This window comes from Aplidium turbinatum, chromosome 1, assembly GCF_918807975.1.
Source record: "Aplidium turbinatum chromosome 1, kaAplTurb1.1, whole genome shotgun sequence".
Lineage (NCBI taxonomy): Eukaryota > Metazoa > Chordata > Ascidiacea > Aplousobranchia > Polyclinidae > Aplidium > Aplidium turbinatum.
This window is the reverse complement of record NC_137472.1, coordinates 7,182,846-7,327,024: the sequence shown is the minus strand read 5'-3', so window position 1 is coordinate 7,327,024 and position 144,179 is coordinate 7,182,846. Positions and strand designations below refer to the sequence as shown.

The following is a 144,179-nucleotide window of genomic DNA, read 5'->3' as shown; positions in this document are numbered from 1 at the left end:
CGATCGGAATGGTGGTCAACCAAACCCACAACTACAAGGTTTATGCCGTGACGTGTTTGGTGGTGGTCGTTGCGGGCCAGTGTCCAGGTTTGCATGCGATAGAGCTGTAGACTGCCAAGACGAAAGCGATGAAATGTTTTGTCCTCTTTTGAAGCATTGTGACGAAAACGATCCTTCATCACCAGTTTATCATGATCATTGTGCGGGAGACAGGTGAATAGAATAGTAATTGAATTGTTATGTAAACAAATTGAGGTTTCATAATTATAAACGAACAATACCATTTATTGCGTCACATGCACTGTATCGTAACCATCATGTTCCTAAGTGAGATCAAAGATGCCAATTCGGCGGTTTTCCCAGTGAATTAGGCTAGTTTTGTTTCGGAGTAGCGGGAAAGATTCAGCAGTCGCGGTTGTGGTTTTTGTACTAGTTTTGATTTGGTTGCGGGTTTTGGGCTAGTGTTTTATATTGCGTATGTTTTCATGGATTTTCATTGAGAGTAGTGAGCTTACGTTTCACAGCGTCATGGGAAAAGCTAGTTTCATGCAAAGCTACAGGGTGGTCACTAGAAAAGCAGAAAATTTGAAGATCAAATTAAATGATGAATAAAATGTGTGCTCACTCATTTCTATTTAACGTTTTGCTACAAATTTGTCCAAATTTGTTGCTTCGAAATTTAACTTCAAGATTTTTCCTGTCTACAAAACATTTAAAGTTGAATGGTATTTTCAATTGAAATTTAAAACTCTTTTCCGCTTAACTTTATTTGTAGCGACACGGGGTTTTATGAGGACGCCCCACTCTAGCACTGAAATATCTTACAGAAGGAAATATGCTAGAAATGTGAAATTTTGTTCTTTGCGAATTTTTTAAACCTACACTGGCCATTTTTCTACCTTCTTGCCCTTCACAATAAGCATTTCGTCTCAGGTGGCTACACATTTTCGATCAATACTAGTGACAGTATAATACTGTATATGTTAATGTTAGTGCAATTAATTTGAAATGTAAAAACGCCCACAAATGCCTCATTTCAATAAATTTGTAGGGTAAAAATTTAATTTCTATACGCACAATACACATGGCTATTATCTTGTAAAATATTTTGGCTCTGTGATTTTCATAGCTCCCGTTATTAGCGATTAATTAGCACGGGGCTAAGATAGCTCGTGACGTACTTTTTGCGTACGAAAACAGCTCGTACTAAGATAGGGTTAAAAGATAAGAGGCTCCGCCGGCAAAAAAAGTGCCAGTTGAGCTGTGGATTGGAAGAATCAATAATTAATGCCTCGTTGATCGTTGTGTGGAATTCGGATCAACAATTTTAAACAATCAGGAAAAACTTCAACGAAGGTTGACTTCAATGAAAGACTTTAATTAGGGTTTATTGTTTGAGCACAGTTGACAGTTCCGAATATGATCTTTCGTAGCATATTTTTCCTAAAATTACTTAAATTCAGATGCTCTTCTATTTTCGTAATCAAATGTCGTTTGGACATACCAATGTATGTAGAACTTGCATCATGCGAGCAAGTGAACTTATATAGGACGTTTGAACTTAACCCTAGTATACTTTAACTCTATCTTAATACGAGCTGTTTACGTACGCGGAAAGTGCGTCGCCGGCTATGTTAGCCCCGTGTTAATTAATCGTTAATACCGGGAGCTGTGAAAATCAAAGAGCCAAAATATTTTACAAGATAATAGCCATGTGCATTGTGAGTATAGAAATTCATTTTTTACCCAACCACTTTATTGAAATAAATTGTTTGAGATGAAAAAACCGTCAGAAAGTCGGTTTTGATTCTAATTTCCCGAAAATAGCTTTAAAATTAAAATTTTTGAATTTTCACATAGAGTAATGCTAAACTAAACAAAAAATTACTTTTGCTCATAAATATAAGGCATTTTTGGGCGTTTTACATTTCAAAGTTATTGCACTAACATTTATATTGCACTAACATTAACATATTTATAGCAGTGATGAATTAACCATTATCAGCACATGCGTCGACATTTTGTCAACATAGACTTTTTTGTGCAAGATTGCTCTCGCCCCTGATGCACTAGCTCAGCAACATCCAGTAACGAAGGAGAACTTCTGAGTAGCTTACTGCTGTAGCAATTTCAAAACGTTAAATTGTTTCCACGATGAGTTATTTGCGTTTTAACTTAATCGGCACATCTGTTGACAAAATTTCAACAATCAGAAACAACAGGAGTTTGGAATTTAAAGCCACTATGCAGCAGCTAGGTATTATCACAATGTGATAACGTGCGACTTGCAGGAAAGTTGCACGTGCATTTAGTGAATCGCTGTCTGACTAGGTCCTAGTCACCTAGTGACCTAGTCATCCTAGTCACCTAGGTCCTAGTCAATAGGAGGAGTTAGACTGCCAGTTGCTATAACTTAGAAGAAAAATACAGCAGTTGTGTCGGAAATAAATTATAAATAAATATAGCAGTTGTGTCGGAAACGTTTGCCTTACCTCTAATTAGCTCTTACAAGATACTTGGCATGAAATACTAACTATTTGAAATTCAAAGGTTGTTTCGGTTAATTACAGTAAGGTGCAAATTTACTGATGGACAGACAGAGAAGATTTTCATTTCAAGAGGCCCTAAGAACTGCAAATAACTTCTGATGATGTTGATAGAAACTCTAGTGCTGAGTCTACAAGCAGTAGTGAATGTGAGTTCAACCAGATGTTGATGAACTACCTTTGGAAGAGTTTGATATAGATGTCTTTGAGGAAGAAAGTGAAGATAACGAGACTGGTAGTGATGCAGATTAAGAATCTAATGATGGTTCCTCAGAAGATGAAGATAACAGCTAAAGAAGATAAAGTAACAGATCATAGAAGATAAAGTACCAATAACAGCTGGCAATGCAACCTTATACGCCAATCCTTTTCCAGGCGGGCTCAGAAGAAGAAATATATTGAAGCAACAGCCTCGGATTGATGCTGCTCCTGAACTTGAAGTGGATACCTTCAAATTATTTTATCGGCCTGAAATTATACTTTGTACTAGATAGTACGTGAGATGAACAGAAAAGCAAGGGACGTGAGACACGAATGTAAGAATTTGCCTAATTCTGTACACAAAAACTTCACAATTGAAGAAGTTGAGACAGGTCTTGCAATTATGATACGTGCTAGCTTGGACAGAGATAACTTCATCGATTTACGTCAATTGTGGGATCCTCTTAATAGTAGGCTATTTTATAGAGTGGCTATGGCACTAACTCGATTCAAATTTCTGCTACGATGCAGCTGCTATTCGAGAGGTATGGAAACCATTCAACAGTAGCCTGCGCAACGTCTACATTCCTAAGGAAGCATTGACTGTGGATGAACAACTGGTCGGATATCGAGGCGAAATTCTTGGAAGAACATAGGCTACACGCCATCGAAACCAAGGAAATATGATCAAAAGTTCTTTTGGCTGTGTGAAGCCACATCAGGTTTTGCTCTAAGTGGCATTATTTATTCCGAAAGTGAACACGACTCGGCTCCCCACAGAAATCTTGCAGATAATGTAGTGATAAACCTGCGTTACGTTTACTTTGGTAGTGGTCGGATATATACGTTGACAGATATTTTACATCTCATGGATTGGTTTGCAATCTTTTGCTTTAAAATCTTACATTGCTAGGAACAGTAATGGTTAATCGCCATGAAGTTCCATCGCATCTCAAATCAGCAAGGGGAAGAGAGGCGGAAAGTACTGAAATGTTGTATTACCATTTGAACAAGTTTCTGCTTTTGTCATATGCATCAAAACGAAACAGGAATGTCCTCATGATATCTTTTTCACACTCTTCTGTTCCCATCACTGACTCTCACAGGAAACCTTCAGTTATCATGGATTATGACAAGCATAAAGGTGGAGTTGAAACTCTTGATGAAAACTGTGAAGAATTCAATTGCTTGAAGAAAACAAATCGTTGGCCAATGGTTATAAATTTCAATTTGATAAATGTTGCCAGTAACAACGCATGTCTCATAATGAGAGACAACTGGAAAAGTAAGAAAAAAGCAAATTTTCTCAAACAACTTTCTCAAACAACTAACCGTATGTCAAAAAAAGAAAATTGGCGGGAGAAACTAAACTACTTGCCGAAAAGTGGGGTTCATCGATGCTGCTACTTCAAGCGCTTTCAATCGCACAGATCAAAGTATCAAACGGAGAAGATGCTACAGATGTGCAAAGCATACTCGATCTGCATGTGTCACTTGTAGCCGATGAGTTTGCCCAAGCCACAGAAAACTTCAGAAGAACCAATATTGCTTGGAATGCTGAACAATTTGTTGTAGTGCTCCACGTTTCTTCGTTTTTGTGTTTGAAATATACGTGGCAAAACTTCGCTTGTTGAGATTTCTTTGCATATTATCCGAGAGCTAGTAAGTTAAAACTATGTCCTGGGTAGGAAGCAGACCTCCCAATTAGCATTAACGGTTGTTCTGGGTTTTATTAACATCAAATCATCTAAAATTACAACTTCACTTTGAGACCAGAGCATTTGTATCGAAAAATACAAGGAAATGCCATGTTGACAATTTGTCAACATCTGGGCCGATTAAGTTACCTAAAATCCCTGTGCTAATAAAGGTTAACTTGTCACGTCTTGTGCTTCGCGTATTGTGCTTTGTGTTAATTTTATAGTCGCCTTGAATATCATGCCAAGTATCAGCCGACCAAGCGATGCTTGATGTCTCTAGAAAACCTCTGAATCGCCAACCGTGCTTTTGTGTTAGTAGATTATTAGGTTACTTTTACAGACATAAAGCTTGCGTTTAGCCTACTTGAATTGATATCTCCCTTTGGTGGTCTATCGGATTGTACAAAAACAATTGCATTTTAGCAATCCTTTATTTTTTCCAAGAAACAAGTTTAAATAATGGCTTGCTGTCAGTTTTTAGACAAGAAACTTCGTTTGCAAAGGCCTGACTCATAAAAAGGTACCAGAATCTGTATTTTGTTGCTTCAGAAACGCTATTTTTAACTTTTACTTTTGTAAAAAATCAACTTTATGTCACCGTGCAGGCTGAGAATTTAAGCAGGCTGAGAATTAATCGGCGTTCTTCATCATCTATTTAAACGTTAGAATTGCATGGCCAATGTTAATTCAATGTCTAAATGACCTTTGTCTGTTTGTGATCATACATAAGCGACGCATACAATAATCCGATGCTCTGTTTGGTGCCAGTGAGAAAGATATTCTCTAACGTAGAATTTGCGGCAAAATTCTACACTTTGTTTGTGCAATTGTCTCGTGTGTGTTTCTGTCCATTTTGCGATAGTCTAATATGTTTGTACATTTCCTATCTGAACAATTATTTTTTCTCTTTCAAATACTTGATCCGTTGTGCCGGGTTTCCAGTTTGTCATTTCATGTGAGCAAGATAAGTAGTTTGTTTTACTGTTTAGATCACACCATATTTTTGTTATACTGTATGTTTCTCAAATACTTCTTACCTATACAATGCAATATTTTTTTAGGCTTGATAAGGGCTATATGTGTAGCCGAAAACGCTCGCTTTATTTTAATCTTTGTTTATTATAATATTACATGTTATGTTGTTGCTCAATCAATTGGTATGGACCGGTCTACGCTTAATTTTGATCTGACGATATTTTGACGGTGATGATATTTTCTGTGGGTTCTGTTGTTTTTAGTTAAAGTTGCGCTGCATTTATCCGCTTGGAATTACAATAAACCATTATATGCAGGATTATAGACTTTGTACTCAGATCATCCCTACCACCACTGTGCTTGTGATGTTGCTGTTGTATTAACAGCTGTGTATGAGCGGATCGGACAACACTCTGTGTCAGCTACAAGCCCAAACAAATACATTTTTAAAAAATTTAATATAATATTTTAATGGCATTGTATTTCATGTTGAATGTGGTTTCATATAAAAAACTTTGCTTCATCCAAAAAACATTCGTCTTGAAGTTGAAAGTCTTGTTGAAACCTCAGGGGAACTCCTGCAAAGTTTCCCCAGTTTCATTCACAATATGTTGCGGTAATTCGTCACAAAGAGTCTTTTCTATTATTTACTCAATAGTGGAATAGCAGTTTTCCAAGAACCACAAAAATAGTAATCGTTATTTTATGGTAAAAGCGCTGTCTGCTTTGCACTTATTTGGTGTTTTTGACCTCAGTGTGTTTCTGCAGATAAGTGTGTTCTGCTTTCCATAGAACGAGATCTTAACAAAACCTTGGATATGCTGAATGAACTGCTTTGCAACACCTGAAGAACAAACTGCTGTGACGTTGTTTGTAACTCACAAACGATAAACAGTATTTGGCTGCATTCGGAAGTTGTTTTTAAACAAACTCTTCATGATAAACATTAAAATTTTTTTCCTTGGAAAATTAGTTTTGCACTCTTAAAATTTTCTTTCTGACTACGTCACTGCTTTCAACTCTGTACCATCCTATTATAACTTAAGATAAAAATAAATTCAAAAAATAGTTTCAACTCGCTGTCTTATACTTACAGATGCAATTTAGTGAAGAATTGCGACAATTTGATCGATGAGTTGAATTGTTCATCTCTGACACATTTTTATTGTGACGAAGACAAAACATTTCTTCCAACTTATAAAGTGTTTGATGGAGCTTTTGATTGTGACGATTACACGGACGAATGTCTTGTCACAAGCTCAAGTATTTCATCACAAACCGAACTTATTGGAAACACATCTTTTCGAGTTGCTTTGTGGATCATAATGATATCAGCGGTGGTGGGAAACTTGAGTGTAATCATCAAAACATCTGTAGACATTGGTGAAGCCAATCGAAACGCAAACGCTTCTTCAAGTACATCTGGTCTCTGTTTCAACATCATGCTCCTAAACTTAGCAGTGTCAGATTTCCTGATGGGTTTCTATCTTTTATTTATTGCTTCAAAATCAGTTGAGTTCTCTGGAATTTATTGTGAGCAGAAACGAAATTGGTTACTCAGCAATCATTGTGTGTTCGCTGGTGTCCTTGCTGCAGTTTCAAGTCAGATGTCGGTTTCAATGTTGATTGTGATGTCATCGTATCGATTGTATGTAGTTTGGAAACCTTTCAAAGCGAAGTTAATGAGTTGGAGGCGTCTCAGTTCCATAATCGCATGCTTATGGGTCTTGTCAATACTTCTTGCAGTCATTCCAACGTTCCCATCAATCTCCAACATCCTGGCAACTGAAATTGTCATAGATCAACCTTACATACCACAGTCCGTCAGTGCAAAACAACTAAAGAATTTGATTGAAACTGCAAACGAGCTTCCTGGTGAAAGACAAACTATTCAAGAAGTCAGTTTTCTGTCCATTGCAAGCTTTTGCAATATATTCAACAAGTCTTTAGTTGTTCCTTATTATTGTGAGGAGTCCTCCCAAACCACATTCGGATCATTTGGATATTACAGCACCGATGGAGTTTGCTTGCCAAGGTAAGTGGAAGAAGAAGATTTTTGACAAGATATTTGACAATTTTTGACAATTTTACAGCAGAAGATTTTTGAAACAAAAACAACCGACCTTGAATCAGGGCCGTAACTACAACCAGTGCTTCAGGTGCAAGGCATCGGGCCCAAGGGCAAGGGGCACCACATCGCTATATTTTATTGTAATATATTTGTGTTAAAACTAAAGTAAACTTGTTATTTTGTTATGAATCTACACGCAGGCTAATAGTCTGTTTCGTGCAAAATTTTTGTTTATTACTTTAGGTTTTTGTCGCACAGTGACTTACTTAGGGCCCCAATTTAGCCACTTTCTGCTTTTGTTTTGAGTGCCTCATTTTGTTCTAATGGAACTTATATGTTGATACCAAATCAAACAGCATGTTCATTATTTGTATTTATTATTTTGTGACGTAATAGTTACAATCACAAATTTTCAATTCTTGGAACACACTCGCTTTCATTTCGAATCTGACAGCAGCCAGGCTCCAACAGTTATAAAGTTAGTGTTTTCAATTTGGGGCAAAGGAATGAAATCAGTGGTGACGACATATCAATTTTTGGAACCAAGTTTTCTATCAACTGCTTCTTATTTTTCGTCGTTGGTTCCAGCTCGTGACCCGAGCATTGGTTTCATCTTCAAATCGAATTTGTCTATGGATGGTGATGTCGTATGTGGCTTTGGAGGCCAAGTCTATGATGTAAAACACGTGGGAAAAAGTCACATTATATTGAGAGTGGGGGACGTAGTAGTTGTAGGTTTTCTTTTCTAGTGTTTCGTTTTTCTTGGAATTTTTGTATCTTGTTTTCTTCAAAAAGTTCTGAATTTTTGTATCTTATTTTTGGTCTTCCGGAGAATCTTTCTCAGTCTCCAATTTACCATAAAGCATTATTCGAAGAAGCCTTGTTGGGTCCATCCGCACGACATGTGCGGTCCAGCAAATGGTAGGTGTGATCGGGGGGCGTTTGGTTGAGTATCTTTGTTTAGTCAATGTTAACTTCCATTCCAAAATGCTCATAAGAGTTGTTGTAGATGGTGGCTATCGTTTGGAGATCATCAGGAGTAAAAGCAGGTGTGGCATTGTCATCGGCATACTGTAACTCACGAATTGTATGTGCAGCGGTTTTCGACTTTGCACGGAAGCGAGCAAGATTGAAGAGCCCTCCGTCCATGCGACAGCGCACGTTGATACCAGAGGAGGTTTGCGGGACCTCGTTTAGCATTGCAGCAGCATACAGTGAAAAACATAAAGGTGCAAGAACGCTTGAGACTGCTTGAGACCATCTATAATAGGGAATGGATTGGACAGGATTTTTTGGAAACAGACTCTGCCAAGCATATCATCATGGAAAGTACGGATCAGGGTAATAAGGTCGTCAGGGCATCCAAATCGAGCAGGAGAAGATCACATAACAGGTCAAGAAACTTTATCAAATGCCATCTTCAGGACTCAAAAGATAAATGAAAGAGGTTGTTGTTGTTATTGACACTTTTCTACTTTTCTATCTTGTTTGAGCCCCCTGTAACATCAGAAAGTGAGCATTACTCACTTTCGTGCAATGCTAGTTATATATATGTTAATGTTAGTGCAATATAAATGTTAGTGCAATTACTTTGAAATGTAAAAACGCCTAAAAATGGCTTATATTTATGAGATATGAGATATATATATTTATGAGTACTTGAGACGTCTATTTTGATATGCTTTTCATGATATTATGTCAAAAGTCGTCCGCCCCGATAGCTCGGTTGGTTAGCGCCTGACTTTTGGAACGAAGAAGCTTTAAGATCAAGCGGCGCTGGTTCGACTCTCGGGGTGAGCGTTTGAGCAACGCAAGTTAAAGACGGCTCTTCATTCAGCGGCATCTAATGAATGGAATTTTTTTTTTTTTTTAAAAATGGAAAAATGGAATAAAAAAAAAAATGGAATAATCCCCAGCAACAAGACTTCAACAATTGGAAATTTCACTCTGTCAATCTTGGTGACCGGGCCTGCGTCAGTGATTCAAAGCCTCCACAAGTATGCGAAACTACTAGGATTAAGCTCTGCAAGAAGCTTTCCCAGTCCGAGGATGAAGATTAACATTAACATGTCAAAGTTATTCCTGCAACCTACTATTGCCCCTACAAAATTCTTGGTATGGCATTATTTCGATTTTGAAGATCTGCAATCACAGTTTATGTTTGACAATGCAACCTTGGAGAAACTGTATTCCAATTGTTGACAGATTTGAACACGAAAAAGTATAAAATTATTTAAATATCATAGGAAAAAACCAATGATCCCTTTACAGACAAAAGCAGCTCAATTGAATACTATGAGCAGGAGATTAATAGATAGATGCTTGCACCGGGCCCCGACTGGCGAAGTTATTGCACTGCCTTGAATGTTTGTCTTGAACGTTTGTTTTGTTAGATGCAAAAGGTTATGGTTTCAATAGGTTTTTTTTTTTAGTGTTGAAACTGTTGATATATTCACGAAAGTCACGGATTGATGTCAAGTTGTGTAACAAATATTGCAAAAGAAAGACTCACCCTAACGGAAATTTTTGTCCAACAATGCTTTTAGTTTACTACATTGAGAAACAGGTGGCGCACGCATAAACACTCATACCAACATAGCATCTTTTCACAAATTGGGACTAGGTGGGCAAATTTTAAAAAAAGGGCAGTTTTAGCGCGAGAGTTATGTTAAAAAGGGCACTTTTCGCGCGTAAATGATGGAAAAAAGGGCATTTTTTCCCGAGCGTAAACTATGCAAGCTTAGTAGATTTCTCAGGCAAATTGTGGGTAAAAAGGCATATTATACCTAGACTAAACATTTGAGACCCATAATTGATTCCTATATTCATCCCTGCCCACAATATTTTATAAATAATAACACAAGCCAACACACTTTTTGTGTCAGCATAGTAAATGTCATTCTAGGATATATTTTGGGTGCTGAATTGATGTGATATTTTGGGTGCTGATGTGATACAAAAATCACATCAGATTTTTTGTATCACATCAGGATTTCATGATATCTGTATGCTTTTTTGGTAAAAATTGATAAAATGGACTCCTGATCTGTATTGGTAGACTATGGCGTTTCATGGAATTTGAACCCATTTTCGTCAACAAGGTCTGCGATAAAGTCTAAAGTCTACACAAGACATACAAATATAATATTAATGAAAACATTGAGGTATTTCAAGACCAGTTTTATTTTTTTTATTTTTTTATTTTATTGACTTCTGGTAACTTGAACCCAATTCTTCAAAGTTTATCTGCTAACACTAAACGTTCAACGTTCTTTTTTTTACAAGAGTAGGCTACATTGTTATTTTTTTCGTGTTAAGAAGTAGGTTTGGTGGCTTTGCAAATCTCCAATGCATATTTTAAACCTTTTGATTTTGCCATCTTTTCCTTTTGTTGGTGCTACAGTTGTGTGTTTGTAATGTCATTCGCTATTATGTTTGCGCCAGCAAAGAAAAATAAAATTGAAGAAATTGAATAGAATAGACACTTAAAAATAGGTTCAGTTCTACAGAAAAAAGGAAATTCACATGCAGTTTTGGGAAACGTTACTCTGGGACAAACTTTCGCTTGCATGATTTTCGTGAATGTTGTGAGTTGATTTAGGATTTCCATTGATCTATCGTCTTAGGTTTTCCACACAAGCTTTACATGCAGTATGTGGAGCCCATGATTTGTCCTGATTACCCAGGCGAATTTTGAAATATGCAAGATATGCTTGTTTCACAAAATTTGTTATGGTTTGCCTTTGGTTAGGAACAGTATAACTGCCACATATGTAACAAAAAACATCAGGGTCATTTTCACATTTTCTCCTTGAAGATGCCATCCTGCTACTTATTCATACCACAAACAGAATTAACACCTTGATAATATGAAAAAATCTAAATACATGAAAATTCAAAAAAGAATGAGTTATAGACAAGTTTTACATAAGCTTAAATCTCCACGTTCAGCAAAAAAGATAAAACCGATGTTATATATCAAAAGTAGAGTGGTACTGACAACGTGAATGTAACCCTGCCTGTAAGGGGTGGTTTATGGACCAGTTCTCAGAAGATACATAAATTGGATGGTCTACCATAGACAGATGGTCCATTAGCCAGACGGTCTATGTGACTTTTTTGACCAGTGGACTATCTAGCCAGGGGGTCTTCTGACTAGTGTAGGCTACCTTCTGAAGATAGGTAGGTCACCCCAATGGTCATGGTGTCATCATACATCTTCAAATGTTACAAAATAAAATCATTTCCATGATTATGACAAATTTTCAAACACTATTGGCTCATAAGGTCTTTACAAAACGGTAACAGTAAGAGAAAATTCGGCCAAAAAGCCAAAATTATGAGAAAAAATATCATGCAAAAATCTCAAAAACTTGATGTGATGGGTAAAATCTGTGATTTTTGAAATCAGCAGCCTCAATATACCCCAAATCACATCTTACATTGCAGACACAAAATTTTTTATCTTTTTTGTTGGCCTGTGTAATCTAATAAAATTTAATCTAGCGACATTTAGTTGCAGAGGTCTCTTGTACTAAAGTAAAAAGAAACAACTATGATAATAGCCATAAAAGAAACAATATGATAATACAGTAATAATAATACAGTATATGAAACACAACTGCTAAGATAGTACAATGAGTTGAATCTTTGCAGAATTAGATGATTCTAAAGAGCTGATGGTATTTTATTTTAATGAAAATCAGGAAACAAACTTCGGTAATTCAGACATTTACAATCTCACACAAAATATGAGGTACTCACAACACAAATTGATAATTAATCTGCTTGAATGGAACATTATAAGTAAAGTCAAAGGTAGGCTTGATAAGTTCTAAATGTATGCTGGAGGTTTCCATTTAGCTGTTCATTCTTTAACTTGGATCTAACTTAAACAAAAATTAAGTCTTAAAAATTGCCCACCTAGTTTCAAACTAGGTGGGCAAAGAAAGGGCTAGGGGGGCAAGCAAAGGGATTAGGTGGGCAATTGCCCACCTAGTTTATATGTGAAAATATGCTATGCATACCAATAGACATCAATGAAATCGGTGAAAACAAAGATAAATGAACTAACACTTGCAGTAAGTGTACTGGTGTCATGGCAAAAAATACCTTCAACTTAAAATTAAACAAAATAAAAATTTTAAAATAAAATTTAGCTTCATCTGGAATTAAGCACACTTTGTTGAAGTTGCTTCATTATCATGATTCTAGAAACTTTGACAACGAGACACACTACTTCATTGTAAAGTGACGTTAATCCATATGCATTATATTTTTTTGAGCAGTTGACGTCTTTGAACATAGAATCGACGCAAAAACGATCATTAATAAGTCACATTTTTTTGTTATTGCACTGATGATATGTAATTATGATTATGGTAAGTTCGAAGACATAAAGTCCAAACTTGTTTTTACTATTTACTTGGCAATTTTGAATGCGGATGATTGGAAAAAAGCAGAAACTCAATATAAAAAAAATAAATGAGTTTATGAGGACGCCTCTTGCAAATGAACTGCAATTAATGTGCACCTAACTTTTGACGTAAAACCTAACTGTTGTGAAGTTTAAAAAGGTTGTATTCTATACGCCTAAATACTTTTTTTTCGCGTGCTCTTTGCTGGAAGCAAATGAAACGGACAACGATCACAAAACTCAGGAGTCGATGGAAAAACTAAAAACATGTGACCTGGTGCCATGACGACCATATACATCACTGTTCAATTCTTCGACCTACAGGATATGTAGACCTACTAGATCCAAACACTGATACAGTGCACTGGTTGCAACAGTTGAGATATGTTACCCGGTTTACTGCCTTATAAGTAAGAACAAGATAACGACCGAAATTCAATGATTCACAAGTTTTTACCGTTTTGTGATTTAGTTGCGAGAACAATACCAATCGGGTATAGTGGGATCAGGAATTTCTACATGTACGGGATGCGAAACTACCTTCTCAGAGTAGGGTGCATATCATTAATGCTTGCTTGTTAACTCATTTCAGTAGATTTGCAAACACAAGATTTCTAAAAGATTACAAATTTAATTCGACAACTCATCATTCCAGCAATGTTGAAATTTTAAGATGTTACACTACAACCTGAAAAAAAAGGGAATTTATCAAACAAGCTGCTGTTGTGCAACATCATCAGCTTATCTAAGGGTAGCATCACTGGATGAGTCAAACAATGAGTGTACAGTTTACTACATTTGGTATTTCTTTTTGAGTTGTTATCTCTGCAGGGATAATTGGTTTAAATTTATCAGCACCAATATTTTGATCAGTTATTTTTTTGTTATCCTTGCTTACACTTGATTGTTGAGTTGACAATTGATCATTCTAGAATTTCAGACAAATCAAACAGTTTCTGCAAATTTTAGTCAAAGCTTGACTAGAAATAAGTCTGATTTTTGAGCTAGTTAATTAAGATTAGCCTTTTTGCCTGAAAATATGGAGAAAATTTGGCAACACTTTTGCACAACACACCTAGCTCTGAGAACTAAGGTTTGCTTCCAGATACGTTCTTGATTTCTCTGAGTGGGATGGTCGGCGTTTTCAAGATAAACTACAACTGATCCCTTGCCATGTTTTCCACTGTAGCACTAGAACTTTAGAACCGATTCATATTGTTACATTTTCGCAATTGTTACAAATTTGCTTGCCTCAATACAAATACAATCTCATCTCGTAACTTCGCCTTCATCTTCACCTCCAGCTTCAGATAATTTCAATCGACAACTCGATACGTGTGAGCGAAGAGCCCGTTTCGATTTCAAGGGTCACGTGTTAAAGTTTTGAGAAAATTTTGTGCTTTTCCTCCAATATCTTTCTTTGGAAACAAAGTGTTGGAATTTACACCTAATTTATACTAACTATACTTATTGCTTATACTTTCGATATGTTTTTGTAAGCCTGCATCTTCATCTTTATATTTATCAGATATTACGGCGCTTCAAACGAACCGGCATTCGTCTACTCGTTTGGGATCTTAATGGTGAATTTTGCAGCTTTCTTCTACATGTTCATTGTTTATGTGATACTTTACTATGCTGCAAGTTACCAAAAGAAACAAGGTAATATGGTTGCACTGGTAAATAATAATGAAGATATTGCTTATTTTTTGTTGCCCGGAAGTTGCTGTTGTTATTCGTTTGGTTGTTATTTGCTTTTTTCTTATATTCCATTGAATCATATTTAAGATAAACAAACAAAACAAAGTTACTTTAGCATGTTTAGCATGTTTTATGATAAAGAGAATTAACATAATTAAAAATCAGCTCAAACGTTTTCGACACTGTCCTCATTAGGAATTATTTAAATCTGCAATGAACATAAAATTAAAATTATAAGATAAATCTGATTATTCACTATAACTGTAACGACACTCAGGACTGAAAAGCACAAACTGAAAAAGCGATACAAAAATGATTACAAGTAAATTATACGGCCGGAAACAGATCACATGAGGTGTAAAGTACAGGCATGTGACAAAAAATTGGAACACACACAAAAGGAACGATGAGCCACAGGCGTATAACTGCCGGTTGAGAGACGAATTATTACGTTTGATTCTTAAGGTTTCCATGATCTTAGTCTGAAATTCAAAGCTGTCTCAAGAAATGATTTTAAATTAGTCGATCGATACATTGTCCGTGCTCGTTACACAAGAGGCGAAGCGCCCTTTAATTGCACTTTTGGTTGTTAGGTTGGGGTTTAAGTGCTCACGGCCTTTGTCAAACGTAATAATCCGTCTTTTAACCAGCAGTCATTCGCCTGTGGCTCATCGTTCTTTTTTGTGTCTTTTGATTGTTTGTCACATGCTTGTACTTTACAGCTCATGCTATCTGTTTCCGCCTTACGATTTACTCGAAATCATTCTTGAATCACTTGTTCAGTTTGTGCTTTTCAGTCTGGAGTGTCATTACAGTTATAGTCCATAGTAAGATTTATTTCATAATTTTTATTTTATATATATTGCAGATTTCAGTAATTCCTGATGAGATACTGACGATGATTCCTGACGTGTCGAAAACGTTTGAGTTGATTTTTTAATTTTTGTTGTATCTTTTTATCATAAAACATCCCCACCAGACTCTATTCGTTCATCCCTGACACCGACACACGCCCTATTGGTCTAACACTACCAAGACAGGCATGGGTGCGCCTCAACCGTCTCCGTACGGGCGTCGGGCTTTTCCGCTCATCCATGCACTAATGGGGAATGGCCTCTTCCTCCTCCAATGAATGTGGCGCCGAGGAGCAGACCGCAGACCACATCATCAATAGCTGTTCCATCATCAAGCCACCTAACGGAGTGGAAGGTCTGCATGTCATGGATGATGAAACCAAAGACTGGTTTGATTGATTGATTGATTGATTTTATTTCGTTGGTAGATATAATACAATAAATACAGCAATAAAAAAGGAATTTCCAGCAACGGGAATCTGCGAAGAGACCATGGGTCTTCGAGTCAAGCAGATACCCACTGGCTGCTCTCTAGTAGCCTTCCAGTGTAATCCGGGAACATCGTGAGTCTGGGGTGGTAAAAGGATAGACCCTCGGCCCCAGAGGCTCACATGACGACGACGATCATAAAACATGTTAAACTCGCAAAAGTTACTTTGTTTTGTTTGTCTAAGGTTTAAAAAAGCAAAATCTCTACCAAAGCTTTTTCATAGTTAAGATGTAAGCCAATATTAACCAGATATCGACTTGTTCGGTCTGCTTCTCTTAAGAAGGTGTACAATTGATACCGACTTTAAAGTTGTTGGTATGATCCAACTTGGAATCGAATCCTGGTCACAAGTATTTTTTTGAACATAATTTATTTATTCAACATTATAAAGCTTCCTACCAAACACTGCCTTGTATGTTGCTGTTTTGCTTGGCTTTGCTTACTTGTTGTTTAATTTACATTCATAAACAAAGTAATATACTCAACCTCCACTTATTATTATTATTATAGTTGCAGGTAGACAAGGCAATGTCAACACCGTCAGTCAAGCACAAGCCAAAAGAAGCAAAGACTTATCGGGAACAATCGTGCGCATTATGATCACAGACTTCTTGTGTTGGATTCCTATTTGCATTATGTCCTTCCTGTCGTTTGGTGGATTTGAAATACCAGGCATGGCGTACCCGATAACTGCCATCTTTCTCATCCCAATCAACAGCGCAGTGAATCCGTGGCTATACTCGTCATTTCTTGCAAGAAAGATAAAGGAGATTTCGTCATTGCTACGCGTCCAAATGCAGCAAAGACAAAGTTCATGAGCAACAAATCACATGAACATGTTGATCATCGATCATTAAAACTAAAGATTTTGTTCACGATTATTGACAAATGATGCTTGATAATTAACATTTTATCACGTAATATTGATGCTTTGTAGCCTACGCATGGCGTGTGTTATATTAGTTTTCTTTACATTGTTTTTATACATCGGGGATCGGCAACCTTTTCAATTTAAAGTGTCAGTTTACAAATGACGTCAAACCAATACTGACTTTCGATGCAAAGTATCTTGTTCTGCGTAGGCTATAGGTTCGTGGCAATTGATTTGAACAGAAATCAGGAAACAGCTTCACTTGGTTTGTTATTTATCGTCAAAACCTTCCTTGAAGTAAAGTAAATGAGTGACGCATTGTTTTTACTATGCCTTCATTTTGTTGATGTAAGCTCACTCAACAATTCTGCCACACTAAAGTCAAAGTTTTCTAATTCAGCAAAACATAGCTAATGTCAAACACAATTGTGTTTCAATGATAATGGCCATCCTTCGTCTCCGAGGATGATCGTTTTCGCAATAAAAATATCTTGCAAAGACCCATGCGTGGGTTGATTAGCGTGGACTTGATGGCGCACACTCAACAAGCACACATAAACTTGACAAGGCCATCAGCTTTGTCCCATAACAAGGCAAGCCTAGGCGACTGGAGCTGGTGGCATGCTGCAGCCTTCAACCGTCTTCACAGTCGTTGAGCTTGATTGAGTTTATCCGCCTGTTTCTCCGTTGGAGACTTTGGAATACCTTTTTTCTGGCCTCTACCTTTCGACCAATCTGGCATGAGTGACCCTTCTGGGAGCGGTTAGCTCCGCCAGTACAGCTCTGGAGGTTACTGGGGCACGGAAACTCCACCACATTAAGGTAGTAGTCTGATGAGAGAGGTTTCAATGATATTCCTGATGCAATTCAAGTTCAGTTCAATTTTATTTTTTCATTTATGTTACACAAGAGTAGAACAGGACACTGCCACGTGCTTTTGACTTGCATTGAATCAAGGTCTTGTTAAACCCCACCTAATGACTTCATTGAAAAGCACAGAACTATCTGTAATCAAACAAGATTGCAATACTGTGTTTAAATGCTTAGCCCTAAAGATTAGACAGGACATAAAAACATTGAAACAGAATATTAGATATAATGACATTCACAATTTAAATCTTTGATGACACAACCATGTGAATTAAAACAATCAAAGCATAATTATTGTTTCTTTTAAAAAAGCGATAAATTCCTCATGTAAAAATTTCCAACCTTGTACTGTAAGATAGAGAGACACCTTGCTTTTTAATGATTCATCTTACATTTTTCAATTCTGTTATGTGCCTACACAACTTACTAGGAGGATGTTTGCATAATTGTTTACTTGAGTATTGATGTTCATTCGTATCAAGTCCATCGAAGTGTGCCTTGGTCATAGACACTACAGTTAAAGCTGGCACCTGGTTTCGAACTTAAAACCTTTCGATTGTCAATCCAACAACATTCAACAAACGTTGAGTTGATCGTCATAAATATTTGTGTTTCAAGTATTGACGCTTTGTAAACAACTTTTCAATGATTGATCGTTGTTTGGCCATAAAGCTGCATTAGCTAAAAACTGTCTCACAAAATTGAAAAATGTTATTTCAAATTTGTGTATAACTGTAAAAAAATGTAACAATAGTAGATATATAAAATATGAAAAACAAAACAAAAAAATATAGTATATGAATTTTTGCCGCTGTTACAATCCATGATTTGTTTCTGTTTTATATATTTTGTTAAGAATATTTGTGAATTCACTTTGAGATTACTTATGATTGTGATTGTGATGATTAATATTGTGATGATCTATATTGTTTGTCTTCCAATAGCCTGGCAGTGCAATCTTGTGAACCAATGAGAACCCGGGGTGGTAAAAGGATAAACCCTCGGTCCCGGGGTCTCCAACAACAAAAATTGATAAATTGTTTACTTCTTATTCTCGTATATGGGCATGTGCCTTGTGAATGTGATGACTTATGATACCCTCCTGATAGCTCAAGTGGTTAAATGTCTAACTCAAAATCTAGTAGCGCTGGTTCGAATCTCGGGGTGTGTGCTGAAGCAACGAATTTCAAAGACTGCTCTCCATTCAGCAGCACCCAATGGATGGAGCAATTTTCCTGCAACAACACTTCAACAACAATCGGAAACTTTACTTTGTCAATCTTGGTGACCAAGCCTGCGTCGGTAGTTCAAAGGCTCTACAAGTATGCGAAACCACCAGGAATAAATTCTCAAAGAAACTTTCACACTCTGAAGATAAAGTTTCCAACAAACAATGTAAATTGCAGAGGATGCGAGAGAAGATAATAATTTCTCAACTTTATTATATTTTTTTCTTTTCTTCATCTCCAACCAACATTGAGCTGGCTTTATCTGCAACTAATATTTGCTTGACATGGCACACAGCTGCTTCATGACGGATTATATTTAAATACTTCCCCTCTATACATTTATTGATGCTTCTAAAGTTTACACTAATTGACTTTGGTATAATTTGGTAATTAAATCTAATTAAGCTGCCGTTCAATGATTGGTCATTAATTTAGTTCACCAATGGTATGAACAATATAAAATCATTCGACGTTAAATATGAAATGTGTGAATCTGGCGCCTTATTTTCATTGTTTGCTTATTGTTGCTCAGGAGTGTACAAAACTGGAAAACTTTATTTAGATGAAAAATTTTCTTTTAGTTTTGTATCGAACCGAGAAAAATTTCGTTTCGTTCACATAACATTTGTTCAGACTCTAATAATTGTGGATACCAAGGGCAGCACCCCGATGCATGAGCTGTATGTTGTACGCATGTGGCCATGAGTTGTATGTGGTACGCCTGTGGCCCATGAGCTGTATGTTGTACGCCTGTGCTCCCTGAGCTGTATGTTGTACGCCTGTGCTCCATGAGCTGTATGTTGTACGCCTGTGCTCCATGAGCTGTATGTTGTACGCCTGTGCTCGATAAGATGTATGTTGTACGCATGTAGTCCATGAGCTGTATGTTCTACGCCTATGGCCCATAGTTTGTATGTTGTACGCCTGTGGCCCATGAGTTGTATGTTGTACGCATTTGGTCGATGAGCTGTATGTTGTACACATGTGTTCCATGAGTTGTATGTTGTACACCTGTGGCCCATGACTTGTATGCTTTACAAATATGGTCCATGACCTGTATGATGTACACATGTGGTCCACGAGCTCCGTGTTGTACGCCTGTGGTTCATGAGATATGTTTTAACAAAGCAAAATTTATAAGGTAAATGGACAATCCAAACTAAATGTCCAAAACAGTATGCAGAGTTTGGTTGCTGCGTGGTTGAGCAGAAAAGCCCAATGCTCTTGTAAAGGCGGTTGAGTCGCATCCACGCCTTTCTTTGTAGTGTTAGGCCGACGAACTTGTTTTCAAAACATTTACCTTTATTTATTTGAAATGTTGAAGACTCGTCGTGGTAATGAATCCAATGCTGAGAGAGTGTTCAAACCATGTTCGTTTGTCAAAGGTTTGCTGAAATATTTCGATTCTGTTGTTCCACCTCGGACAATATATTTTCGTTACTTTGTACTTTTTTTTAATTTTACAAAATGGAACTTTTTGTTTCATAAATCTTCAATGCAGTTGTGAAACAGGGTGTACTTGTTTCTGCTCTAACTTTGAATCCTTTAAAAAGTTAAAATTAAAAAAAAAGGTTTAATGGTGCTAATTCTAAAACTTGTCATAATAACTTGCCACCAGTGAGGATTGAACTCACGACCCCTGGTTTACGAGACCAGTGCTCTACCACTGAGCTATAGCGGCTGTGGCAAACACTTTCTTCTACAAATTCTTCTTCTCAAATTCTTCTACAAATGAAAAGACAACAGACTAAAAGAATCACATTTTATTTGGAAACAGGAGGAATGAAAGCAACTTCCTAGAAGATGGTTGTGACCGTTCAATTTATGAGCCAAATAAATTTAAATCAAACACTATGAAGCTCCCAGTGCGTTACTGCATTGGTGGGGGGGAGGGTTTAGTAAGTCGAAATAGCGGCCCGGTGTGCAGTAAGTTGATTGGGGTCTCGGTTGTACTTTTGAATTCCGAGGCTCAGGAGGATTTTAGATCCTCGGAACATTTAGAAAGAGATCTGGAAACTTGACAAAAACACAGTTTGTTCTTTGGCAATTGCGTGTTGGCATCAAGTCTCTAAACAACAACACCACCTGTTTGGGAGAACTCCCCCTTTCTTCAATTCATTAACAAGTATCTTTGCGTTTATCTTCTTTTTTTATGATGTGTCTCGTTTGTGGAGGTTTCTTATTTTAAAGGCCAGATAATCTCACTGGTATCGGGCCGAAATTCACCTTTCAACGGCCCTGCATTACTGTAACTATAACTATACTGTAACTATACGTAACATGTTTGTAACGTTGCATGTTGACAATAAGTCTGGGCTTCAATATTCAACAGATCTACAAACAACAAAGTCACTCAGTACACTGCTCAATGTTTTTTATTATCTTGTTCTATGTAACCACAAATTTGAGGGTAGAGAAGAAAGTCGCATGGAAGAATCAAACGTGATTAAAACAATCAGTTGTTTGTTTTTTTTTACGATTATTAACAAATCCAGTCCACCAGATGACATTTAACTGTTTGTAGCACTCAAAGTGGCTTGGCACGCACCGGCTCTTCGACGTCATAGATGATGACGTAAAACAACCCAGCCAAGAAGGAAAGTCCCGTTCCAATAACCAAACCAACTCGAAGGAAGAAGATGTCGTCATACAAAATCAGTTCATTGACTGTCTCGGCGTCGCTGCCGATCGGTAACGATAACAACGTCGCCGATATTATGACGATGAGAATGGACGCGATCACAAACACCATGCTTGCATTTCCTTCAACTCTGAATATCATAAATAAACAAACTAATTCAACGGACCAAAGAATTCCTAAAATCCATATTCCAACTCCAAGACCAGCCACCAATGCCATTTATGTTGCTAAGTTCCACAAAAACTGGTTGTTCTTTAATCTACCTTGTTTTGAATTGATCTGCTGTAAAATACATGAAAATATTTACAGCAATCTTATATAGTATAGTGGAATATTATCTATATGGTTGTAAGGACTCAATAGTCAAGTGGTTCCTGTCTTCGGCTCTAGTGACGGTAGGTCTGAGTTCGATTCCAGGTCGAGTCATGAAAACTTCAATAGCGATTGCCCGCAGTAGTCAAATTATAGATTGAAATATCTAATAAATAATAATTTGAAGCAGTCTATCTGTCTGATGTACACTTTATCAAAGATAATTTTGTTGCTACTACGGCTGCTGACTTCATAATACTGCAGAGAACTGTCCTATGACAAGTTGCAGCCTTCACCAGTCTTCAACACGTGTTCCATCATTCTTTTGCAAATCACTTGATTGCTGGTATTTATAATAAACAACTAGAATAGATTCAGCGCCGTTTGTGTTGATATCTAATTTCTGACGTCTCTGATCTCATCACGATCAGGTTGAATTAATTTGAATCTCCAGTTTATTGTGAGCATATCACCGTTATGCAAAAACTTGGATACAAAACGTTGCAACAACGTTTAAATTCTCCAAGTTTAAAATTTGAATTCTTTCAAAAGCCAATCCAATCTTACTTGGGTTTATCCATTCAGTGATAAGAATGAATGAGCATGAAGGCATTCATCCAATTCAATCATAGGAGATTCATTTTGTTTAGTGCATGATGACCGGAGCTGCAAAATTGGAGCATTTAATTAATATAAAACCAAGCAGAGAATTTTCTTTACTTTTGCATTGATTGAGCGTCCGAATACGTTCAATCAATCCTATAAGGATGGATTTAGATGGCAATTGTATCACTCATTGATGTTTATAAACTGGTTATAACCAAACGACCTAGCTTCGTTGCTCGATTGCAAATCATGATAAAGGAATTGGATTTTTTGAACTGTTAGTGGTTATAATAATAATGATGCTTGTTTTTATATAGCGCTGTACTGTCTGTACCCATCGGAGAATACGCGCTTTACAAATCAGACAGTGTCAATGCAGCCGTAAAGAGGCGCAACTGAGTACATTATTACCCTAAACCATTCCATTGTTAAGTGCCAAGCAGGAATTAAATTCAGTACCACTTTTAAAAAGTCACGCGACTCAAGTTCAAGCGGCGCTGGTTCTGCTCCCGGGGTAAGCGCTTGAGCAACAAATTTCAGGACTGCTATTCATTCAGTGGCACGTAGTGAAAGGAATAATTCTCTAGCAATAACACTTTAACAACTACGGAAACGTTGCTGTCAATCTCGGTAACCAGACCTGCGTCAGCGGTTTAAAGCCTCTACAAGTATGCAAAACTACCAGGAATAACCTACCAAAGGCTTTGTCAGTCCGAGGACAAAGATTTAAAAATCCAAACCAAATCAACCAATTGAAAAAATTAAATTCAACGCCTTCAGCCCTCCATGTTAATAACTGCAGTTTCAAAGTCAGAGCCGTGGATTCGGAAGAATTGTATGGTTGTCCGAGTCCGTGAAAGCGCGATTCCGCTGCGGATTTGGATGAAGTCTGGTCCAATAATACGTTTGTTTAGAATTTTAAGCACTTGTTTTTGTTTTGAGATTTTTGCTTTTTTCGAACTCATTAAACAAAATTGCTTTAGTTTCAAAACGAGACGAAAATCTCCGTTTGGAAACTTGTTTAGAAATAAAACAAAAACATACAATTTTGTTTCGAAATGAAGGAAAAGATTTGAAAATGTTTAAATGTTTTTATTTAGAATTATTCTATATTATTTATTATTTAGATTTTAGAACATCCAAACTTAAGGAAAAACCCTGAAATCACTTTTAGCTTCTACACTTGACCTTGAATATCTTCGCGTCTTGATAAGAATATGAAGCTGCAACTGCTTCTGAATGCTTGTTTCTTCTTCATGGTGATGTTTCCAAATTTAAACCTTCAACAGTTTAAATTTGAACACACATAAAAATACCACATGGTATGTAAGCCCTCAGCACGTTTATCTGACGTTAAAGTGATATTACTTTTAAGAGAATGTTAAATTATCCGGTGTTCAATCAATCCCACACAGACTGACCTTCTGGTCTATTTGTTAGGTAGAAGGTATAGGACACCGACACCATAATCGTCGATGATGTGGTCTGGAGTCCGATTCTGAGCGCCACACGCCGCGATTAGGCTAATTGGTAAGCTGCATGATTGAATGAGCAGCTCGACGCCGTGCTGCTTACTTAAGTGATATTTCTATAAATTTAGTTGATTAAATTCATTGCTGCTGTAAACTTCCAAGCTTTTTCTCTCTCAAACTTTAAACTTACAATAAAATTATGCCACCAGTGAGAATTGAACTCACGACCCCTGGTTTACGAGACCAGTGCTCTACCCCTGAGCTATAGCGGCGGGATGTTAATGCAATTTATCGAAAACGAATTAACTTTGTTTTTAATAAACTTTAACATTATCTTGCTATCAAAGTGTCTGCTGCAGTTTTTGGAAGAGGAAGAGCTTTTGAGATCAACGATGCCCAAATCTAGCAAACAGTTTCATTTCGTCGCTTATGAAATCAGATTCTCGCGTATTGTCATTGTTTCATGAACGCTGTAACAAACAAGGTATATCGTATAACCTTATTCTGAATTAATGACGAAAAATAAACTGAATGAATTAACGTACACGTCTCGTGTGTATACTTGTTTCTGCTTGCATATACCTCTGTCTTATAGTGCATGTTGCATGCAGGTGGCTTTGTTGTATTGTTTTTTTCGCTTCATATACATCGCAAGGTTTGAAATAAAAGAGTTTTAATGAAGGGAATAGTGACCGATAGCATTGCATCGCCACTTTATTAGACGGTGCGAGGTAAATGCCTTTGTCCTATTTTACATTCACTTCGTAATTGTCCTAATTCAACAATTACACAAATTATTTCTTTAAAGTCAACATTACATGTTGTTACAAAACGGCATAATAATATGTCTTAATTCAAAATATCAAGGCTATTGAAAATATGCAATTTGATAGCAGACGGCAAAGTAGCACTATATTTAAAGTTCTAAGATAGTTTACCCATTGTTTTCCGCATTTAATTTTGCAATAACTGTGTTATGACAAAGGCAAGGATTGGAATTGAAGAATTTAATTCCAAGTCTTTTATCATAAATTGCCTCTGTCTTGTGCATCTCTTTGAACGCAAGCGATGCAGATCTCGCATGACTGTTGTTGATTGCATTGCTCTGTTGTGATTAAAGGCAATTAGTTTTTACAGATTGCGTATTAAATTGGCTTAGTTTTTGAAAGAGCGGCCTTTCCAGAATTCTTGATTTTTTAATTTCCGAAAGCTTTTATTTTGTAGCTGTTTGAAAATAAATCTTAGCAAACCGTTTGCATCAAGCGCTTTGATGGATCTCAACGTAAAAACAATGTGACATTAAGAAGTTCGTAAATTTCTTTTCGACAAAAAAAGCTATAAAATATAAAATTTTGAAAATGTTTTTGCAATTTCGTGTCTTTGGTGAGAGTCAAACCAGCGACCTTCTGAACCAGCGTCCTCAACGGAAAGCTGGGAGATTACAACTGGCTTGAACTTGAAGCCAATTTGCTCCAGTTGTGTACAAGGATGACTTGATGGCCAAGCAAATAAATAATTAAAGAAACTACAATAACCTTATGAATTTATAATGCTGACGTGACGTCACGTATCACCCAGGTGAAATGATCGAAGCAGTTTAAGATGCAAAAGTTTGTATTGTTTTTACCAAGAAAGCTTACTCAATTTTTAACATATTATAAAAGTGACATCATCATTGTGATAACGTCATGCTCTTGTCGTAAATCATTGCCAATGACGTCTCAGTCAACATTGGACAATGGATTAGTGACGCAATATGTTGCCACTGTGTTTAACTTTTCACATATTTGAAATTTTGACCAGCCTTGCATCTTTTTAAATATCCCGACCTTATGTTGTTCATTATCTAAACATGGAAAAAACATTCATTTGATGCCCTTTGGTAACCAGGCTAGTTTCGTTCTCGCTTCCTCTGGTTTCCCAACCATTATAACGCACGAGCACTCACAAGACAACAAACGATTTGATGGATTATTGGAACGCTTGCTTTATTGGCATGCGATGCACGATTTCAGCTTGTCACGTATGTGTGCATTTTAAGCCTGGTATTTCAAACCACGTTTCGCTGTTAGTTTCGTTCCTCTTACTATTCACTGGTTAGGCAGATGACAGGCACATTTTGTCTCACGCTGATTTTTCAAAGCAGCAACCTCTTTAAAAGCCCAGGTTTGGCAGAATAGAAGTTGGAAGTAATTGTGTAAATCGTCGAGATGATTATGATCAAACAATGAAGACAAGCCCACAGCAAATGACACAGAATTAACAACAGAGTCGATGAAAATTCTAATGTAGCTCTAGCTAACAATTTTTTGTTTTTGCGTTGTTTCAGCGTCTAGTGATACTGAACCTGAGGCAGTGTGACAATGCAAATGGCATCACTTGATCGTCAGTTTATCCGACTAAATGGACCCGGTTGTGTTTTCTTGCATAAAATAGAGAAAGAGAACCACTTCATCCATTTCGTGTGCAGTCGGGTAGAATAAGCAAGAAGAAAGGCGGCCATCATATAAATACAATAATGTAGAGTTCGTTTGTAAAACGGTATAAGAGTAATATTCAGGACAGGCACTCAACCGAGAACATTTATTGATTGCAAAGTCATGCGTTATTTGCTTACGTAACTACTTGGTGAAATGTTACTTTCCACTCTAATGAGGCATAGGGTGGTTTTTCATTACGTTTCCGGTGTCATTTTAACATTTCAAAAGAACTCTGTCTACTTCAAAAAAATTTCTGAAATATCAAGTTGCAGAAGGCTGCTTGCTGGATTTAGGTCAAAGCCAGAAATACAGAACATACACACTGGAAGAATATATAGTCTATTATGCAAATTCAATTAGAAGTGTTATATTAAATGCATTATATTACGTCATAGACACTATCGTATCTATGTATTGCGTGTGTTGGTCCATTTTATGATGCTGAGGTTTAGTTTCATGTAAAGTTTTTCGTTGTAGAGACCGAGACTCTACCGCAATATCTTCTAATGACGGTAAAGGAGACGTGGGTTCGAATACCAAGCCTTATAAACCTATACAAAGCTGCTTGTGCAGAACTGTGCTGATGAGTGTGCACGGTCGATCTTGCTAAACATTGAACTTAAGTTAAAGTTGCCAGGTCTTAACTAAGGGGCTGTTGTGTAATTCTTAAGATTTTTGCAATAGACTAATGACTTGATAGTTTCGTTCATAAAAATTTCATTTTTCAATAAACAAAACATGAAGTTCTCACCTTTACAAAGGCGTCTAATAAGCTGCGGAGTGCTCACCTTCTTCGTAAGTAACAACTTTCTACAGTTTGGTTTCACAAACTAGATCCACGAACCTTTTTGTCCGTGTTAGTTGATTCAGCCAACCCTTGCATTCCACGCTTAATCGGACCAATCTAGATTCGTCCAAGATTGGTCGGATTAAGCGAGGTTGAATGTTCTTTGCTGGTTTTGGTTGTTGTCATTGTAGGTTATTTCACAAGGCTACCAAGTTAAGAATCACGTAGGCATCAGCGATCGGTTATAGCCAGTGTTGTCATTAAAAAATACATTGAGGACGCAAATAGAGTGAACGAACATATACTTGAAAATCGTATCCCCACCGCTTTAGTAATCCTGGTGCAGAGTAATCTTGGGTGACGTGCCGTAAAATCGTCAGGGATACACTTACTGGTACATCAGGCGACATCTAAATCAACGTAATCAACAAAACGATTAAACCACGCGATAATTGAGAAGAGGTATGCATGATCCTCTAGGCTTGGTCTGCAACAGGAAAATCACATATTTCGTGCAAGCAAACAATATCCCCGGGTGAATGGCTTTGAGGTATTTGAATGTAGTAACATATTTTTAGGTTTTAAACTGGGAGTGTATTTTCTTTTCTAGGTCGCCATCTTTCTTTTTATTCTCATTTGGATTAATACGGGTACTCCCCCAGTTTGCCCTGAGAGACCTAACCCGAACTTGATCAAAGCAGCCAACCAAGGAAAGTTGATATTCTATGTTGACCCAGTGCATGGGGATGATAAGTGGAGAGGAAACCTTCTAAGGCCTAATGGGACTCGCAATGGGCCATTCAGGACGATATTTGGGGCTATTAGAGGCTTAAGACGAGTAAGGGATAGAACCTTCAAGAAAGCAACCATATACTTGCTAAGCGGCACGCATTATATCGACAAGATCATCCGGATGGATAAAAAGGTGGGTAATCCAATTTGTTTTGACTGACTGGTTGAAAAAATGTTCATTCTATTATTGAGAGAGTGACTTTCATAAGTCTAGCCTCAGACGTTTTGTATATTTGCATCATTTTTAAGCGTTTTTTATTACTTATTTTGCGCCCATTGTGACAATATAAAGTAGGCTACACTTAGACGCAACACAAAGCAGTGAGTGAACCAACAGTTGTTGACTCAACTTCGCCATTAAGTGTCCTATTAAGACGTGACCACGCACCAACACTCAGAGCTGTTTAGTGGCCACTTTTGGGTATTAATTCTTTGCATCAATAAACATATGCTTGGTGAACAGTTAGCACAATAGCCTTCTGAAAATACCAAGGTGAAATGACTAGATATGATATCAAAAGCCATTGTATCTCTAAACTACACTGTATTTAAAAATGAACGCCCCAAAAATGGTCGCTTCGCTTTTATTTCACCTGTCAAGAGGGAGTGATGTGATCCATATTGGAAACTCCTTTACAGGCAACAAATAGTTATTTTTATTATTGAATTGTTAGTTTCCTATATCGTGCTGTATGACCTACTGAGCGTGTCAGATCCATCTTATAAATTATTCGAAATTTCCGAGGACTTGGAATTCTAAAAATAACTCACTGAGCGTGCTGATATATTCACTGAACTTCCGTTTGTACAAGTTGCTGTGTTTAAAAGTAACAGGTTTTATAGCCTCCGGTTTGAGAACCATTGATTGATTTGACTGGAGGTTGATACCTGTGCTTCAATATCCAATATTTGATTTTTATCCCAATAAAAATCCATACGCCCTTACTTGTCATTCATCGATTGTAAAAAGATTATTTTTGGTACAACTTGAAACCAAGAAATGGTTTGATGGATTGGTTTGCTACTCACTTTACTCACTTATAAAATCATATTAAGCTGAACATAGGCTACCACGGGAAAACACATTGCAAGAACAATGTTTTTAAGTTGTCTTTCATTAAGATCTTTTAATATTAAACACAAAATAATCGCACAAAATGAATAGCTTTTGATCGCTTCATCACTAACTCAACCATAAAATATTGCGAACAAAAAATAAATCTTATTGTGCTGTGTATTTTTCTTTGAGGAAACGTTGATGCCAATTTCAATTGAACAAAGGGGGTAATTAAAGTGTTATGCAACAATAAGCAATCTGGTCAGTCATAATAGAATTCAATGAAAACAACAAAGTGTTTGTCAACACAAATGTCACTGAACATATGTTAATAACCGGATCTCTTTAACGATTCTCCAGCTAAGAAAGTATTTACATTGTGACAACGTCGTTACTTGTTTTGATGATGAAAAAAGAAGAGCTTTGATAGCTTAGTATTTGGCTGAAGTTTTTTCTTCACGTTTTTGTGACATCAGAAGTGACGATTTGGTCATAATTAAAATCAGCAGAACAGCATCACAAATATCATGTGATACTCGATATGATACAGCAGTTGCAACCCTGGGAAATCTATTCATATCAAAATTTATGTTTGGTCATGTATAAAGGATACGAACTAGATTACTAGAGTCTAAATAATATTATTTATGACAAAACAGAGCAAATCAATGACGTAATAGTTTTTCATTTGTCGTCGCTGTTTGTAGGAATCCACTGTTGGATGTGTGTTGGAATAACCAATAACATACATCTTTGCAGCTTTTCATTGATTTTCTTTGAAACATAAAGAAGTTCCGCTAGTTGTTAAAACTAAATACCGTCGGTCTGTTTAATTGTAAGATACTCGAAATAAATTTATGTGAAGTAAATTTAGAATAGGCCTAAAATGTGCCTTTTAAGCTCATGCAATGTAGGGTACTTTTGATGCGATTACAAATGGTACATTGATTAACCGATTGATGATAAAAATCTGTATCCTATCCTCGGACTGACAAAGCCTGTGATGTGTTATCCTGGCAGATTCGTATACTTGTGGGGGCCTTAAGCCACTGCTTGAAAGGACGGTCACCAAGACCTGTCCGGTGTCCCACCATCTCCAGAAAATATGCTTAGGCAGACGACCTGGCACTCCTGCACTCAGCGGGAAATTAGCAGTCTCTGAAGAGGAACCTCAGGAAGACATGAAAACACTATCAGCAAAACACTATCAGCTATGTCCAGCAATGAAAGTTACAGCTCAACAAGGCAAAAACAGTGTCGGCAGCCTTCCACCTTAATAACTAGGAGGCACAGCGTGAGATAAACACCAACATTGATGGGGAACGCCTGCCCTACTGTGCCGAACCTACTTATCTCGGCATAACCCTGGATAGGTCACTCACGTACCGCCGACACCTGGAGTCACTGCGCAAAAAGTATTCACTACTCGTCGCACTTTTGAGGCGATTGGTGGGTTCCGGCTGGTGAGCTGGTGCCAAAACTCTCCGTACAGCTTCACTAGCCCTTGTTCATACCACTGCTGAGTACTGCGCGCCAGTCTGGTGCCGTAGTTCTCACAGCCATCATATTGATACGGCCATCAACGATGCGCTGCGCACTATGACTGGATGTCTGCACCCCACCCCGACGAACTGCCTGCGCTTCCGGGCAGGCATCCAACCTGCTGAGCTACATTGTAAAGGAGCTACAATTTCTCTCGCTCGCCGCGCCTTGGACCGCGACCATCCCCTCCATGCAACATTTAAGCGACCACCACCTATAAAGCAGCGGCTGAAATCAAGACGCCCCTTTGTGCCTGCCGCACAGCAATTACTTAAGAACGCAGAAAAACTTGGGTTAAGTGCGGAACACTGGACGAGCCACATGTGGATCACGGCGTGGCAAAACCACACCTCCACGCTTCGTAACTTCATACCCGACGCCGATCCCCGTCCACTAGGGGTGTCCTTCGCAATGCTTGCGTGGGTCAGGCTTAACCGCCTGCGAACTGGCGTCGGCCGCTTTCGTTCGGACATGCACAATTGCACAAGTGGGGCCTGGCTCCTCCATCAGAATGCGAGTGTGGCGCGACAGAACAAACCGCAGACCATGTCATTCATCACTGCCTAACCCACCGGCATCCACACGGTGCGCATGGACTGAAGGCCCTGAACGACGAAACTGGTGTGACTGATGACTTCCTGGCCTTCAATCTAGCCTGAAAAGACCTGCTCATACGCCGACGACTAAGATTGACAAAGGGAAGTTTCTGCTTATCGTTGAAATTTTGTAATTTTTTTATCCATCAGGTAGCGAGATAGAGAACAGTCTTTGAAATGCGTCGCTCAAGCGCACACCCTGAGAGCCGAACCAGCGCCGCTTGATCTTGTAGTTTCTTTGTTCGTATAGTAAGGCGCTTAATTACCTGTTAACAAGGCGGAAATCGCTTAATAGCATAAGCCTGTAGTCAAATAGCTCATCAACAGATGCAATGGGGTCAACAATAATAATGATATCAATTTAATTATCAATGAACCATAAGACTTCAACGTCACAGGATTCCGAATTGTCGATTGTGGGCTATCCAGATGGCGAGCGTCCCATAGTGACCGGTGCAAAAAAGATTTCTGGAAAAGATTTTACTTTGTTCGATAAAAATATCTGGGTGGCGCCCTTTAGCGGGAGATGTTCAAAGCACGTTTTCCTTGGAGAAAAAAGAATGGTCAGAGCAAGGTAAAGGTTAATAAAGTTTATTGGTAGCCATTTGGCGACGTTTTTATTTGGATAAATAAGAACGATTAACGTTTAATCAGAACTCTTAGAAAATTAAAACAATTAAAGATTTTAACATCTACACTCACGACATGCCAAGCAGGGTCTCCACAAAATACGCATTGGCGGACGACCTGGCAATTCTCCACGCCACAAAGTCGTGGGAAAATCAAGAAGACACCCTGAGCCAGGACATAAAAACTCTCTCAGCTTATCTCCAGAACTGGCGACTGAAAGTCAGCGAAACCAAAACTGTGGCAGCAGTTTTCCATCTTCTTAACCAAAAAGCTGATCTTGAGCTGAATGTCCTGAACAGTGTAAAACCACTGTCCTTCTGCCCCGATCCAAAATATCTCGGAGTGACATTAGACAGAACGCCACCTGTCGTTTTTTCAAAATTAGCGGATTTTGATATCAACAATATTTTGTACGGAGATCCCTGATTTCGTATAAAACTTGTTTTAGAAAACCAAATTTAGAAACGTGGACAGGAGAAGACTTTTCAGGAGCAGGAAGATACATGACAATTAAAGATGTTCTTGTGTCCACTCCTCAGTGCAACAGAGAAGGCGAGGGAGGATTCAAGCAGGTGAGCACTGAAAGCGATCGATTGTGCGTTCACACTGGGAAGCTTTGTTAAACAAATTTGATAACAAACATTTCATCATGTGCCTGAACTTTTGAATAAAACCGTAGAAAAACGTAAAAACGATGATGTTTGTTTTGCAGACCAATTGTTCGGCTGAAAATGCAAACGGGTTTGTATTCACGAAAGGCGACATCAACCCTGATTGGATTCAAAATCGAAATGGCAACCCTGCAGAGCTCATCATCTTCGGAGCATGGACGGCAGAGAGAGGAGTCATCAGTAAAATAAACGATGATAAAGTCTTCTTTGAGAAGAGTTTAAGATTTCCGATTGGTCTTCATCCCATATCCTCTGGGTGGCGCTATATAGCTGAAAACATTCGTTCAGGTAAAGAAGTGCTTCAACTAATTAACTGAAACTGTAATTGATTCCGTTTACAGTTTATATTCCGTGAGAGATATTATTATGTACTTGAAGTTTGTATTTAACCACAGTACGAAGACGTTTATAACTTAATAACCTACCAAATGTAAAATAATCTCATCGTTGTTAGATTTATAAATATTAACTTTTTACAGCAAACCCATCGTTTTTCTGGTGTTGGATTGGTTTCTGCGCTGTTGCTATAACATCAGTGTCAATTTTTGCCATTCCGATTGTAAAATATAAATCGAAGCAATTCAAGTCGATTCAATTTTTTTTTGCAAAAAAACAGCAGCAAAGATAAAGTTACAAATAATGTACGGGAACAGAACCAACGAAAGGAAAAGATGGAAAAACCACAAAAGTCAATTTTGTTTAGATTAACAGTAAGCAACAAAAGAAATAGCAGTAGCCTACTGTACGTTCAATATTAATATTTAGGTCAGTTTGTTTCTCGGCAGCCGATTTGTAGCAAGAATTGACAGCGATAGACATCGTGTTTCGCCTATGAGGCTGGGATAAGAGTTAAACTTCCACAAAGATAAGAGTTAAACTGACTGGTAAAGCGGTGTTCGAATACCTTTGTGGCAGAATTAGTGGTGCGATACTGACGAGCCCAGCCTCATGGGAGAAACACGGTGTCTATTGCTGTCAATTCTTGCTACAAATCGGCTGCCGAGAAACATATTGTTGATTGGATGGTCTGAATGGCTAGCGTAGAAGCTACACCGTTATGGTTAGCGAATCGCAACTGCTCGCTGTACTAGTGAGTGCTCAGCCTTGTGCTGATAGCCGGGAAGAACGCTCCTTTCTTCACAATTTAGGTCAGTTTGTTCTATTTCTGATTATCACAACAAAAAACAGTAAATGTCAAACATAGCAGAGGTCTAGAAAAAGGTAGAAGCGACAAAATGCGTTTGTGTTTGATACCGAACGTGTTTGATACCGAAACAGGAGAATCAGTTTAAAATTTAGCAAGATTGCTACACTTGATATTTTTGATGTTCCTGGCTCAAAATTGCTTGTTGACTGTTGGCCAAAATAAGAAACAACCTCATTTAGATTCCAAATCCAACGTATTTCCTCCATGCTGTTGCAACATCAACGTAGTTGTTCTTGCACGAATGAAGAATTAAACTTTCTTGTTTTTAGAACTAGATTCAGTCGGTGAATTCTTCTGCGATCGGACGCTCAAGTTGCTTTACATCATCCCGCCAGAGGACTCCCTTTACTACGACGACGTTTACGTATCGCAGACCACAACGTTCTTCCTCTGTGAGCTGCTGGCAAAATAAGTTTTAACATTAATGTTTAAATTATGTGGAATTATAGTAAAGTTTCACATCACTAGACAAGTGGAAATAACTGTCTGACAATTATTTTTATTGTTTTTATAATTTAGTTTCAAAGCGATGCTGCACTTGGGTTTAGTAGCCAAATATGTTCAGGCTCTTGTATTTTAATTAACTAACAAACTATTGTCTGCTGTAGTATACCTACATTGTGTCCGAACAATCATGTTTTGTTCAGTCGAAGGAGCCAAAGAAGTCAGTTTCATGGATGTGGATTTCCGCCACAGCCACGACTCAGGCTTCGAGGGCTACAATCTAAAGCTTCCTCTTCTCGATTTCGAGCAGTGCACCGACATACAAGTTCATCACTGTCGGTTTGATCACGTGGGCCACACCGCGCTCTTCCTTATAGACGTTGTAAACGCGACGGTAAGAACAGAAATTTGTTTTTTGTATTGTTGCTTATACAGCATCTGGTTACTTACAACATCCTTGACCATTGAAAGATGAAGTTCATTTCAGTACCCATGAGAGGCCAATGCCTCCCCCCCCCCTAAACAAAGCCTTTCTAAAGAACAGAACAGTATTATAAAGAAAGCACTCTTAGCAATTTCTGGGTCTGTAAAATCACTCCGGGTCCAGATCTAAAGTACCCCCCTGATCTCCTTGTCAACGCCACTGACAACAATTAATATAACGACATCCACGTTTCGTCATAGATCACTGCTTGTATTTTGCAGTCTCGACTATGAAACATACTTGCATTCATTGTGTGCCGGGCTTATTTCTGCACCTGAACTCAAAACTTAAAAGATAAACCTCTCTAGTAAGCTTGAGGCGTTTAAATAAGAAAAATAATTGTCAGGTCATGCAATTGTTATACAATAATATGCATGCCAAACTCTTTTCTTGATAATCTTCTTCTCCAATAAACTGAGCTAATACAAGGGAATCCGGTTGCAAGTCCTCGGGATTTAGGGACAGTGTCTCTTCTCCTGGTTTTAAGTACAAATTTTTCTGTATTCCCAAACAATGGAGTTGTGCTTTACAAGGCACTGCCTAGCATCTTGTCAATTTTATTTGAAGCAAAACCAGCTGTTTCTGTTGCGCAATGTCGCGGCACCTAGTGAAAGGAATAATTCCCCGGCAACAACACTTCGACAATCGAAATACTTCACTCTGTCAATCTCGGTAACCGGCCCTGCGTCAAAAGCCTCCACAAGAATGCGAAACTACCAGGAATAACCAATCAAGGCTTTGTCAGTTTAAAGGTAAAGATTCAAAACCAACCAAACCAATGCATTCGGTCGTATCCAGGCTTACCCCGGTAGTTGAAGGTTTGGATTAAGTGAACGGTAAAGTAAAGAAGCCAATCTTTGTGTCCACCTTTATGTTTACCTGTGTCATCCCAAAACACAGCCACATGTTCCTGAGTGGTGTCGAACCAGCGCCTTATCGTACGTCAAACCATGGCTCTCACCACTCTGCTATGCAGTTGATATTTAAGAATAACGCTAAGTATCAACAAGTCTAATAGTTAACTATGTATAGATATATATGACTATTGAGGCAACTTGGTAACGTTTGGTTACTTTGGAATTAAAGTTTATGTCATAAAAGTATAATTCCCTTATTTCAGATTGTTGAAAATGTGTTTGAAGACATTGGATACATTGGCATTACGACACTATACAACAACGGAAATCCAAACTATAATATGTCGAACAGAAACATTTTGATTGAAAAGAACACTCTCTCGAGATGTGGAGTGACTAATATGTTTCAGGTACAACGAAGCATATATAGCCTACTGTATAATTGTTCATTTCATATACAATGTTGTTGTTTATGTTTCTGTAGCTTCATGTCATTCATGATGTAATTTACGCGCTAATCATTGAAAGTCTCGTTCAAAAAAGTTTTCATTTAACTGATAGTTACGAGACTAAGAATTGACTCAAGAAGAACATGCAAGTGCCAGTGAATAAATGTCGCTATTTGTTGTTTCATAAATGTAGCCACTTCATGGCTTTCAAAGGTAGCTAACTGTACACTGACGAATAGATCAAAACTGACATTTCAAACAACAACAAAACGCGTTTTCAGTATTAACTTCTGTCAATGGAGTTGCTAAACATACTTTTTATCTCTCGTTGCGGTGGTTTTATGAATTTTGTGATGCACTTCAGTTGAATAAATTGTGGCTAGTTTGTAGCCACTAGTTTGTATCATAATTGGACATATTAGACTTTTCAAATCTCATAATATTCAGCCATCTTGCATGCTGATCCAAGGTGTTGCCAATATCACGATCAGACAGAACGAAGTCAGCCGGTCGTCATACGCTGGAATCCGGGTAAGATCTTGTTTCATGTTTTACACAATTTTACCCGAAGGATGTAAAACTGTTATTGTGTTCAGGTGCAAACAAATCACAAATTTGCCATTGCAGCCTACAAGCAATGACATAGGCTAAGCATTTTTAAACGATTCCGCTGCTTCTAAAACGTTTGAGCAAAATATAATTAGAAATTGGACACCCACTTAGGGCTCCGTCATGTCCATAAAAGATGTCATAAAATTGTAAAAAATGACCCCATTCTCCCATGTCCGCAAAATTTCCGCAGTGTGTCAATGAAAAGTCCGCAATGTGCACTTTCCTCCCCTGACTGCGGACGTATTTTATGGACAGTCCCTTATTACATTTGATTTGCCAAGGGAATTCTCTGAGCCCTTCTGTCAGTCACATCTTTGTCCATTTGTCAAATGTTATGACTGATTTAGAACAGCTGGTTAATTCTGTTTCTGTCCTCTGCATTCAGATTGGCTGGCAGCCTACCTTCAATACAACCTACCTTCCTGAAGGAAAAAGTGTCTTCCTAGCTGAGAAGAATCACATCCATAACTATGGCAATGGAATCCTGAATGATTTTGCTGGAATCTATCTGTCGTCGAACACAAAATGTGGAATGACGGAAACGGTAAGTCGTGGCAGTGACCCATGTTGGATTTACTTTCTATTCTTACATACGGAAAAAAAAGAAGTAGCCTAGGCTAAAAACAATAATAGGCTAATGCTTTATTAAATATAATACAATTTTACTAACAATGCGATATCTTTTGTTCTAACGTTGATGTCACTTCTAATGGAATGGGATTTAAAAACATAAAACACCAATAGCGTAGACCTGTTGTTGGAAAAGGGTTTTCATAACAGCAAAGTGAGTTATAGGCTACTTCATACCAATCATTCGCAAACGTAGTTCGGCATTCAATCAAAGCAATTTACTTTAAAACGGCACCACCCGCTATCTAACTCTGAGTCTTAGGGCCCAGAACTGTTCATAAAAAGGTTTGTTTACTTCGGAGAGACTGGGATTTTCTTGGATCTAAAATAATAGATTTTGTTTTCTTCCAATAGAGCCTCGACGAGTGCCACCTTTACGCGACTGTGCGCGAAAACGCCATCTACAACTCCAGTGCGTATCTGTATGGGGCGATGGGAGTTTATGGAGACACTGGGGTGTCATCCCTTACGAGTAAGTGTTTCAATTGCAGATAAACTACACACAAGATAATAATAAATGAGAGTAGCGAAAGATAACCTATGTGAAAGCCATAGGCCTATGCCAGAAGTTGCATGGCCTGTTGATGATAGTAACTATCAGTAGTACAGAGCGCATGGCATATGACCTAGGCTATAATACCCAATAGCTCAATGGTTGAAAAACTGAAATAAAATATCCCGCTGAGGTGAAGTAGAAAAAGTTAGAAATAACATGCAATATAACCTACTGTACTGCATAGGCCGCAATGTCGGCAGCAGTGGCCGAGTGGTTAGCGCGTTGGGCTCGCAGTCGAGAGCCTGCATGTTCGACTCCAGCCACCCGCACTTGCTGTTGTTTCTCTGGGCAAGAAACTTTACGATAGTTGCCTCTACCCAGTGATCGATTTCGAGTACTGGGTAGTACCAAATTTAAGTCATAAGTAGAGTAGACAACCGGAAACAGACATTGCCGTCGGCTGCAGCGTGGGTCAGGTGTATGTCGGAAGGCGTACACCGATGCATAGCGCTCAAGTCCGCTTTCCCGCAATGCAGGATAAAGATAAACAAACAAACAAACAATAAGTACCGTATAGCTTACTGTAGAAACTACTCCCACTGTCAAATGTCTGTGAATTAGCCTAATCCACCCACTGTAAGTGCTGCCGAAGAGGAAGTTGTCCTTAAGTGTACGCACAGCCTGGGTGCCGAACCGGCGTTGTTTAATTTTGTATGTTGATCTTGTTTTACTTCCCACACCAATCATTTCATTAAATATTGTTTCGCCATAGTGGTGAGAATGCTCGTCCTGCACTCAGAAGTCGTCGCGCTCATAGAGAGTACGCGTTTGTGCTTTGACAAATCACGTGACATGATTGAAGGCGGGAACGAAGATTAACTTCCTTAAATTCTCCATCTCTTCATCTAAACCTTTAAAAAGATTTTTAAACAAGTATCACCTCAGAAATCAACAGAGTTTGTTTATGTTTTAGTCTCCAACAACTGGTTGTATAATTTGTCAGCCACTGCCATCAACTTTCATTGCGGACGGAACAACAAAGCCACAAATAATATGATCTACCACAGGAATGGAGATCGGATATTCGGAGCTTGTAAATCAATAGGACCGCGTTCGATTCCCAGACAGGTTGTTTATCTTGTGTTTTCAAAAGTAGCCCAGAGCTAAGTTTAGTCTATTTCGTTTTTGCCTGCTACTGCAGGCCTATGTTGTTACGATGGTCGCAAATAGAACAAGATGGGTATTTAGGCTAATGGTAGCCTTTTGCACGGAAGATTACCTTCATTTTCAAGGGCTTACTTTTTTATATTTTGAAATGTACAGTATAATAGCCTATTATTAGACCTGCGTAACTTTAACTGGTTCTGGGACTTCTCACCCCACCAGCGTTTCACCTCATGATCGCACACAGTTGGGGTAGGCCTAATGTTGAAGAAAATGGTAATAGCTTAATTGTGATGTATTGAAGCTTTTTGCTGCAAGAAGTTTAAAGAAAAACGTTTCTTTTTTGTCCTTGATTTTTTAGAAGAAAAAAAGGAATTAAAAATTAGTTTTAATCACTTAATTGCTTCATTGATACAAAACTTAGGTGGATTTTGCTGATGAATTGTTATGGAATTTAATTTTTCTATTAGTACCGGTAGCCTTTTAAGTTATGTTTTCGCATTGCTTGTAACCTAGGCTCACTTGCAGGCCTATTATAAGTTTAGTTTTGAACGGCAAAAGCTTGAAACAAACAACTTTTCATTAACAAAGCACCCTTAAACTGGATGCTTGTATCTTTTCATTTTAGTGAATCAAATGATATCATTTTTTAAATATTTCGACATGCTTTTAAGATTTACCAATTAATGAATTGACCCGCAAAACAAAATAGCCTACAGTATGCTTTCATTAAAGATGGTAATTTTTAACACCGAAATATTTTCGACAGGCCTTCAGCCTGACCAGAAATGTCATCTACGTAGCAAATCCAAGAGCCAGGATGTACGGGCACAGCGACGCGTGGACCAATGATGTGCCGAACGTGGACAATAATATTTATTTTTTTAATCCTTTTTCTAAAAGACATTTTAAAAACTTTTTTCCGAAATATCGATCGTGGGAAACTTGGAGAAACGAAACCGGAAATGATAAATACTCTTTAATAAAAGACCCTCAGTTTGCTGAGATCGCAGAGAATGATTTCAGGCTGATGGAAACTTCCCCCGCAACGCGACTTGGGGTGGAATCGGTTGACCTCCGAAGCGTTGTCAGGGAAAGCGGGGCTTGCTCAAAACAAAACAATTAAGTCCAAACATAAAATCTCAACTTTTCTCATATATTATTTATGACGTTGCAATCCTTATAATGAGGCTAAACCAAGCCATGGGCTAAACCAATCCGGAGTTGGTGGCAAGGTCACCATGGAATGGTTCTACAGTATCGCCGCAGTAGTTCTGCCCATGTACAAGAATCGCGTGTTTGAAACTCAGCAAAGCACTGTTTTGGTGACGTGAAAGTTTATATAAATCCTTTGAAAGTGTTCTAACAGTTAAGTTATGTTGCTCAAGTGTCCTTAATTTTGCGTTTTCTTTCGAACGGTCACGCTTTGTTTGCATTATCTAGCTTAACGTAATTTATTGCAAATCTTCATATATTACATTCTGCTATCGAGTGAAGTTGCGTTCTTTGTGCTAAGCTTGGAAGGTCGCGGAGATCTCCTCTTCCGTGAGTGGCCCAGTCAGGGTTCAGACCACGTGACATGATGTCAGACCAAGGAAAACATCTCAAGGAGTGACATGTTGCAACACTGAAGTGAATGCAAACACTGCCTCAGACCTTCTGTGATTGTGAATACTCTTTCAGATGTTTAAGTTGATCAGTAGTTGGTCAACAAGTTCATAATCTGAATACTGAAAAGTTTGGGTGTTCATCAGGACAATTATCGTTTCTAGCACTAGTTGCTAGAAACGATATATTTCATTTGAATTTAGGCCTACAGTAGAACTCGGTTAATCCGGATCTTCGCCTAATCCGGATGAAACTGGAAGTACAAATGATTTGTAATCTTTTTCTTGAGAAACGGCTTCGGATTATCCGGATTATTTAATCCGGATCTTCGCCTATTCCGGACAAAAGTTGCGCTTTCTCCGGATTTTCCCGACAGTTTTGCCATTTTATGCTAAAACGTAACGTGGCTTATTGCGAGTAACTTCTTATCTATCGTTCCGTTAATGTGACGCAATAAATTATTGCGGATTTCTTCTTTTCATGAACAGTAATCCCTCCTAACGCAAAATTCGTGCGCAAATGCTCAAACTCGTACTGTAACTTGAAAAGATGTCGGTGGAATTTTCGGCGGTATGTCGGTGATGTTTTTCCAATAGAAGACTTTGTTTGATTTTTTGTAAGTTTTCCAAAGAAACTCGTCTTCCGTAACTGTTTTCAAAAGTTTTGAGTGACTACAGATTATTCCGACACGCATGTCTTAAGATATAACTTTTGCCAGTGTGTTCTTGCGTTAGACGCAGAGTCTACAAATACATTCGTTTTACATGCATACTGCATTTCAAAAGAATTCTATCGCTAACGTGGTGATCGCGCGTCTCGGAATTGGCAGATGACCACACTAATGCGTTCAATTTCGGTGATTTTTACCGATACCCTTCTATCTAGGTAACGTCAGGCTTGATAGAACCGTCATCGGTTAATCCGGATCTTCGCCTAATCCGGATGGAATCGCCGGTCAAATCGAATCCGGATTAACCGAGTTCTACTGTATTTCATTTGAATTCTCACAAGCGGTGGAGCGTGGCCGAATAGCGGCAAGTTTTCCAAGCAAACGAGATCGGATCGCCAATACAGTCGCTGTTGTACATTTCAGCGCAAGATTGAAAGTGGATAGTTTTTGGGGGAAGCTAAAGATTCAATTATGTTCAAAATGAACGGTAAAAGAATGGACCCCCTCACGAACTAAAACAAATTCTCATTTAAAATACATTCACAAATGCAAAAGACAAGACACACGAAAGATAAATGAAAATTTAATCTTGCCAGCATCTCTCATAAACACGAGACAAATTGCAACAACACGTATCCACATAAGTTCGTTACCACATTGCCAGTAATAAACATAACGCGGCCTTTAGCAGTCTAATTATAAAATTTAAAACCACTCGCCTACATAAGTTAATATCGTAATTCCCCCCCCCCTCTTCATTAAGGAGCGTCATGATGGGATGCAGATTGACAAGAGTCGGCAGCCGTGGCCGAGTGGTTAGCGCGTTGGGCTCGCAGTCGAGAGCCTGCATGTTCGACTCCAGCCACCCGCACTTGCTGTTGTTTCTCTGGGCAAGAAACTTTACGATAATTGCCTCTACCTAGTGATCGATTTCGAGTAATGGGTAGTACCAAATTTAAGTCATAAGTAGAGTAGACAACCGGAAACAGACATTGCCGTCGGCTGCAGCGTGGGTCAGGTGTACGTCGGAAGGCGTACACCGATGCATAGCGCTCAAGTCCGCTTTCCCGCAATGCAGGATAAAAGATAAACAAACAAACAAACAAAGATTGAACTCAACCTCAACTCAAAACAAAATCTTCTAAAAATCTTGAAGACATCCTCCTGTGTGACCTCACACAATAGCGTTTGTGACCTCACACAATAGGGTTTGCAATACCATGAACACATCAAGGTAGGGCATAATACTGTGGTCCACAAACTATGCAGTTTATAGTGATTGTAAGATGAAATATAAAGCCATCAAGGCTTCTGGCAGACAACACGATTCGGAGGCGCATGGTTGAATATAACTGCAACAATTTCATGAAGAAATAACTTTATTTCCCAATCAGATTCTATAATAGTACGCTACACAATAAGCTTTACATCACAATAACAAACAGGTCATAAACATGGAGGAACACATAAGCAGTGATGTACGCGTATACAAAAAATATTGACGCCGTCAGCGTAAACGCAAACGTTCGAAAAACCATACGCCGTATGCGTCAACGTAACTTGTAAAAAAAAGTTGGCGGCGTCAGCGCATACACTAGCGTAAACTAATTTTGTTTGCCAAGTGGCAAACATTCACACGGTATAAACCACTCGAAACAAACAAGTTTTATTTTGAGTTTCCACGAAAAAACACAAGCATCTAAAAGCGTTCATTTGACATTTTGCTGCGTTTTGATTTCAATATGTCTTTGCTCATTGAAATTCTTTCAACAGCAAAATTAAAATGCAAACAACAGTTAAGACATTAAAAAGTATTCGTTGACGCTATACGCTAAAAAAACCGCGAAAACTTTACGGCATAGCCTAAAGTGACAACTATCCAAAAAAATGTGGCCGTAAGCGTCAGCGTAAACAAAAAGTCTACGCCGCAAGTCTACGGCGTAGAATTTGCAGCGTATACGTACATCTCTGCACATAAGTACGCTCAGTGTCAACAATTCAATCTGATTAACTTGAAATAAAGAAACTGCAACTTGCATAGAAAGACATTGTACACCACATACAAAATCAAGGAGCCTACCACACAGTACAAACGCAATATGAATCTCTGGCCACTGGTGGAGGAGAAATGTTAAAATTCTTGTGTAGCTTCTCCCTCGCCCGATCACGACAATCTTGGACGTTGAACCGTTGGCGGAAAGTGTTCGCTCTTCCCAAGACAATACAAACATCGGTCGGGCTTCTTGCGTATAAGCCTCACTGGTGACGATCCCACACTAATTGATGACGAAACAAAGCTTCACAAAATTTGCCCAGCAACCAACTCTAACGATTCCCACGATTTAAACAAACATAAAAAGTTATGACGGGAAAGCTTCGCCACGCCATCAACACAACGCTGATCTCGCCGGAGCCCAGCACGATGCTTGTCCGATCAACCAAGTCCGAGTAGCAGCAATAGTGAGGCTTCTAGTCACTTTGCAGGCTCACCTGCATCGGCACTCAAATATGCGGCGAAATATTCAGAGATGAGCTAGAACAGTAAACTGTGGATTCGTTGCGCAGTCAATTGGCGATGGATGAAAACACGACATCAAAGCAGCAATATGGCAGGACCGACTTCACTTGGCAACGAGATAGAAATCAGCTCGGTATTCATGAATGTTCCAACAACTTGTGAAGCTTTGGACCACCGCTGCTGATGCGGTGATTGCTCGGGATAGAAAATCTCATTTGGAGCGTCATTAATTACGTTTTAAACACTGCAATCACAGTCATCCTCATTTATACCGGTGAAAACTGAAAAGGGTTGAATATATAGAACACAATGAAGCTTCAAATAACGCCACACCACACACCGATGACGTCAACAAAGCAATTGATTCGTAGCGATGATTAACAAGTGCAGTGGTCGCATAAGAACAATGAGCTACAAAGCACGCAGTTGATCGAAGCATGGAATAATACCCGCACAAGGGGGCAAACCATGTGTGCATTCCTAACCGGATGCTACGTTGGACGAGACAGAGGTTCACACAAAGCGAACCCTGGAATGCTTACAACTACCCCGTGACATGGCCCCCACTGAATAACCAATATTCATAGAATGCCTACAATTTTAATTACTTCGATCAGCCTTTATTTGTTTTGCATCATAATTGCCTATTGAATACATCATAATCCATATTGAATACCCGTCCATCGCATTGATGTTTCATTGCCAAGTGGTTTCGGGAAACACTGGCAAAAGCACGCGGACATATTGATGGGATTGAAACTACATAAGCTACAGATTTATAAAAGGTAGGGGGGTGACACCATCACTCTGTGCCGAGTGCTTGATTGAAACGTCGGCATACAATGTAGCAACGCGCGTGAATCTCTGAGACATTAAGCTAAATGAAGTGATTGATATCTTGAAGCATAATTCGACTAAAAAGTGAAGAAGCAAATTGGGACGCGAACTCCGAAGCAGTGACTTGAAGTAGTTTGATGACGAAGTTAGACATTGTTCACTTGCGACTTGGAGTTGGTTTCTCTCTCGAATTGCGCCTGTGGGGAAAATAAAACACTTTATATTGCGTCAGTGGAACAATGAGCGCGCGAGCAGCCAAAAGAAAGCCCGAGTTCATTACCAGCTGCTGATGGACACTGAGGCTGAAGCAGGTCGTCATGAATCCCCCAACCCAGAACCAGTTTGGTTTTAACTTGCTCAAAACTTTCGGATGTGATAAAGTTTGTGTCAATATCCGTTCGCTAGGTGGCGCAATTGTCATTGAACCAAAGTAACCATGAAAAGAAATGCAAGCAGCATCGATCACAGGGTGATGACAAAACATACATCATCAAAAGCAGGCTCCAGTTGGGGACGAGGGCTGACACTTAGCGTATAGCAGCCTTGGCCCTAGTATACTCTTCAGCAGAGTACTGTGCACCTGTTTGGTGTCGTCTTTCATCCAATCTGCTGAGCTTCGTCGCTAAGAAGCCACTCTGTCCCTCGGTCGGCGGGCACTGAAGCCTTATCACCTTATCCACTCCAAGGTCTCTGCTCCCATAAACGAGCACTCCCGTCGACTGATATCAAGACACCCATTCGTGCCAGCCGCTCAACTTCTGCATAACGGAGCTGACAAACAAATTGTCTTCAGCCCGCCGGAGTGGAAGGTCTGCGCGTCATGGATGATGAAACCAAAGACCGGCTGCTCTCTAGTAGCCTTCCAGTGTAGTCCGGGAACTGCATTAATCTGAGGTGGTAAAAGGATAGATCCTCGGCCCCAGATGCTCATACGACGACGGCGACGATCAAAAGCAGCAAGTGTAAAAAATGAAAACAATGGATCAAACATAATAAACCAGACTTTAACATTATATGCTGATGGCAGATACACAATGATCAGGATTATTTCATCATCATTCTCCAGATTTCAAACTCAACACAGAAGCGATTCATCACCTGACCTTCTGGGCGTGGTTCTCCTTCATAATCCCTCTCCGCACTATCGCGTAGAACATGGAGCCTACCAGCACCATGAGGTTGCTGAGCCACCAGAGCGCGGTCTTGGGGGTGTGGAAGTAGACCACAGCGATCACTGTCTGAGCGCAAGCCTTTGCTGTACCACTGATGTTGTGAGTGAGCGGAGTCGTGACCTAGTGGGAAAATGAAATAATATTAAATCAATGGAACTTGGAAATTTTTCAAATCAATACTTCCTAACCGTATCAAAGTAATCCGACAGTAAGTCAGTCTTCGAAATTAGCATATTCTCAACCGAGGAAAAGCTACCAATTGCGGATTGGCGCAGACAATTGCCGAAGCTTATCATATCAACACGTTTAAATAGCCGTGATTAAAACTGCACGTTGAAATTTAGTGATTTCTTGGTGATTCTAAGAATCTAAACTGTATACACTTGTTGAGCAGCATGCAAAGCTTACGAGACAAGGTAACCGCTTTTTGTAAAAGGCTATGCACTGCTGAGCAAGCAAACAAAGCCGTTTTGAACGATCAATTTTTGATGTGATATGTTAACACAATATTAATACAATGATGTGTTAATATGGTGCTAATATAATGGTATTTTTAGTTTGATAAATTTTATTCCACAATAGGCTATCTTTCTTTTGCATTCTTGCATTTTATCCAGTGTTTACCTTTGAGTGCCTTCCCAGACGGCAAAATCAGTCATTTTTACATTGATTCAACATCTGCAGACGTTAAATCAATGTAAAAATGGCGGATTTTACTGTCTGGGTGAGCCATGTGATAAATTAAAGCCTTCGGTTGCGTCATAATGAATTGCGTGTAATTACCACCCCTTGACGGAGGAGCAAGATTACGCGCGCCGGTATTTAAAAGAGAATAGCTGAGAAAAAAGTGGGAAGCGAGGTAAAGTTGTTTACCATAGAAATGCTTGTCACAAAGCAATAACGAAATTCTGGAAAACCTTTTCGAATGCGCTGATTAATGATTTTAATTGGGAAAGAAGGCCAGAAGTAGACATTTTTTTATTCAGGTTAAAGTAAAACCACTCTACGTTGGACTAAAGTTCAAAGTAACTATCAAGTTGCCTTGCAAAGCGGAAGATCAAAGTTCGCAAAAACCGGTCGTAAAGTTGATTTTGCCCAAAAATTAGGTCGTTGAAATCAATGCTTAATTACTCGTAACTTCACGTGATATAGGCCCAATTTTTTTTGTAGTCAGAGTGTAAAGATGGAGGTTTGATATTATTGAATTCAATCGCCGGTTAATACTTACCGCCGGTTAATTCTCTAAATTGATGGACCGTGCATTATCGTAAAAACTGTCCGTCCGCGCATTTGCCACTTTGACTATATATGATAATATATGACTTTGTTTTAGAGCATCAAATTTATGTTATCTCCGTAATTAATAACTCGTATGTAAGTTTTTACATGTATTTTTGAACAATAACACACTCGAACAACTAACAAAACACTTCTGTTTATCTCATTAACCTGTATTGTTAATCATGAAAAATGTTGTTTTGATGTAAAACACATATTTTAAACGAACCCAGACAACAAAAATGACGGATTTTACCGTCTGGGAAGGCACTCAAAAGTAAACACTGGATAAAATGCAAGAATGCAAAAGAAACAATAGCCTATTGTGGAATAAAATACAAAATTCTCTAAATAAACAGAAGGCGTCGTTGGATTTACAGAAGGATTTTGTTAGATTACAGAAGGATTATCGTTGGATTTTCAAAAAATTGCCGAATAGGGAACTAACTGATAAAGACTGTAGCCAAGTAGGGAACTAGCCCAATCGGACTAGCCGAATCGGGCTGTAGCCGAATAGGGTAATAGCCGAATCGGACTAGCCGAATCGCACTAGCCCAATCGGACTAGCCGAAACGGGCCATTCCGGTAAAAACAGCGGTAATAATGTACGACCAATGTCATTAAATATAAGTTTTCGATTTAATTCCTACAGATCTTCTTCTTCTCTCGTTTGACTTGTAGCAGCTTAGATTGGCAATGCCTCCTCGTGCAGCCAAGATACGGTAGTTGGGTCCAGTTGTCGAATACCAGTGATTCCACTTGGGGGTCGTAAGATGGAACATTCGTGGAGTATGTGTTGCATTGTTTGTTCTACCGCTCCGCAGACACATATCGGCGAATTATGCAACCCCCACCTAAACAGATTAGCTCCAGTACAGCCAACGTCACATCTGATCCTGTTCAATGTGACCCATGCCTTTCTTGAGAGGTCTGCTCCAGGAGGGATGGAGAGTGCTGGCATAACTGAAAACTGGGGAGGGATATGTGGCAGCTCGTTCCATTCTTGGGCCCATGTTTCCATGCAGCTGAAGTTCTTATCCACAAGTTGTATAGCGTATCGATGGAATGGGCGCCTTGATGATAGGCGTTGAGGTCTGACTGGTCCATTTGTTTGGGAGTGACTGTGGAGAAGGTGTTGAGGATCGAGTCTCGCATGTAGAGCCAGTTTGTAAGAGGCTTCTTCCCTACGGACATGAGCAGGAGCAATGCCAGCCAAAGTTGGCAGATAAGCAGTAGGTGTGGGGCGGAGACAGCCAGTGATGATGCGCAAGGTGTCGTTAATGCATACATCCATCTTTTTTGTGTGTCTGCTGCGGTTCCACACAGCTGAGGCATATTCGGCTGAGCTGTAGACCAAGGCTAGTGCACTTGTACGCAAGGTTGATGCTCGGGCTCCCCATCCTGTTCCTGCTAGGCTTCTCAAGAGGTTATTTCGCGAGGTAACCTTGGCACGGAGTGACTCGATGTGGGGTCTGTAGGTCAACTGCCGGTCAAGTTTTACTCCAAGGTAAGTTGGGTTTGCAGTGTATGGTAAAGGATTTCCTTTTAGCGAGACAGACAGTTGACGCTGAGATTCCCGATTATTTAGATGGAAAGCAGAGATTGTTGTTTTCGACGCATTCAGTTTGAGCCTCCACTTGTCCAGATAGTCAGCCACCAGTTTCAGGTCAATTTCAAGTTTTCTTTCCACCTCATGCCAGTTCCTGTGAGCATATAGAAGAGCTAGATCATCCGCATAGCCATACTGTTGCGATGTAGTGCATGGGAGGTCACTTATATATTTGTTATACTTGTTATCCTACAGATAACAAGTATATTCACTAATCTTGCTGGCGTGATAAGAATAGTGGCAGTCCTAATCCCACATTGCGTGGAATTCAATGTCGGGTTTGTTGGAATTCAATGGTTTTAATCGCTCAAAGCAGCACTTCCTATCTGCTTTGCTAGATATCGGTCTCTCATGGCACGAGTTGTTAGTCCGCACGAGCCTATGGACACTCTTTTGTGTTTGCGTTGTTCACACAGACTTTAAAAACTTACAAGCAATACTGGCGCGACCTTGCTCAATTGTCTTACTTTCACTCTCATTCACGTATTCAAGGCGGCTCCATTTAACATCAAAACGTGAATAATTTTCATCAAGCGACGAAGCCTGTGTTGACTGCTGATCTGTACACTTCATTTTTTGCAACATGAAAGTAGTGGTCCACCAACCTGTATCTGCCACGTCGACACAAAACCCGTCATGAATCCAAAGATGCCGACAACCAAAAGAGTCGCCCAGAACGACAATGACGTCAGGAAAGAATAGTTCCACAAAGTGGTGACGTCACTCGACAGAAGAACAACAGGAAGAATTAGAACGCACGAGTTCAAATTGTTGTAGTATCCTGAGTGTGCAAGTTTGATTGGATAGCTTGCGCGGTCAATGCATAGCATATTATAGATGCACCAACCAATAGTTGTTACGGGGTTACCACACAGTTTTGTTTGCAATTTATTGCATACTACACTACTGCAGCTTATCAATACACACGTTCACCAACAATTACTCCTGGAAACTTGTGCTTTATGATTGTGAACTTCAAGTCGCTAGTTACGAATGTTGTCCTCAGCTTTTCAGTGCAACAAGAACTTTTTAAAAATACCAATTTTGCCTTTAGGCAAAATGTAGTAGGTATACAAAACTTAACTAACGCAAAATGCATGACTGGCAAGCTACTTATTGATTATCTAACATACAACTAAAGTGTTAGTAAGGAATCTCCAACAAAAACGTCATCATACCAAGCTTCCACAGATTCCCATCAACTGCCGGGAGGACTCTTGCTGTGAATATCGCGTTTAGGCTGACAAAAAAGCTGGCAAGCGCCCCGTAGATTATTCCAGAGTATGACAGAGACACCAAGTCATTCTCAGCATTGACACCAAGGAAGTAACCTTTGAAGCAAGGAAATTATGGAAGGCGCTCAACAATTAGGATGTAAACATGGCTCAAAAAAGGATTTCGTTTAGAATTTGTTTTTGGAAGCCAAACATCTTGTGAACGATGATGTTTTAATATGAAAACAAACTCTCTTGAAATATTGTTAGCGAGGTGCAAACTGTTATTCGCGGCTCGCGTTGGGTTAAAATACGCACCAGGTTTCATAAACCAGCGTTGATATGCTCGAGATTTTGACGCATACTGACAATCTGACATGATACGTTATGTTGAAAGATTGCACTGTAATAGTGTGTTGCTCTAAGTATACATTTTTTGATAAGTGCTAGATAAATAAAACACACATTGCACAGAAGCCTTGGAATTCATCTCTTATGTAAAAATAATGCTTACCCATCATGATGACTCCACAGCATACTAAGGCAAGAGGGGGAGTAGTTTTTTTTAAAACAAAGTATGAGAGAATAATATTAAATAATGTGGTCAAGGAACGACCGACATTGTAGAAAGGAACTCCTAGGTCACGCAAGGAAAGATTGTTGAAGGTTATCATCATCACAAAGCAAATGGACAATGGTAGCACCTCTCGCGATATCTTAGTATCAAACCTGGACAAATAAAAATTTATTGAAACTGTGATTATCAAGTTATATTTCCACATTTGCGTCCCTTCCACGTGGCAACACTGTATTTATTACGACATTTTGCATGTTGGGTTTTAATTGACATTTAAATGAGCACGTACAGAGGCAATGACATCCCAGATTATGAGGCAATAACATGACACCGAAGTTACATCATGTTTAATTTCATGCATAACTCCGACCCTATTATCAATGGAAGAGGATTATTACACTTTCTACAACACAGCTTTGACAAGCCTACGATTTTAAAAATAATAAACTATATATTATATATATATATACAAATAAAATGTTAAATTTCTCTCAATAAATCAGACAGGTTGATTTGAACAAAAGCAAAATATTAATTTGCAACACCTTGCGATGTTAGATTTAAAACTTGTGCTTTTATTGCCACCTGATAGTCCACCAGCATGCATGCATAAATTAGCTTAACATTGTTATTAATCACATTAACTCAACGATCACTAACAAATTAAAGGCTATTATATTATACTGTATATATAGTGTACAGTACATACATAACACAGTATCGGTATAACCCCAGAACAATGCATAGTGATTTATACGCACAAATAAAACACTTTTCAATTAGTACCAGAAAATGCTTAACCGCAATAAAATCTCTGAATAAAAATTGATTCCAAGAGCAGTTGCTCCAACTGTTCCTAATGTCAATGAAATAAGCCATAAAAGCTTAATAGGGAAAACTATAAATCTGTCTCATTGTTATAAAAAAATCTAGAAAGTGGAAACTAAAAATATGTGCTTAGGACTTGGCACATAGCCTGTCACACCAGACCATAAAATAATGCAATTAATTCTAACTTTTGTTAAAAAAAAAAAAAAATCAGCAAGCGAGAACATTCAGCACAAGGCTGAAAACTTACAAGAACAGTCTATGGCTGTGATTCATGCTACAATCGGCTCTGGAGAAACATAAAATTGATTGGATGGTCTTAATGGCTAGCGTAAAGTCTACACTGATATGGTTAGCGAATCGCAATTGCTATTCTGGTGAGTACCCAGCTTTGTACTGATAGCGAGGAAGAACGTTCTATCATCACAATACATTTGGTAGATAATATAGAACTATTTCAGCTGATATAAATTTTTCATGCCAGTTTTGCGTCAAACTTGCACCACATACAATTTTTATCTTAAGAAAAAAACTACTTTAATTATATATTGCGGTAGAGAAAAAATTTAAAAAACGATTGTGATGACTAAGTTTTCAATAAACTTGCACAGTAAAAGTAGATAACATTGCCGTTAGGGTTAAGCCAAGCAACAGCTTTGTACGACATAAGCAAATAAAGCAAACTCACAAATATTCTCAACGTTAATAGCTTTCTTCTACCTGTTATATATATAAATATGACAATTAGATAATTTAGATGAAATGCATAAAATAACAACAACAAAAGTAAATTCTAACACCCAGCACTCACTAACTATCTGAGGCCGAAACGGTGTGCCACTGTATGCACTTAAAAGATGAAACAAACATAAACCTTCCGGTCAAAATGGAAGGAATGACAGCTTTGTGAGGCATGATGTCATGAGAATTCATGTGCAGAAGCCCGAACTTTCAGACTCAATGAGTATGAATGTGCTAGTAAGATCCGAATATATATACATTGAGTACGCATGCACTTACAAGTTACAGCAGGGGTCGGCAACCCACGGGCCGAGTCTGGCTGGCCAAGGAGAATCATCCGGCTGCAGCCCAGCCCTTTTACAAATTATGATATATATTATATGTATTATATATAGTATTATATGATCCGGCCAGTGGTATATTATAATCGAATGGAAGATTGAAAGAACAAGTATTTTTTTATTAATACTTTGGAAGGCCCACAGTTTGATTAACAACGTTTCTGTAAACAAGGAATTCAACATAAAGTGCCATTATGATGCAAAACCATACGCGCCGACTTCCAGGGGGGCCGGCGCCCCCCGTAAATTTATGGTTGAGGGGCAACAAAAATGGTTATTACAAGTGGTGTTTCAAAGATAAAACACTTCGCGAAAGAGATTTAGATCATTTAAACAGACTTAAAGAATGCCGAAAGCGAAATATAGCCTACGTTGCTCTTGCCCGCAAAACAGCAGCTGATCGCATGGCTTTCTCATACGGTATGGAAATTTCAAAGCAGAAGGTAGAGTAACTTACGCTGCTGGAATAGTCACGTAACTATTCACTGCGATATTAAGTAAACCAGCTAAATTAGACGCGCTATTTTCAACGAGGTCTTCCCGCTGTGAGATCAATTATGATGATGATGATGGAGTATGAGCGATCTTTCCAGGCTAGATTGGAGGGCAGGAAGTCTTCAGCCACTCAGCAGTCTCGTCGTCCAGGATTCTCAGACCATGCGCACCGTGTGGAGGCCGGTGGGTTAGGCAGTGGTGGATGACATGGTCTGCTGTCTGCTCCGTGGCACCACACTCGCATTCTGATGAAGGAGCCAGGCCCCACTTGTGCATGTCCGAACGAAAGCGGCCGACAATTATGATTCAACAGAACGCATTGTTTTTTTCACGATGTGTGAGAATTAAATCGAAAACCGATAAAAGAAAAGGTGTTTAACTTGGTTGCAGATATTGCTTGCATTAAACAACGTCTCTTAGCGCTATTATCACCTAACTAACCTGACATCATTGTTTTATGCAGCCGCTAAGGTTTAACATCGACTTCCACGATCATGGAATGTTAGGCTACATTATTAGAACGATTATATCCTACACGCAAAAATAAAAAAATCGATTTCTTAAAGCAGCTCTTTCTGTTTTGTCTTGTGAGCTTTGCATATTGCTCAACAAGTGCATAAAGTTTAAAACTGATAGAAATCATTACATTTGAAAATTAAGTTTGAGTCACTGCAAATTATCGTATTCAAAACTTTTAATTCCATCGACGCCATTGCACACTACGTAATCTACGTTGGCAATGATTTTGCCACAGCAAAAATGTGTTCATTTTGAAAACTGCCGAGCTTGTCCCGTGTATAAGTTGAACCATGAACCTGTCTTTGTGAGATGAAAATCACTTGTGAACATCTCGACCTATACTCGAGTATATACGGGATTCGATAAAAGACTTTAGATAAAAAACATAAGAGAAAACACTTCGCCGTTGGGTCATTTCATTATAATTCATCCAGAAAATTGAAATTTTGGAACCATAGAATTTAGAATTGTCCCATTTTTTCTCAGTTTAAAATGCTTGAAAATCTGAGTTATTTGGCACAAATTTTGTCAAAATTGGTTGAGCGGTTTTTGTTTTATTGCTATTTTAATGTTTGACCACCAGGTGGCGATTTTTTTAATGAGTCGCATAAAAATGCTCATATCTTGGGACCTAGTTGCCCAATCTTCATAAAATTGGTATCTATCCCCCATTTTCAGGGGTGGGCATTTCAAAAATGAAAGTGAAAATGAGCTAGGAGTTTTACTTTTTGTGATATAAACATTTGTAGTGCTTCGATAACATGGCCGATTTCACCATGCGGCCACACATTTTTTTCAAAATTTTTTTTATCATTATTATTAGCATAGATGTTATATTCCAAAAATATCTTTTAAATCACTTACAATTCACAACCTCATAATAAAAATTGTGCACAAAAATGCAGAATTTTTAAAATAGTCAAAAACATTGGATTTTGATTTTTTTCATCAGCCCATACTGGGCGGTCCGTCTTCCCCCTCCCCCCTTATTACGTCACTGTATGTCAAGCAAAGAATAGTTGTATAATACATTATTACACAAAGTGAAGGAGTCAAGACATATAGATGAAGGAGTTTAATACATCGAAAGGATGTAATGAGCTTGTCCGATGTGGGACATAATTATATCATTTTCTAAACATGTCTCGCTGCTACTGGTAGGACAGTGTGCATAGTACAATTGCGTTACTTTGATTTGTCAGAAGTTACATTAAAGAACAGCAACAGTCTTAGCAGTAAAGTGAGCTATATGCAACAATCTGAGCAAGTATGTACATTAGGGTGGCTCTTAAAATTGAGTTTTTGAATTTTGCTTGGGACACCCTTTCAAATGGTGAGGTTGTCAGAAAAAATAACTCTTGCAAATTTTTTTTAAATTTGAAGTTGATTTAGAGGTGGCCCTCTCCCCCTAAAGTTCTGTGCCCTCCCTCGAAATACCAAATCTGCGTATCTCGAAAACCACTTGAACTAGAGATACGGTTTTTGTGTTAAAAGATGCAGAAAGCATGGTTTTCTATCTGCTTTCTGAACATTGAATGCATCTATCTTGAGTAGAAAAGCAGTTATTTAGAAAAAACGCATTTGACCAAATCTTGATTTTTACAACCTTTTTTGTGACCACGAAACCGTCTACAAAATTTCGTTTTTTTGTCTTAATTTTTGCACCTTAGAGGGAACACTGGTAACGATATTCATTTCAAAATGTAATTCTGGTCAGTACTGCAAGAAGCGATATTATCGACAATATTTTATATATTGCCTTGCGTGTCATGGCAGGATGCCTGCGACCTACACCATCGGACAATTTCCCTGTCCTTGCAGGCAACCAACCAGCTGAGTTTCGTCACGAAGAAGCCGTCCTGTCTCTTTCTCGCCGCACTACGAACCCCAACCACTTGCTCCACTCAAGTCTCTACGAGTCTGTGAGCGAGCAATCGAGCATCCTCGGCAACTGAAATCGAGACACCCATTTGTATGTGACGCACAACTCCTGATGAAAACCGCTGAAGACCAATCCATCAGCGCGGCTACCTGGGAGGACAACAAGTGGAGCTCAGAGTGGAAGAAAAACTCCTCAAGACTCTAAAGTTGTATCTCCGACACCAGCCCCCATCCAACCGGAATGCATAATTCGCCAAGGAAAGCCTGGTGCGGCTCAACCGCCTGAGTACTGGGCTACTGGAGTAAGACTATTCCGCTCCAACATGCACAAATGGGGGATGGCTGCATTCGCAATCTGTGAGTGTGGCAAAGACGAACAAACTACAGACCACACTATCTGTAACTTCGCCAAATGGTGTGCGTGGTCTGCTTGAACTGGATGACGAATCAATGGACGAATCAAAGGATTGCTGCTCGACACCTGTTCAAGCATCTAAACCGCATCGCCACTGCCCAAGGGGGGTAAAAGACAGAGCCCTTGACCCCTGGAGTAACAAAGAAGGTTTAAACGAAGAAGAATCGACAATATTGTTCTTGGAATTCGGAAGCAGTTTTCTGTGTACAGTAACAACTTGCAAAAGAAACTGAAGTTGGTACTCATCTTCAGTTAAGATTTTGTTAAAATCCTGGATTAGACTTAGAGCAACTCCTCTCTCTGCTCTGTCATTGACTACTGAAAGTCCCTTCGCCATGTGTAAAGCTTGAATAAATGCACCATCTTCAGTCCAATGAGCAGGATCCTTTGAAAGTATAATAATTATTGCTTCATCTTCACCCCAAGCCATTTTGAATTAGAGGTGCAATACTGTTCTAGACCCTTATTGCTAAGAAACGCATCTACTTTGATGCTTGGTCTCCTTGGTGGACGTTCTCCTGTTTCATCTAACATGGTTGCCACCATTAGCTTTTTACTTTCCACAGACAATCGAGAGTCAAACAAGGCTTGTCCACATTTCTTAGGACAGATACCATAAATGCAGACCAAGCTTTTTGCATAAATCGCCTTCGCCATCCAACAAGTGCGATGCATAGCACCTCAGAAGCTTGAAAGCGGATTCCACGCTCAGGAGTTTCTCCAAGGAATATGACAAAATACGGCATTTTAGCTATGCATGAATGCATAAAAGTTTAGGAATACTTATTTCGTTTATTGCTTTACCAGTTTTACAGGTTAGCTTATGAACTTTGTTTATTGAATAGCTTGGGCCACAATACTTGTTTAGCACTGTTTTGTGCTAGAATACCGAAAACAGGTTTTTTCTAAATAACTGCTTTTCTATTCAAGATAGACGCAATCACTGTTCAGAAAGCAGATAGGAAATCATGCTTTCTGCATCTTTTGACACAAAAACCGTATCTCTAGCTCAAGCAGTTTTTGAGATATGCAGATTTGGTATTTTGGAGAAGGGCGCAAAACTTTTGGGGGGGAGGGCCACCTCTAAATCAATTTCAAATTCAAAAATTTTTTGCAGGAGTTATTTTTTCTGACAACCTCACCTTTTAAACGGGTGTCTCGCACAAAATTCAAATTTTTTTCATTTTTTGCCAAATAAGAGCCACCCTAATGTACATTGTACAACACCCCACCGGTACATAACATTGCAAAATAAAGTCACACTATTCTGACGATATAACTACAAGTCTATACACTTCTGCTATCATTTCTGAATTGGAATATATATATAGGCTTTGTCTGCACTGATCATTGTAAAATTACATACATACATCATTGTAAGATTATTAGTGCCAAGAAGTGTATGAAACATTAAAGATAGTTTTAAGTGACTTTCTGCAATAAAATACAATTAAAAAGGATTCAATAAAGTAAACCTATAGTTTTGCATGCATAACTAGTGCATCCCATTTTGCATTTAACATTATGTGACACTGGACAAAATATGCTCACTGCAGAGCCATTACAACAATACAACATGTGAGGGGCAACAATCGGAATGAATAAAAAGACAAGAACAAGGGCCGCCATGCATGTAAATAAACCGACAACCACGGTTTCTACCATGTAGCTAAACATGTGAGAGGCAGCATAAATTACTATACAATTGAACACCGGTTGTCATGCATGCGAATAAACGGCAAACCACAGTTTCTAGCATGTACAGTAACTAAGCATTGTGAGAGGAAGCAAAAATATAAATACAACATAAATGAACAAAGGTTGTTGCACACTTGGACACATAGAACAGCATGCCATTATTGTAACATTAGTCAAGACCTAGACAGCAATTTCAGGCAATCAAACCCAACATAATAGAAGCTAATCAATGCTCATCTTGAATGCAAATAAAGCGACGATTCACAGTTTCCATGTTTGGAGCCGAAAATGTGTATATTCTACCAGTTGTAGTGGAAGGACTGTCCAAAATCATCAGGATTGAAGAAATTCAGGACCAGGCACAGTGCTTCCACGCTGGAATCTTACTGTATTTTTACTGTATTTCTTACTGGCACCAGTTCCTCAGCTTTTATATAGAAGAAAGTTACACTTGTTACAGCTTCAGAGCAGTATTGATAGGCAGCTGCAGCAGTCAAAATTTGGTTAGCAGTTGGTCTGTCTAGACTTTCGTTACCCAGCTTCCTTTTTACTACTCCATCAATCCCGTCACATGGAGATTTACTATGAGTTGTGCAAAGAATGACCACTCTTGAACAAAGATTCCAGCGTGGAAGCACTGTGCCTGGTACTCGTAGATACCATTACTTCAGTTCAAGTTGTAATGGTTCTTTCAGTTTTAAGCGCGTATCAGATGATTCACAATTTGCTGGCACACATTGTTTCTTTGATGCAGCCCCAATGATAAACATCCAAGATGTAAGTGTCATGTCTTATGTAGCATGTGTTTATGACGGACAGTGGTGGGTTGGGCTTGTTGAAATTGTGGACAAAGAAAAGAATGATGTTCTGGTCAATTTTATGCATCCTTGTGGCCCCTCTCCATCTTTCAATTGGCCTGGCCATGAAGATATGTGTTACATGCACATTTCTTCAATCATGATGATTTTGGACAGTCCTTGGTTGCTGTACAGTGTACATGCTAGAAACCGTGGTTTAAAGTTTATTCGCATGCATGACAACCGGTGTTCAATTGTCTAGTGATTTATGTTGCCTCTCACATGTTTAGCTACATGGTAGAAACCGTGGTTGTCGGTTTATTTACATGCATGGCGGCCCATGTTCTTGCCTTTTTATTCATTCCGATTGTTGCCCCTCACATGTTGTAATGGCTCTGCAGTGAGCATATTTTGTCCAGTGTCACATAATGTTAAATGCAAAATGGGATGCACTAGTTATGCATGCAAAACTATAGGTTTACTTTATTGAATCCTTTTTAATTGTATTTTATTGCAGAAAGTCACTTAAAACTATCTTTAATGTTTCGTACACTTCTTGGCATTAATAATCTTACAATGATGTATGTATGTAATTTTACAATGATCAGTGCAGACAAAGCCTATATATATATTCCATTTCAGAAATGATAGCAGAAGTGTATAGACTTGTAGTTATATCGTCAGAATAGTGTGACTTTATTTTGCAATGTACTTTCTTTCTCAGATTGTTATGTATTTCTTAGATTGTTGCATATAGCTCACTTTACCATTAAGACTGTCGCTGTTCTTTAATGTAACTTCTGACAAATTAAAGTAACACAATTGTACTATGCGCACTGTCCTACCAGTAGCAGCGAGACATGTTTGGAAAATGATATAATTATGTCCCACATCGGACAAGCTCATTACATCCTTGTATTAAACTCCTTCATCTTTGTGTCTTGACTCCTTCACTTTGTGTAATAGTGTATTATACTACTGTACTATTCTTTGCTTGACATACAGTGGCGTAGTAAGGGGGGGAGGGGCGGACCACCCAGTATGGGCTGATAAATTGTAAGTGATTAAAGTGGAATTATTGGAATAGGAGTCAGTTATCTACGTCAATATTAGTATTGAGAAAAAGGCTTGACTACAGTTCTGCTCATAAAATAGTTGTAATACAAGTAGTGGTAATGAAATCTAAAGTCTTATCTCAAAATTCCAAAAAAAATAAAATCCAATGTTTTTGACTATTTTAAAAATTCTGCATTTTTGTGCACAATTTTTATTATGAGGTTGTGAATTGTAAGTGATTTAAAAGATATTTTTGGAATATAACATCTATGCTAATAATAATAATCAAAAAAATTTTGAAAAAAATGTGTGGCCGCATGGTGAAATCGGCCATGCTATCGAAGCACTACAAATGTTTATATCACAAAAAGTATAACTCCTAGCTCATTTTAACCTTCATTTTTGGAAAGCCCACCCCTGAAAATGGGGGGATAGATACCAATTTTATGAAGATTGGGCAACTAGGTCCCAAGATATGAGCATTTTAATGCGACTCATTAAAAAAATCGCCACCTGGTGGTCAAACATTAAAATAGCGATAAAACAAAAACCGCTCGACCAATTTTGACAAAATTTGTGCCCAATAACTCAGAATTTCAAGCATTTTGAACTGTGAAAAAACGGCAGGCCTCGAAATTCACGGCGGACACCGCGGACATGTCCGCCGTCACAGCATGTGATGTCCGCGGGAAGTACCATCTAGATCGGTCATATTTGTCCGCCGAGAAATAACACAGGAGCGATACAAATTGTCATTGCATAGCACGATTAACAAGTGTTGCGAAAATACAATTTCCCGTGCATTCTAGCGCGCATCTGGAAAATGTGAATGCTGTATCCCTTAGCTTCCATTCAAGCAGGAAAACTTTCGGTTTTTATGTTGCTTCAGCTATTGATGACATTTTTCTTCTTCCTGACATTGAACCAGCGTAACAAAGGTGAATTCTTCGCTAAGAATCGATGGGAGTACCAGTACTTCCACACTAAGCACGTGCAACTTAGTTCAAGTCTTACGTCACAATGTCTGGCTTTGATCTCCGAGTAATATTGATAAGGCAAAGTTGGTTACAAAATTAGATTATACGAGTAGGCTATTACAGCAAGATGCAGCAAAATTTGTTAACTTTGGGTATTACACTAAGAAAAGGCCCTGGGAAAATTCACTTTCGCTCACTTGACACGCAAAAATAAACCTAACGGAAAAAGCCTTGTAAAACTTTGCACAGCAGAAAATAGTAGAGTTAGTGCAGAAATTTTCCCACTTGTGCCCAGAGCATTGTGACGCAAGAAGTCACACAACCTCGTTCGGTGGAAGTTAATCAGTTATGCGGCGTATTAAGCAGCTACACGGCGCTTTGACTCTCAAGCGCTCGTCGTTGGTCTGGTGAAAGCCTTTCAGAATGACTTCGCTGAAATTAAAGCCTTCTAATCCGCAGCTATAGTTCCCAAATGGCGAAGAATTATCAAGATAAAGTGTTAAGCATGACGATCGACGCTAAAACTGGTGTGTCCGCCGTGAAACTTAATTTGTCCGCCGAGATAGCTGCTCAGACCGGACACGTTTGTCCGCCGTCAGCAAAAACGAATTTCGAGGCCTGAAACGGGACAATTATAAATTTTATGGTTCCATGGCCTGGATGAATTATAATGAAATGACCCCGTTGTTAACGCTTTGAAGGTAAGTAATTAGCAAAACGAAGCTAATAAAACTCATAGCGGGTTTCCACTCTGCTTGAGATCGTGATTTTTTTGCGTTTTATTTCGTAATATATAACTTCACTGTCTTGATCGTTGTTATTCACTCCCACGAAAAGGAAATGAAACGGCTTGTTTTGCAACTGTTCCAATTATGAGCTAACATAATCAAAATTTTTACTAGACGTAGGCTACTGCATGCGTAAAACTAATCGTTTCAAGCAGCAGTTCTAATAAATCCTATGTGCCAATATAAACAAGACACTAAGCTTAATCAAACTTCAAACACTATTTTAATTGAGCAAAATAGCGTTATGGTTATGACGTCATCACCTTTCTCGCCCCCCAAGGTTTTTTGAAAAGTCGGCGCCATTATGATACAAAACATAATATTTTTTCCAAGTTAATGCGTCAAACAAGGAACGGCGAACTTAATCTACTCAAAAATAGCTTAAAACAGCAAATTTCTTTGTTACAAAGCAAAGGAAAACCAATGAATCATAAAATTATTTTGCTAGCTACAAGGTAGCTACAATTAAAAGCAAAAGACAAAAAATCGTTTACTGATGCCGAATTTGGATAAAGAAGTATATTATATGTATGATGAATGTTATCGCAAACATAATTATGTCCAGAGAAAATATGTAAAAACTATTTTTCAGATAATAAGTCTTTCAGCAAGAACCGTAACTCAACGAAAAGAAGAGATACCTGAGAATGTAAAATCTAGCAAAAAAGTTATTATAAATCTATAGTTCCTCTCAATGGTGATACATGAAAGCACAGACACAACAGATAGGCCTGCAGCTGAGCTGGCAGTATACGTTGTTCGTGGAGTAAACAAACATTTTGATGTTGAAGAATTTGTTCAGCTCCTGTCAAGGAGCATTCCTATTATTACAGGAGCCAACATTCTGAACAGAACGAATTACGTCAACACCTTGAAGTCATGAGTCTAAATCTATCAAAACTGGTATTAGTAGGCTATGGCCCGTTAAGACCATGTAAAGTTAGGCTTTGGCTCGCTATCAGAAAAAAGGTTGCCGACCCATGGGTGACAGAATACAAGCTCTCATATTCATAATACCCTGCAGTAGACTTGCAACAAGTTATGTGAAATCAACCAGCATCAAGTATATAGGCCTACTGGCAACTTACAAAACTATGCAACAACAACTGGTACAACACTTCAACAGTGGAGAAGATTTAACTGTGAAAAGGATTATATGGGTCATTCCATGCCAAACGTCCTGAAATTTTGAAACTTCCCAGTTTGACCGTCTCCAAATTTGCTGAAAATTAGACAAAAGGTTGGATAACATGATTGAGCTAAAAATTGAAAATTTTAGCTCAAAATCTATTGTACTTTTCAAATTATGACATTTTTAAATTGGGTACACCCCTGCGCTGATGAGCGCTCGGTCATTTTCGACCATTTTTGAACAAGCATATATCTCTCATTGCAAATTTAATCTACTTCATTTCTGGCAAAATGAGACACTTGTAGGTATATTACATGAATCCGGTTTCAAAATTATATTGTCTCAAAGCATTTTGAAAATATGGAGGCCCAAAGTGTCCCCATTTTGATGCGAAGACAAATTTTGGACCATATTAAAAAAGCTCTAGCTTCCATACAAAACAAAGCATTGCTGTCAAATTTATCCTGGAGGCTACCCTCCTACTGGATTACAACTACATTGAGTTTGGAAGGAAACACTGCTTTCATTAAAAAGTTATTTCACGTCAAAGTATGGACCAGCAGCAAATTTTGCTAAAATACGCCATTTTGTGGTGAAAAAATGACCCCGTCAGACACTGTTTTCAAACAAAATTTTTTTTCATCTCAAAAAAGTATTTATAAAGAACTCATCTTCTGAGTTTCAACTTTGTTCCGCAACTATTAAGGAGTGAGATGCAGTGATGTTTAACCGTCTTAATATCCATTTCAAGCAATGAGAAAAACATCAACATTAACTTTTAAGTTAGCCAATTGTACTTGTTGTATCGTAAATGACATAAACCACTACAGCACATTGTACAAAGGAAGCAAAAAACATTCAACCTAAAATGACTGGTTGCCTTGTAGGCTACTGGAATTTGACTTTCTCGTAAATATAAAACTTGTAAATGTGTTTGCATGTTAATTTTCCTCCATGTTTGGGTCTTCACAACTTTCAATCTAAAGCATTTACAAAGCTGAAATTTGGTATTCGGAGTAAGAAGCAGCCCTAGTTTTCATATCTACCATCAAAATTGCCGATTTCAAATTAGTTTTAGAGATAGAACGTTTCAAAAATTGAAATTTTTTACATTTGAAACTTTTTTAGCAATTTTTGATGTCCGCTATCTCCCAAACCAATAGTCACAAAACTACCATTGTGCTTATCATTAATCTATACTAGTTGGTAATTAACCCCCGTGAGACTGACACCAAACAAAAGTGAAATTATTGAAGTTTGGAGGGTGCAAAGATGAAACCCGAGCAAAAAAAACTCAAAATGCGCCATCTTGTGGTTAATATTTGACACTGTGGACAGTCATTAAGAAAGTCGAAACTTTCAAGAAAGCATCTTCTTTGCCTAAGCTATAGACAGTTCAAGTTTCAAATATGTAACCTAACTCCTTCAATAGTAAATGCAGCTGTGAAATCATGAGCTTGACCATCACATGCAAAAGTCTCAGGGTTGGGAGGTAGGGTGGTTCTTATTTGGCAACAAATGAAAATTTTGCTGAGGACACCCTTTTAAATGATGAGATTGTCAGAAAAAAATGACTCCTGCAAAAGTTTTGAATTTGAAATTGATTTAGGGATGGTCCTATTGGCTCTCCCCCCTAAAGTTCTGTGCCCTCCTCCAAAATACCATCTGCATATCTCAAAAACTGCATGAGCTAGAGACATGGTTTTTGTGTCAAAAGATGCAGAAAACATGATTTCCTATCTGCTTTTTGAACAGTGATTGTGCCTATCTTGAGTAGAAAAGCAGTTATTTAATAAATAGTTATGTAAGTAAGTAAATTACTAAAGCAGTTATTTAGTAAATAACTGCTTTTCTACTCAAGATAGGCACAATCACTGTTCAGAAAGCAGATAGAAAATCATGTTTTCTGAATCTTAAGACACAAAAACCATATCTCTAGCTCATGCAGTTTTTGAGAAATGCAGATGGTATTTTGGGAGAGGGCGCAGAACTTTAGGGGGGAGAGCCAATAGGACCATCCCTAAGTCAATTTCAAATTCAAAACTTTTGCAGGAGTCATTTTTTCTGACAACCTCATCATTTAAAAGGGTGTCCTCAGCAAAATTTTCATTTGTTGCCAAATAAGAACCACCCTACCTCCCACCCCTCAGACTTTTGCATGTGATGGTTAAGCTCATGATTTCACAGCTGCATTTACTATTGAAGGAGTTAGGTTACATATTTGAAACTTGAACTGTCTATAGCTTAGGCAAAGAAGATGCTTTCTTGAAAGTTTCGACTTTCTTAATGACTGTCCACAGTGTCAAATATTAACCACAAGATGGTGCATTTTGAGTTTTTTTGCTCGGGTTTCATCTTTGCACCCTCCAAACTTCAATAACTTCACTTTTGTTTGATGTCAGTCTCATGGGGGTTAATTACCAACTAGTAAACACAACAAACACAAAGGCTAAGGTTAACACCAGAAACAATATCCTGAGAAAGCTTACCAACTCTGGGTGGGGCACTAATCCACAAACCCTCAGAATGACCGCATTGGCTTTGTGCTACTCCACAGCAGAATATGCATGCCCTGTTTGGAACAGGTCCTGTCACTCATCGAAGCTTAACTCTGTACTCAATCATTCTTGTCGTCTTATTACTGGGTGTCTGAAGCCCACAAATACCAACAAACTTTATCTGCTTGCTGGTATTGCACCACCATACATAAGAAGAGACGTTAACAGTCAAGCTGAAAGGCTAAAACAAATATGTGATGAAAAACATCCTCTATATGGAAAAACTGCTGCACAAACCCGGTTGAAATCAAGAAAAAGCTTCCTAACAGACGTTCAGCCACTAACCTCAACAAAAGAAGAAACAAGACTTAAGCAATGGAAACAACAATTCGAAAACGACCCATCATACACTGAAATGAAGATCCCACCATCAGAGTCCCTCCCCCCAGGAGCAAACGCTCCTTGGGCAAAGTGGAAAACATTAAATCGACCCCGAACCGGTGTTGGACGTACTAAGTCTGCAATGGTGGAGTGGGGCTACGACACGGGCCCTGCTGTATGTATCTGTGGCACCGAGCCCCAAACAGCGGACCACCTTCTTGTTTGCCCTCGGCTTGCCACCCGGTGCAGTAGGTGGGACCTGTCAGTGTACAACTCCGTTGCGGAAGAATGTGTCAATCTGTGGTGTATCAACAAACTTTAGAAGACTCGATAGAAGAAGACCAACTAGTATAGATTAATGATAAGCACAATGGAAGTTCTGTGACTATTGTTTTTTTGGGAGATAGCGGACATCAAAAATTGCTAAAAAAATTTCAAATGTAAAAAATTTCAATTTTTGAAACGTTCTATCTCTAAAACTAATTTGAAATCGGCAATTTTGATGGTAGATGTGAAAACTAGGGCTGCTTCTTACTCCGAATACCAAATTTCAGCTTTGTAAATGCTTTAGATTAAAAGTTGTGAAGACCCAAACATGGAGGAAAATTAACATGCAAACTCATTTACAAGTTTTATATTTACGAGAAAGTCAAATTCCAGTAGCCTACAAGGCAACCAGTCATTTTAGGTTGAATGTTTTTTGCTTCCTTTGTACAATGTGCTGTAGTTGTTTATGTCATTTACGATACAATAAGTGCAATTGGCTAACTTAAAAGTTAATGTTGATGTTTTTCTCATTGCTTGAAATGGATAATAAGACGGTTAAACATCACTGCATCTCACTCCTTAATAATTGCGGAACAAAGTTGAAACTCAGAAGATGAGTTCTTTATAAATATCTCTTTGAGATGAAAAAAAATTTTTATTTGAAAACAGTGTCTGACGGGGTCATTTTTTCACCACAAGATGGCGTAATTTAGCAAAATTTGCTGCTGGTCCATACTTTGACGTGAAATAACTTTTTAATGAAAGCAGTGTTTCCTTCCAAATTCAATGTAGTTGTAATCCAGTAGGAGAGTAGCCTCCAGGATAAATTTGACAGCAATGCTTTGTTTTGTATGGAAGCTAGAGCTTTTTTAATATGGTCCAAAATTTGTCTTCGCATCAAAATGGGGACACTTTGGGCCTCCATATTTTCAAAATGCTTTGAGACAATATAATTTTGAAACTGGATTCATGTAATATACCTACAAGTGTCTCATTTTGCCAGAAATGAAGTAGATTAAATTTGCAATGAGAGATATATGCTTGTTCAAAAATGGTCGAAAATGACCGAGCGCTCATAATTTTCAATTTTTAGCTCAATCATGTTATCCAACCTTTTGTCCAATTTTCAGCAAATTTGGAGAGGGTCAAACTGGAGGGTCCAGGACGTTTGGCATGGAATGACCCATATGCGACATTCCATTACCTCTTTACCACTGTCGCCAGTGTAAACCAGATCAAAAAAATCTCAGTTGCACTTACTTCCTCCACAACTGACTGCCATAAACACTTTTCTTGACGTTCATTTTGTTTATAAAACAATCTCTGTTGCACTTACTTCCTCCACAACTGACTGCAATAAACACTTTTCTCGACGTTCAATCTGTTCATAAAACAATCTCTGTTGCACTTACTTCCTCCACAACCATAGACACCTTAAATAGAAGGACCAGTATCTGCTATGCTCGGTATTTGGAACTTGGGTCCCAAATGCAAACTTGGGTCTAATCCAAAATGTGGTATAAATTATTCATAAAACTTTGTTTTTGATGTCTATTACAGGGTTTTGGGGGGCAAGGATTCCATTTTTCACACTTATTTTGTTCTAAAATATCAATGAAAGGTCTTTTGAAGCTTATTAGTCGCAAAAATATTACAATTTTGGCAAAAATGGGTGTTTTTTTTTACTTAAGTCAATGGAACAAGAATTTGAATTAACATTCAATATAGCCTACGTTTAAAACGTATAAGATTTAAAACTGCAAACTGGTTCGAGGTAGCCTACATCAATGACATCAGCCTAGGCTACATCAAAGCAGATGAGTAGCATATATTCAATAAAGTTATTCGTCAGCTGTGAGCTAATTTAATGCCATATTTTTTTTTAAAACAGTGTAACTGGATATTACTGGCCTACTTAAGTAGAAAGTTTCTCTCCTGCGCAAGCAAGTCGCTTTTGTCCAGAACAAATCCTTTCAAAAGAATATTGGACATCCAGGGCCGTAGCCAGACCGCAGAGCAAGGGGAGCCAACTTTTTTTTAGAGGGGGGCCGAAAATTTTTTTTGGGCCAAATCATTATAATTGTACCTGTTGCTCGAGAATGTTGGGATTTTGGCAGGAGGGGGCAAGCCCCCTATGGCCCCCGGCTGGCTACGGGCCTGTGGACACTGGACATCCGTCATGCAAGCTGCATTAATTCTAGCCATTGGGCTATAATTGATATGTGCTAAAATTTGGCTTACGTGAATTCGACAGCAGTGAAAGTTCTACTTCTCAAACATGTAATGTACTGAATAAACAAAATGAACTGTTGAAAGTTTGTGTATCGTCAGTCCACCCGGTTCAAATTCTTAAGAAATGATGAATCAATTGCATCATCGTAGAAATTTTCATTTTCAATTCTCGACAAAAAGATCGAATTTTGTGTTCTAAATTTCCAACCAGAAAAACAATCTTGTGTTTGATAGAGCCATTAGAAGCAATGAGCTCTTCGTCTTCAGTGTCAGCAATATTCAGAAAATCATCGTCAATATGAATGTTAGTATCGCATTCAACATCACTCAGACAGTTGTGGGGTAGAATCATTCAAAAAAGAAGAAGGTTCTTGGTTTCAGCAGCTGCCCTAATGTCTACAGTATTAATATAGAAATTACCGCCACTACGTTGTCTGGCTTGGCCAAAGAACTTTTCAAGCGCTTCATCAGCAAACACACCAGGTAGGACATGACTGGAATTATACTCCCTCAGCTATAACTGTGCACTGTGCAGCCTGAATGTTGGTTCTTGTTGACACAACAAATGTATCTGCAGTTGTTTTCGTGTCTTTTCATTCGATCATGACCACCTGTCCAGGCTCAAGGGGAAATCACGTCAAAATTTTTACAAAGCTTCTTGAACCTAGTGTAGTCCTTTATCCACGGCTGACGACACTCATCCTGCATGTTCATAGCAGAATAGCTATCCTTGACATTTATCATGTAGAACCAGTCAGTGATGAGCTTCACAAAAATGATAGTGCCATCCAGTGGCGTAGCTAGGGAATGTGCCGCCCAGGGCGGATTCAGATTTTGCCACCCCTTCAAGAAAAAGCATGTGAAAATGAAATGCGTTTTTTTATCAAATTATAATCGAAGTCAAAAATCGTAGTCTGAAAGTGCCGCCCCAGACGTGCCACTGCTGCCCGGCGCCTGGGACGGTCCGCCCCCCTAGCTACGCCACTGGTGCCATCACTACAAAATCAAGTAGCTGTTTTAAAGTGGAAAGGGAAGCCACAGTCTTTTCGTGAAAAATCTGTCAAACAAAAGGAACACTTTTTTTCTGCAAAGGCTTGGGGTAGGCCTACATAGCTGTGTATGTGACCTTTGTTAAACCGATGCTGTTTTACGATCTTCATTGTAGAGTGGTTCAATATCACGCCAGCGTGCAACATGCATTTTCACCTCTTTCATGAAAGAGAGTTCCTAATTAAATGGTACAATAATTAAGGAAGTTGACCACACACGCTACTTAGGAATCACAATTGATAACAAACTAAACTGGAATAAACACATTGATAGCCTCTCGAAAAAACTATCCTCTTCTTCAGGCGTACTGAGTAAACTTAGAAAATTTACTTCTAGAAAAGTTCTCATCAATATTTATTATAGCATTGTACACTCGCACCTACAATATGGAATTATCAACTGGGGATGCGCACTAGGGTGTTGCAGGCGCCCCATGAAATTTAAATCTTGGTTTCATCATGCTTACCTTTTTTGTGGTACTGTGTTTAGATCAGTAGACCACAAATATGAAGTTTCATAAATTTTCATCGACGTTTACCTCCACCGCCGAGGCCATTTTGAGGCCCACTTTTTGAAATTTTTGATGTATTTTGCCACTAGAGGGCAGTGTATAAGTTTTGCAATATTGAGGTATATTTAAAGGATGCCCTATGTTCTGAATTGTTTAAAAAAAAAATTGGGGAAATGGGATAAGTATATCCTAAAATATTCAAGTTTTGTCACTAATTTTTTGCACAATACTGCCTCTAGTGGTAAAAAGAAAAATTAAAATATCTTGAAAACTACTCATCATATTATTGTTATGGAACTTGCATGCACCCCCCCATTTTCATGGGTAAGGAATTTGATTTTAGCAATATTTTTGCAAAATATTACCACTAGAGGGCGGTAGTTCTAATTTTGAACTATTTTTCTGTAAAAAGACGATATTGTTGCATTTCTTGAGCTGTGCTTCTGAAGAATACAATTTCATGGCTTCTGCACAACAAAATTTGGTCAATTGTAAAGAAACTGCATGCATACCTGTTAGGGTGGCTCTTATTTGGCAAAAAATGAAAAAAATATGAATTTTGTGTGGGACACCCTTTTAAAAGGTGAGGTTGTCAGAAAAAATAACTCCTGCAAAAAATTTTTGAATTTGAAATTGATTTAGAGGTGGCCCTCCCCCCCTAAAGTTTTGCGCCCTCCTCCAAAATACCAAATCTGCATATCTCAAAAACTGCTTGAGCTAGAGATACGGTTTTTGTGTCAAAAGATGCAGAAAGCATGATTTCCTATCTGCTTTCTGAACAGTGATTGCGTCTATCTTGAGTAGAAAAGCAGTTATTTAGAAAAAAACTGTTTTCGGTATTCTAGCACAAAACAGTGCTAAACAAGTATTGTGGCCCAAGCTATTCAATAAACAAAGTTCATAAACTAACCTGTAAAACTGGTAAAGCAATAAACGAAATAAGTATTCCTAAACTTTTATGCATTCATGCATAGCTAAAATGCCCGTTTTTTATCATATTCCTTGGAGAAACTCCTGAGCGTGGAATCCGCTTTCAAGCTTCAGGTGCTATGCATCGCACTTGTTGGATGGCGAAGGCGATTTATGCAAAAAGCTTGGTCTGCATTTATGGTATCTGTCCGAAGAAATGGTTGGTCTAGCCTTGTTTGACTCTCGATTGTCTGTGGAAAGTAAAAAGCTAATGGTGGCAACCATGTTAGATGAAACAGGAGAACGTCCACCAAGGAGACCAAGCATCAAAGTAGATGCGTTTCTTAGCAATAAGGGTCTAGATCAGTATTGCACCTCTAATTCAAAATGGCTTCTTCAGCTGTTGGTGTTGGGTGAAAATGAAGCAATAATTATACTTTCAAAGGATCCTGCTCATTGGACTGAAGATGGTGCATTTATTCAAGCTTTACACATGGCGAAGGGACTTTCAGTAGTCAATGACAGAGCAGAGAGAGGAGTTGCTCTAAGTCTAATCCAGGATTTTAACAAAATCTTAACTGAAGATGAGTACCAACTTCAGTTTCTTTTGCAAGTTGTTACTGAACACAGGAAACTGTTTCCAAATTCCAACAAGAACAATATTGTCTATTCTTCTTCGTTTAAACTTTAAACCTTCTTTGTTACTCCAGGGGTCAAGGGCTCTGTCTTTTACCACTCTTGGGCAGTGGCGATGCTGTTTAGATGCTTGAGCAGGTGTTGAGCAGCAATCCTTTGATTCGTCCATTGATCCATTGATTCGTCATCCAGTTCAAGCAGACCACGCACACCATTTGGTGCAGTTACAGATGGTGTGGTCTGTGGTTTGTTCCTCTTTGCCACACTCACAGATTGCGGATGGAGCCATCCCCCATTTGTGCATGTTGAAGCGGAATAGTCTGACTCCTGTAGGCTAGCCCAGTACGCAGGCGGTTGAGCCGCACCCAGGCCTTCCTTGGCAAATTATCCATTCCGGTTGGATGGGGGCTGGTGTCGGAGATACAACTTTAGAGTCTTGAGGAGTTCTTCTTTCACTCTGAGCTCCATTTGCTGTCCTCCCAGGTAGCCGCGCTGATGGATTGGTCTTCAGCGGTTTTCATCAGGAGTTGTGCGTCACATACAAATGGGTGTCTCGATTTCAGTTGCCGAGGATGCTCGATTGCTCGCTCACAGATTCGTAGAGATTTGAGTGGAGCAAGTGGTTGGGGTTCGTAGTGCGGCGAGAAAGAGACAGGATGGCTTCTTCGCGACGAAACTCAGCTGGTTGGTTGCCTGCAAGGACAGGGAAATCCGATGTCCGATGGTCCGATGTCCGATGGTGTAGGTCGCAGACATCCTGTCACGATACGCAAGGCAATATGTAAAATATTGTCAATAATATCGCTTCTTCCAGTATGATACTGACCAGAATTACATTTTGAAATGAATATCGTTACCAGTGTTTCCTCTAAGGTGCAAAAATTAAGACAAAAAAAAAAGAAATTTTGTAGACGGTTGCGTGGTCACAAAAAAGGTTGTAAAATCAAGATTTGGTCAAATGCGTTTTTTCTAAATAACTGCTTTTCTACTCAAGATAGATGCATTCAATGTTCAGAAAGCAGATAGAAAACCATGTTTTCTGCATCTTTTAACACAATAACTGTATCTCTAGCTCAAGTGGTTTTCGAGTTACGCAGATTTGGTATTTCGAGGGAGGGCACAGAACTTTAGGGGGGGAGGGCCACCTCTAAATCAACTTCAAATTAAAAAAAAATTTGCAAGAGTTATTTTTTCTGACAACCTCACCATTTGAAAGGGTGTCCCAAGCAAAATTCAAAAACTCAATTTTAAGAGCCACCCTAATACCTGTACTATATCAATAAATCCAAACAGGCAATGTGAGTCTTAGTTAACACAATCTCCGCAAAGTCAGTTTTGTGTTGATAAACGACGTTTTCTAAGATTTGGTATCTTTCTTCAATCCTCCTCCACCACTTGAATATAGTTTTGTAGATCTTTTTCTTGTTTTGCTACATGAAGAAAGTCGGATACCAGTTTTACCCTTCTCTCTGCTGAGTCATTACAGACTCTGAGTGCACTTATGATACCATTAGCAGAAGCATTGCCATCATCTATTCCCAACTCTTTCGGGTGTTTGACATGAAAAGTTGTTGAAATGTGCAAAAGTTTAAAAAACATTTCGCTGCTGGCATTTGCATAGGAGCACAATGACAATGAGTTATCATTAACAATGTCTGGCAGCTCTGGCTTACCGTATCCATTACCAAACCTGTTTGTAACCTGGCCATGGAAACTTACATTTAAATGCAGCAGAGTTCTAGCCAAAGCTTCCTTTTCATTCATAGTGACTTGTTCGAATGTTTGTCCCATAGAGCTAATGGGATCAGCTCCCCAGTTACATACCATGTGTGCCTACTTAAAGCTTTTAAAGCAGCAATACTGATAGTTTTGTTTACTGCAGCATAGCTTTTGATGTCACTTAAACCAGTTGTAAATCTTCTCGGGGTGCTGATGCAGCAATTGGACAGTTGAACCACCATCCATTAAATTAATACAAAAGTACAATTGGTCAACAAATCACTCTAATTTTTGTATTTGTGACTTGAAAATGATTCCTTGCAGTAGAAAGTCTTATAGCATAACTATCGTATAGCAATAGAGCCGCTTTCCCATCCACCTTGCTCGATGGACTGCACCACATTTTATGAAGTTGTACTGTCCACTTTTGATTCCAATCTACACCGTCAACAGGTCTAAAAGTTCTTTGTAATCACCCCTTGACCCCTCTGATAATTTTGCATATCTCTCTCAAACTTTAAATTAAATGTAGTTATTACTATCTGAAGCCTTTACAAATTGTTTCACCTAACGGATCATCAGAAGGTCTGCAAAAACATGTAAACAGTAAAAAATCGATAATTCTGAAAAGATATTAAATATTACAACTGTAATTTAATCTGCCAAAAAAAATCTCTAAACCTGTACTTCCTGAGGAGATATTAAATATTACAACTGTAATTTAATCTGCAAAAAAACCCTCTAAACCTGAATTCCTGAAAAGATATTAAATATTATAACCGTAATCCAATCTGCAGAAAAAAACTCCAGAATTACTAAGGACAGCCTCCATCCGCCACGATAAAGTTTCAATCAATTTGTCCCAATGGAAACCAAGCAACATGATGGCAACATCTATGACATCACAAAGAAGCAAAATGCTTGTTATGATCGGCGCATCCTGTAGTAATCTGAACAGAATGAACAAAAATTGTTTTTAAACCTGTAAAAATTAAATGAGATTTACAACCTGTAAAAATGAAATGAAATTCAATTTTTTCAAAATTATAACCTGTAAAAATCCCAAGGAATTGTGATGATGTAACCTGTAGTGTCCTGAACAAATGAAATAAAATCTGTTTATAAACCTGTAAAAATTAATTGAGATTTATAGCCTGTAAAAATCAAATGAAATTTTAAAAAAACCTGTGAAAATCAAAAGGAATTTATTTTATTTTGAAGTACTTGAGTTTAAATTTGTTTCTATGACGACATTTGCCGACCAGTTCCGAACGCTTGTTCAAAAGGTGGCCACTATCAGCCTTCAGAATGGCCAGCTTTTCAGCCAAACATAGGCCACAATTGTTACGACCACCACCACTACAAGGCCGAGCACAGCTGTGGATGGACCAAGCTATTTTAGGATCAGCACCCTTGTCCTTAAGGTCCCAAACTGCCTTAGATAGTTCGGTACTGTTTCGTTTAGACCTATCCATGAAGGTACATTTATGGTTGGAAAAACGTTTTTTAAAAGTAGTTTCGCAACAACCAATGTAATTAAGAACCTTCGGGCTGTTATCAATGGTAGCTTTGTAAACAATGGCCTTCTGCAAGCATTGCCCATTCAAAGGACATTCTGGCCTCACTCTACTTATGTGCTTAGACTTTTCTGCTTTGAGTTGTTACAAATTCTCCCAACTCTTGAGGATTTTTGGTGTGCAGTACAGCTGCAGCATGTGGGGTTGCATTGAATCCTTTGTTCCGGAATCTTTCGAATAGTTCAATGCCTGGAGATCTTGACGTTTCGACTTTCAGGGCTTCCCACACATGAGAAAGTATAACTTCTCCAATATGTTTTCTGCATGCTAGGCAGAGAAGTGGTTCGTCTAGCTTTATTTGAAAAAAAATGCATGCAGCAGAGAGATGGCTTGAAAACAGTTTTTGGGTGTTGTTGTTTTAAATTTATCTTTTTTTAAGGCCATTTCTCTGCTGCATGCATTTCTCTCTGCTGTCCATCGAGCAAGGTGGATGAGAAAGCAGCTCTATTGCTATGAGATACAGTAATGCTGCAAGACTTTCTACCGCAAGGAATCAATCATTTCCAAATCACAAATACAAAAATTAGAGTGATTTGTTGACCTTTGCAGGTTTGTATTTAATGGATGGTGGTTCAACTGTCCAATTGCTGCATCAGCACCCCGAGAAGATTTACAACTGGTAAGTGACATCAAAAGCTATGCTGCAGTAGACAAAATTATCAGTCTTGCTGCTTTAAAAGCTTTAGGTAGGCTCACATGGTATGTAACTGGGGAGCTGATCCCCTTAGTTCTATGGGACAAACAAGTCACTATTGAATGAAAAGGAAGCTTTGGCTGGAACTCTGTTGCGTTTAAATGCAAGTTTCCATGGCCAGGTTACAAACAGGTTTGGTAATGGATACGGTAAGCCAGAGCTGCCAGACATTGTTAATGGTAACTCATTGTCATTGTGCTCCGATGCAAATGTCAGCAGCAAAATGTTATTTGAACTTTTGCACATTTCAACAACTCTTCTTGTCAAACACCTAAAAAAGTGGGAAATAGATGATGGCTATGCTTCTGCTAATGGTATCATAAGTGCACTCAGAGTCTGTAATGATTCAGCAGAGAGAAGGGTAAAAATGGTATCCGACTTTCTTCATGTAGCAAATCAAGAAAAAGATCTACAAAATTATATTCAAGTGGTGGAGGAGAATCGAAGAAAGATACCAAATCTTAGAAAACGTCATTTATCAACACAATGAAGATGCACAACTGCCTTTGCGGAAATTGTGTTAACTAAGACTCACATTGCCTGTTTGGATTTATTGATATAGTACAGGTATGCATGCAGTTTCTTTACAATTGAATAAATTTTGTTGTGCATAAACCATGAAATTGTATTCTTCAGAAACACAGCTCAAGAAATGCAACAATATCGTCTTTTCACAGGAAAATAGTTCAAAATTAGAACTACCACCCTCTAGTGGTAATATTTTGCAAAAATATTGCTGAAATCAAACTCCTTACCCATGAAAATGGGGGGGTGCATGCAAGTTCCATAACAATATGATAAGTAGTTTTCAAGATATTTTAATTTTTCTTTTTACCACTAGAGGCAGTATTGTGCAAAAAATTAGTGACAAAACTTGAATATTTTAGGATATACTTATCCCATTTCTCCAATTTTTTTTTTAAACAATTCAGAACATCATAGAGCATCTTTTAAATGTACCCCAATATTGCAAAACTTATACTCTGCCCTCTAGTGGCAAAATACATCAAAAATTTCAAAAAGTGGGCCTCAAAATGGCCTCGGCGGTGGAGGTAAACGTCGATGAAAATTTATGAAACTTCATATTTGTGGTCTACTGATCTAAACACAGTACCACAAAAAAGGTAAGCAAAATCCGAGAGGGTCGGGGGGCCTGCAACACCCTAATGCGCACCCACAAAATACTTGAATAGAATTCAAGTTAGACAAAATAAGATAATTAAAATCGTTACAGGAGCATTTGAAATGAAAACTAAATTACTGCCACTCTATCAAGAAAATAAAATACTAAGTGTTAATTCTACTTATAAACTAGAAATAAGCAAATTTATGTACAAATTTTATAATAATAAACTACCGGAAAACTTCAAAACTTTCTTTACACATGTATCAGCTATTCATTCGTATAACACCCGACAATCAAGCTCCAATTCACTTTATATCATACTAAACAGGCAAATACCCAACTATTTTAAAAAAGCTTAAAATGCATGGGAATCAAGGTATGGGACAGTTTACCTCAATATATGAAAAAAAACATGAAAAAAGGCTTCAAATTTTTCAATAAAATGTGCAAAAAACACTTCCTCAATAATCAAGAGCTATAAAAACGACATCCACTACCTGAATATGTTAATTGTTATTATTTTTTTGTAGTATCTGTATTTGTTTTTTTGTTTTTTTCTGTTCTTCCTTCCTTCTTCTTTTTTGTGTCAATTTGCTACAATATTTAAAAACGCAATACTTTCTTTCGTATAACTATTTGAATGAGAGAGTGCAGACTCGACGACCTCCTACGCCTTCAGGGCTACGGTCTTTCGCACTCTCTCATTGGATGCACACTGTCAGTTTTTGTTTTATGTATGTTTCGGCGTTTCGCATCCAAACAAAAATAAAATGACCATCCATCCTATTGTGCTCAGTTGCAATTTGTGAAAAGTGTTGCAATTCACATTTCTTTGTCATGCTTTCGACGGTTTCAAACTTCGTTACGCTGCTGACCAACTTCTTAATTCAACTGTTTCATCACAAACCATTTATTTGTGCTACAATTCATTGGCAAATATTGCTTGCTCATTAACTGCAATTGTTGTGGATATTTTCAATAGATTTAGCAACAGTTAGCCATAGTTATAGCCTACAGTAAGTCATAGTCATGTATGTGCAAATTACGCATAGGCTACTAGTCTTAAGATTTTGGGACACAAGTTTAAAAACCCGAGATTGCGAGTTACGAGTCCTTCTATTTAAGGTGTCTATGTCCACAACTGACTTGCAATAAACACTTTTCTCGACGTTCAATTTGTTCATCAAAACAATCTCTGTTGCCCTTACTTCCTCGACAGCTGACTTGCGATAAACACTTTTCTCAACGTTCATTTTGTATATACGATTTTATACTTTTTAGAAATAACAATCTCGGTAATTTTGTATCCATTGCAACAATATACAGCACTATGCAAAAACACAAAAGAAGCAAAAGACTATACGGTCATAAAGTGAGCAGCTTTCATTTTAGCAAATCATGTACAGCCACATGTCATCAGTGGGACCACGACCAGGCACCTTTCGAGAGTCAGTCAGATACTTTTACCACTTGAACATCCAGACAACATTGTCAAACTATTTAAAGTATGCTAATATGCTAACATTATATATATATACATATATAATATATATGCTAACCAAGGAAAAGTACAGTATATATAACTAACAACAAGTATCTGAACAAGTACATATGCAGTATGCACTCACTTGAGTGATGGGAAGGTGTTCTTGGACTTGCATCTTGCAAAGAGGGCAATGAAATGACAAAGAAATATGGCAACAAAACATTGAAAAAATGTCACAAAAAATGGGGCATCAAGTTTGAATTCTTCTGATTTCAATAATTGTTTGTTCAAAAAAACCATGGAAATCGATACAAACCTGAAACATAAACGTTGTTAACAATGCAACAAAGCCTGTTCTCTATGAACACTGACATTGAGGTAGTAGCCAAGCAACATCACTAAAGAAATGTTTTGATAACACAGGCCAACAAATTTTTTTTTTTAAGGCACGACATGTGAGAGTCATTCATTTTGAAGTATTTCGAGGCCCATGATCCCAAAACTGCACAAGATTTTTTCAAATAGGCTCTAGTTTTTAAGATACAGAAAAATTATGTTTTGGCAGTTTCGAGTGCTTATAGATTTAACGTTGTGTTATTTATTACATAAACAAAACTGGAAGTAATCCCAGGCACATTTATGAGTTATATAAACGCTATTTGGAACCAATCAAGTTGATTACAACCAAACAAACAGCCATTTATAATAACATTTACTGGTCTAGTAACACTCAAAATACAATGTGAAGGAAGCCTGAAGATGAACCAATTGAACACCTTGCTAGCAGATATCCTGCTGTTGCATTGCGCACAGCTCACCACTCAGTTGGGTTTGTTTTTTTTCGCTTAGACTTTTCGGTCATTTGTCCGAAATGACTTGAAAAAATTCGGTCATTGTTTAGCCTATTTATTTCGGTCATTTTTTTTGATGAAAATATTTCCTTTCAAGTAGCTGATACAACACATTTTTTTTTTTTGACATTTTGACCGAAATGACTTGAAAAAATTTGGCCAAACTTGGTCAATCTATGTCACGTTTCGCAGCTATTGTTAAAACTTGACTAAACTTAAAACTTGATGAAAAGTTAAAACTGACTATATTTTTTCGGATATTTTGACCGAATTGACTATACTTTTTTCGGCCATTTTTTAAAAAATTGGTCAATGACCGATAAATAACCACAACAAAACCCAGATTACGCTACAGATCAGAAAATAAAATCTTGCAGCAGAGACTTGGCCTTAGCAAAGGATTAGAATAAACTTTGATTTGTACAAGTATGGTACCGTACCAATTTCAGTAGGCCTACACCTGGGTGCAACCTAATTCGTACCATGAACAATTCGTACCGTCAGTTTGTACCTTGAAAAGATCGAGAGAAAAAATTAAAAAAAGCCGAAGTCGCTGATTGCAGTTTCCGCAAACATTTTAAAAGGGTTAAGATTAGGGTATCAGAGTATCGGTATCCGCAAACAAACAAACTGAAAAGATCGAGAAAAAAAATAGAACATCGCTGATCGCAGTTTCTGTTTTTCCGCAGTTTCAGCAAACATTTTAAAATCTCCGGTAATGATCCTAAGAGTTTGCGGAAGTCACTGATCGCAGTTTCCGCAAACATTTTAAAATTTCTGGTAATGATCCTAAGAGTTTTTGTTTGTTTGCGGAAAATTTTAAAATGTTTGCGGAAACTGCGATCAGCGATTTCAGCTTTTTTTAATTTTTTTTTTCGACCTTTTCAAGGTACGAATCGACAGTACGAATTGTTCATGGTACGAATTAGTTTGCATCCCCTACGCCTACCTTTTCAATATATACAAAGCTGCATTCATAAACACATGATTTTCAGGCTAATTTTGTTGTGATATTGATTCACAATCATTGTCATTGAATATTCATGCTTCCCTTTCATTAGTCACAATTCATTTCAACCCTTGCTTGCAACCAATTGAACTATACAAGTGCAGTAATGATGTCATAATGGCAAACAAGGCTGAAAATAAGTGATTTGTGAATTGAAATCTTTCAGGTAACAATTTTAAAAACATTTTCATTGTCGAATATCTCGAAAACTAAAAGCAATTCAAAGAAAAAAAACTAAGTGTATTTTCAGAATCAGGGCCCAGGGACCTTAAAATAGGCCTACCCTAAAATGACTCCCACCTTTTGTGCTAAATTTTTTTTTGTTGGCCTGTGTAATATAACTATGACAATTTAATCGATGCCAAATGAAAGTTGGTATGATCAGTCCGCCCAATGATTCCAGAAAATAAGCAGCGTCATAATATGTGTAACATTCAATTTTCACATGAAAGAACCAGTGAAAGTTTTAAACACAATCTCTCACATCACATATAGCCTACTAGGAACCAACATAATACAAAAAGCTTCCAAGAATGAATGATGAATCTGATTGATGGATGAGTCTTATTATTAGTAACACAGTTTGAATAAAATGACAAATGACCATTGAAACATAAAAAGTTGTTTAAGTGGTAAAGCAATTGTCTAAGGATCAATTGTGTGGAACCTTTGACCTCAGGCTGAGAAACCTTTTCTAATAGCTTTGCTGTGAACCACAGAAGTCCAACACCTCCAATAGCTCAGTTGGTTAAGCACGTGATTAATTCCACTATGATTAAGTTAAGCACTATCATTAATTCCAAAAAAACATGTCAGGTTATGATTAAAAATCTTAACGTATAAAGTCAAGTACCACACAGTAATATTCCTTTCATTGGTATCTTACCAATACAAAGAAACTACGAATCCAATTTTGATACATTTTTGGAGGAAAGATTCCGAAGTCATCATGGTACTGATATTTTTGATAACTTGTCGTCAAATTTTCTTCATCTGCGTAAGCCGAAGTACCAACGATTGTCCTTGGTCAAACAATATTTAATAAAAAAAATTACAACTCCAATCAGCTTTTTTCCACGGTAGCCACTTTAACAAGTCGAAATTCTGCCACTGAAATTGATTAGAATGAAACCGCCAACCAATCATAAGCTACGGTTTAAGTGACGTAAAAAATGGCGAAAAGAAGATCATAGAAAGCAAATTAAGTGATGGATTTTATGTCAGCTGGTTGGCTTAGGGGTTAGGGTTAGGGATAGAAAGTAATAAATTCATTGACGCGTGTTCGATTCTCACCATTGCTATTGCTCTTTTTCTTCTGTAATTACCAAATAAAGTTCAAAACAAGCATTAACTCTCTGGGTGAGTGCTAGAAGGGTCACAATTGGACGGTAGCCTCTTATAACACTTTCTGATTGGTTGGCGCTTGCATTGTAGTCAATTTCAGTGGCAGAATTTCGACTTGTTAAAGTGGCTACCTTTTTCCACAGTCTTTCTTGCTGCACTTCAACAACAGTGTTGCCAAATGTTTTTAAAATTTCCAGTGCAATTGCTACAAAAAAGTAGCCCAAAATGATTGATTGATTGAATCTTTATCCTCGGACTGGGAAAGCTTCTTGCAGAGCTTAATCCTGGCAGTTTCGCATACTTGTAGAGGCTTTGAAGCACTGACGCAGGCCTGGTCACCGAGATTGACAGAGTGAAGTTTCCGATTGTTGAAGTCTTGTTGCTGGGGAACTATTCCATCCATTAGATGCCGCTGAATGGAGAGCAGTCCTTTAACGTACGTTGCTCAAGCGCACACCCAAGCGCACACCAAAATATAGTCAAAATCGTAAAATTTTAGGTGAAAATGGCATTGATTCTGCAGGGACCTCTTTTATTGCATACAACTTTTTGCAAAATGTCTACTCCATCATATTTACGTTTTCAAAACTCATGTATTTATAAACAAAAATGAATTGTTAAATGGTTTTCTATTCAGTTTCTCACGGGAGCCTTCAGCAAAGATTTGGTTAATAAAGAAGAGGGACTAGAACTTTTCTTGGTTTAAATATAACATAGCAAAGCTGTTTTTAACGAACTCTGGGTTGGTACCGGCATTGTGGGCTATAGCCTACCAGTAATCTTCAAATATATACTAAGAAGATCTGGCACTAAGGCACTTCTGGGAAATCAGAGATCACTCTAAGGCAGCGGTTTTCAATCGGTGGGCCATGGCTTAGCCTACTAGTGGGCCATGGAAAAAAGTGAGGTGGGCCACAGACCTGCTTAAAAATTTGCCAGAATTAATGAAAATTTTAGTTTTATTTGTGTTGCTATAGTTAATTTTACACTTGTGTGTTTTGTTTAGTTGTTTTTGTAGCGATCCATTATTTCATCGTATAAGTTTTCCTGCCTTTTACTAAAGTTTCTGTAATTTTCCATGCAACTGCTCCCAAAGAAAATAGAAAAAAGGGCGCACACAATAAAATGGTTTGTTCGTCCTTTGACGAGAGCTCTAACATATGAAACCAGCTCTATAAAATCGGACTAGCTCTATCACATAAAACCAGCTCAATTAGACAAAGAGCTCTATCACATTAAACCAGCTCAATTAGACAAAGAGCTCTATCAAATCGGACCAGCTCAAGCAGAGCCCAGTTAGACCAGTTCAGCTCTCAGAAAACATTAAATTGTTTGTTTACTTAAAATGTAATAATTCGCGATAATGTTTTACTGTTTTGCAATTTCACTATTCTGTAATGTTTAAATTTAATTTGTGTTATAGACCTACAATATTATACGAACACCTTCTGATAACTTAAAATTATAATTCGAATAACAATTGTGTGGAAATTAATTCATGGAGTCAGATAGCCAAACTAGATAAATTAGATAGATAGAAATTTCATCAGGCAGTTAGACAGCCTTCATCTTAATTCAACTTATAAACAAACCATTCTCATACTTAAACTTATACTTAAATAATCTAAATAATATGTAACCACATTGGTGACCTCGCACGTAAGTAGGTTTGAAAGTAAAAAGTTAACACGATTCTGGAATCTGGTAAGTACATTATGCTACAAAATTTTTATTTCTATGTCAATAAAAAAAAAACACGAGCTCATAATTAGTTTGTAAAAACATGTCACCTTTTATGATTTCACGCGTTGGTTTTCCAACAATTTTTCTGATAGCGTATTGTAGCCTACTTTTTAAAGCACCATGCCAGCAATTTATTGCTTGTTAAACGTAACTGATTGTTGTTGTTCGCTCAATAAAGCGAATCGTTCAACGGCAGACTACTCATTTCAGCAGCCGATGTCGACAATCTGATTTATGCCGAAGCGCCATTTGCCAAAGTTAATTTTTTTTTAAACGTTGCTTAGATAAGCTGATTGCCAACAAGTTGCCTTTGCAGGGAAACATAATTATGTAATTTTTTGTAGTATTATCGCAGGGTCAAATGTTACTTAAATACTTAGCTCATTTTAATATACTTTTTTTGCAACTAGCATGCAACTAGCATGCAACTACATGCAACTAGCATAGAGATTACGAGGTTCGAACCTCAATCTCATTTTTCTACAGACGTACATGTGCAGGCACAGCTCTGCAAAGCGTTATGGTGTCGCTTCCAAGCAACCATCCGTGAGTTTGTGCGTCTTTTTACTCCGACAAGGAGATCTCCGAATAGGAGAAATCATTGTGAAGACTTTGCTTCACCACTTTGCCACCCTTATGTTCTCAGCTGAAGCATCAGTTTGTATAACTCTGTGGCGCAAAGACAGGGGAAATTATGCGAAGCCACCCAAAGAGGTTGTAGTTTTCGTGTGCCCCAATTTTTTTTAATATTACTAGGAGCTACCATGATTTAAGAAACGTTGTTTCTGTTTTTTGTTTGCATTGCACTACTGTGTATGCACAATTTTTTTTTACCCTGTAATGGAACTTTTTGTGTAAGCTTGCTTGGCATTTATATATTATTTAGATTATTTAAGTATAAGTTTAAGTATGAGAATGGTTTGTTTATAAGTTGAATTAAGATGAAGGCTGTCTAACTGCCTGATGAAATTTCTATCTATCTAATTTATCTAGTTTGGCTATCTGACTCCATGAATTAATTTCCACACAATTGTTATTCGAATTATAATTTTAAGTTATCAGAAGGTGTTCGTATAATATTGTAGGTCTATAACACAAATTAAATTTAAACATTACAGAATAGTGAAATTGCAGAACAGTAAAACATTATCACGAATTATTACATTTTAAGTAAACAAACAATTTAATGTTTTCTGAGAGCTGAACTGGTCTAACTGGGCTCTGCTTGAGCTGGTCCGATTTGATAGAGCTCTTTGTCTAATTGAGCTGGTTTAATGTGATAGAGCTCTTTGTCTAATTGAGCTGGTTTTATGTGATAGAGCTAGTCCGATTTTATAGAGCTGGTTTCATATGTTAGAGCTCTCGTCAAAGGACGAACAAACCATTTTATTGTGTGCGCCCTTTTTTCTATTTTCTTTGGGAGCAGTTGCATGGAAAATTACAGAAACTTTAGTAAAAGGCAGGAAAACTTATACGATGAAATAATGGATCGCTACATTTTGACTCTAGGCCTACCAACAATGAATAGTGCTGCTGTAATTTGCTGCAAAATGATAATTTTTATTCTGATTCTTGAAATAATAACCTTGGTAGCGTGATTACCAATGTCGTCTGTTGCATAATATGCAGACGTTGATTTTAAGCAACTGCAACAGTGTGGTTTTCATAGGAAGCCACTTAGCTCCATAAAAAGAAATTTTTAACTTGAAGGAGGGAATACCGTAATCGTTTTGGAAAGAATTGAGAAGAAATGTAGATAAAATGTAAATTTATTTAAATAATCTAAGTTGGTCAATAATGTTCAGGAGCACGCATCTCATTGATGCACGGTTGAATAAATAATCTGTTTTGAAATATATTCTGCTGTTTTTTTGTTTTTAAACGTATTTTGCAGTTTTTTCTTCCATAAATAGTCAATGGGCCACAAGAATTTTTGTGCAATGAAAATAGGCCACGAAAAAAAAAAGGTTGAGAAGCACTGCTCTGAGGCCAGTCATTATCATTTTGCTTGAATTAATTTTTTATTTAGTCAGCTTGCTAAAAGTGATCTCTGCTGTACAGTGACGTGCGTTGCCAAGTGGTGAGAACACTGGAACGGCAATCGAAAGGCAGGGATATCTATAACTACGGGATTGGAAACTCTGTGGAACTGAAAACCATTTTATACACCAGTAGGGTCACTTTTCTTTGTGCGCTGCTGTGATAAATAATCACATAAATTGACCTCAAAGGGCAGCAAGTGGTAGGCTAAACGAACAACCAAAAATGTAACAATCAATTCACCTGTAAATTGTAAGGACTGCGCTTGCCTGGTTTGTTTATTTGTTTGTATTCCATTAGTGCAGTCATGTAGTATTTTGTTTGCTGCTTAAAAAATTTCCAGAATGACTATTGGTTTTAGTTCTGATAACATTGTAAACGTATTGGTTTCGTACTGGATTGGTCTCTGTGAACAAGTTGATGATACAACAGCACATTTCACTGATTGCTGAACAGTCCTCATTTACTTCTGATCCGATTTGCAGTACACAAAATGCTAAAGAACAACAGTAGGCGGTTTTTGGACTCATTGCATTCATTCATTTTTTGGATTCATCGTTTTTTTTTTCTAGCAGCGTAAATGTACTTTTAATCTTTTATACATCAATTAAGTTTTAATGTGAGTGTACATTTTGTATTATTATTGTAAAATCGAATTGTGTATATCTTTAAGTGGGTATTGTATTTTGTTAATCTTTCTGTAGTCGTAGTAATGTAATGACCCTACTGATGTATAGCACTGAATAGAGTTTCCAATCCCGTAGTTATAGATATCCCTGTCGAAAGGGCGCCGGTTCGACACCGCTCAAGAGCATGCGGCTGTGGCAGGACACTTAAAGGCATGCCTAAAGGTGGACACGAAGATTGGCTTCCTTGCCTTCCCGTTCAATTAATCTAAATCTTCAACCACCAGGTGTAAGCCTGGATACGACAAACAGTGACGTGCTCATGAGGGACCATTGGGCCATGCGCTCTCCTTTAAAAAAATTTGGTTTTGTAACGTTATTGACTTGTTGTGATTATGACTTGTTATGTAAACATGATAGGCTACTGTTTAAGAGATGTCTATTGTCTAGGACTCTAGGCCCTAGGGTAGCAGGGCTGTATTAGCTTGTAGGGACCTATGATGAATATCCAATATCCATTGTTTTCAATCTTGTGCAAAATATTTTTCTCCTATAATATTTGCGTTCCTTGAAAAATCATGAGCTGTGAACAAAAATCATTTAAAAATCCTTTTCCACATAACAACACAGCCGCAGCCTTTCACTAGAGATTCTGTTCAATAGTGATTGATGGCTCAATTCTCTCTGTTGAGCAAAACGTTACATTATGACGTCAAATCGATGATTTCATCAACAATAACTTTTAAGAAATAGCAACAGTTGCTGTGAAGTAGCCTAACAACTATTCAATATCTCAGCAGTTCACCTCTAGCTCTATGACTAAGTTCTGACGAAATCTTAACCATGAGTTCTAGAGTTCACCTTTGTTGTTCTACAAACGCAAACATATAGCCGAGGCCTACTCAACTAATGTTAGCAAAGATCCATTTTGACAAGTTGAATATTTTTGCGGTCCGGTGAATATTTTATATGCAACCACGAAAATTAAACAACCAGTAGCAGGGGCGGCGCCAGACAAAAATGAGTGGGGTGGACAAAAATATTTCGAGGTAATATACTACTGTAAAGTAAGGTCACTAAGATTACCGACTGCGATGTGATTCACTGCAGTTCGGTTGTGAAATTTATTGAAAAATAAACAAAGGCAATTGAAAAGGGGAAAAAGCTCGTTTTTCATTAAGCGCACTCTAAATTATGAACAAAAGAATAGAATGGGACCAAACGATCCCATACATTTCCTCTGCGGTCCATAGAATTGCCGACTACGATCTTGATGTTAACAAGCTTGTCGTTATTTTATGTCATGGAGCTGCTGCAATGATAGGCGGCCTCATCAAATTTATTGGGAGGCCCCTGCAACAGAATTTTAAAAAACCTGGCTATTACCCAAAAATACCCATAACCATAGGTTAAGAATCACTACACTAAAGTTTTATTTTGCGCTCGCAGGTCAGTATAAAAGCTTTCACCAATTTTTAAGGACCAGTATTATCGGCAATGTCTCGCTCACTGCTGATCTGCACCATATGTTCAAATCTTTGTGATGACATGGCAGGTAGCAGATAATTGTTTATTGTCTTAACTTTGCTGTGGATATGTTCACAAGATGCCACAGTCATGGGCAAAGTAGCAACAGTAGCAATAATTTGAAACAAATCACTGTACAAATGATTTAAGATTGCTTTGTCCACACAATTTCAAAAGTGAAGGCAAACACAACCACGCGGTCTTGGTCAATCCACTTTGGTGCTTTTCAAATTCTAGTTTCCACTTGTGATAATCAAAAAAAGAAGATCCTATTGCTGCCCAACCTGATTTTCATCGAAATTATAGAATTTGACTAAATATTCAACTTTAGGCAAATTTGATGGAGACATGTGCGTGAAATAAAATGCAGCTGCATTTGACATTAGCTTAATTCTCATGCTTGATCCGAGTACCGCTTTTTAAGTTCATTTAGCATTCTGTCAAAGGATAAAGAAAAATCTCTTCTTAACTTTTCTGTAATTGATTCAGATTGACTCCACGGAAAGACTGTTGCGACCTATCAATAATATCTGACCATCTCGGAAATGACTTGGTGGGTAGTAGCATCGCTTAGCCGGCGTGGTGGTTTCACTGGTAATTTGATTTCTATCCGCAAACAGCGATGAGTTGAAAACCAATTTGTTAAAATATTCCTCTGAACGCAGTGAGTCAAATGCTCTTGTCAAGTCGTTGATAGCAGCAACCCCAGTGGTGAGATCTATTTCTTCACTTTTTGAATAATCTGAAGCCTGTTTGCTTAACGAAAAGCATTTATGAGGAATAGCCTAAGACTAGCAGTAACAAATTCAGTTTGCTTGATGCGGAACAACAAACCAGTAGCTACACCATTACCTTCGTTTGACATTTGTTGGAACATTGACAGCAGTGCTGGATATAGGCTACATTAATAACAACATCTAGATCATCTGAACGTGCAGACCATCTATAGTACCGTAGTCTATCAGATAACGAGTGCAATGCAGTTTTTCCAGACGTGATTCCCTCCTTTTTCAAATGCTCTTTATACAAAAAATGTCTCTTGGGAAAACAGTCCATGAAGTGGTATAGGCTACATGTTATTAATTGTTTCAAAAATTGTTTTTGACTGTCGCTACGTTTTTAATGCTGTGCCCAAGCACAAGATTTAATCGGTGTGCAAAACAATGAAAACATACCGACAGTTTGGCACCCGCTGCAACTAGGTGTTGCTGTGCACCTTCATTCTTGCCTGACATGTTGGTGGCCCCATCAAAACCTTTGCCATTAGGTCTTTCAAAGCTTGTGTCTCAGCTGTGATAAAAGCCATCACCTCAAAATGGTAAAATTAGACCACAATCAATCAATAGGCTACAACAGCGCGATAATAATGAAGATTCCTCATTTCTTCGTATGTCAATACTGCAAAAGTAATTCATACGTAAGAAGTTGAAAATAATTGATGACGCGATCACAAGGCCCCCCCTAACCTCCTGCATACACCCCCAAGTTTTCTCATCGGATCTTGACGAATTACAAAATTGACCCTAAATAGGAGTGGGGTGGACATGTCCACCCCAGTCCACCCCGTGGTGCCGCTACTGACCAGTAGCCTACAAGCACCGAAACACTTTTCAGGTAGTATGTAACACGACTTGGATTTTTGTCTGACACGAAGAAATAAAAAAGGAAAAAAATATATCGTATTTCTTTGCAGTGTAGCTGTGTGTAGTGAACGAAAAAGCTTTAAGATCAAGTGGTGCTGGTTCGACTCTCGGCGTCTGCACTTGAGCAACGCATTCTAAGGACTGCTCTCGATTCAGCGGCACCAAATGGATAGAATAATTCCACGGCAACAACACTTCAACAATTGGAAAACTTCACTCTGTCGATCTCGGTAACCGGCCCTGCGTTAAAAGCCTTACACGAGCATGCGAAACTACCAGGAATAACCTAATTAGAAACCGTGGGTCCCTTTAGAAATACTAATGTTTTGGGTATTTCAAACGAAAATCTGCTGCAGAAGCTCGATATTCCATTCAAATTATGTATGGCATCCAAAACCCCAGTTGGGGAGCCTATTTCTGTTTAGGGGCCTACCTACCCATATTCATATTTTGCCTACTTGCCAGGCTTTATTGTTTTTTCGGCTATTGAAATAAAAAAAATATGTGGCAATACTGCGACAAAAGCTAGAGATTTCGTAATTTAGGCTCCATCAATCGGGTTTTGTATTGTTTAAACCTCGCTGAAGCTACACATTTGCATGCGTGCACATGTTATTCCACTTTTTTCCTTTAGCCTAATAAAGAAATACAAATTTTAAGCTCGAAACCTTTTTTCGGGTAGTCGCTAAGCGCTACATGGCTGAAGGTTCAACTTAAGCTTTGCGAGTTCTTCGAGTGTAGGTTGTAGCTCCTTAGTTTGTTTTTTCTTGATTTTGAAATTTGTTCTTGAGAAATACAGTAATAATCCCGAAATCAACAAGATAAATTCAGCGAGATTTAGTAAACTACGTTGCACATCAGCAGCCAGCTGAGCTACTTCAGATAGAACCGCGCTGACCTCATGGTGCCGCTAACACTTATGCCCAGATACCCCGTCCTGTCGGTAGTTGAACAACGATCGGTTATTTTCATTCCAAACAACATCGTATATGCGAATCTATATCATCTGGATCTGCAATTGCATTTGTTTCGTCGAAAATGTAGGTTCAGCGTATTTACTTTTTATTTGTACATCTGAAATATCAAGAAACGTTATAATTACATATTAGTATTGACATTATCGTGATTAACGTACTTTTAAAATATATTGATTTAATTTACGAAAAAAACTTCCAACCTTGCGTATAATATTTTCAATGTATTGCAATCTTTGGCCTAGAAGTGCAGGACAAGAGTGTGAAAGAAATATAATCTACATAAAAAGGAGACATTGACACAATATTCAGCTTCATTTAAGTATTTATACAGTTAAGGGATGGAAACACTTTAATAACATTAGTACTGAAACTACTACATTGAAATAATATAACCTTGTATCACAATTGCATTTAAACGATGTCGATTCTTGCAATGCTAAGCGTTATTATGAGAAAACAAATGAACTTCTATAGCAGGACTATGACAAAACGCAACAATTCTCAGCGAAGTGCGTGATTATTATAAATTCGTGAATAGGTTTGTTTTAGGGACAGTACATTACGGGACGCGCAACTCCGTTGTTTCGCCAACATTAGAAGGGTCAGTTGCCAATTTGAATTTTTTTTTACGCTTTGCTGCTGGCTTGCTTTTAACTATAAAAACCTTAAATTACTTTAAAACCAACTCCACTCTTCTTATATAACCCATAAAAAGTATATTATTCTGTAAATCAGAAAAAAAACGTAACCTTCTAGTGTTGTTAGTTCCTTAGTTTGTTTTTTCTTGATTTTGAAATTTGTTCTTGAGAAATAATAATCCCGAAATCAACAAGATAAATTCAGCGAGATTTGGTAAACTACGTTGCACATCAGCAGCCAGCTGAGCTACTTTAGACAGAACCGCGCTGACCTCATGGTGCCGCTAACACTTATGCCCAGATACCCCGCCCTGTCGGTAGATGAACAACGATCGGTTATTTTCATTCCAAACAACATCGTAGCTATATGCGAATCTATATCATCTGGATCTGCAATTGCATTTGTTTCGTCACAAATGTAGGTTCAGCGTATTTACTTTTTATTTGTACATCTGAAATATCAAGAAACGTTATAATTACACATTAGTATTGACATTATCGTGATTAACGTACTTTTAAAATATATTGATTTAATTTACGAAAAAAAAATTCCAACCTTGCGTATAATATTTTCAATGTATTGCAATCTTTGGCCTAGAAGTGCAGGACAAGAGTGTGAAAGAAATATAATCTACATAAAAGGAGACATTGACACAATATACAGCGTCATTTAGGTATTCATACAGTTAAGGGATGGAAACACTTTAATAACATTAGTACTGAAACTACTACATTGAAATAATATAACCTTGTATCACAATTGCATTAAAACGATGTCGATTCTTGCAATGCTAAGCGTTATGACAAAACAAATGAACTATAGCAGGATTATGACAAAACGCAACAATTCTCAGCGAAGTGCGTGATTATTATTAATTCTTGAATAGGTTTGTTTTAGGGACAGTACATTGCGGGAAGCGCAACTCCGTTGTTCCGCCAACATTAGAAGGGTCAGTTGCCAATTTGAAATTTTTTTACGCTTTGCTGCTGGCTTGCTTTTAACTAAAAACCTTAAATTACTTTAAAACCAATTCCACTCTTCTTATATAACCCATAAAAAGTATATTATTCTGTAAATCAGAAAAACTCGTAACCCTTCTAATGTTCCGGAAAAGCCAAAAGCGGATGTAGTTTCGCATCCCTATGATCTACAATCCCTAGTTTGTTTGTGAATCCTCCAGGTAAAGTTGTCTCTCCGCTGTTGCAAACATAATCCATCAATGCAACCACGACGACATATGAAGGGAATTATATGAAACAAGTTACTGCAGATAACGAGCATGCGTGAGAAGCAACAGCCGCTTGAACGTATATGAAAGAGAACATTTCAGCAATATGCACAATAAGTGTATGAAGCTTCAATAAAAATCATCACAATCATCAACAAATATCTCGACTTAATAAGATCAACTTGATTCTTGATTAATAATTTCATTTTATTTTTGCAACTGTCCAAAGTGACGTCAATGTTAGTCGGACGAAGTCGATGACGCAATGACGTCATCATTGCGTCACATCTAATCCTTTTTAATCATGGAGTTGATAAGGTCGATGGGGAGCGGGAAGATGATAGTGGAGTTCTTCTCCCCACTGATGGAGGTTAGAGTCTGGAGGTATCGGAGCTGCATCGAGTTGGGAGACTCGCTCATCACATCCGCAGCTTCCTTCAACTTCCGGGAGGCGTTCATCTCACCCTCCGCCGCGATCACCTGGAGGTGGAGGAGGAGATTATTTGCAAAAAACTTGAAAAGTATTATTTTGCCGTTCCATGAACAGACGTTTTACAATTGAATTGAACAAGAAGATCGTCTGGAAGATGTTGAGACTGCTCGTTGTTATCTTGATGAGGACACAATGCTCAGATGAAAGCTTTCTCGTTTATTGGGCTGGTTTCGTTATAATATTGAAACCAATGTTGCCGAGCAACCATTTGGAAATATCCTCAAATGAAAATGGAACTTTTCCAAGCAGGATTGACCACGACCGATATATGAGTCCGCCGATATTTATCGGTCAATATCAAGGGTAGCCGATATATTGTATCAGCTATTTTTTGCAGATTAATATCGGCCAGCAAATGCACACTCACAACTAGTTATACATGCCTTTAGAAGAGCTCTAATTGAAACATACGCTTAGAGACGTATCCAGTACGTAACGTACGTCACTGGGTTACGCAAACAAAACGTGATTGAGATTTTACTTTGAAACGTTGATACGTAATAGGATTGCCCACGAAGGGAAGTGTGAAATGAGATGGTGAAGGTGGCCAACCACAGCCATATCATTGCCATCACCGCGTTGAGTTGGCTGGTTCTGTTGTGGTTTAATACTTTCTCGGAATGGTTACCTAGACTAGTATTTATTTGTGGCTTTCAGTGATCGAACAATCTAAAAATAAACTACATTTGAGTAACAAAAAGCTTAAATGCATCATGTGACTGTGCTGGATGGTCGGAGAAGTTTCCCATAAAACTGTACAAAATCAAATTATAAACAAATCCTCGTTCTTGCTGCGTTGACTGACAATGGGACCGATGTTGAGAATACAAACAGGCGGTCTTGCCAACGAGGGTATGAAGTCACTTTGCGCCATACAAATACCTTCTTGAATTTACACAGCAAGACATAAGTAAACAAGTGGACAAAAGACCTCACACACTAGGAGGCTCATCGGAAATTTGACAAACACAAACGAGTTGTAACAAAGCGCTGGTCGTTGTATCTGATCTATCGTAACATATCTCTATGGTCGTTGTATGAAAGACTGGAAGTGGTTGCAGCTGAATGGAGCAAATCGTCGAACTTGGTTAGACATCAACAGACAAGTCTGGTCGACTGATAATGACGAACACTGGCATCCTTCAACTCGATTAATCGGCCAAGTCATGGTGGTGTTCGAAATTTTGTTTAAAATTCAGTTGCCTTGGCTTCACCACGAACACCCCCAGAGCTTGCAACAAGCTAAGTAGGGACCGTCTTTGCACAGTCAACTCGGAACAACATAGTTTTGAGAGGAATTGAACCGACACCTCTTGATTACCGAGCTAGCTTACGATGGCGTACCTTCGCTCTCGCGTCCCTGGCTGCCTCCGCCTCTGCTGCCATGGCTCGTTGGAGTTGGACAGGAAGACGAACGTCTTTGCTAAAGAATATAACGTCAAATTAATGTTGTAAAATAAAATATGGTAGCAGCGCATCCCAAACTCAACCTTGTTGTTCCTTTTATGTTGCGTTAATATCAGTCAATTCAAAGTCCATACAGTTGCTTAAAAAAAAAGAGAAATAAAAGCAGTCACTTGCTCTCTAACGGTGTACCAAGGCCCTTCGAGCGGTGCGCAGAACACACCGTTGGATTACGTAGCTGACTGCTGGATTGCATTGCAAAGTGATAGTTAAATATACACTGACCAGACATTTCTCTATGCAAATCGAGGGGCCGGTAGGCGAAGAGTGTGAGACGCATGAAATGCATCTCTGTCCAGCTAGGGGCGTGAGACCAGAGGGGGGGTACCCAAAAAATAGTATATCCAATTTTATTTTGATAGATATACTAAATCTAGGCTGTATACCAAATTTTAGGTCAAAATATTGAAAAACCATTCATTAGGGGCAAAAATTGTGATTTTTGACCTCAGCGAGGGAATTTTTTTCATAAAAATTAATTTTGGATATAAAATCTGACACAGTTGAGGGAATCAGTTGATTTAAAAGTGTATTCCTACTCATTTTTCAGCAATGAATCCATTTTTGGTGGTTAAAATCATCTATCTCATGTAGAAAGTGGCCAAACCTTGATTTTTCTTCCAAAAATACTGAAAAAATACCCCTAGAAAAAAAAATAATTGTAAAAATCTTCTTGCTGTGCCCCCCACATCCCAATTCCAGTATTTTAAGCCCTCGTGTGGGATGGTCAGAATAAATGAAAACATTTTGGTGCAAGAAAAAGTGAAAAAGCTCTTGAAATGGCCAAATGGTGCCATTTATGGTATTATTATACACGCAAGAATTTGAAAATTTGCTTCATTACATAGCACATAATTAACACATAATACATACACAGTATATTGAGCACAAGGATAGACTATAGTCAGTGTTGTGTCCCAAGGGTGGATGTTCTTCCCCAATGCATGTGGAAATTCAAGGGTTTGTATTTGACTCCTTCTTTGTTTGTTTATTATATTGGTGTGGGGCGATTGAGAGATTAGCAGGGGATTATATCAGGTGTTTTGAGAAGAATATTCACCTCTGATGTGTCCCAATATTTCTATGTTGCCATAAGGAATGTTTATTGTTTATGCATATCAGAATTATGTTCATTACTACTGATATTTAGATCAGCAATTGTGCATGATATTGATACACTTAGAAGGTAGGTTTTGCTTTGTTGAATAGAGCTTCGATTTCTTTGGCATTTTTCAAACAGAATTTGTTTGTTCTAGCAAAGTCCCACTTTCCTGTAATAATAAGCCTTTTTCCATTTTCATTTTTGTAAGGATCTGTTCTGCATCAACTTTGTCATCAACTGGTTTTTCTGCATGTACCCATGCAAGCGCGAATTCCAGCTCACTGAGCAATCATTTTAGTGATTTGTGCATCCAAAATAATCAACAGAAGAAAATGGTCTTATACTTTGAAAGAAGGTTTTGCAAGCTTGGTTCGTGTGCTGCAGGATTACTTCAAGCATTGCCCTTGTTTTAAAAGCTTTTGGATGAAACACTAGCAAACAACATGCTGGCTCAAGCATGTCGTATTTACATACAGTGTGATGTTTTCATCACTGAATTGAGAATGCTTGCTTACTTTGGACAACACCTTACATTCCCTCTAATGAATTGTGTGGAAAAGTTGGATGCAGTGCAGCTAAAATCTCTGTTAAAGCCATTGGATGAGCAGCTTTTAAAAGACCAGTTGACTTTACTCCAAGACTATATAGGAGATTTGCCTGAGTGGAGAGCTGGAGCAAAAACTGTACCATCTCATGTGTCAAGGAAGTGTTGAATGTCTCCAACGCCAATGTGGAAGGGAATAAGGTTTCCCAGGACCAAACTGTGTGAAAGGCTCCAGGGCTTCTGACTTAACACTGATACCAGATGATATTCTTGTTTCTGCTACAACCAACAACTTACCATGCGAAAGGAAGCTCTCAACGTTCAGCCGCTACTCTGAAACAGCAAAATTTCGCAACCGTACACACAATGGACAAACTTTGAGAGATAATATGGTATTGGCAAAAACTGGCTGACAGAAACTCTCAGAATGTGCAAAAGCTGTGAAACCCGCTCTTGATTTGATGAGTATCAAATGGTCAGATTTCCAAGAGCAGTTGAGAAAACAGCGACTGGCAGAGAAGTGTGAGAAAAATAAGCACACTGATTGCATCACAAAACTTCTCACTTCATGCAAGAGCTGGAATGGTCCATGCACAAATGAAAAAAGGCTTATTATTACAGGAAAGTGGGACTTTGGTAGAACAAACAAATTCTGTTTGAAAAATGCCAAAGAAATCGAAGCTCTATTCAACAAAGCAAAACCTACCTTCTAAGTGTATCAATATCATGCACAATTGCTGATCTAAATATCAGTAAATGTGAACATAATTCTGATATGCATAAACAATAAACATTCATTATGGTAACATAGAAATATTGGGACACATCAGAGGTGAATATTCTTCTCAAAACACCTGATATAATCCCCTGCTAATCTCTCAATCTCCCCCCACCAATATAATAAACAAACAAAGAAGGAGTCAAATACAAACCCTTGAATTTCCACATGCATTGGGGAAAAACATCCACCCCTGGGACACAACACTGACTATAGTCTATCCTTGTGCTCAATATACTGTGTATATATTATGTGTTAATTATGTGCTATGTAATGAAGCAAATTTTCAAATTCTTGCGTGTATAATAATACCATAAATGGCACCATTTGGCCATTTCAAGAGCTTTTTCACTTTTTCTTGCACCAAAATGTTTTCATTTATTCTGACCATCCCACACGAGGGCTTAAAATACTGGAATTGGGATGTGGGGGGCACAGCAAGAAGATTTCTACAATTATTTTTTTTTCTAGGGGTATTTTTTCAGTATTTTTGGAAGAAAAATCAAGTTTTGGCCACTTTCTACATGAGATAGATGATTTCAACCACCAAAAATGGATTCATTGCTGAAAAATGAGTAGGAATACACTTTTAAATCAATTGATTCCCTCAGCTGTGTCAGATTTTATATCCAAAATTAATTTTTATGAAAAAAATTCCCTCGCTGAGGTCAAAAATTACATTTTTTGCCCCTAATGAATGGTTTTTCAATATTTTGACCTAAAATTTGGTATACAGCCTAGATTTAGTATATCTATCAAAATAAAATTGGATATACTATTTTTGGGTACCCCTCTCTGGTCTCACGCCCCTAGTCCAGCGCAGTCACACCCGTGAACCTTCCATTACTACATTAATACAACATAGTCTGATGTCGAACCGATGAAACATTGGGCCAACATTTAGTTTTCAACTAAAATTCAGCCGGACCAGTCAACCATGAAGACGACTTGCAACGTCGCGTTGATGAGGAAGTTAGCGCTTTCAGTCACAAGAAATACTTGGAACAGCTACAGACAAGTTATAGTCCCTTTCAAGCCAGTTATGCGAGCACGTCGTCGTCGAACTTATCACATAATGGTAGTATGTGCGTCTAAGAAGGGTTAATTTAAAATTTAGACCAGATTCCAGAATACTAGGAAATTTTAAGATCTCTGGTATAATACTTTTGAAATTTCCAATCCAAATTATACCAGAAATCTTAAAATATATGTAGGGGAGAGTGGGGCACAATTGGACAAAAAATAGTAAAATAGAAGTCCCGTCTATATTAAAAGTCTAACAAAATCCAAATTTTGCACAATAACAAAGTATCACACTGTTAACAAAATGAGACAGTGAAACAACTCTTAGGAAATGCATATTAAATACTACAGTCAATTGAAAAAAATATTGTTTTTGTCTAATTGTGCCCCGGTAATGGGGCACTATTGGACATTTGCAAATATTATCAATGGTTTAGAAACAACAGTTTAAACCAACACAAAAGTAATCAAGAAACTGACAAGGACTCTAATAGATAGATTTTACTTGTTTATTGCAGTAAAATCAGGGACGTTGCCACGGGGGAGGGGATCTTGGAAAAGCAATTTTACCCCCCCCCCCCTAAAATTTTATCATGTCTCCCAAAATTTTTATTTTTAATGTTATTACAACGTTTAAATGACATTGCGTTGCATGAGACCATGCAATATTAAAAGAACTACTTTTACAGTATGATCTACCATGTGTGTTGCTGTCCAATTGTACCCCAAAATTTGTGTCCAATTGTACCCCACACACCAACATCGATTTAAAGTTGGGCAGGGACAACCTGTTCTAAAAGTCAGGTCAAAGCAAAGGTGATGAAAAGATACTTTACTGTATATGGCTTGAACAGAAAAATAAAAAATCTAAAAATCTTTACTTTACATAAAAAAATTACGATTAAAACAAAATCCGCTAAAAATACTATACATACAGGTGCTAAAAGACTTCCCACCGCCAAACTCAATACACGACCAACACAAACTCTTAGAATTTTCATAGTACAACGACTAATGTGAAACTAATTTTTTGCCAAGGCAAGGACTTCCAGAGTTTCCAATTTTTTCTATAAAATGCGATGTCCAATTGTACCCCATGTCCAATTGTGCCCCACTCTCCCCTACTGTTGTAGACTTGTAGTGTTGTATCCTGAATTCAAGGCTAAAGATGGATTTGAAAAAAAAGCCTAATAATCCCCTCCCCTTACTAATACATTTATATATCTAAGCCATCTATGAGACGAAAGCAAAGATACTGCTAGAAAATCCAGCAAGCTATTAAAGTGGTGTTCACGAATGACCTGGCGAAATCGATCTCCAAATAATGCCAAGCCGAGGAAATGAAACAGGACACAAACAATGATCTCAGCCGCATTGACCGAAATTTTACGCAACAATGCGTCACTCACTCCCATCTTGGTAACTTCTTCGGCAGTGAGTGGAAAAACCCAACAACAATACGAAGCAATGAATATGAAGCAACGAATATGAAGCAACGAATATGAAGCAACGAATATGAAGCAACGAATATGAAGCAACGAATATGAAGCAACGAATATGAAGAAACGAATATGAAGCAACGAATATGAAGCAATGAAGCAGACACATTATTGGTCGCTGCTTTCGTACCCAAGAGATTAGTATCAAAAAGTGTTGATGACAATTTAATTAAAAAAATAACATTCAAACGAAGATCGTTTTATGTTAAAAGAAAAACATGGGCGCAGAGCTGTCTCGGCAAGGAGAGATCAGCGATCATGAAAATTGAAAGTAATTCACAAAGACTCTATTCTTTGAAAAGCATGATCTGCTAAACTAAACATGATCTAGTTGCTAGAAGATCGAAATCGTATTTTTAGCAGTTTCTGATTGAACTGACTCGAATAAAAGTAATTTTCTTTGTATTTAATCACAAAGGGCGCGTTTTAAACAGTCCTTTACACAGCTCTGGTTTAAACACTAACCGCGTACACTACAGCCGTACAACGCCGTACCTTGGTATGGAATTGAAAGACGGAAAATCACTCTTTCAAAAATAAATAAGAACAAGTGGCCATTACAGGTTTCCTCCGTGGCTGTCTGTGATATGTGTGGAACACATGAGAAAAGCAATTGAGTTGCCAATGCACTGGTTAATGTAAAGAAGATACTTTTGGAGCCTATTGTATTGAAACCAAGGTTCACTTTGTAGGGCTATTCCAAACGACATTTCGGCAAAGAAATTTAGCGTCAAAGCGCAAACAGAATAGTTCAAATTAGTTGTAAAACATTCTTGCTTCTACCACCACTCACAATACAATTCAGTAGCCCCCACTAGTTACTCACTATATTCCACAATGAATACTTTGTGTTCAACAATTCTCTATTTTGCCTCTTCGCTCGTCCACCACTGGTAGGACGTGTAAGAGTGACGTCATATCACGTGATGAAGCGAGCGCGCTTTCCAACGAGTGACGGTAGAACCAACACAAAGTACAACTAACTACAAATATTGAGACGGCGACGCTGGCTGGCTATCATGCTGGCGACGACAGAACTTAAAGTTGAACGAACAGTCGAACATAAGAAAGCGATGTTTCTACCACAAACTCACATTTCAACTCTTTCCACCTTGATTCCCCACGGATCCGTAGCTTCGTCCAAAGTTGACTGAAAATCAATCAGCTCGTTAGGAATGGTTAGGTTCAAAGTTTTATTAGAGGTGAAACGGGAGTCGTTGGGCCAGCAATCATAACATGCTCCCTCTACAAGTTACTTGTGTTTGTTTCATCACTTGAGCATGTGCGTAGATGCAATGAATTGATGGCGCAAATATAGAGAGTTAGAGACGCTTGTATTGTGATAATACATCTCTATGACAAATAATATATCGGATCATGAATGGTGTCACCGAATAGTTTAACATAAATTCTTCCAACCACAAGTGAATTGTGCTGGTGCAACGCACTCAGTTGGTTGATTCAACGACTGCAGTCTGTTGCTTCACAAGGAAAATCATCTGCTGAACGGACCCATAAATTACAAATACGCATACCGTCATGGTTGCGCACTGTCTTAGACTGCGCGAGTGCGCGTGCAACATTGCGCGATCAGGGATGGATTGAGTGTCAAAGCGTTGACATTGGTGGGACGATTGCTGTCATGCAAACAATGCATTCGTAAATCTGATCTAAAGACAGTGGCTTGCAGGTCGATACCAGCACAAGACGTGGACATCGGTGCCGCTCCATCCATCAAGCAATAACAATCCATCAAGCAAGTGCACGACATTGAGGGGTCTGCTACTATTCGGTGAGTCCGATTCGGTGAGTTCCTAACCTCTAACCCTTAACCCTAACCCTAAAACGGCAATGATAATTAGGCTACGGTAGCCAATAATTTAAAAAAAAAATTGAAAAAATCCCCCGTTAAAGGATTGGACTCACCGAATCGAACTCACCGAAACGGGCCATTCCGACATTGAGTTAGCATCATGCTTTTAACTGCTGAAAATCACTATATTGTAGGCGCGTTAAACTATCAATTATATATACATAATGAATTATTTAAGTAGGCTCAAGACTGATTTTCTTTGAAAAATGCACAGCAAATAAATTGTAATAATATGAACCGAGATTCATATTTGTCTTCCCAATCCAACCTTTATGTACACTTCACACCAGACAGACAAGATAAAGTGAAATTGTTACGTGTATGTTTTATGGCGCATGGGCTACAATTAAGTTTGTTGCTTCTCTAGAAAAAAAGGCTGAACGTGGCTTCTCCCGGCTGAGCGCTATAGCAGGTTAACAAGAAAAACAATCTTTTTTTGCTCACTAGATATAAATAATACTCTAAGCAGCAGGCAATCAGCTTCTGCGCACGTCATCGCACCTGCATGCCTCCACTAATGTGGTCACGGTCGGTCAAGATCTCCGAGAGGCTCTTGGTACCCAGCATGTTGCGCAGGGTGGTCTGGGACAGCAACCTGGTGGCCCCGTCAGCGTTGGCTACGTTGGCAATGCTCATGGTGGCATCCTGAACGCGATAGTACACCACTGCATCCACTGCGACTGTGACGCTGTCTTTGGTCAGAATCTGTGAGGGATTGTGGCTAAAAATGAAAATTTTTACATAACAAGCCCAATATAATTGTATAGGAATGGAGCTTAATGCTTATCAGATTGACCATTGTTCATTGTACTGATCAATGTATGGCAGGAACTCCAACTCCATTCGATGGTTTGAGTTATAAGCATTGGCACAATAAGTCGAACAAGGATACGTTTACATATTTACTTTACAAAGGTCTTCTCCCCCAAATTACATACCTCCTGTGGGGGCACATCGAAAGACACCGTCCTCAGATCCACTTTCCTGTACTCATCAGTGCATGGGATTACAAAGAAAATACCTGAATGATTGAAGGAATTGAAAGTTGGAACACCCATCTGAAGTGTGTATACGAGTTTTTCACAGTAAAAGCAGAAAATATTTGAAAATCAAGTTGCGAAAATAGTCATGAATTGCTTTTGGTATAACTTAGCAATGAGGCTTTAAATCAGTGTTTCTCAACCTTTTTTGGCCCAACGCCCCCTTCATGAACTGGCAAATTTTACCGCCCCCCAACAAAAACGATTAATTACGAAAAGCGAATATAAAACAATCAATACTATTAATACTACAAAAGTACTCAATGCCAAGCAGAGCGAATTACATCAAATATAGGCTAGTTACCAGTCTCTAAAACCTTTACAGCCTGTCTTACCCCAACAAGGGGATCATTAGAAGGTCTTTATTCAAATAGAATTATCTTTCAATTGGAATAAGGACCTTCTGATGATCCCATTCCACCCCTTGTTAGGGTGAAACACCCTGTAGAGGTTTTAGAGACTAGTAGTAACTATATTTGATGAAAAGCAAATATATATTTGCGAGCATGAAAACAGCAGTATAGGCCTACTGGTACTCAGTGCTTGGTGAGAAAGTGCCAGTTTCTTCACATCCGGTGTAAACCCAGTGAGAAACATTCGAAGATCACCTCTTATGGATATGTCAAGTGGGTTTCGCTGATTGGTAGGCAGCAAAACAACACAGCTGAATCCCTTTTCCACCAGGTATGAGGTAGGAAATGCTAACACGAAGATACGAGATCTTTGACGAAATCGTTACGCTGGGCGGTAGATGGTTTAAACCAGAATGCCCCCTAATAATCAAAACACCCCCCTTAAGCTGAGATAATCATACCGCCTCCCTGCAAAATCAAAACGCCCCAGTTGAGAACCACTGCTTTAAATGACACTCACACTTATTACAATATTGTGTTTTATACTGGACTCATTTGTTATTGAATTTTTATATTTTGTATTGACTGCATTGAAAGATTCCAAAAACTTGAAAAAGATCAGATTAAAATTGAAAAGCATGACATTTATTTCACACACATACCTGGTCCTTTTGCCCCACCCGCAGACAATCTTCCTAGTCTGAAAATGACGGCTCGCTCATATTCCTGCACCACCTGTATTGATATCAAATATAACCACGATCTTAAAAAGAACAGTATGGTATGTAACAATTCGGAGATATCCAGATTTGAAGACACCTTTTTCAGAAACAGATTTGGTGCCGACGTTCTTGAGAATCTAGCGACCGCGCACCCACTTGAAACTCCTCTTATTGTTTGTTACATTATGTTGATTTATATTATTTCAGCGCCATCTGAAAGAAGTTCGTTGTATTGTTATTTTCTTAATTTTAGAGAAAACTCTAATTTGTAAAGGTGCAAAATGTGACACTTTACAATTGAAACTGTTGTTTTACCAGGTTTTAATTTGTTAGTTAGAATGTAGCCTAAATCATTTTCCTAAATAATGCTTTTATACCGGTATACATAGGCGCCGACTCCCCCCGTGAATTTAGCTCGGGGGGCTGCCCCCCGCAAATTATTAAAAAAAAAAAAATCTAAATCAAATGTTTCTAAGTTCAGATTTGCGTTAGTTTGACCTTCATTGCGGATCGATCTCAATTAAAAGATCTACTTGTTGCAACAAGAGCGCTGCTCCTCAGATAACAAAAGAAACAGAAGTACGGTAGCTAATAAACGCCAGGATGGTGCCGTTAAAGCACAGTAACAATGATTGAAAAACGTTTTTCTTCATTTCTTCCGCTTTGTTTTTTCTTGGGAGTGTCAATGACGAGGTGCGGTTTGCTCAGTTTAGTATCTACGCGTATTAAGAGCTAAAGTTCAAAGTGACCAGCATATAATTCGAAGTAGCCTACAGGCCTCGAAATTCGTTTTTGTTGACGGCGGACAAACATGTCCCACTGCGGACACACCAGTTTTAGCCGTCGATCGTCATGCTTAACCACTTTATCTTGATAATAATTCTTCGCCATTTCAGAACTATAACTACGGTTTTAGAAGGCTTTTTAAAAAATCAGTAAAGTCACTCTGAAAGGCTTTCATCAGACCAATGACTTGCGCTTGAAGAGTCAAAGCGCCGTGTAGCTGGTCAATACGTCACATAACTGATTAACTTCTCCCGAACGAGGTCGTGTGGCTTATTGCGTCACAATGCTCTGGGCAGGAGTCGGAAAATTTCTACACTAACGCTACTATTTTCTGCCGTTCAAAGTTTCACAGGCTTTTTTGTTTAAGTTTATTTTTGCGTGTCATGTGAGCGAAAGTGAATTTTCCTTGGGTGTTTTCTTTCATACTGTAATACCAAAACTTAACAAATTTTGTTGCATCTTGCTGTAATAGCCTACTCGTATTAATCTAATTTAGTAACCAACCTTGCCGTATCATTATTACTCGGAGATCAAAGCCAGACATTGTGACGTAAAACTTAAACTAAATTGCGCGTGATTAGTGTAGAAGTACCTGCACTCCTATCGATTCTTAGCGAAGAATTCACCTTTGTTACGCTGATTCAATGTCATCAATCGTTGAAGCAATGTAAAAATCGAAAGTTTTCCTCTTTGAATGGAAGCTACGGTAAGGGATACAGTATTCACATTTTAAGATGCGCGCTAGAATGCGCTGGAAAATATATTATCGCAACAATTGTTCGTGCTATGCAATGACCATTTGTATCGCTAGTTCCTATGTTATTTCTCGGCGGACAAATATGACCGATCTAGATGGCACTTCCCGCGGACATCACATGCTGTGACAGCGGACATGTCCGCCGTGAATTTCGAGGCCTGAGCCTTCATTATAAAGCTTGGTGATATGCAATGGCAGATAGACGCAAACAAACATCAGCATTTTGAATGTAAGCAATCAGTCGGCTAAAAAGTTTGCCCCCCCGCCAATTTTCAAAACCTGGCGCCTATGCCGGTATATCTCTCTTAATCAGTGGTTTTCAACCATAACGCGAGGGCCAAATTCAAAACCAAAATTTTGAAAAGGGTCACAACAAAAGAAAAAACACAACACAAACAAATCAATTTATTATGAAACTTGATTTTGACTTGACTTTTTAGTAATCATCATCATCATCAACCAATTTTGATTATACAGGCCATGAAATAATCCTCATGTCGAGGGTGTGGCAAGTTTTCCAAAACGAGGGGTATTCTTGGAGGGTCTGCTACTATTCGGCGAGTCCGATTCGGCGAGTCCGATTCGACTAGTCCGATTCGGCGAGTTCCCTATTCGGCGAGAGCCCTTTTCGGCGAGTGCCCTATTCGGCGAGGTTTCGAAATTTTTGAAAGGAAATTATCGGGTACCGTAGCCTAATTATAATTGCCGTTTTTACATCGTTTTAACGTCGCTAAACGTTGAAATCGTGCAGAAAGGAATAAAAAGAAAATGTTTGAACTATTATAATAAATTAAAATTCGTCATGTCAGTTCGGTTGTTTTTATTTCTGACCATCATATGAAAAACAATACACGTCAACATAGCATAGGTAGAAGCGACAAAACGCGAACGTTAAAACGTGCTTGAATTCGTCATGTCAGTTCAGTTGTTTTTCTTTCTGATCATGATATCAAAAACAATACGTCAACATAGCAAAGGTGTAGAAAAAGGTAGAAGCGACAAAACGCGAACGTTAAAACGTGCTTGTGACCGAAGTAAGTTATTGAGTTGAAAAAAATTTGGCACGGTCGCAACACTTTCAGAAAAATTTAAGATATGAAGGAAAAATAAAACAAAGAAAATGTTACAAAAAAATAATAAAATAGATCATGTTTATGTCTATAAGTTAGTACTTTTGAATAGTTAAAATGATTAGTTTGGACCAACAAATGTGTGGCCTACAGCTTGGATTGAAAGGAAATTATCGGGTACCGTAGCCTAGTTATCCCGACCAGCAAAAAATTGTTCCAAGAACACGGTTCATTTTTACATTGTAGTAACAGAATGAAAAGGCTAAACAAATGTGTGGCCTATCGTGTTAACGTCGCTAAACGTTGAAATCGTGTAGAAAAGGGAGCTTTTGCTGACTAGGATACTTTGAAACTGAGAAACATTCACAGAAGCCCTACGATTTGTTCCAAGAACCCATTTAGCATAACATTTCATTTGTACATTGATTCAACGTCTGAATACATTATCTTAAAAATGCAACGTATCGTAGGGCTTCTGTGAATGTTTCTCAGTTTCAACGTATCCTAGTGAGCAAAAGCACCCTTTTCTACACGATTTCAACGTTTAGCGACGTTAAAACGATAGGCCACACATTTGGTTAGCCTTTTCATTCTGTTACTACAATGTAAAAATGAACTGTTAGGCTAACTGGGTTCTTGGAACAAATTTTTGCTGGTCGGTATAACTAGGCTACGGTAGCCTACCCGATAATTTCCTTTCAATCTAAGCTGTAGGAGTGTAGGTCACACATTTGTTGATCCAAACTAATCATTTTAACCATAGGCGCCTAAGCCGTGGGGGCCAGGCCCCCACGCATATTTCCGCGTGGGAGCAACTTTTTATGCGGCATTGATACATAAAACAATAGATGAACTAGCGATCGGCAGCAGGAAAACATTTTTAAATACAAACCGCAACAGCTTCGCAGTAAATAATCACTAGAACGAGTAGCGATGCTACAATCCCACCCCAGACAAAAAAATCTGTCATGTTAAAATGACAGATTTTGCTGCCTGTGACATAGCAAAAATCTACCATTTTGCGTCGATTTAATGTCATCAGATGTTGAATGCACCCAAAAACAACATAATTTGCTACGTTGACGCAGCGTGCGTTTAACTTAATGCGCTTGCAAACAGCCTCCTGTCGCTTTCGAAAGTCGAAACCTCTGCAGAGAATTGTCGCGACAGTGAATCGGTTGCTGTGAAAATGAACTTGAAGTCTCGGCCCGAGGTTACCACTAACCAACGTAACAAGGGCTGGTACAAACCGCATTGCGCACAGTCGCACAAGCGGCATAATCAACACAACAACTGACTCGCGCAAACTGCATGGCGCACACACGTCCGTTGCCATAGAAACCCGATCAAAGGCGGGGAATATGCGCATCTTTTGTTTCATCTGCAACACGAAAACGGGCGTATTACAGCGAATTGAAATTTGAAAGCTGGTCAGCCATGAGTTGCGATATTGTAGTGAAAAGGGAGCAATGTCAAGTCGAAAACTTAATCAAACGTCTCTCTGTAACTATTTTTCAAGGGCTGTTTGCGGATGTCAGCAACTTTTAAATTTATTAAAGGTGACGTGCTGTTGAATTGATGTAAACATGAACGATTTTGCTTTCAACAGGTATATTTTCAAGCATATGATCAAGTTAGTATTTTCATTTCATTTACAGTATACCTTTTAGTAAACCTTTTCGTCTCTTGTTTCATGCTAATAAATCTAGTTCGTTGCTAAACTTTATGTTGCGTTTAGCTTAAAGAGTCGCAGTCCATCAACCGCTAGCCAACGCAGACGCATAGCATGTGTTTTGGTCGAGCTTTGTTTATAATAATTAACGGTAGGTCGAACGTAGCGATAACTCCGAGTGTGGCAATAAAAGCAATCCTAGTGTGACGACATAATTACGTCATCCATCTGCGTGACATTTCGCTGAATTTACGTTGCTGCTGATGAAACACGCTTTCGCCCCCACGGCTAAAAAAATAATTAGGCGCCTATGATTTTAACTATTCAAAAGTACTAACTTATAGACATAAACATTATTTTTTTTGTAACATTTTCTTTGTTTTATTTTTCCTTCATATCTTAAATTTTTTTGAAGGTGATGCAACCTTGCCAAATTTCTTTCAACTCAATAACTTACTTCGGTCACAAGCACGTTTTAACGTTCGCGTTTTGTCGCTTCTACCTTTTTCTACACCTTTGCTATGTTGACGTGAATTGTCGCTTCTACCTTTGCTATGTTGACGTGTATTGTTTTTCATATGATGGTCAGAAATAAAAACAACTGAACTGACATGACGAATTTTAATTTAATTAATAGTTCAAACATTTTCTTTTTATTCCTTTCTGCACGATTTCAACGTTTAGCGACGTTAAAACGATGTAAAAACGGCAATTGCAATTAGGCTACGGTACCCGATAATTTCCTTTTAAAAATTTCAAAAACTCGCCGAATAGGGCACTCGCCGAAAAGAGCTCTCGCCGAATAGGGCACTCGCCGAATCGGACTAGTCGAATCGGAATCGCCGAATCGGACTCGCCGAAACGGGCCATTCCGATTCTTGGAAGATGCAAATAGCTAAAGCTGGTTAAGATGATGATTCGCCAATCAGCTGCGGTATTTAGTTTTACTTCCCACTGATGCATTCTCGCCATTTTAGCAATTCTTCTCTAACAAATAATCTTTTTTGCGGCATCAATGAGGGCCGCAAGAAGAATGGTTATGGGCAGCATGTGGCCGAATGGGCCGTGGTTGGGATTCACTGCTCTAAACGCATAGCGTCATGAGATTTTCAAGAACTTCTGTCTTCATGCAGATCATTACTAGGGCCCGCAAAAGTCAATAAAGTCAAAATTTTTTAAGGACCTTGTTTATCCACGAATCAAAGAATAATGTTGTTTTCAGCACCTAGGGGACTGTTTCTAAGAAGTTTATAGGTCAAAATAAAGTCAAAATTGACAATAAAGTCGAAATTTGCCACATTATGGCTTTTGACAAACTTTTTGTGTTTCTTGAGAGTAATTTTTGTCAAAATCCTCGTGGAAGCATTGTAAATTAGGAACAGCGACACAATTAAACCATATTAACTCATAAAAGCAGGAAATATGTTACAACAATGCCCACTTAGATCAGCACTCAGCAGTAATTTTTATCGCAAATTGTCCCTTGTTTATTCATCGTTATGTATTTAAATATTTTTATAAAACACTCCCTCTTCACAAACGTGGTCTTTTCAAAGATTAACAGTTTGGATTTTAGGAATAGCCTACTGACATTCTGTAATACAAAAAATGCCTAAGCAAGCTAAATCGTCTTCAACAAAAGTTAGACAGACTTGTCGAAATTTTTCTATCGCCAAAAAGCACGACACACTTTTTATAATCCATAAAACATACCGACTTTTCAACAAAATATTACGTGTGGTTCTGAAATCGACAAAATATTATGTTTGGGAAACTGGTATCAATCCAAGGAAGAACTGTGCCCTCTACAAATAGGCTAAGTAATTTCGTTAGGTCAAAATAAAGTCAAAATTTGATAAAAATAAAGTCAAAAAAAATTTTTTAGGTCAAAATAAAAATAGCCCTAATTATTAAATTTGAAATAAGTTCATGAAACGTTGTTTGACGTTGTTTGGATATTATGGAACTAGGTTTTAACTTAGTTGATCACTCTCTAAATAATCTCTATTGTATATAATTTCATTAAATCTGCCATCATGGGGTTTCAGAGAACTTCCATCTCTGTGTAGACAATTGTATTATAATCATGAAACGCTGTTTGACAGCATCTCGGCACCAAATCAGTCATATCCGAATCGAGCCATTCCAATGCAAGCATGTGACCATGTCATAATTGTATAAATACATGTCAGGTTTTGATAGTTTACTTATCATTCCATTCCATGTATTGTATATCACCAGCAGGTAATATATTATGTATATGAATGGCTGTTACATTCTTAAAATGGGCATCCTCAGAAAATGCAAAACTGTCAGATAGCACTCGATAGGACGTCGGTTCAACACTGCTCAAGAGCATGCGAATGTGTCTCTGGCAGGACACTTAAAGGCATGCCTGAAGCCAAATGGTCCGTTTCGGCGAGTTCTCTATTTGGCAAGTTTTTGAAAATCCAACGATGTCTTCTGTAAATCCAACGACGCCTTCTGTTTATTTAAACAATGTTGAATTTTATTCCCCAATATCGTTTCTTTTGCATTCCAACAAAGAAAAATAAATTAAAATGAAATTTAGCGAAAAATGTTTGAAATATTAAATTAAAATGTTTGCTCACATAAAATTGACATGTATCCTACGTCATCTACCTTCTTTGTGTCATGTTTGTAACTTTATGTCATTCGTCATGCCATTCATTTTTTAAATAAGCTATTTGTTGATTTTATATGATATTTCAAATATATATATTTTACATCAAAACAACCTTTTTCACAAAACGATGCTGTAACTCAAAACAGTCAAAGAATTTTTGATGTAAACAAAACTTTTAAATGTAATGTAAAGGCAATTACATCGTTTTAACGTGGCCAGATGTTGAAATCGTGTACAAAAGGGAACGATTTGTTCAAAGAACCCAATTAGCCTAACAGTTTGTATTTACACTGATTCAATGTCTGAATATTGAATAATATTCAATCGTTGGATTTACACAGGGCGTCGTTGGATTTTCAAAAAATCGTCGAATAGGGAACTTGCCTAAAAAGGCTGTCGCCGAATCGGATCCGTCGAATAGTAGCAGACCCTGCCTGAAGGTGGACACAAAGATTGGCTTCCTTGCTTTCCCATCTACTTAATCTAAATCTTCAATCACCGGGTGTAAGCCTGGATACAAATAAAAAAGCACCATTAAGTCTATAATATTTCAAGTCACAAAACTTCAAGCGTCAAAAGTTATTTTTTCCGTGCACGGACATTTTGTCGAAAAGACATTTTGCCGAAAGACATTTTGCTGAAAGAACATTTTGCCGATGGACAAATTGCCGAAAGGACTATGGTTATGAACGATAGACTAAAACACACTGTGGAGAATATCGATACATATGTATAACACAAAAAGGAGTTTTGGCAAAATGTCTTTCGGCAAAATGTCCTTTCGGCAAAATGTCCTTTTGGCAAAATGTCCGGGTACCATTTTTTCTACCCAATCATGATAAGAGCAATACAAAATTGCAGATAAGAAAACATCTGTACAAACTTTGATACACATGCAAATGGCAACAGGAAAGGTGATTAGAATGATGAGGCAGGATAGCATCAACAACAGATAACCACAACAGCCATAGTCCGGGTCTCCTTTGTCTGAAAGAAAATGTTTAGATGGTATATCATAATACTTTACATCGAGATTAATTAGAAACTCAGGCACGAGGCTACACATTCGGTTTGATCGAGTGACCAGCAGATTTTTCGTAAAACTTAAGCTTATCCATGACAATCCCACATACAGTCCTCGAAATTAGCAGCGGCACACGGCAATTGCCGTGGTAAATGCTGCCGCAAACGTCATAATGGCCATTCTGCTACGGCAATAAAAATGATGTCGCAAAATGAGCACTTGATTAGGACAAAAATTGTTCTGTGTTATTTACTCGCAGCGGGAGTTTAATCAGCAGAAACATCAGCATGTGCTGACTCAAACAGTTGATTCAACATTTGAGTCAGCACAAATTGATTTAATTTTTCTGGTGGGTTATAATGCGTAACAACAATGCCCAATAAGAAATTTACGTTTGTTTTATATTAATTCAACATCTAGCAACGTTGATTTATCATAAAATACGTTAATTGCACAATCAGGTACCGGTAACAAATTAATAGCTCCCTGCGAGAAGATTGCTTCGATTTACGTATGCAGTAACATAATTTCGGCACAATTGGGAGATACTGAGAGCAACACAAAGTCTGTTTGATATGATAAAGAACTAGTCAGAATCGGAATCATCAGATGCTGTATCGGAGGATGAGGTTGTCGCGTTGTCACTGGATTACTTGAAGACACAAAACTGGTCGTTCATGAACGCGCGAGGCCATATGATCGGAAGCATTATTTTTCTTTACTGCCGCAGAACCGTTTATCCAATTTCGTACTACTTTTTTAACTTGACCCCGTAGCTTTTCTAAGTCCGATTTGTTTCCGGCATAAAATTCCTTACAAATTTTGCAAAATACCACTCTAACTTTTCCTTCTGCTCCCTCTGTTTGATAACCTATAACAGATAAATTGCACTTTTTAACTGTATCTTCCTTCACCATGATTTATATTCGCAACGACGACGGTAAATAAGCATTTGATGAAAGAATAACTTTTGCGCAGTATTTACAAGATTGCAAACTTTTTACAGTTCACAAGAACATTGTCCGCGCATAAAATAGCTTGCGTGATGCTTAGGGCTACCGCCGTGTGACACAATGAAGAAGCGCATAAAATTTCGTTTGATTAAAGCATACGGCAATTGCCGCCGCAACCCAACGTTTGCAGATTTGGCGACGGCAATGTCTTTGCCGTTGTAGATGGAAGCTAATTTTGAGGGCAGCACATAGATGTACTTACCCTTCACAGCATCATCTAAAGTTAATTCTAGCACCTTCAGTTCAGAAATTTCATATAAACTTGAATATTTCGACTCCACCCTGGTGTTATATCATGGTTTGCACTCATTGAGCTTAAGTTACCACAATTCCTTAAAACACTGTACCGGTACTGGTAACTTTTAATTGGAAATTAAGCTGCAAAAATACTGAACCAGCTCAGAGCAATTTTCAATTCAATTTATTTTTCTTTGTCAGAATGCAAAAGAAATGATATTGTGAAATAGAAAATACAGTAACAAAACCAACAAAAGGAAAATTTGGCAAAACAACATCACTTTGTTACATTCGAGTTTAAATAAAACCGAAAATACTATGTTCAAAATTACAAACCTAAATTAATATTTTGGTTGTATGGTGCACTGCTTTGCTGTGATCGAGAGGGCATGTCCGGATTATTGCTCAATTTCTGCATTTTTGCACAATTCTCAAAACCAAAACAAATACCTAACTGTTCTAGCAACAAACAAACACAAAAAATATTTAAACTAGGCTTTTCATGCATAAATAGGTTGCAAAATTACACTTTAATTATCAGACAACATCGATTAATCAAATACAGCAGCCTAGGCTACTGTGTAAATGTATCAATCGCTTTATTGCATTGTATGATCTTAAATCACATCAAATCTATCAAAATAGAACAAAGCCGAAGTCGCTGGTCGAAGTTGCCGCAAATATTTCACCTCTCAATGCTAGACTGCAGTTATATTTTTACCACTAAACATAATTAAATTACAGTAATTATTAACTCTAACTATTAGAGTTGATTGCGATGTAATTTGCTGAATGTCACCTATGTTGTCCCCCGATGTCGTCCCCTGCTGATGTCGTCCTACGTCGATGTCGTCCCTGTTGCCAGATGTTCAACTTTTTTTGTCTATTTAAATGTACAGTAGGTAAAAACTACGGTTGTTCGAAACGAACTTTTTCAGATCAAAACGAAATTTTTGCTACCTTTTTCTTTTTTTGGTTTTGTTTCTGTACTCTATTGTTAAATTTATCATTACTGCTTTACTTGTTATAATATTGTTCAACTCATCATGACTTATACAAAAAAAAAAGAAATTGAATTGAAAACAAAAAAATCTTTCTTGCCCTGTTCTGATTCCTCATGAATTTTGCATTGCTCTTTCGTCTGAAGAACATGGATTTCTGCAATCAACACTCAATTTCTTTTCATGAACATTTATTTTGACATCGCTAACGTAGCCCACTGCAAATTGGTTGGTTGGTTTTGAATCTTTATCCACGGACTGACAAATCCTTGATTGGTTGTTCCTGGTAGTTACGCGTGCTTACCAGCTGGACGAAATTTCCGTCTTTATCTCAGTAATTTGTATTGTAGTGACAAGTTTTAGTGGCGTACGGTGTTGCATCCCAATTTCGACAGCCAGTGGCTATTTTTTACAGAAATACAATTCTTGAATAGACGTTTCAGAAAAGTGTTTCTTTCGGTCATTGCATAATGCATACAGACGAACGGATCCCGGAACTTTATGTTACAATTTTCCCACGAAGAGATTATGGTTTACCGTTGTTACCATAAATAATAAAAACTTTTGTTGCTGGTTGGTAGTCTACAGAAGCACAAATAATAAAGACGTGTTATTGTCAGTTCCAGAAGCACAAAAGAAAATTAAAGACGTTGGTCACAGCGGTAAACCATAATCTCTTCGTGGAAAAATTGTAGCATAAGATTCCCAAATCCGTTCGTCTGCATGTAATGACCGAAAAATAAACACTCTTTTGAAATGTCTATTCAAAGTGTATTCCTGTAAAATTAGCCCGCGGCTATCGAAAATGGGACGCAACACCGTACGCCTCTAAAACTGTCACTACAGAACAGATTACTTGGATAAAAGACGGAAATTTTATCCAGCTGACAAGCACTAAGCAAACAGTTAAATGTGCGACTAACTCTCAAGCAGGGCCGGTTTTAGGCCGATTTGACCGATTAGATCAAATTGGGCCCCGCACCTTGAAGGGGCCCCGCGCTAGCGGGGGTCTTTCTGTATTACGAGGTTTAAAATACTACTGAAACGTAAAATAAAAATTGAAATAATATTCTTTCTCATTGACAGTGTTAAAGCTATCCGTTATCAGGTTGGAGAAGTATCCCAGCCAGCAAGCCCATATGGGCCCCACATACTATTTTAATGGGCTTGTGGGCATGTGGGTTTTATGTGGGTTTTTTTGTTTTTGCCATATGCGCCCAATATGGGCTTTCTTGCAGAATGTGTTGCTAAATGACAAGGTGGAATATAAAACTTCCAATCTTCAAATGCGTGATCATATAAATGCATTTTAAGAAATTTAGCCACATAAAATTATTGATCATGGGCTAAGCATGAAATATTGATGGGCTTCCCACTTTGTTTATGGGCAGACCATGGGCTGCCCACTTTGTTTATGGGCAGACCATGGGCTGCCCACATTTTTTATGGGCAGAACATGGGCAGCCCACATTTTTTATGGGCAGATCATGGGCTACCCACATTTTTCATGGGCAGGCCATGGGCTGCCCACATTTTTTATGGGCAGACCATGGGCTGCCCACATTTTTTATGGGCAGACCATGGGCTACCCACATTTTTCATGGGCAGGCCATGGGCTGCCCACATTTTTTATGCGCAGACCATGGACTGCCCACATTTTTTATGGGCAGACCATGGGCTACCCACACAGTGATTCAAAGGTTTGTGGGCAACCCATACTAATATGATATACACCTCGATCAGCATTTGTCTAGACTTTGAGATTTTTTAGTTGTCTCAAACGACTTTTGTTGATCTTTTAAACAAACACAAAATGAAATTGAACAAGCAAAATTACTGGAGGCACCTTGCTATGCATTGCGCAAAGCTCACTGCTTGCAGTTGGAGCACTTTGGCAAGGTTAGCAGTAGTACTATTTTTTGTGCTTACGTACCACAAATAGGAAAATGTCACATGGACCTATATACCTACTCGTGCGTTGTTGATCAAAATAAAACACATCGTGTGCACATACAACACATAGTCTGCTCCAAGATCAGCAAGAGGAAAGTCGAGACAGGCAGATCAGCTTGAGGCAGCCACTAACCAAATATTTACATCCACAGATTACCATCTACCGCGGTGGGTCCCTTCGGTCGTAGTGAATCCCTCGCCTCCCTGGTAGGTATCTTCCATGTAAGTATGGTGTGCCTGCTGAGTGTTTGGGTGTGTGGACGGCTCCCGGAGCGGACGCACTAATGATGAGACAGGAAACAAATCCATTCCATATGGACAATTTGTAAACCTGCAAGATGTAGTGGTATCCATCTTGAACTCTGAGCGTTGCGCGAAAGAGAAAAAAAAAAAAAATCTGCAGTTGACGCTCTTGGCTTACGCCGATTGAGCACTTTACTGGGGGCACCTTGCTATGCATTGCGCAAAGTTCACTGCTTGCAGTTTGGCACTTTGGCATCTGTCTGCAGTTATATACAGTACCTGATATACATATGGGCAGCCTGTATTAGATTTATGGGTTACATATGGGCAGCCCATATTAGATTTGTGGGTTGAGTGTGAGCAACCCATAAATGAATATGGGCAGCCTATATGGGGGCAATGTGATGCCCGCGGACACAATGTGTATGGGCCCCATATGGGCATCTCACATGGGGCCCGTACATCAGCCCATATGGGTCCCCATGTGGGGCCCATATAGGCTTGCTGGCTGGGATATGATGCTCTTGTTGAAATATCAGAGATAACAAATGAGCCGATGGTAAAAGCAGAAGCTGAATCTTTAGCAAACCAGCTAAAAGACTACAAATTTTGTGTTTCTTTGATATTTTGGTATGAAGTACTTTTTAAAGTTAACTACGTAAGCAAGGAACTACAAAGTGAAACAAAAGATATTAATGAAGGTATAGAGTCATTTAAAACACTCTTGTCATGGCTAAGAAATTATAGAGGAGAAGGCTTTAATGATGTTCTAATAGGTGCAAATGAATTGGCTGAATCGATTGAATTACCACCGGAATCTAGAAAATTTCATGAAAAAAAGATACGTCGAAGGAAGCGAATGTTTTTGTATGAAGCAGAGGATCAACCTAATGATAATCCAAAAGAAATGTACAGAGTTCAATGCTTCAACTTAGTCCTCGATCAAGCTATTCAGTCAATGGAAAGTAGATTTAAACAACTTAAAGATCATGCAAAATTATTTGGATTTATAAATAGCTTTCAAGATATGCGAAAGGAGGAAATAAGGGAGCACACATCAAACCTTGAAGCTGCTTTAACAATTACCACAAGAAGACAGGACGCTGAAGAAAAGATTGTTACAGAAAAAAACAAAGATATTGATGGGTATATGCTAGCTGAAGAACTTGAAGCTCTAAAAACTTTTCTTCAACCCAGAATTAAGCCGTATGCCCTCTTTGAACACTTGATAGAAAACAATAGATTTACAACATTTCCTAATGTTTTCATTGCATTGAGGATTTATTTGACGATGCCAATAACTGTTGCATCAGGGGAAAGAAGCTTTTCAAAGCTGAAACTAATTAAAACGTACTTGAGATGTACAATCGCGCAAGAAAGACTTAACAGTTTGTCAATGCTTTCTATAGAATGCGAGATTGCTAAAGCCATTGACTTTGAAGTTATTTTGAATGACTTTGCTAATAAAAAGGCAAGAAAAGTTTTTTTCTGAAAAACTAAAGGTTAATTGCCTAATTTTCCTTTTTTGCTATTAAAAGTAAAACAACATATCGTAAATAAACATCCACATTACCTTTAATTTGTTTTATAGCAAGTAATAATGTCTATCTTTGTAGTTTGTATGTACAGGCAGAGATGTACGTATGCGCCGCAAATTCTACGCCGCATACTTGCGGCGTAGACTTTTTGTTTGCGCTAACGCTTGCGGCCACATTTTTTTGGATAGTTTGCGCTTGAGGCTGCGCCGCAAAGTTTTCGCGGTTTTTTAGCGCATAGCGTCAACGCATACTTTTTAATATCTTAGTTGTTGTTTGCAATTTTTTTTGTCAAACTGCGAAATGTTGACGTCTTGCAATTGCCCATTGTTCTAGTGTAACTCATGACAAAGACAAGATTCAATTCAATTTTCTCTTTCGCCCTGGCCGTGTGATGTTCTAGGCATACCATCTTCAACGTCCAGGCGATAATAGACGAGCTATTAGGCCTACGTAATAGACGAGCCAATCCTGATTTGACTGTAATCGACACTGTAAGCAGCAGTTAGATTTATTTGAATGCTTGCCGGTAGCCTACAATTTATTCTCGCGGGCTTGAGCATGACACATTTGCATTTAAAAAGAGAAATGAAAGTAAAAAGATCGCTTTTCGTTTTTTTTTTTTCCAAAATTCATCAGGTAATCACGGACCCCCAAATGCTTTCTCACGGACCCCCAAGGGGTCCCCAAACCCCAGGTTGGAAACCACTGCACTACTGCCTTTGACGCTAGAGTCCCACGTGGAGACTGAAGTCTTGCAGAAAAAAATAAAGAATTAGTTAAAACAACTTAGGCCTACTGAGAAATTAGCAAATTACAGGTCAGAACAGGAATGTAATGTAAGCAAGCAAGAAGGTAGGTTGGTAATGTCGCTCTATGTAAAATGTAAACAATGACTTGGCTTCGTAGTGTGAAGTTTTTTTAGTCAAGCCGTGTTGAAGGCGTTTGTAAGCAATTGTGAGCACTTTAATTTATATTAGTTAAGTCTTGCATTTTGGGGCAAATCGGAAACTTCTCAGGCAATGAGCAGTGCAGCCTATGTATCTAAACAAACTCAAATATTTGGTCTCCAACCGTGATTGCTTGCATGACGTTGTACTCTGTAGCCTACGTTATATGTATAGTACATTACGGTACTTTGCCTTTGCCGGTTATTCTTGTTGTATGCTATGTAGCGTAGTAATGTGTTGGCCTACATACAGTAGGCTATCAAGCTAAGATAATTTTTACTTGACAATTTATACATTCTGTTGCTTAAGTATGTAATTATATATATTTTGTAACTTGATGAGCAGTTTAGCAAAACATCCATCCAGGGGCCAATTGTGAGAGGCTTTTGAGTAGCCTACTGCTAATAACACTAGTAATGCTAACTATCCCTGAATGCTAATAACAAAGAGTTGTGCAGTTCAGAATCTAAACTTGCTTGTGTCTGGCAGTTTCGTCTTCCATTAACCCACTTTTTAAAAATCTTATCAGAAAAAGCATAGAGCTTAGGGCTATTGAGAGAATTATGGCATTAAAAGCAACATTAGTCTTATTCAAACGGAATCATTTTAAAAATAGTGTTTTTTATTATGAATTTTTAAGGAGCGACAGTTAGTATATTACTAGGAGCGACAGTTAGTATAATACTAGAATTTTCTTGATAGGCATATGCTACAGTTTCTTACACTACACTATTGTATTCATGGAATAACTTATGGTAATACTAATCTCCAAGTGAAATGGAGCATGATAATACAAACCCGTGGCCCTACTTGGAAGAGAGGCCACACAAAGGACCATTAACCGTGGGCGCTTTTCCAACGAAAGATTTCCAAAATACTTTTTTTCACTACAACACGCCAATGCCTTCCAGTGCTGCGGTTGAAGGAATGTTTTCAATGGGCAAAGACATATTGAAACCAAAACGCAGCAAAGTGTCAGATGAACACTTTCAGATGCTTGTGTTTTTTCGTGGAAAGTCAAAATAAAACTTGTTTGGTTCGAGTGGTTTATATCGTGTGAATGTTTGGCACCTAGCAAACAAACTGAGTTTGCGCTATAGTGTATGCGCTGACGCTGACGCCGCCAACTTTTTTTACAAGTTGCGTTGACGCATGTGGCGTATAGTTTTTCGAACGTTTGCGTTTGCGCTGACGGCGTCAATATTTTTTGTATGCGCGTACATCACTGTGTACTGGTATGTATTTTATGATATATAAACACCCATAAATTTTGCTATGAAGAGTAGGGGCCCCGTCATCACATTTCTAATTGGGCCCGGCGGTTCCTAGCACCGGGCCTGCTCTCAAGCAACCATTTCACGAATGACTAGAATAATTTGCGATATCTCAAATGCACGTAGACAGTAACTGTGACGCAATAATGAAAGACATTGTCACGCAATTCAAACCGGTGTTCAAAGGTAGTGATGCAATATTTCATCAGGTCTTACGACAGATGGTGCAATATTTGGACATTTTCTAGCAATTTCCATGACGTAAGATGCCAGCTAGGTTAAGTAGACTTGAACGGTTTTTATATGACGTTTGATTGGGTGAAAATAGTCGGGAACATAGCGGCCCCTAGTTATGACAGTCTGACATGGCATAACTAAAAAAAGAATTGACGACAATTGTGAGCCAATGAATAAAAACACACGATACACAAATTGTTTGAATCACTCATGTATAAGTTAATACGCAAATACAAAGGGCATGCAAAGAATGAACAGCAATACGCTGTCGCCACATCGCCATACACGCTCATACACATTTCTATCCTGTCTTCTTCTGACAAGCCAGGAGTGTCGGAAACCAAATTAGCAATCGTTTGCGCAGCTGTTCTAACACAAGCTGCTTGTAACAAAGTCAAACGAGTTCCTTTAAAGGGTGAAGCTGCCATTAAGGCCGTAACACGATTTTTAAAGAAGATAAATGGCATATTATTACCATCGTAACCAATCAAGGCCGCCTTATCGAAAAACGTCCTACTATTTTGGTATTCAAAATAGCTATCCTGTTGTTGAGAACTCGATTTAGCGGGAGAAGACAAACTATATCCCTTAAGGGGGTGAAGGGGCTCAGTCACATGCACAGCCCGATCACGAACCTCACAAACGTTAAAATCAGGAGACGCGATACGCCTCTCACAACCACCCAAATTACGTGTAGCTGGGCGATCAAAAACTAGCGGCGCAGAAAACTGTGAAGGGGGCAAAGCATTACTGCTATCAGCGGCCTCGTGACCTGTACGCTCTGGGGGAAGAGTTCGGCTAAAATTCGCAAGCTTTGGCTTTAGATCCTTCGGAAAATCCTTAGCAGCAGCCCCGAGACCTCCTGAAACAGTTTGAAAACATGTGGATTGTACTGGTCCACTTACAGATTGAACAGGCGTCTGGAAAAGGTTATGTAAATTAAACTGCGATTGATGTTCATTTCTGGAATGCCTAGAAGATCCCTTCTTAGAGCTACGCCGAGAGCCCAACTCTGAACGATATTCAGCTAAAACTACCTCTTTACGTTGTTCAGCCCTCAACTGAGCGTCTTTGAATGCGAACTCAGCAGCTCTCGCTTCGGCCTCAGCTCTCGCGGCAGCCTCTGCTCGTGCGGCCTCAGCTCGTATAGCCTCAGCTCTCGCGATGGCCTCAGCAGCTCTTGCTTCGGCCTTAGTTTGGATCTGGAGCTCCTCTCTTCTTAGCTGTAGGTTAATTTGTGCCACTATCCGAGACGAACTCCTAGACATCCTAGTGCTTATATTTGAGGCGCTATCCTCAGGATGTATGTCAGCATCCAACATATCTAAGAACTCACTTACTTTTTGTTCAAAGTTATTTTTCAACGAGTTAAATTCGGGATCTACCCTATCACAAAGTACTGCCAAGATTGCAGAGTTAAAAATTTTAGTCAAAAGAGCATGGAAATGCCGTAAATCCTCTTCCAAAGTAGAGAACTTAGATCTAAAAATTAACAGTTCCTGCTTATCACTCAAAGAACCTAGGGCTACAGAAAGTTCCCCAATTTGAGTCAAAATATCCCTTTTAAGATGCCGGGCCTCTCGAACTGACTTAGCCTCATCGTTACTGGGTCCCTCCCCAGAATGGCCTGCCCGACCGCAAAGAACATCATCAGGCTTAAACTCAGTCGAGTCGACGGCGGTCGAGTCCCTGTCGCCACCGAGTGTAGACATATTAAGTGTTGGGGCTAAAGTTAACAATTAAAAAATTAAGTTACACAAACACAGAAAAATATTACAGTAGTTATAAAAAACTTAACTGCAAAAACCGTAAAAATACAAAAAAGAATTTAAATGCACAATACCGTAGTTGTACGGGTATATGAAGTCCTAAAGTTCCACAAAACTTGCTTGGATTCGTTCACTTGAATCTTCAAGCACAGATCAATCGTCTTTATAGTGGGGTTCCCTGCCTGTGTATTTTTTCAATTTCATTTCAACTTGATGCAAAAGTTTTGTTCTTAGTACCAAATTGAAGGTAAGGGCCTAAGGAACAATTCTGGTTCGAGTGTCAAACTGTCAGATGAAAAATAACAAAATGGCTGCCAAAATCCAAGATGGCTGCCAATTTCCAAATTTTTTCACATTATGCCTCGTAACTTTTATACTATTGAACCTAGAATGGTGATTTTGGTCTCGAAACCTAGGTTTGTATGTATGAGTAATTCAGTTAAAATAAAATAAACACGATTGGAGCAATATGTTTTCTTATATTGAGTTAACTTCCAAATAAATGTGCAACAATCTTGCTGCTAGTTTTGCGTTAGAAGTACGAATGACTGCGAAGTAGCGAAGCAGACCAGACAGTTAGTCAAAGGCACGCAAGAATGCAAAATTTGTAGGCCTACATCATTACAGATTCAGCTCGTAGGCTATAGTTTAGGGCAAAACTGTCCGCACCAAAAAGATATTTGGCACGCGAATAAGTCATAACATTAGGACATAGCCACATAATTCGAAAACTGTCCGGCTGCGTTCAAAAGGTTGCCGACCCCTGGTTTAGGGTCATAAAGCAAATGTGTTGCATAAAAGCATAAAACAAAAGGCTTGCAAAATTGCTCGAAAAAACTCTTCCAAGCAATATATTCAACAAGAAAATGGCTAACAAATTAACCAAGGCCCATATATTGTAATAATTGTATGCGGTATTTTATATAGGCCACATGTTAATATTGAAAATTGTTCAGTAGTCCAGCTATTTCTTGAATGTGCACTTGCACTGACGTGTGCATTTTAACTTAGTCTTTACGCATTTGCACCGAGAGCAGGTAATTGTGCAAGTGCACTTCACATCCAGATGGAATACATTCTTGGCGAGAGGCAGCGTGGTCCAAATGGGAAGCAGCTTGGCGTCCTCTTCCTTCCACCCATGGTCAATTGGGTTGATGATAGGCATCATGGACATGTGGGCTGTTGCCCAGATGCTTGCTTGAAAGACACTTCTTTTAAGATGTTGATCCAAAGCATCACTAGTTGGGGGAATGCTCTCCACGTCCCTAGTTGTCTGTGAGAACAACTTCATTCGGACGAGGTCAACATCATTGTCCTCATTTGAGTACAGTCTACAGACAAAGTTTTTTGCCACTTCATTCAACCTTGGAGATGTTTGGAATGTGGTGTCGGCAATAGTTGCAAATTGCTCCGTAAGAGATGGAACTTCGTGCATCAACGCGCAGCAGGATCGCTTACCCTTGAACTTGAAGGAAGATGTGCTGTCTGATCCAGTGAATGCATGGAAAAGGGCCATGGCTTTTCATATTGTCGTGCCTAGGTTTATGGCAATAGTAGGCCTATTCAGGGAGATCATTTTGGTTCTCTTTCCCGCTTTGAATGAGATTCAAATTTCTGCTGCCGGGTTCAAAGCCTTTATGTGATAAAAGTTACTCAGAAAGATTATGAAAACATCTGTGTCTCCAGTATACACCATCCCAATTGAGGAAGATTGGAGGGCGTGGAGGAGATGTAGCCTACTAAGACACGCGTGACAGCTTCCTCATGGTTGCATTGATCCATTGGTGGACCGTTTCCAACATGGTGGACTTGGTCACCTGCAGTGACGTAGACATTCTTGTCATTTGGGAACTCTTCTTCTGTTATCTTCGACAAGAATGTGAACAGTTCCTTCTTGTTATCAACATTCGCCAGAAACTTCTGCCAATTTCCTGGGATTTTGGCAGTACCAGATACGCACTGTCGGATGCCTGTTCCTCGTTTTTCCCCTGTGCCTCCTTTGATCGTCAGTGCACGATACTGGTCCCAGACAATATCTACTCTTGTCGATCGGTTCAAGTCATGACGAACTCTTGGGAAAAATACCTTGTCGAAGTATGAATCAAAGGTCTTGCCTTGGACAGTTGTACCAGGAAGTGAGTGTATCAGTACTCCACCGTCAATAATAATGAAGTTGTAAACATCTAGCGCAAGTAACTCCTCGTCGACAGAAATTGCGCTACTTGCACTGGCTTCCGTGATATATACCAGAAAATCTGACTTGGTACAAGAGTTGGGGACCCTTCAGAAGACAACGAAGGTGGGTATAGGGAAGATTCGTGATGAAAAGATAGACTTCTTCAAGTTCCCCCCGCGGCTGGCTAATACAAGAAAAGCTTGCCCGAAAAGCTCTGCGTGACGTTTGAAGTGCTGTATTTTCAGCTTAATTGTTGACTTTTTTGTGCTTTCTTCTCATGGAAGAACACTAAGATGTTGCGCTTGATCGGCGCTATAAAAGGTGTGCCATTGGAGTCAAGCACACTCTGTCTGGAGTTATTGTACTGCTCTTGTCCCAAAAACTCCACTTTATGTACAGATGCAGCAGCAACCGCCGACTCACACATCTTGTTATCTAATGTAGCCATGTCTCCACTGAACTCCTCAAAAGAATTCCCATTGCTCAGCAACACCTCCATCAGGTCTTTAACATGGCGTAGAAATCGGTGCTGAGATGCACATCCTTCTTCATGATGAGGGAGTTCTTGTTTATCATCGTCGTGAGCATTTACACCACTGAACTCCTCAATGACACGGCTGATTTCTGAGCCAGTCAATATCCCGCGCTTCAACATGTCACAATTCTCAGTGCGACCAATAATGCCATCAACTCCTTTCACCCTTTTATTGGCTTGCTCGTGTGCTTGATCGATAGGTAAGGATGAGAAACGGTGATTGCTTTGAGTTATTGTCCAGTGTCCCATATTAAATTGTTCCTGGATACTCTGTGGAAGACCTTCCAGGTCTCGAATAAAGATTGGAATCCACCTTGCGTAATTGTGGTGGTCTAGAGCAAAGAACAGAGGTGCAAGCTTCTGCAGGGTATAAACCATGAGTTCTAGCTTCCTCTCCCGATGTGCCGGGATGAACATGAATATGATATGTTGGTAGGCCTACTTGTGTATGAGTAGCCAGAATTTGAACGTTGGACTCTGTTGGGAAGCTGCAATGACTCAATCCTCAAGAGCCATCTCGGTTCCACTGTCTTCGGACGCTCGTTTTAGAAGGCTGTTAAGTACCACAACAGTGACTTGATGGGCATATCTTGTTCTCATTACATTGGATGCTTTTAGAAAAGCTTTGGCTGGTGCTTCTGCTTTCACTAACCCAGATTTTTTCAGGGTTTTAGGCCATCCAGACACACGCAGAAGATTTCCCTTGGTGCTCCACAAAGCCATCTCAATGTGGAGCCCACCTAGCATAACCACAATCTTGTCTTCCCCAAAAATGTCAGGGAAGATCTACTGCATTTTTTTGGTGATGTCATAGAGTGGTTGATCCACTACCAACACAGAGACTTGGTGTGGGTTGAGGTGCTTAGTTGTCTTTTTCACCAGTTCCATTCCATGTCGAATCATTTTTGGAGTGGCGGCTTTTTCATGAAAAAGTGGCAAGAGGGCTTTAATGCATTTTTCCGGTTGTCCAACAGAATCTGATTCAGCAGCGAGACACTAAAATCACCAATCTTTGTTCCAATCATGTTTATTTTATTTTTATTGAATTACTCATACATACAAACCTAAGTTTAGAAACCACAATCACCATTTTAGGTTCAATAGAACAAAAGTTACCAAGCATAATGTGAAAAAATCTGGAATTTGGCAGCCATCTTGAATTTTGGCGGCCATTTTGTTTTTTTTTATCTGACAGCTGGACACTCGAACCAAAATTGATTTATAGGTCCTTACTTTCAAATTGGTACTGAAAACGAAATTTTTGCATCAAGTTGAAATGACAGAGTGCCTGGGCACCCCACTATTAATCTTTTTTCTTCAAATGAATGTCAATGTTGTTTTTTCTTCAGTACTAACTGAGAAGAAATGTCTTTAATTTTTAACTTGAAGTTCTTCTGCACCAACTGAGAAGAAATTTTGCTTCTGTAGACTACCAACCAACAACTTCGTCTTTTATTATTTCTTGCTTCAAGTTCTTCTTGGCCTACCAGCTAACAAGCGACGTCTTTTATTTTTTATGGTCACAGCGGTAAACCATAATCTCTTCGTGGGAAAATTGTAACATAAGATTCCCAAATCCGTTCGTCTGCATGTAATGACCAAAAAATAAACACTCTTTTGAAAGGTCTATTCAAAGTGTATTCCTGTAAAATTAGCCCGCGGCTATCGAAAATGGGACGCAACACCGTACGCCTCTAAAACTGTCACTACAGAACAGATTACTTGGATAAAAGACGGAAATTTTATCCAGCTGGCAAGCACTAAGCAAACAGTTAAATGTGCGACTAACTCTCAAGCAACCATTTCACGAATGACTAGAATAATTTGCGATATCTCAAATGCACGTAGACAGTAACTGTGACGCAATAATGAAAGACATTGTCACGCAATTCAAACCGGTGTTCAAAGGTAGTGATGCAATATTTCATCAGGTCTTACGACAGATGGTGCAATATTTGGACATTTTCTAGCAATTTCCATGACGTAAGATGCCAGCTAGGTTAAGTAGACCATAACGGTTTTTATATGACGTTTGATTTGGTGAAAATTGTCGGGAACAGACGTTTCTTCTCAGTTGGTACTGAAGAACTTCAAGCTAAGAATTAAAGACGTTTCTTTGTTGGTTATCAAGAAAAACAACATTGACATTCATTGGCAAGAAAAAAAATTAAAGACAATCGATCTGTGGTTGAAGATTCAAGTGGACGAATCCAAGCAAGTTTTGTGGAACTTTAGGACTTCATATATATACCCGTACAACTACGGTATTGTGCATTTAAATTCTTTTTGTATTTTTACGATCTTTGCAGTTAAGTTTTTTATAACTACTGTAATATTTTTCTGTGTTTGTGTAACTTAATTTTTTAATTGTTAAATTTAGCCCCAACATTTAATATGTCTACACTCGGTGGCGACAGGGACTCGACCGCCGTCGACTCGACCGCCGTCGACTCGACTGAGTTTAAGCCTGATGATGTTCTTTGCGGTCGGGCAGGCCATTCTGGGGAGGGACCCAGTAACGATGAGGCTAAGTCAGTTCGAGAGGCCCGGCATCTTAAAAGGGATATTTTGACTCAAATTGGGGATGAACTTTCTGTAGCTTTAGGTTCTTGGAGTGATAAGCAGGAACTGTTAATTTTTCAATCTAACTTATCTACTTTAGAAGAGGAATTACTGCATTTCCATGCTCTTTTGAGTAAAATTTTTAACTCTGCAATTTTGGCAGAACTTCGTGATATGGTACCTAGATTCCGAATTTAACTCGTTAAAATATAACTTTGAAAAAAAAGAAAGTGAGTTCTCAGATATGTTGGATGCTGACATACATCCTGAGGATAGCACCTCAAATGTAAGCACTAGGATGTCTAGGAGTTCGTCTCAGATAGTGGCACAAATTAACCTACAGCTAAGACGAGAAGAGCTCCAGATACAAGCCGAGGCCGAAGCGAGAACTGCTGAGGCTGCCGACCCAGTAAACATTTTTCCTTGGCCCAACGTTGGCTGACGGTTGTTCGGGTTGGCTGAGGGTAGTGTAGTTTTGCCAACTTTGCCAACTTTTGAAATATTTTAATTGAAGATACCTTCGAAGAATTGTTTAAGTTTGCTTCATCGTATTCCTTTTACAATTGTAATGGGACAATGAAAATGCAAAAAAACTTAGAATTAGAAAGTCGGTTTTTCCAATGTTGGTGTGCAGTTGTACAGAACGTTGGGCCAACGTCATTATTTGCGGGCGAACTACGGTAACCCCTCAATTTTTTTACGTTATTGCTATAAGTAAAAAAAAAATTTGAAATGTTTTTCTAAATCATGCATCACTATGAGGATCACTAATTCTGAAAAAAAAACACTAATTTGCAAATTTAGCTGCAGTTTTTCAAGTTTGTTAGCAGCAGCTAGTTTTTTTAGTGTTCTACTATGGCTCTATATAACTATACTCTGCCTTCTTAAAATTGATCAGGGCTGTAGTTTCATCTCGCAATTTTTACGTGCTCCGTTCATTTTTGTTTTCGAAGTTTTCATTTTATTTTCGAAAAAAATTATGACAACACTGAGCTGAATAATTGGACACAGTTTCCCGTACCATGTGTTTCAGGCAAGCACTTTAAAAAAACCATAAACATCTTATAACAACTAGACAGCGCATCTCGATTGAAGAAATTAAAAAAAGGCATTCGCCATTGTTACTGTCTCAAATTTGCGTGAAAGCTGCGCTGTTACAGCCAAGCCATACAACAAAATCTGTCATTTTTACACTGATTCAACGTCTACAGACGTTTGTTAAGACAGAATTTTTGTTAAGCGTTTTACGAACCAATTTAGCTTGTATTTGCTTGCAAGTTTTCTTACCAATGCGGTAAAACCTAATTTTTAAATAACATTTGTACACAGTTTTGACTAGTGTAAAAATATGATTATTGGTAACGGTGCATTCAAACACATGATCCGAGAGATTGGTAAATATCTTGGAATAATATTTACTCCTTTTATCATCTGAATTGTATTTTCTTCGTTTTCTACATCCATATGCACAGCACACCATATCTAAAGCATTGACAAACGCGAGTAATTGGTACATTGTAAAAAATGGCGGACATCTGAACGTGCTTTTTCAAAATTCGCTAAAAAGAGATGACGATGCGCATGCGCAGTCAGAAACTACAATTGTCTGTGACGTGAATCGTAAAAAACGCGCGAAAACCCAAATGGAGTTGGACGCCATTTGCATTTGCAGTTTTGTCTTGTTCGCTTGCAGAATCATGGAAGTTTATTTGTCAAGTTTTCTTCCGTATTTGAGTTCATAGCAAAGTAGTCACTTGCCTAATGTCCCTACCATGTTTAAATACCCCAGTTGAATGACTTTTTAGTACGGATAGCTTGAAGAACATTAAAACTGACTGCAGGAACAGTTTAAAGTCAGAAAGTTTAGTTGGTTTGCTACACACCCAAGGTATGAAGTCAGCTGACAAACTGGGATTAAGGGATCGAGCTAAATTGTTGCAGTTGGCAAGGGCTCATGAAGAGTTCAGCTACAGATGCTGAAGCACATGAACTAATCAACTAATTACTAGTCGAATTAGCTCTCATGAATAAGTCGATAGTCGTGCACAGTTTATGTCATTTTTAGCATGTGATAAGCATTGGGAAATCTTCACTGTATCCCTGTAATGTTAAACATCACTGTAATTTAACATACCGTACTGCTTTTTGCTGTGAGACTTTGCCCACTAATACAACAAAGTTATGTAGAATGGTTTTTGCTAGTGTTGTTGTTTAAACCGCTTAACTCTTGCTTTTTGTTTCAGAACGTGAAACTGTTTGAATGTAATAATGATTTAGGGAACTTTGATGTAATCTAGGAATTTTTAGACGTAGCTTTGGGGACTTTCAGGTTTTCATTTATGAGAGCACTGCCCAAATGAATGATCATCATGAAACTCAGGTAAGGTTTATTGTAGTTGACTCTAATCTATTCTTCAGGGTAAACTATTTAATACTTTTTACGGCAATTACGTGACCTGTTTATTGGTTTTGAAGTAACATTTTTAGAAGTAGCCTACTCGATTTTTTCAAAAAGTGGTATCTTCACTTTCAAGTGGCATAAAAATGACTATTATGTCAACGAGAAGTTTTTTATCAGGATTCGAATGTTGCTACTATCACCGCATTATGTACTGTATATACCACAAGTTTTTTGCAGATTGTTTTATGAAGTAGATTGCGCAGCATCGGATGCAACCTAATTAGTACCACCATGAACAATTCGTACCGTCAGTTCGTACCTTGAAAAGATCGAAAAAAAAATTAAAAAAAGCCGAAGTCGCTGATCACAGTTTCTGCAAATATTTTAAAATTTTTCCGCAAACAAACAAAAACTCTTAGGATCATTTAAAGAAATTTTTAAATGTTTGCGGAAACTTTGATCAACCCTAATCCCGAACCCTTTTAAAATGTTTGCGGAAACTCTAATCAAGCCTAACCCTTTTAAAACGGTAGGCCTACCTCTAAATACCCATTGTCAGGCATAGTAGGCTTTTTGGGGGCTTGTGGAGCATTTTCAGGGGTTGTCAGGTATTGTGGAGTAGGCTAACTACTTTCAGGCATTGTTGGGAATTTCCAGGCATTGTCGATCATTATCAGTGGTTGACGGGTTTGTTAAACATTATAGCATTTTCAGGGGTTGTCAGGCATTGTAGAGTAGCTACTTTCAGGCATTGTCGGTAATTTCAAGGCATTGTCTAGGATTTGTCTAATGCCTGACAATGGGTATTTAGAGGTACCCCTTTTTAAATGTTTGCGGAAACTGCGAGTGCGATCGGCAACTTCAGCAAGCTCTTAGGATCATTACCAGAAATTTTAAAATGTTTGCGGAAACTGTGGAAAAATGGAAACTGCGATCAGCAACTTCGGCTTTGTTCTATTTTTTTTTCACTCGATCTTTTCAGTTTGTTTGTTTGCGGAAACACCCTAAACCTTAACCCTTTTAAAATGTTTGCGGAAACTGCGTTCAGCGACTTCGGCAAACTCTTAGAATCATTACCGGAAACTTTAAAATGTTTGCATTACCGGAAATTTTAAAATGTTTGCATTACCGGAAATTTTAAAATGTTTGCGGAAAAACGGAAACTGCGATCAGCAATGTTCTATTTTTTTCTCTCGATCTTTTCAGTTTGTTTGTTTGCGGATACCGATGCCTAGCTAATCGATATCTAATCCTTTTAAAATGTTTGCGGAAACTACGATCAGCGACTACAATCAGCGACTGCTTTTTTAATTTTTTCTCTTGATCTTTTCAAGGTAACTGAGGGTACGAATTGTTCATTAGGGTGGAGTGAAAAATAAAAAAAATTGAATTTCAAAAAGTGGTCTTGATATATGGCCCCAAATATCAAATGAAATACTTCTATCATAATTTTGGGTTCTTGCACCCTCTAGTGGCCGTGCAATTTCACCAAACGAGCTGAAAATAGCTAATTTTGCCATATCTTGATAACTGCTTATACTAGAAAGTTAGTTTTTGGCTTAAATGCTGCAGAAGTAACATGTTTCTATCTTATTTCCAAAGAACTTTCTCTTAAAAATGTACAGAAAAAAGTTACAAGCAAATTACTGATTTTTTAAAGTAAAATCAAGCACTGATGCAGTGGGTGCGATGTCAAAAGTGTATAATGATTGATCTTATGACTGTGAAACATACCCCATCAAGTAGAACTACTTTTAAAAACTTACTCAAACAAATGAAGTCCTCTTCTAGTATAAATACACTTGATCTTAGCAATCAAAGAATCAATAAAACAGTCTAGTTTCAAAGTGGACTTCGAGTAACCCACTATTTTTATGGCTGATTCACACTGTCACAGTTCGGCTTCAATGAGGCAGAATATAGTTTTGTTTTAGAAATTCTTAAATAAACTGAATTCATTGTGTGCATATTTAATTTGTATTTCAAATGTCATATTGGAGTCAAAACGCTTAATGTGAATCAGTCCTTCACATTCTTACAGACATGCTGTTGTATGGTTTGTATCACACAACTCCATATTGAAAACACAAAAATTTCAAAGCTGGTTTCAGCATCACACAGTATTAGTCTGCACAAACATTAAAATCGTGTTTGGTATTGAAGAATTTCGTCAGCTTTCGGGACTTTAGTTTTTGTCTGATAGTGATGAGGCCATCTCTACGTTTTAATCCAAATACATGAGCAGATGCTTGATATCTTTGAGGTTTAAGTTGACAACTTGGTGAAAATATTTAGCCTTGATGTTAATAACTGGAATTTGGAACAATCTGATGTTGGTATCAATGTTACTGTTTGGAGGTTTGGGTTCATTTACATACCCACCTTCAAAGTTGTCAATTGGAATGTGGTATTGTGCGTTTGATTTACGCATATCTGTGATCTTGTTTATTGCAAGTCTTCAGAGGTTACACTGCAGTTGGTTGGATAATTCAGCTAAAAACAAAAACGGAAATAATTGTAACGAACACTTCATAGGTGTCATGAAAACAAGGTGGGCAAAACATATTTTGTTAAAATAAAGCCCACCCGGCCCACCCTATTTCGACACCTATGTACGCTGGTAGCCTGGTACGCACCGCGACTGTTTGATGGGACTGCTTTCTATGCTGTTTTAACGATCTCGGCTTATGCATTTCAACATCCATCTGTTCTATTGCAGTTCAAACAACTGTGTCGTATCTAGGAGGAAAAAGCCTATACGACACGGTTAATCGATTGATGCCTCAGGTGATGTTAAACGAAGTCGCAAGTTACGTCTCGCGGACCGGGAAGGGGAAAATACATTAAGTGGAGAGAAAAAGTTTTCTTTTGATTCCATGCAAAACTTAAAGAACATGGTCGTAGGTAAGTGTTTGTTTAAGTTTTGTATTCACCTCTTGTTGGTATGATATCGTCTCCAGAAAGAATACTTACTGTTCATGATTAATTTTCAATGAAATAACAACCTTGGATATATCATAAGTTTTGCAGCATCTGAAGTTTACCTTTTTCGTAATCTTTTTTGTCAATTTGCTGTTTACTATCCCTGATTAATGCCTCAGTCTAGATCTAGTTGAAAAACACCTGCTGTTTACTCGTGTGCAGTAAAAAAGATGAGATTAGAAAGTTGATCTGGCCGATTTCGCAGGGAAGGGTGGCCTTCTCTGCGAAAAGGTCAGGAAGGCCGACCTTCCTGGGTTCGGCGGCTATGCTTATGGTGATGTCCTCGCTTTTATTTTTATTACAGCTCTCCTGATGATCGTGCCACGCACGTGAAACAGACTGTAGACTCTGTAGAGCAACGTTCTTAACCTTTTCTGACCCGTTACCCCACTTTAAGCAATTAAGCATGTTGGGCATCTTAAATCTATTATTTGTCTATTAAATCCCATAACCTTGTCCATTTGCCCTGCAAGCAGTTCAAGGCGTTTATGTCAGAGAAAAAGTCGCACAAATAAGCAACCTTCGACAAGAACACGTTGTTCTGCATCTTCTCGTGAAGACTTCCAAACAGCAGCATAAAATTAATTCCATTCGTACCAATTTTATTAGTCTTTGGCAATCAATTGAATGGAATAGCCAAAGCCAAACCCAACAATGATTTAAGTTTGATTAAAAATTGGTAATAATTTGCACTGTCCTGCTCATTGCCCTCTGGAAGACCTCAAACTTCCCCAGATTGAGTAATTACCCACAGGTTAAGAGCCGCTGGCCACTGCTGTAGATGATTGTGTAAAAATAAAAATCGATGTAACATTATTTGTTTACAAAACTGCTTTACTTTTAGATGTTGTCCAGAGCAATACGAAATCATGCACTCTACAAGAAATCGACCACAAACTGGGCGACTGGTTTAAGACGTGGGAAGACCGCGATGGGGGCCGGCTTAAACGTCTTGCTACAAAAAGTACTGCGGGTATGTTCATTTGTTCTCTCCGTCACTGACAAATCGTTACTATTCTCTCAATAAGGGCAATAAAAGCATCTTTATTTACTTAACCAGCGATTAGTTTATTGCTGGAGCAGAACTTCAAGAAATATACACACATTTTAAGACTTGACTTCGAAGATCTATCAAACGATAACAATAATAATTTGCACTGGGTAGAGAAGGCAAACCGCATTAACACGATTAACGAATGTGCATTAATGTTAGAGGTTGATAGAACATAACGGTATACCCATTCCCCACCCCATCGTATAGGCTACGAATTACAGAATTAAAACATACTGAGGAATGTTAGGATGTATTAAAAAAATGCTTGTTATTGTAACATAACCGGGTGTTGCATACACATATCCATGGGATATGTAGCAATTAGAGTCTGTTCTTTCACGGTGCTGTAAACACGACCTAATTTGCACTGTACAGTATATTTTCTTTCATCCCTGCTTTCTTTACAAATGTTGCATATTGTTTTATAGGTACTTGCGTTTGAGCCGCCACAGATCACGTTGTTACATCCAGGCGCAGTCTTCTGATGAGGCATGAAGTACCTCAGTCCACTGTGTTTTTAGACTTTTATGCATGTCTTGTCGTAGCTGTGAATTGTGCATGGGTGGTGCATTTTACCATTCGAATAAATGTATTTTTCAACAACTTTACGTTTGTTTACATCATTGACTTAAATTTGCTCAGTATAAGAAGATGGTCATCGTATTGGCATATGGATCATCAGGACAGTGTCAACTTGAAATTGCAGGTTCAGTTTAACCAACGTTGCTCAACTACAACGATTAGTGCAAAATATGTATGGCCAACTGCGACGAAAAGTGCAAAGTGCGTTTGGCCAGCGTAGGTACCAACGATGAACTACGTTGGCAGTAGAGTTGGGATTACGTAGGCCCAAAGATTTTAAAATAAGTCGGCTCAACTGCGACGAATGGTGCAAAATACGTTGGGCCATCGTAGGGTACCAACGATGAACTACGTTGGGTGCAGAGTTGGGATAACGTTGGTCCAAACATTTTAAAGAAGCTGTCCCAACTGCGATGAATGGTGCAAAATACGTTGGGCCATCGTAGGGTACCAACGATGAACTACGTTGGGTGCAGAGTTGGGATAACGTTGGTCCAAACATTTTAAAGAAGTTGTCCCAACTGCGATGAATGGTGCAAAATACGTTGGGCCATCGTAGGGTACCAACGATGAACTACGTTGGGTGCAGAGTTGGGATAACGTTGGCCCAAACATTTTGAAGAAGTTGTCCCAACTGCGACGAATGGTGCAAGATACGTTGGGTCAACTTCGGCCACAACGTAGTGCCAACGGAGGAGCATTATTTTACCAACTGTCACACTACGTTGGGCCGAAGTACAATGTTTGCTGGGGAGAGAGCTGAGGCCATACGAGCTGAGGCTGCCGCGAGAGCTGAGGCCGAAGCGAGAGCTGCTGAGTTCGCACTCAAAGACGCCCAGTTGAGAGCTGAACAACGTAAGGAGGTAGCTTTAGCTGAATATCGATCAGAGGCGGACTTCCGACGTAGCTCTAAGAAGGGATCTTCTAGCCATTCCAGAAGTGAACATCAATCGCAGTTTAATTTACATAACCTTTTCCAGATGCTTGTTCAATCCGTAAGTGCACCTGGGCAATCCACACGTTTTCAAACTGTTTCAGGGGTCTCGGGGCCGCGGCTAAAGGTCTTCCGAATAAGGCTCTCTAGAGCCAAGGCCTGCGAATTATAACCGAACTCCTTCCCCAGAGCGTAGGCCTACAGGTCACGGAGCCGCCATCAGAAGTAATGTTTTGTCCCCTTCACAGTTTTCTGCGCCGCTAATTTTTGATTGCCCAGCTACACGTAATTTGCGTGATTGTGAGAGGCGTAACGCGCCTCCTGATTTTAACGTTTGTGAGGATCGTGATCGGGCTGTGCATGTGACTGCTGAGCCCCCTCACCCCCTTAAGGGATATAGCTTGTCTTCCCCCGCTAAATCGAGTTCTTAACAGCATGATTGCTTTTTTGAATACCAAAATAGTAGGACGTTTTTCGATAAGGCGGCCTTGATTGGTTACGATGGTAATAATATGCCATTTATCTTCTTTAAAAATCGTATTACGGCTTTGATGGCAGCTTCGCCCTTTAAAGGGACTCGTTTGACTTTGTTACAAGCAGCTTGTGTTGGAACAGCTGCTCAAACAATTGCTAATTTGGTTTCCGACACTCCTAGCTTGTCAGAGGAAGACAGGATAGAAATGTCGTTAGATCGCTTGTCCCAAACGTTTTGGAGTTCGTGGAGGTCTTTTTGCCGAACCGGAAATTATGAAGTACCGTATCGCTATAGTAGCAAATTGACTTCGATCTCTTATAGTGATTTGAAAGAGTTTAAAGATGAATTGTCGCAGTGTCTGCTTTACGCGCAAGCTTATGGTCAGCGCGATAAATTGGAAGGACGTTTTGTTTTGGATTTGGCAAAGCGACTCCGTTTGACGCTAAGCAGTGTTATCTTGACCTTTTAGGTGATCAGTATGGTGGCACTAATGAGCCTACTTTTCAGAGTTTGTTCGATTTTGTAGTACGGGAAGAAACGCACAAGTCGACTGATTTTAGCATTATGCTAATGGGGGATTCTGGTGAGTCACAGCATTTTAAAAAGTTTGGTAAAGGAAAATTGCCTTCATGTCCGGTTAGGCAGACGTCGGTAAAACCCCATGATAATGTGATGTCAGGGAGTTCGCATTAGCCTACTCGACTGCAGTTGGCGCACCGCGCGGTGGTGAGGCCAGACATAAAGACCTACCGGCATGTATTTATTGTTTGTCACGGGGTCAAATGGAATATCATTTTTTGTCTAATTGTAAAGATTTTTTGCGATTATCTAATAAAGATCGGAGAGATGTCATTGTGAAAGCTGGCAAATGCTTGAATTGTTTGCGCCAGCATATGGTTAGGGACTGTAATCATGCAAACAACTGTCGTCAATGTGGGCCTAACAACGATAGGAAACACTTTTTTCTTCTGCATGATTTTTATGTGACGTCACGTCATTCTCTGGATTCGGTCTGCAAAGATGATGCTTGTGCCAGAGTTCCTGTGCTGTGCGTAATGTTAAGGTTGGAAATGTTAAAGCAGCTTTTAACCGCGTTACTGCTGATCGTGTTTTGAATCCAATGACTGGCAAATCGAAGTTGGTGTATTGTCAGCATGATCCTGGTTCGCAGTTGACGTTTGTTTCGAGTGATTTGGTGTGCGAACTTGGCCTTAAACCGTATGATAAAGCGTCGTTTAAAATGGATACTCTGGCTGGTCAGAAACCTACTTGTGCTGACTTTGTTAAACTCAACATCCAGTCGTTAGAAACGGATATGAACTGTTTTATGATATAGGCTAATTTTGGTGGTTAACCCAGCTTGGGCTGACGATGTTAAAACTTTACCGCATAAACAAGATTTAAGTGGTTTCCGTCATTTTCATGACGTGAATTTGTTTAATTTGAGTGATTGTAGTACTGTAGATGTACTGATTGGCAACGACAACGCTTATTTGATGTGGGTTAAAGAAGAACGTGTTGATGAAAATCGTAGTGAACCACATGCTTTACTCACTCCTCTCGGTTGGTTAGCTTGTGGTGGTAAGTCACCCTTAGATGAAAGCGTTGCTGACGTGTGCAGAGTGCAGATGTCTTCAGAGTCGGATGTCATCTCTGACTTTCAGCGTAAAATTGAGTCTCATGATATGGAAATAGCAGACCTGAATAAAGTCATTCAGGATTTGGCCCTTGCAGAATGAAACCTGTGAATTGTCTCGCAATGACAATTTGGCTAGAGAACTTGTTGAACCGAATATTGAGTTGAAAGATTGTCGATTTGAGATACCTGTTCCGTTAAAGGAAGATATTGATCTACCTAACAATTTTGTGTTGGCGTCAGATAGAGCTGTTGCTTTAAGAAAGAAGGCTTTAAAACAACCTGAACTTCGTGATTTCCTTACTGACACCATGAAAGATCTTAATTCTAATGGTTATATCGAGCATGCTGGTGAAGCAGAAAATGTAAAGGGATTTGAGTGGTATTCACCATACTTTGTGACGTCACAATTAAAAAAGCGCCTTGTTTATGATGGCAAGTTTGAATTTCGAGGAACTTGTGTTAATGATGTAATGTTTTCGGGTCCTGATTTGTCAAACCCTCTGGCAGATATCTTGGCTAGATTTCGGGCTTAGTAGATTTGGTTTCGTGGCCGATATGACTATAAGTACTTTTTTCACATTTTGGACGCTTCAATACGTAAGCCCAATTTTATTGAACTGCTTACTTACACAGGCAGTGCCGTTCGGATCGTGAACGAACGCCCTTTGGTACCTTTGAGTGACGACCCTAGGGATTTTACTGTCATCACTCCTGCCTCACTGTTGACCCCATACTTAGACCCATACTGTGCTGTCGGGCAATCACATGATCGTGACCAACTAAGAAGGGATTATTGGTTCAATTTGGCACTTTCTCAGCAGTTTTGGAGCAAATGGATAGATTTTTACTTGCCATGGCTTCAGGGCCGGAAAAAAATGATTAAAAATGGCCGAGAATTTGGAGCCTGGTCAATTTGTAGTGGTGGGTTTTTTCCAAGACATTGGTAAACGTGGGAAGTATCAACTTGGGAGGGTGCATGAGGTAATTCCACAAATTAGGAAAGGGAAGCCTGTGGTTCGGAGAGCTAAAAGTTGCCGTCTGCAACTATGATGCCAGTACGGGGGAAATGAAAGTGAACTACGTGTTGAGGGATATTTCGTGCCTCGCCCCCGTATAGAATACTTAAGTGTTAGGGTTTGAGCCTGATTTTGTCTGCGGTGGCCGACACTTGTTTGAGCCCGGAACAGTCGGGTATTATCGCAACCATTGTATATAGCGTGTACTTATAGCACCAATGTCATGTATCGTTGTATATTATTCTTATTGCTGTTCATTCTTTGCATGCCTTGTGTATTTGCGTAATAACCTAACCGTGAGTGATTCAAACAATTTGTGTATCATGTGTTTTTATTTATTGGCTCACAATTCTCCTTAAATTCTTTTTTAGTTGTGCCATATCAAACTGTCATAACTAGGGGTCGCATGTTACGGACAACTGTTCCCTAAGTGAAACGTCACATAAAACCGTTATGGTCTACTTAACCTAGCTGGCGTCTTACATCATGGAAATTCCTAAAAAATGAGCTAAGATTGCAACATACTTCGTAAGACCTGTAAAACATTGCACCTGTAGCATTGCGTTGCACAATCTTTCTTTGGACACCTGTTAAATGGGCTTCATAATGCTTATCACTGTTACGTCACATAAGCTGGTTACGTGCAGTTGAAATATCGCAATCAATTCGTCATTTTAGAATTGTCGTTTTGAAAAGTTGGTCGAATATTTAAATGTTTGCTTGTGCTTACCAACTAGACGAAATTTATGTATTTTATCTCAGTAATTTGTGTTGTGGTGACAAGTTTTTAGTGGCTTACCGTGTTGCGCTCCAATTTCGACAGCCTGTGGCTATATTTTGCCGAAATACAATTCTTGAAAAAAGACGTTTTCAGAAGAGTATTTTTTTGTGTCATCGCATACAGACGAACGGATCAGGGAAATTTATGTTACAACTTTCCCGCGAAGATATTATGGTTTACCGCTGTGACCACTAGTAGCCTATTATTGCTGACGGTGGACCATTTTCTGCTTTATCTGGTGATGAAATGGCGGTACTTTGGCAATCTTTGCAAGTCAAGTCAGTTTATTTTGTATCAACATCGCTATATAGGCTATTAACAAACAAGCAGAGTAAATGTAGGCTAATTGTCAAAACAATGCATTGTTCAACTATTGTTTAGATTATGGCGCAATCAGTATGGTAGCGAAAGACCATAAGCAGTCATCTAGCCTAGCCTACTGTAGTCAGCAACCGTTTTGTTAGCCCCGGTAGCTCAGTGGTTACGCACCCGGCTCAAGATCATACGGCGCAAGTTTGACTCTCGGGGTGTGCGCTAGAGCAACGCATTTCAAGACTGCTCTCCATTCAGCGGCACCTAGTGGATGAAATAATTCTCAGGCAACAACAATCTCTGTAACCGGCCCTTTGTCAAGAGCCTCTACAAGTATGCGAAACAACCAGGAATGACTAACCAAGGCTTTGTCAGTCCTAGGATAAAGATTCAAAACCAAACCAAACCAACCACCTCAGCAGCAGCGGCCGAGTGGTTAGCGCGTTGGGCTCGCAGTCGAAAGCCTGCATGTTCGACTCCAGCCACCCGCACTTGCTGTTGTTTCTCTGGGCAAGAAACTTTACGATAATCGCCTCTACCCAGTGATTGATTTTGAGTAATGGGCAGTACCAAATTTAAGTCATAACTAGAGTAGGCAACCGGATACAGACATTGCAGTCGGCTGCAGCGTGGGTCAGGTGTACGTCGGAAGGCGTACATCGATGCATAGCGCTCAAGTCCGCTTTTCCACAATGCAGGATAAAGATAATAAAACAAAACCCCATGCATTGTGATAGCGTTTTATTTTTTGGATTCAGTTAGGCTAAGTTTTGCTTTTCTCTTTGAAGTTGTGTTTTGATACTCCAGAAATAAACGTCACTCGTATACGAAGACTTGAAGATTTCGTGCTCCGATCACCTCTTGCCACATTGTGCCCAGAAGTGTCATCGTTCTACCGACGGCTAGCAAATGAGTGGGTACTTTAGACAACACCACGCCCGTCGCAGATTCACACAGCCAAATTTAGCGCATCCTCAGCTTTCGACCGCACGGCCGTTGGCATTGCCACGTAGCCTACATTGCACGATTAACAACTCTAGTAGGCTGTGCTCATTGCTCATTCTGTCTTGAGGAAATATTAATATCCTGCTCAAGGTCTGGCAACGCTTTTCACAATTCAGATTTTTTCGCGCTCGCAGTTTTTTTGTTTGGTTTCGAATTCGATCCATTTTCACTGAAATTTGACCATTATATATTTTGTGCAAAACTATCATATTTTGGGCTTGTTTCATCACTTGTGTCGATTGGGTTACTTTTCAATATTTTTTTTGTATTTCAACATACTAGGAAGGTAGTAGTGCGAGCGGGTCTAACATTCTGACAACTCAAAGCACTTTTTTGGCAGATGACTGTCTGACATATCATAATGCAGTATCGCTTCCTGGTGACATGAAATGAACAGGAAGTGTATGTATTGTGAAGTTAAATGTGTAATGCAGTTAACAACTTTAGCCAGAGCACATTGAGATGGCCTGTACGTTTCATCTCTAGGTTAATAAAATGTTGGTTGAAGTTGCAAAACTCTACAGTATATTCAACGAGTTAAGCACTAATTTTTTTTAAAACACTGCAAAAGAATATCCAGGTATTTTCTTGAAATTGCCAGCATGCTTAGCAATTATGGTCAATAATAACGTGATCAAGTTTAGCATCTTCAAGTTTATTACATATTGAAACACAAAACTACGCAACAAATTGTGTTTCAATGTAATAAACTTGAAGATGTTAAACTTGATCACGTTACTCGGCTTTGTATGCCTATGGTTCAACAAGACAAACTTTCGACCGAAGCTCTATGGTTAATAATAATAACCTATTTCTTTATGATTAGTAAATTTGCTGTAGCTACTGCGTGGAAAAACAAGCTTAACGGTTTGTAAACACTTAATTAACTGTGAAAGTAAGCTCCATTGTTTTGCCAATAAAGCAAGCTGCAATCTTCTATTAAACTTTACAGAATGAAACAACCTACCATGGTTACTAGGCAGAATAGTTTGAGTTGAATAAATATTTGCATGAAATTGATTTACAACATAATTTGAAGCTGGTATTGTATTATATACAAGTCCCCCCCCCCCCCTTGGCAACTCATGACAAAGAGGAATTGACCAAAACATGTGGATTGAAGTGTGTGAACAGTAAAGCAAAGGTAAAGTAGTTTCACCCTATAATTTATGTTTGGTCGAGTTCTGTCTTTGTCATAAGTTACCAAGGAGGGGGGGACTTGTATATATACCATATCTCCCATAATTTATACGAAGTGGCTATACTTACGGCACCATAGATATAGCCGTTCCATGCCTTTTTTTTATCTTTATCGTACCGTACTGCGCATGCGCGCCAAACTACTCAAACTACTGATGTATTTTTTTCTTTTACCTTCTCTTTCAAAGCAAAAGACGAGAGAAGTACAAATGAAAAAAGTGCATATATTATATATATATAACTTTTAAATTCAACTGTTTTTGCCAACTGAATCGGTGGCGCGTACGATATATGTCTGGCTCATACTCCCAAGGATATGAGTTTGATACTACCAGGAGGTGCTTTTTTTTAAACTAAATTCTAACTCGAAGTGACTCAAGTGTTAGGTCACGCACTTTTGTGGTGAATATTGGATTTGAGTAGCCTACTTTGCTGCTTCCTGTCTGTTGTGGCATCTAGATTGCTATGGTGTTATTTTATGTGCATTGTGTAGCCTATAATTGTACCGTATGGTCATTCCCCTAAGCACGAATTTTTTTCTGAAGCACGAAATATCTTTTCATTACCCCAGTCCTCGAATTTAGCGGCGGCACACGGCAATTGCCGTGGTAAATGCCGCCGCAAACGTCATAATGGCCAGTCTGCTACGGCAATAAAAATGCCGTCGCAAAATGAGCATTTAATTCGGACAAAAATTGTTCAAAATTTTTTCCTGTTTGATTTACTCGCAGCAAGAGTTTAATCAGCAGAAACACCGCACCAAGACCTCACCTCGGACTATTTTACTTGCTGTGAACACTCACGCAGTCTACGAAATTACCATATTTTAACTTTGCAAAAACGTTGACGAGGCCAAACGGCAAAAGTTGAAATTGCCTCGGCAATTGCTGCGAACGTTTATTACGAAAAAGTTGCACCAAAGCACGTTAAACGAGAAGAGAAAAAAATAATCGAATAGTCTATCACGACCGCTCGGTTTGATTTGTTGTGATGTAATAATACCAAAAGTAGCGATCAACGCGATACGCACGCTGCTACGGTGATTCACGTTATAACTCATTGGGGAGAAGGGAAAGTAAGTTAATTTTGGGTTGATTCAACGTTCGAGTCAGCACAAATCGATTTAATTTTCCCGGCGAGTAGAGTTATATCGCGTAACAACAATGCCCAATAAGAAATTTACGTTTGTTTTACATTAATTCGACATCTAGCGACGTTAAATTATCATGAAATAACGTTAATTGCTCAATCAGGTACCGATAACAAATCAATAGCTCCCTGCGAGAAGATTGCCTCGATTTACGTTACAGTAGGCTACACTAACATAATTTCGGCACAATTAGGATACTGCGAGCAACACTAAGTCTGTTGGATAAAGAACTAGTCAGAATCGGAATCATCGGAGGATGAGGTTGTCGCGTCGTCACTGGAATACTTGAAGACGCATAACTGCCCGTTCATGAACGCGCGATGCCATATGATCGGAAGCATTACTTTCCTTTAAACTTTTTACAGTTCACAAAAGCATTGTCAGCACATAAAATAGCGTGCGTGATGCTCTGGGCTACCGCCGTGTGACACACGATGAAGAAGAAGCGCATAAAATTTCGTTTGATTAAAGCATACGGCAATTGCCGCCGCAATCCAAGGTTTGTTGATTTGGCGACGGCAATGTTTTTGCCGTCGTAGATGGAAGCTAATTTCGAGGGCTGTTACCCACTCTTTAATTCTGAAGATATATTTTTTTGATGGTAATCCACTTCTAGCTACTTGCGTCTACCTTACAAAACAATTTATTTCAGGCGAAAACTCCATCAACTTCGGAAATACGGAAAAAGATCATGAATTGGGAGCAGGATTTTCGTGGAAGGGGAAAAATCCCTAATGCATAAATGCGCAATTGGGGAAATTCGTGGATACTACAAATCTTTCAATTGCACGTTTATTTTGGAATAAATTTGCTTCCATTTGACATGGTTAGCTCCTGCATACCCACTGATTATTTCAACATAGTTTCATCCAAAAAAAAAAACAAACCTTGGTGTAATGGATCCTGAAAACGATGTTGGTCTCTAGAAAAGTATGTATAAATTACCACGGATCCGCAATTTTCCTAATTCTTATTTATTTAGTGAAAAAATATCAATCCAAACATTTTAAAGACTTTAGAACACAATAGCAGTGATGACATAACTCAGTAATTGATTGATTGATTGAATCTTTATCCTCGGACTGGGAAAGCTTCTTGCAGAGCTTAATCCTGGCAGTTTTTCATACTTGTAGAAGCTTTGAATCACTGACGCAGGCCCGGTCACCGAGATTGACAGAGTGAAGTTTCCGATTGTTGAAGTCTTGTTGCAGGGAATTATTCCATCCATTAGATGTCGCTGAATGGAGAGCAGTCCTTAACGTGCATTGCTCAAGCGCACACACCGAGAGTCGAACCAGCGCCGCTTGATCTTGAAGCTTCTTCGTTCCAGAAGTGACGTGCTAACCAGCTGAGCTATCGGGGCGGACGCCATTACACAACGCAATCAGGGAAAAAAAGAAATTTATTAAAGAAATTAAAATGAACAACACAGCATAAGAAACACGAAAACAACACGGAGGAATTAAAATGGTTTAACAAAGTCTTCAAATATTTTGACTCGCTCTGCGTGACAAGTGCGCGCGAGACGTACTATGGCATCATAGTTAGTGCATTGCCGTTTGTTGCCTTTAAGAGGCAGCATGGATGCAACATATATTACGTCACATGCTGGGAAAATGGCGATGTCCGGATTTAAATCATCCGGGCATTTTGCATATTTCAAACATGTACTATGTTCCTGTTACTGACAAATGAACCATTGATTGATTGACATTTGTAAATTTGCCTCCGGCTCTGAACACCCCCACACTAGCCTGTATAATATATATACATGTTTAAATAAGTTTTTACATTCTCTAATGCAGGGGTCCGCAAATAGTGGGTCGCGAGACCATTCACAGTGGGTCGCAAAACGGTTTAAAATAACGTAAATATAACTTGTATTATATGGCAAAAATAAATACAATCATATAGGCCTAGTCTTTGATGTGCTGAGTTTTGTACAATTTGGTAGGCTACAAGAAAAATTTATACTTTCGATTGTAGTAGGCTACAGTAGTTAAGCCCACGGTTATATATATAGCCTGGAAGACAGCTTGAGCCAGGGCATGAAAACTCTCTCAGCTTATCTCCAGAACTGGCGACTGAAACTTAGCGAAAACAAAACTTTGGCGGTGACACTAGACAGATCGTACACATACCCCCACCATTTGGTGTCACTGCGCAAGAAAATGACATCCCACGCTGCACTACTCAAGCGCCTGGCAGGCCACAGCTGGGGGGCGAGGGCTGACACTTTGCGTATAGCAGCCTTAGTCCTTGTCTACTCTTCAGCAGAGTACTGTGCACCTGTTTGGTGCTGCAGTGCACACTGCCATAACATCGGCATTGCCATAAACAGCGCCCTGCGCACAGTTACCGGATGCCTGCGTCCCACACCATTGGATAATTTTGCCATTCTCGCTGGCATCCAACCTTCTGAGCTTCGTCGCGAAGAAGCCACTCTGTTTCTTGGCCGTCGCGCACTAAAGCCTAACCATCTTCTCCACCACAAGATTTCTGCTTCCCCAAACCAGCACCCCAGTCGACTGAAGTCAAGACAACCATTCGTGCCAACCGCTTAACTTTTGATCAACGCAGCAGATGAACTTCATCTCTGCGCTACTTGGCGGACTATAAATGGAATTCTGAAAGGAAGTCAAGTACCACCGGACTTCATTCGTTCATCCCCAACGCCGACACATGCCCCATCGCCTGACACTACAAAGACAAGCATGGGTGCGCCTCAACCGTCTTCGTACGGGCGTCGGGCTTTTCCGGTCAACCATGCGCCATTGGGGAATTGGCCTCTTCCTCCTCCTGTGAATGTGGTGCCGAGGAAAAGACTGCAAACCACATCATCAATAACTGTACCATCTTCAAGCTACCTAACGGAGTGGAAGGTCTGCGTGTCATGGATGATGAAACTAAATACTGGCTGCTCTCTAGTAGCCTTCCAGTGTAGTCCGAGAACATCTTTACCGGCTGGTAAAAGGATAGAGTAGACCCTCGGCCCCAGAGGCTTGCACGACGACGAAGCGCATGGTTAATAGGTCCACCCGCTTATTAAGCCCAATTTGGTCCATTCCGGAATTACTGAAGGTATAGGAGTGGTAGAAAATTGTCTCCCGCAGCCAAAATCGTCCGGTCCCGATGTGGCTTTAATAAGTGGGGACGACCGTATTGGAATTGATAGCCTATTAATTTGCAAAGTGTTTTGCGCAAAATTATATGCTTCCGAAACGTTTGGGTCGCGAAGACTTCGAACGATTGCTTTTTGGGTCGCACCAAAAAGTATTTGCGGACCCCTGCTGTAATGCACAGTCTTCAAAATTAGCATATTTTTGTTTCGGCAAAAACGTTGCCGAGGCCAAACGGCAAAACTTGAAATTGCCTTGGCAATTGCTGTGAACATTTATTACGAAAAGATTGTACCAAAACATGTAAAACGAGAAGCGAAAAATATACTAGAGTAGTCTATCACGACCGCACTGTTTGATTTGTTGTGATGTAACAATACCAAAAGTAGCGATAAAGTGAGCAACGTGATACGCACGCTGTTACAGTAATTCACGTTAAATAACTCACGGGGAGGGGGGAAGTAAGTTAATTTTGGGTTG

The 144,179-nt window shown here is 38.7% G+C and overlaps 3 protein-coding genes, 1 long non-coding RNA gene and 2 other non-coding genes across 7 annotated transcripts; 1 reads left to right on the top strand and 5 right to left on the bottom strand.

Annotated features, from left to right (window-relative positions):
• Window positions 1-20,533: 20,533 nt before the first annotated feature.
• Trnat-cgu (transfer RNA threonine (anticodon CGU)) lies at window positions 20,534-20,605 on the bottom strand. The gene has a single exon. It is a non-coding gene; the product is annotated as a tRNA-Thr (tRNA).
• Window positions 20,606-21,451: 846 nt separating this feature from the next.
• LOC145770582 (transmembrane protein 218-like) lies at window positions 21,452-21,784 on the bottom strand. The gene has a single exon (XM_082582306.1). It carries the CDS (start codon window positions 21,782-21,784, stop codon window positions 21,452-21,454), a length of 333 nt encoding a protein of 110 aa, XP_082438432.1.
• Window positions 21,785-24,155: 2,371 nt separating this feature from the next.
• Trnat-cgu (transfer RNA threonine (anticodon CGU)) lies at window positions 24,156-24,227 on the bottom strand. The gene has a single exon. It is a non-coding gene; the product is annotated as a tRNA-Thr (tRNA).
• Window positions 24,228-41,698: 17,471 nt separating this feature from the next.
• On the bottom strand, window positions 41,699-80,026 carry LOC145772798 (GDP-fucose transporter 1-like). 2 transcript variants are annotated; one of them, XM_082584684.1, is made up of 7 exons: window positions 79,837-80,026; window positions 77,233-77,406; window positions 50,274-50,488; window positions 49,724-49,876; window positions 49,151-49,326; window positions 45,585-45,778; window positions 41,699-44,683 (listed from the first exon to the last, which is right to left on the bottom strand). In XM_082584684.1, the coding sequence occupies exons 1-7, from the start codon at window positions 79,899-79,901 to the stop codon at window positions 44,644-44,646; spliced, it is 1,017 nt and encodes a 338-aa protein (XP_082440810.1). In that variant the 5' UTR covers window positions 79,902-80,026; the 3' UTR covers window positions 41,699-44,643. The 2 variants fall into 2 exon arrangements, with proteins under 2 accessions (XP_082440810.1, XP_082440807.1); XM_082584681.1 differs by having other exon boundaries at window positions 45,590-45,778.
• A 9,891-nt stretch (window positions 80,027-89,917) lies between these two features.
• Window positions 89,918-111,269, bottom strand: LOC145783593 (stomatin-like). Its single transcript, XM_082595490.1, has 8 exons — window positions 111,151-111,269; window positions 109,424-109,527; window positions 101,549-101,621; window positions 100,432-100,514; window positions 99,995-100,198; window positions 98,715-98,770; window positions 92,555-92,633; window positions 89,918-91,197 (listed from the first exon to the last, which is right to left on the bottom strand). The coding sequence occupies exons 1-8, from the start codon at window positions 111,230-111,232 to the stop codon at window positions 91,006-91,008; spliced, it is 873 nt and encodes a 290-aa protein (XP_082451616.1). The 5' UTR covers window positions 111,233-111,269; the 3' UTR covers window positions 89,918-91,005.
• A 20,004-nt stretch (window positions 111,270-131,273) lies between these two features.
• LOC145779407 (uncharacterized) lies at window positions 131,274-132,094 on the top strand. The gene is made up of 2 exons (XR_014290552.1): window positions 131,274-131,405; window positions 131,915-132,094. It is a non-coding gene; the product is annotated as an uncharacterized LOC145779407 (long non-coding RNA).
• Window positions 132,095-144,179: the final 12,085 nt, after the last annotated feature.

Coding starts and splice junctions, on each gene's coding strand:
- LOC145770582 (XM_082582306.1), bottom strand. CDS start 21,784: ATGGCATTGGTGGCTGGTCTTGGAGTTGGAATATGGATTTTAGGAATT.
- LOC145772798 (XM_082584681.1), bottom strand. CDS start 79,901: ATGATGACTTCGGAATCTTTCCTCCAAAAATGTATCAAAATTGGATTC. Junction 77,407..79,836: donor TTCGTAGTTTCTTTGTATTG/GTAAGATACCAA, acceptor TTTATGTTTCAG/GTTTGTATCGATTTCCATGG. Junction 49,327..49,723: donor TGGGAATCTGTGGAAGCTTG/GTATGATGACGT, acceptor TTGCACACTCAG/GATACTACAACAATTTGAAC.
- LOC145783593 (XM_082595490.1), bottom strand. CDS start 111,232: ATGCAGAAATTGAGCAATAATCCGGACATGCCCTCTCGATCACAGCAA. Junction 92,634..98,714: donor AAGGTGGAAAGAGTTGAAAT/GTGAGTTTGTGG, acceptor TATATTCTTTAG/CAAAGACGTTCGTCTTCCTG. Junction 91,198..92,554: donor CCAGGGACGCGAGAGCGAAG/GTACGCCATCGT, acceptor CTCCACCTCCAG/GTGATCGCGGCGGAGGGTGA.